This window comes from Manacus vitellinus, unplaced genomic scaffold (assembly GCF_001715985.3).
Source record: "Manacus vitellinus isolate BGI_N305 unplaced genomic scaffold, ASM171598v3 scaffold_66_pilon, whole genome shotgun sequence".
Classification (NCBI taxonomy): domain Eukaryota; kingdom Metazoa; phylum Chordata; class Aves; order Passeriformes; family Pipridae; genus Manacus; species Manacus vitellinus.
Window position 1 is genome coordinate 1,539,123 of NW_021940729.1, and position 143,054 is coordinate 1,682,176.

General features: G+C 42.9%; 4 protein-coding genes and 1 long non-coding RNA gene across 17 annotated transcripts; 3 read left to right on the forward strand and 2 right to left on the reverse strand.

The window, feature by feature from the left end:
- Window positions 1-3,058: 3,058 nt before the first annotated feature.
- On the reverse strand, window positions 3,059-11,676 carry GABARAPL1 (GABA type A receptor associated protein like 1). Its single transcript, XM_018083636.2, has 4 exons — window positions 11,510-11,676; window positions 8,151-8,229; window positions 7,016-7,134; window positions 3,059-5,767 (listed from the first exon to the last, which is right to left on the reverse strand). Exons 1-4 carry the CDS (start codon window positions 11,597-11,599, stop codon window positions 5,702-5,704), a joined length of 354 nt encoding a protein of 117 aa, XP_017939125.1. The 5' UTR covers window positions 11,600-11,676; the 3' UTR covers window positions 3,059-5,701.
- Window positions 11,677-12,817: 1,141 nt separating this feature from the next.
- On the forward strand, window positions 12,818-16,107 carry LOC108641520. Of its 2 annotated transcripts, none has more exons than XR_001922039.2 (3): window positions 12,818-12,890; window positions 15,041-15,137; window positions 15,682-16,107. It is a non-coding gene; the product is annotated as an uncharacterized LOC108641520 (long non-coding RNA). The 2 variants fall into 2 exon arrangements; XR_001922038.2 differs by having other exon boundaries at window positions 12,841-14,464.
- A 35-nt stretch (window positions 16,108-16,142) lies between these two features.
- Window positions 16,143-20,759, reverse strand: TMEM52B (transmembrane protein 52B). The gene is made up of 5 exons (XM_008931186.3): window positions 20,088-20,759; window positions 19,464-19,507; window positions 18,727-18,765; window positions 17,587-17,753; window positions 16,143-17,155 (listed from the first exon to the last, which is right to left on the reverse strand). Exons 1-5 carry the CDS (start codon window positions 20,133-20,135, stop codon window positions 16,905-16,907), a joined length of 549 nt encoding a protein of 182 aa, XP_008929434.1. The 5' UTR covers window positions 20,136-20,759; the 3' UTR covers window positions 16,143-16,904.
- Window positions 20,760-29,607: 8,848 nt separating this feature from the next.
- Window positions 29,608-98,575, forward strand: ABCC9 (ATP binding cassette subfamily C member 9). 10 transcript variants are annotated; one of them, XM_018083637.2, is made up of 42 exons: window positions 29,608-29,740; window positions 36,186-36,280; window positions 37,722-37,887; window positions 39,739-39,880; window positions 40,245-40,366; window positions 41,328-41,494; window positions 42,726-42,968; window positions 47,104-47,298; window positions 50,081-50,245; window positions 51,856-52,011; window positions 53,969-54,103; window positions 55,354-55,516; window positions 56,132-56,172; window positions 57,045-57,187; window positions 59,892-60,000; window positions 61,381-61,491; window positions 62,618-62,690; window positions 64,091-64,196; window positions 65,425-65,463; window positions 68,803-68,841; window positions 70,664-70,765; window positions 72,122-72,206; window positions 72,702-72,782; window positions 73,329-73,466; window positions 73,953-74,078; window positions 74,621-74,717; window positions 75,629-75,864; window positions 76,795-76,943; window positions 77,696-77,765; window positions 78,596-78,753; window positions 81,300-81,392; window positions 84,505-84,607; window positions 86,916-87,017; window positions 89,656-89,776; window positions 90,791-90,921; window positions 91,509-91,587; window positions 94,083-94,191; window positions 94,408-94,511; window positions 95,290-95,423; window positions 95,771-95,833; window positions 97,280-97,459; window positions 98,257-98,368. In XM_018083637.2, the coding sequence occupies exons 3-41, from the start codon at window positions 37,743-37,745 to the stop codon at window positions 97,415-97,417; spliced, it is 4,713 nt and encodes a 1,570-aa protein (XP_017939126.1). In that variant the 5' UTR covers window positions 29,608-29,740; window positions 36,186-36,280; window positions 37,722-37,742; the 3' UTR covers window positions 97,418-97,459; window positions 98,257-98,368. The 10 variants fall into 10 exon arrangements, with proteins under 10 accessions (XP_017939126.1, XP_017939129.1, XP_017939128.1 ...); XM_018083640.2 differs by having other exon boundaries at window positions 70,667-70,765; XM_018083639.2 differs by lacking the exon at window positions 97,280-97,459 and having other exon boundaries at window positions 98,257-98,575.
- Window positions 98,576-108,453: 9,878 nt separating this feature from the next.
- KCNJ8 (potassium voltage-gated channel subfamily J member 8) lies at window positions 108,454-116,118 on the forward strand. Of its 3 annotated transcripts, none has more exons than XM_008930866.3 (3): window positions 108,454-108,876; window positions 109,124-109,572; window positions 113,266-116,118. In XM_008930866.3, exons 2-3 carry the CDS (start codon window positions 109,208-109,210, stop codon window positions 114,164-114,166), a joined length of 1,266 nt encoding a protein of 421 aa, XP_008929114.2. In that variant the 5' UTR covers window positions 108,454-108,876; window positions 109,124-109,207; the 3' UTR covers window positions 114,167-116,118. The 3 variants fall into 3 exon arrangements, with proteins under 3 accessions (XP_008929114.2, XP_017939161.1, XP_017939162.1); XM_018083672.2 differs by having other exon boundaries at window positions 108,454-108,886; window positions 113,266-114,166; XM_018083673.2 differs by having other exon boundaries at window positions 109,129-109,572; window positions 113,266-114,166.
- The last annotated feature ends 26,936 nt before the right edge of the window (window positions 116,119-143,054 follow it).

Genomic DNA, 143,054 nt, shown 5'->3' on the forward strand with positions numbered 1-143,054 from the left:
CCATTCTAAAAGGCTTGTTTTGTCCTTTTGCCCATTGTCTCCTAGTTTTTCTCTCCTAAAAACTTTATTCTATTGCCCTTCATATCTGCAGAGTTTACACTTGCAAGCTTTTCTGCAATCACCTGAAGCCCATGACTCCGTATTACCCTCTGTGTTTTTCCTAATCCAGCCTTTCCCTATTGATTTCCACTCTCCAGTGGCTATTTTTGGCACATGGCTTTTGGCTCCAGCTGCTCTGAGTGTGTTGTTAATGCATAATGCATGTTTGTCCATCATCCTAAAGGCTGGGTGCACATCCTGCTGTTTTTCTTTTCTGATTGCCTGTACACACCGTACTTGTCCAGGTGGTGTGTTTAAGAAGTGTGTATTTGTCGTGGGAATGACATGTGATGTGAGGCATTTTCCAGCCCTGCTCAGTGTTTGGCTGCCAAGTATCTTTGGGAATGAAAGGACTGCTAATCAATGCTATAAATAGAAGAATAAATGCTATACGTGGAAGCAGGAGGAGAACGTAGAGATCCTGATTTTTGAGTGATAATCCAGAGCATTTATTCGTCTATTTATAGCATTGATTAGCAATCCTTTCATTCCCAAAGAACAATACAACATGCAGATGACATTGGCCAGGGAGTAAAATCAGGGAGAATCAGATCCTTGCTTTACAGAAAGGTGCTGCAACATCCAGCTTTTTCAGGAGAATATTTCCTGTAACACCTGTATATCCAGGCCTGAGCTGTGCTTTGGGATGCCTGCCAGCTTCCAGGAACACAAATCCTTGGGACTTGTACCATTGGCAGCACAGGCTGGGTCAGCTGCTGTTTGTGGTCAGTGTGCTCTGCTTGGGTCAGTCCTGCTTGGGTCAGTCCTAGGCCCTTTCTATGGCTCATCCTGGGGGAGCACTTATCTGAGATTGAGTGACAACAATGAGCTGCCCTTTGTCCCTCTGATGGCCTTATTTCTGTTTTAATCAGCGCTGCTTTCACCTCCGTGACTGTTTTATGGAGTGAAAACCCCAGTGTTTAGCACAATTTGAGATCTTTTATGTTACCCATATATATCCTTCACAGTGATGATGTCAGGCCCTAATGCTTCAGGCCATCTCTTTCCTTAGGTAGTCTCTGCTCAAGGAGAATGTTTCCTTCCAAAGCAAGCATCAGGATGACTGGAGAAGGGATCCCATGTGCAGTGACAGTGACCCAGGCAGAGTATTAATTACTCAGCCTTCCTAAACCACCTGAGCCCAGGCCTTGCTTCAATACCATTTCTATAACCCACAGAGCAAAGGCTACAGATATAAATGAAACAGCCTTTGAGCACAGGATAAGGTTTCACCTTTGGACCAGGCAAATCACAGGCAGTAAATGGGTAAATGTAAATGCTTGCCTGCACATTTGTGTTTGTGCCTCTCAGTGATGGCACTGACACAGACACAGCATGGCAGGTACAAACATCACTGTGGCACCATGTTCCTAGGAAATGGGGGAGAGGGGGAGTGGGAGAGGGCTACTTAGACATACTTCATAGTGGCTTCCTACTCGAACCAGCAGACAATGCCACAACCCACACAGAAAAATGTGCGCTGTATTTGAATCTGAAATTCAAATTATTTCAGCTAATAGTGTAAGCTTTTAGCTGATCTATGCCCATCTGACTGGAGTCACAGCACCCTCCTGCCATGTGGGGGGAGCCTGTTTTAGTCACAGTGGTGGGTACGAGCACAGAAATTGCTGCTATGGGCAGGCTCCAGTGCAGGATGAATTCCTGCCTCGCCCTCGGCACTCACAACAGAAGCTCACAGAGTGGTTCCACTCTGTATGCAGCGGGGAGGAGAAGATCCTATTAAGCGTAGCAGGTTTTTTCCTGTGAGTTTCAGTGCTGTAATTCCTGAGCTCAGCACTCCAAGGAATTCTCCTGCTCAGAGCACGGCAGGGTTGGATCCGGCGGTCACTCCTCCTCAGGGCCCATCTCCGCTGCTCCTGCTGCCAGCACCCCCACGGGCCACAGGGACCGGGAGAAGTGGCACGTCTGTCACTGCCTCCCCAGGTGACAGCACACATCCCTTTCCTCCCAGCACACATCCCTTTCCTCCCGTGCACTGCCAGCTCCCGACTCGAGTTCTGGCACTGAGCAAACGGCAGCTCCCGGCAGGACTCCTTCCCTCTCCGCGCACCAATATCCGCCAGGAAGAGCAGCCTGATTTATCACCACTGCAGGCTGCCTCTTCAAGGAGTCCCAGATTTCCCTAGCTTTGCTTTTCCTATCTTTAGAGGGCCCTGGGGCCTCTCCCACACTTGCTGGTTGTCCCACCTGAGCCCGAGCCGGGATGGGGCAGCGAGGGCCAGCGGCTCCCCCGGGATGTGACAGGGCACTGTGGGACCCGCTCCACGGCACCCAACAGGGCCAGGGAGGGTGGCCAGGCCCAGGCACAAGCCCCATCCACAAGGCTCATCGTGGTGATGAGGCAGGCCAGGCTCAGGCTCAGGCCCAGCGATGGCAGGGCTGTGGGCATGGGGATGGGCTGAGGCTTGGCCCTGTAGGCCTGGCTTAGCGGGGCTTGTAGCTGGGCAGGGTTGTGGGGAGCTGGAGAGCAGCCCTGCTGCAGCATCACCAGGACAGGGGCCAAAACCGGTCCTGAGGGGGCTGAAATGGACAATGCCAGGACAGATGGCCACAGTCCTGGGCCATGGTGACCCCCCTCTGGGGGCCTGGCATGTACAGTCAGGACTGGTGATACTCTTGAGGCCCCATCAGCTGGCAAGGACTGTTCAGGGCCTTAAAATGTCAGAAAAAGCCTCAGTGCATCCATTATGCACCTTCAAACCTTCTCACATCATCCAGGTCTAATTAAAGTTCCTAGGCGTGTATGTGATAGTATCACCAAAAAAAGGAGATGAGTGACTTGTCCTGGTAGACAGGACTGAGTAAATCTGGGGTGGTGGGAAAAAGTAGTAGCAAAAGTAGCAAAAAAAAAGTAGTAGCAAAGTTCTGGCAAAGCTATCCCTTTATATATAAGCCCACGTCAGAAAGAAATGTCAGTCACCCATTTTGGACCAATCTGTGATTTTCAAATGCATCTTTATTGATAGGTTGATTAAGCTCTAGTCTGAACTTTATTTTACAAGAACCTGCAGCTAACCAACACAAAAAATTACCATCATTACCTCGTACGATACCGGACTAGCACAAAAACAGAAGTAAATGCCACAATCCAGTTAAAAGAACTGTTAAAAGAACTAAACTGTAAACTCTACATGTAACAAACAGCTGTGATTAGTCCCACATGTCATTTATAAACCCAGCAGCGGGAGGGGAGGTCTGAACACAAAACCAAGCACCCCAGATGCCAACTCCTTCTCCCCTGAGCGTGCTTGGCAGTCCACACATGGACAAGTGGGACAGCAGCAGAGAGATGCACACCAGCTGCCTGTCTCCTGTCTTTTACCCTAGAAAGCTCCCTGGGTCTGTTCTCTACTTCAGAACATTCAGAACTTCCTAAAACATGATACGGATTTGCACCCAAAGGATGTGAAGAGAGCCTGGTAGTTGAAGGGGAGTGGGTCTAAAAGAGAGGACTGAGCAGTGCAAGCAGAAAACTGAAGTTACCCAAGTTGGCAGTAGGTACAACTCATCCAAACACATTTATTCCAGATGGATGGAACAGCAAACCTGAAGTTCAGGGTTGTAACACTGGGGATATGACACCCCCCATTTCATCTTCTGCTCCCTCGTTTTCTGTCTGCCCGTTACGACCAGTCCTTCTACATCCTTTGTGGTTCCTCCCTTCTCTCCCACTCTTCTGCTACTTTCCATTGCCCACCGGGAGCAACCCTCCTGCCCCTCTGCACTGCCTTCCCTGACCTTCCCACAGTTCTGCCAGTGACTCCCCCTTGACACTCCCTTGAGCTCTTCTGCCTCATGCACCTCTGCATAACAACACTCACAGAAGGCTGAACCTGATTTCCTGTTTCCCACAATCAGAGGAGCACTCCTCTTGATTTCTCATTCATGAGGAACACAGGGCTCTGGGATCTAACTTTATAAACAATAGAGCAAACACCTTCAACTTATTGTGGAGTCTGCCTGTGTTCTTCATCCTTCTTGCCTTTTCCTCCCTCTTTGTCCCTCTCTTAAATGCAGGAATGTTTACAGTAATTCAGGTCTAGTTCTCTGATTTTTAGATGAGACCCCAGAATTTTCCTGAAAGTCAGCTCACTCTCCAAAACCCATTCCTTCATCACAGTTATGGCAGTTATGGGAAAATCTGCTGTTTGTGCCACTGGGAAGAAAACTGCTTTGGCATGACAGCATAAGGCTTGCACAGGACATCACCCACCTGGCATCTTTCTAAGAACAACACTGGTTTAAAATAAAATAATTAAAAAAAAAATCTACAGATAATCTATTCCCCTTCAAGTCTAAAAGAACCTCTCCTGTGGCAAAGAGTGGCACCATTATCCAATCACAAAAAGCCAGCAAAACACACGTGGCAGTGACTGATTTCTTCCACTTGTGCATGTGGTACAAGGGCTGTACAGGGATGAGAGGCTGAAGGGAAGGCTAAACCCACAGGACTTCTGCCATCCTCAGATCTGCAGAAGACTGCTACAAGGACAACACTGAGAGATAATTTTGTGTGTTCATCAATAACAAGACCACTAGTAGTTAGTTGTCTTAATGCACAGCAAGGGAGACTAAAGTTAGGATACCAGGAAAAGCAATCTCACTTGCAGGCTAGCTAGGAACTGAACAATCAATCTCAGCAGCCTCCAGGGTCTTCCTCAGGGAAGTTCAGTAAGAACAAGTGTGATGAGCAGCCATGGTGGACATGTTTGGTGTACTCAGTCGTGTCTCAGAGCTGGTGGGGGCTAGTCCTTCTCTTGAGGTCCTTCCTAGCCCTGTGCTTATGAGTTTATCAGTTGACTTCATTGAAAAGAACAAAACGGCCATCTCTGATTTTTCTGTCCAGCAGTTGCAATTAAAGCAACAAAGGGAAAAAAAAAACCTTAAAAAATCCTTCCTTCCTTTCCCCAACATTCATGTCTCACAGCTGAGGAGTTCCCAGCCCTCAGAGTTAGCCTTTCTAATACTGGTGGACAGAGTCAGCCCTTCTAATACTGATGGAAGTGATGGGAAACACAATACCCTTGGAACAATTCACATGCAGCAGGTGGAGTGAGGACTGTCAGCACAGGGCAGCCTTGTGAGAGCAGAGTGAAGTATTCCACAGCTCACTGAATGCTCACAGCAGCGTGGCTCGTGCCATGGGCAAGACATGACAGGGTCAGTGTACAACACATGGCATGCCTTCTTCATCCAGTGAACGGGTTACGTGGGAATGGCCATCCTGCCCAGTCACTCTCCTGGAGCTTCCCCACACTGCCTTGTCCAGCAGCCTCCAGCACTAGCTAACTACTTCCAGCTGTGGCAAGGGAAGAACTGTGAACAGTGGAGTCTCCCCATCCCTCAGCGTGGAACCCCTTGTTAGTCTTCCAGTCCACCCCGTCCCCCTCCCCTCCCTCCCTTGATTTAAAAAACAATGGTTATAATTAATGCGTGGAAGTTGATGACAGTGTGCACGGTGGTTCACTTCCAGTTCTCTTTCCCTCTTCTCATGCATCCTCCTCCTGCCTCTCCAACAACCCCCTCCCCTGCCAATCCACTCCATCAGTCCATCCACCCTGCAGGCCTGGGGGGCTGCTGCTCACTTGCCATAGACGCTCTCGTCACTGTAGGCCACGTACAGAAAATAGTCCTCCTCGTGGTTATCCTGCAAGGGGGCAAAGGGACAAAGTAACAAACCAGAGCCCTGGAACTCACCACATGTGAAAAAGCCCAACCCAGAGGTCACTGTAACTAAAGGGCATAACCTCTCTTTCACTGTTTCTCCCCGTTCACATTGAAGGCTTCGCTTCCCAACTCCCTCTCTCTGGTCACAGCTCTGCTTCCAAGTGCAGGCACGACACATATCTGGGCACAGTGAATTTACTTGAAGAGCCATATGGAGAGGAGAGACTTGGTAGGCTTTAAACAAGTCAAAAAGTCACCTCTGGATGGTATTTTTAATTTTTCAGAACACTTTGACATGTGGCTGCATTTCTACGTCCTGTTTTACAGGCAGACAGTAGAGCTGAGAGGTTCAGTGATTACACTGACACAAAAAGTCTGTCAGTCTCAGTTCTGGACAGTCAGACAGCTTCCTCTGACGTGTTCAGACTTGGAAAACTCCCTGCCTTATCTTTTATTATCTTCATCACTCCACACACTGAGGAAGAGTCCAGTAATTGTCAAAGGGTGACAGGTCAGACAAGGCTCACAGCACCACGCTGCAGCTCTCTGATTAAAACACACTAACACAGCAGAAGGAGAAATCAAGGAGAAATCAATGCAGGCTGCAAATCACCCATGACATAGTGGCTGTATAACTAAGGGACATTCCTCTGATGGGCACTGAATATGCCTTTAAGGTCGATCAAATAACAGTGCTCAGCAGAAACAGCAGGCAGCAACGTTCACAGCATCCCACATAGTCCTTACTTATACAGCATAAGCAATGACAAACTAATTCTAAGCAAAGAATAAGTGTTCCTTAAGAACCTATTTATAGACAGTTGGTTGCCCAGTGATGTTGTCTCCTTTTACTGGCTGAAAGGAAATCTCCTTTGTATAAACAGGAAAGCCAGGGCCTATGTTCTGCCCCCTCCCTGCCCCAGACACAATCCTTCCCGTGAAATATAAACTGGTTTATTTCCATACTTTGTCAAAACAGCAGGACCAACACATTGCTGGGGCAACAACTCCCCACAACCCTTTCAAACAGCAAACAATCATTTGAATTGATAAGGCTCCCCAGGCTCCTAATTGTGGGATGGAACTTCCCTGGACAGATGATGGGATACAGCTCAGGGCAAGAGGGTCCACGTTCAAGCACCTGTGACCAAGCTGAACCCACTGCCAGCTGAGCAGTGCATTCTTCTGGAAACTCCAACAAAAGGTGAGAGGAAGGGGCCAGACTTACCTCGTAGAGCTGGCCCATGGTAGCACTGGTGGGAGGGATGGTATTATTGACAAAGAAGAACAGGGCATCTTCTGGCCTCAGGTGGATCCGCTTTCGGATTAAGAAGTAGAATTGACCAACTGAAGAGGAACAGAGAAGGCCTTAGATGCAGAAACAATGTTGGTTGGGTTTTTTGTTTGCTTGGTTGGTGGGGTTTTTGTTTTGGTTTGGGGTTTTTTTGTTTTGTTGTTGCTGTTTCTTTTTTGTTTTTTAACCCTAACCCTGGTTGTTTTCTTTTGGTGGTGGAAGGCACACGCTGTATATAGAAAGTAGGGGAAAATGAACTGTGCAGGGCACAAAAAAGCAGTAAAAGCAAGCAGTTACTTTATCACATCAGCAGCCAATCCACTGGGAGCTGGCAGGTTCTCAGGTACACACCTCATGCCACGTACCCTGTAAATCCACACCATACTATGGTATGAAATGCTCTACTGAGGGGATTGGTGGGAAGACCCTTAACTAGCTTAACCTTTAAATCCCACAGATCAAAGACACCTTAGGGAATTTAGCCTTGGTGCACATGGTCATACCACTCCTAAAAAAAAATTATCCTTGCTATTTGCTCTAACTGTGTTGCACAAGAAAGTATTTCACAGTCCATTCCACACTGCAAAAAGGAGAAATGCTGTTCTTTTAACTCATTCAGGTTCTTCAATGAAAACCAGTGTAATCACACACAAAATCACTGTGACCATTCAGAACAGGAACTTTGCAGCTATGACTCTAACCACAGGGGTGGAAAAGGATGGGACTATTTCAAGAACCTGTCTCTTCCTGCAACAAGAATACAGCCTCTGGCAACTCTGGTCATCACTGGCTGATGATTATGCTGCTGCCCATGATACACATTTCAGCCATGGTCAGAACTCAGCTGTGACATGGCCATGGCAGCCAAGGCAGTGGGACACCTCATGGAATTCTCCATCTTGCAATCCAGCTGGAAGGTACATAAATCCAACAAGGACAGCAGGTGAAATGGGGTAGTGATGAGATGCTGAGCCTGTCTGGATGTTTTCTTTGTGCTGATCATAGAGTAAAAAGCACTTCTGAGGCTTTCTCGCTGAAAATCAGGAAGAAAGGAGGTGAACATTGTTACCTGTGAGGTCAGAAGGCACGAGATACTTCCTTTTGTCCAGGTCAGGTACTCTGGCTTTTGGTGCTTTTTCCACAATTACCTGGAGGAAGAGAGAGAGAGAGTGAGAGAAAGCAAGAAAACAAACATGAATATCATAAAACAAAATGGTCCAAAAAGCATCAGTGGATATTATCCTTTGATGGTGCTACCAGGCCTTTAGCTATTTATTTAATCCATAACAAATACACAGCATTAAGGAACAGACAGGTGAGAAGATGACATAAAATCACTAACAGTAGCTGTCCTGGGAGCCCAGGACTGCAGCAGTAAGCACAGTGAGTGAAAAAAGGAGTCCAGCACAGACATAAAAATAAACCATAATGGCTGAGAAAAAAAAAAAAATCAGGACACCTTGATGTTCCCAATTCAGGTTAATTTTGTATGAAGCAGCTGTCAGGAGGCCAATACACGAACACAAGAAGTATCACAAGTAACTTAAACTTTCCAGGTTACAGTTCCAAACTGCCTTGCACAAAATCAGCCCTACTCCCAGTAGTCCCACATCCTAATTTCTACTTTCACCAATACCAAGGGCTCTAGAATGAAGAATTAAAGACAAACTACAGCTCATTGGGGAATTTATTTTAAAAATCTCCAGTTCCTCATTAGGTATCTTCTGCTCTGATATTCATATCCTGTAAATGGATATTATAGTGGATAATAATACGGATATTATCCACACCTCATACAGCTATGGACATTTCCTTATTTATATAAATATCTAATAATTAAACCCAGCCTACCATCTGGGCAACTGGACCCACAGAGACCTCTGACACAAACCACTAATCTTCATTATACTCTGATGTCATAATATAGGAAAATATGAAGCTCAACAGCCTTAAGGTCAAACAGAACAAGAGACCTTCTACTGCAAGTTAATTTTTGTTAGCAGAGCTAGGCAAATATTTACCTCAGAAGCAAGAAGTATTCCAAAGTGACCTGACCTCCTTCCACTGGAACCTCTGGGACTACTGGGCTTGTGCAGAAAAAAATTGCAGGTTTCATTTTTTTGTTGTTGTTGTGATATGTATTTTTAAACTGGTCAGAGTTCATGATTCCATCTGTGTGGCTTGCTGTTCTGCAGGGGCCATTTTGACCATGCAAACTAAATCTTAAAGCTGGATTTTACGAACTTCCTCAACTTTTTAATTCTGTTAGACCCTGTAATTGTAAATACTCCAACTGAGACACCGTGGGACTAATTCCTAAGGGTTCCGTGCTCCCACAGATCCCAGCCTGGACATCTCTTGCCTGTGCTCCATTTGAGTGTGGCCAACACAGCCAAATCCCCTGAAATTTCCAAGTTTGATTTTAAAATAGAAACACAGTTGTCTCTGCTACTTCAAGGATTTCAAGTACCTAAATTAGAACAAGGTATTCAAGCTCTTTCAGGCAGTTTGTGGTACAGGACGTGCGTTTCTGTGCAAGATGCAGTTGGTAAATGCCTCGAAGGAATGACAGTTCCACAATCTCACTCAACAGGAGGACTTTGCACATTTTTTTTTTTACCAGCACATCCAACCAGGTAGTATCTAACACAATAAACTGCAGTGGAGAGAAACTTTTAGCACTTGCCCCCAATTAAAAAAATGACTGGCAAGCAGAACCGCCCTGACTCAGGGTGGCTTGGTCACCAGATGATAAAGGAGAACAAGTCATGCCTATGAGGAAGAGGTGAGAGTGTTGCTGGGGTTTCTAAGCCCCTATGGAAGATTTAGGGAAGATTTAACTCAGATCACCACCGAGCTTAAGAGAGATCTCCCTCCTGCAAAGAGGCAGGGAAGGAGTGGAGGTGCCCTGCTAATCTGGCAACTGTAGCCAGCGTGCCTGATAACGCAGGTTATCTCTTCTGAAGCACTAAACCCTCCACATACACACAAAAAAACCCCTACAAAGATAATCCAGAGGGCAGATATAGATTATCTGTGCCTCTGCTGCTGAGTGGTGACTGTGGTAATGCAGGGCCGTGCCAACAGTAAAATCTCAGCACAGTGCTGAGATGTATCAGGGCACTGCAGTGTGGGCAGCCAAAGCAGTGACATCCACAAGGATCCTGCTGTCAGGAAGGGCAGAACAGGCTGCTGCATCCATTTGCTTCCTATGCAGCTCTGACTACAGGCTACCCTTAATAATTCCCCCCTGGGCCTTGCCATGCAGCATTTCCATCTAACCTTAACTACAGCACACCTTGTTATTTTGGTCCTGGTTTTCTTAATAAAGGTCTGATGATGCCCCCCTGTCTTGACCTCCTTTACCTCTTGCCAGACCAGGCCTGGTCCTGGGCTCTTCCAGAGACGCTTATCATGGCCTGCTGCACAACCTGCCATGTTAATCCTCGATTTACAGCCTGTCTCACTTCAGACCTCGCAGGTCCTCACCATGAGACACCAAACCACACACATTTCACTACTGATTTACTCAACCTGCTGTGCCATGGCAGGCATCCCATAACCAAATGCACCCAAATACTGACTTCCAAACACTTGTTTCAAGTCCAGTTGAGGGTCACTTCCAAGATAAAAAATATGCTGTTAGCCTGTAGGGAAAACATGGGGGTTTAGTAGCTGTTCCCCCTTGTCCTTAGTTTTACAGGGGTGTCTAAGTATTTTTGGCATGCAGTAAATCTAGGGCAGACTTCTCCAGTGGGGATGGAAAAGAAAAGACATTTGCAATAGGTTTATTAAAAAGGAAAAAAAAAGAACAAACCAACCCAAACACGACTAATTAGATTTGTCATTTCTTTTTTTTTTTCTCCCTCAATTATTGTTAATAATTATAAAGGCAGAAGTTTTCCACAGGCACGGCAATGGGGAATGAGGAAGCAAAGTTTGGCTGGATGACCTTGCATTCTGAGGGACATTTTGTCCACTGGGGCGCAAAAAGATTGAGAAGTATAATTTTTTTGCTCAACGCAAAGGAAAAGAACAAAGCAAGAATATATTGAAAAGACAAGCCAGGAGGCAGTAAAATAAAAATACAGGGCAATACGAGATGACACGGACACAGATGATGTTCCCTACGATGGATTAACCCACTCATTGTTCTCCTCCATTTTCACAGACCAGGATAAGCTCCTTCCCCGCTCATCAACACCACGCAGGAAAAGACGGGCAGCGTCTTCCCCGCCGAGTCATTGCGGCCCCCCCCAAAAAGGTGCATTACCCCCACACCCCCCAGCGCGGAGGAGGCCACCCCGCAGGGAGGGGCGGCCGGGACGCGGGTCCGGCCATCGGCAGCACCGAGCGCCTCCCGCCGCGTTACACAGCGCTCCGGGCGGGCCGGCAGCGAGGACAAAGGCGGGCCCGGCGCGCACTCACGGGCACTCTGTCCGGGTACTTCTTGCGGATCTTCTCGCCCTCCTTTTTCCGGTACTCGAACGGGTGATCCTCCTTGTACTGGAACTTCATGGTGCCGGGCTGGGCTGGGCTCTGCCTCCGCTCCGAGCGCTGCGCCGGCTCCGGCCCTGCCCGCGGCCCGCCCCGCCCCGCACGGTGACGTCACGGCGACACCGCCCCTCACAGTGACGTCACGGGGGAGGAGCCCCCGCTGCGGCCGGGCTGTGCCGCCGAGAGCTGTGACGTCACGGGGAGGTGCCCCGCCGGGCGCTGTGACGTCACGAGGGAGGTGCCCCACAGAGCTCTGTGACGGGAGGTCCCCCTTTGCTGCTGTGACGTCATGGGGAGATGCCCCTCTTCTGCTGTGACGTCACAGAGAAGTCCCTCTTTGCTGCTGTGACGATGTCCCTCTGCCGATGTGATGTCGCAAGGAGGTCCCCCTTTGCCTCTGTGACGTCATGGGGAGGTGGCCTGCAGGGAGGTCCCCCTTTGCCACTGTGACATCACACAGAGGTCCCCCTCTGCCAGTGTGACATCACAAGGAGGTGCCCCTTTTGCCTCTGTGATGTCTCAAGGAGGTCTCCTTTGCCACTGTGACGTCACGGGGATGTGCCCCACTGCGCCTGTGACATCAGGGGGAGGCCCCCCTTTGCCGCTGTGACATCACAGTGAGGTGTCCTGCTGCACCGCTGAGCGCTGTGACGTCACTAGGAGGTGCCCCTTTGCCGCTGTGACATCATGGGGAGGTGCCCTGCTGCACTGCTGAGCGCTGTGACGTCACTAGGAGGTGCCCCTTTGCCGCTGTGACATCACTGGGAGATGTCCCCACTGCCCATGTCTGTCTGTCCCAGGACACGTGGCCATTTCCCCACAGTTGCCAGGTGGTGTCAGAGGATCCATCAGAAGGGGCTGTTTTTGTGCAGTCCAACAGGAATAGCCTAAGAAGGAAGGAATTCCAGGGTTCTGACCAGTGGAAAATTCTGGTTCTGTGGCATTGCACCTTTCCATGATTCCTGTGTTTGACCTCCTTGCTTCCTAACTGCTGGCAGCACAGCAAAGTGTTTTGGAGGTCTGTGGTGATGTAGGTTTGTCCTCAAGGGCAAAAGAGAGGAACTTTTCTGGCCTGTTTCACCCAGGCCACCAACATGTCCCTGCAATTTTAACAGACTGACCTCGAACTCCCTTTGTGCCGTACATGGTTGTTTCCATCCCTAGGACTGCACACAAGGCAGCTGAGCCTTGTTTGGTTTGAATTGTTGATGACAAACCAGGGAGAAGCTTCAGAGTTCCTCCCTGTCCTGATGGAAAGACATGGCCTGTGAGTGGTTTGCTAGGTGACTTCTCCCAACAAATCCCACGTGAGGTGAGATTCACAAATCTTGCTGTTGTCTTCCTGCCCTGATGATGCAGCTCTGGATGTGCAGCCACCGGACTTGCCCCTCCTGCTTCCCCACTTCAGCAGGCGTCAAGTTCCCAGATCTCTCCTCCAGCTTCAATAATAACAACAGCATCACTGGAAAAACAGCAGGCAGGAAGATGACACGCAGGAGCAGTGACAAACAGCTAAACATCTGACTTGGAGTTATTAGAGTGTCATCCCCTGGGCATGTGACAAACCCCATGTTATGGATCCGTGTGCTAGAGGGAGGAACTGGAAATGGGGTTGGCACAACCCACAGGCTATCAAAACAATGTAGTTTTTCTTAACCCAGAGCGTCAGACCCGCTCTGAGCACGTACTGTACTGCTGTGTCTGCAGCTCACGCAGAGGGACATTCTGACAGGGATTTCCCAAGCGCTGCCAGTGCTGTAGCCATAGAAGCAGGAGATAAAAATATTTGCACAGAACCTGGGGGCAGGGTTTGCAGCCTGTGCTGTACCACACAGCGCTCCTGCTCAACAATGCTGTTCAGCTAATTGTAGGTCTGGACTCCCCTGGATATTTCTTTCATTAGTACCTCCCGTGGGATACCTTACTCCATTTGTGCCTCCACAGGCTGGCTTTATCTTTTTTTAAGCCTTTGTTGTGGATTCAGCATATCAAAGCCTCTCTTTGTCAGGACACTTCTACTTTGTACTCCAAATGGGGATTAAACTACACATGGTGTACCTGGAAGCACTTGTGAATCTGTTCTGCCTGTCCATCCCTGCCTGGCGTCTCTCCCTTACCCCTCACGACTGGTCTGGTGACTTCAGAGCCAGTCGGGGCACATTGGTCTTGGATGAGGGCACAGGATTAGTCACTGCCACCAAACAATGTCTAATTGTGTGTATGTTTTCCTTTCCTCCAGAAAAGGACTCTGTGTTGTCTATGCTGCCTCACTGCTCTATTTTTCTACAGTTTCTTATTTTTCACAAAAAAAGCCACTCGTTCCTCCCAAACTTGTTGTATAGCCCAGCCTCAGCTCAAGTGGCTTAAACTCATACAAAGCCGAGGTGTCACGAGGAGATTAAGGAACATACCTTGTGGCATGATGAAAAGCAGCAAATGACAGCAAAATCCTGCCTTTTCACAAAACACGTGATCTTTTTTGACTCTGTCCTCGTTTTTGGATTATTTCAGAGGAGAGAACTTTGAATTGCAACAGATCTGCCAACAAGAGCGAAGTGTCTCCAGTCACTTGTGCCTGGTCTTTGCTTTCTTACACAACCTTCTATGTTTAAATAAAGTAGTCTGCTTCTGCTTTTTGTTTGTTTGTTGTAATCTGGTGTTTTATTGGGTCTTATGGGCTCGCCTGAAGTCAGTTTAGTAGGAAACAACCCATGAGCAAGTGAAGTTATATCTATCATTATTGTCACTTCAAATACTTCAGATGTCTTGCCAGTAAAAAACCCCTTCAAGGTACCAGCATAGCACCTGAAAACCACGAGAGAGACAAGCAAAGAAGGATATGAGCAGATGGGAAGGGACTGGAGAGTTAGACATGGAAATCAGCAGGTAAAACAGCTGAAATCAGGTCTGGGTACAACTGACCTGTAACTTTTCCCCCGAAACTGAAGAAGGAGGGAGCTCAATTTGTTAGAACACAATGCTAAAACCACCAAAATCACATTTGATCTCCACATGGACCATTCACTTAAGAGCTGGACTCAATGATCCATGTGGGTCCCTTCCAACTCAGAATATTCTGTGATTTAAAGACAATCAGAAAAATTCACAGAAGAAAAAAATCTCATAGAAGTTAAAATATTTAAGATAGTAGAGGAGAGGAAAACTAATAATTTAAAAACGTCCCTTATCATTGCACGTATTAGGGAAAAAATTGCTGTGTAATTATTATGGTAAATTGCTGAAAATGGAGCATTTCTGTGTTGCCAGGCAGGATTGCTGCCCTGTGGAGCGGGGCTGCCACCGTGTGTTAAATGCCTGCACAGCTGGGGCTTCGCAGGCAGGAGGTGGAGTAGGAACAGTCCGTTCCCCCTGGAAACGACTGTGAAGACTTCCAGGAAGTCTTCTGGGCTCGGTTGTACTTGACGCACGTTCAGCAGACTCAAATGTCTCTGCTTGCTTCAGGATTTCCCCGGGGAGTAAACAAGAGCCTTCCAGGAAATGTTCTGCAGCCTGGGGGACACGTCATGGCTGAACAGGACTTCAGAGAGCAGCTGATAAAGTGGGTCACTCGACAAGATGTTCCACAAACAGTTGCTATTATTATTTCAAGGCCAGGTTGGACGGGGCTCTGAGCAACCAGATCTAGTGGAAGGTGTCCCTGCGCATGGCAGAGGGTTGGAACTCAATATTTAAGGTCCCCTCTAACCCAAACCATTCTATGATTCTATGATTCAAGCATGCTGTACAGCAGAAGGGACATAAACTTATATATCACTTCTTTATTTTTTCCATTCCACTTTATCACTCACTGATGATACAGTTGGGCAATGACCAGACAATTCAGGAAGAAGTTTATAACCTCAGAGATCAAGACCCTCAGACACAAAATTCCTGTGACTGGGCAAGGTCTGGGACATCATCAAAGATGTTTGGGTTGTTCAGTTCAGCTTTATTCTATCCCTGAAGTGATCTTAGCAACCTTCTCTAAAATTTTCTATGGTTGATCTTAACAGCAGTTAAGTCCCTAAAAACATGTGGGACCCTGTCCTTGTTGTCCTTGTTCTCCTTATTTGCAAAATAACCATATTTTCTGTATTTCACAGGAAAGAAGACCAGCATATTAGGGACAGTGAGCATTTGGGTACTTCAGTAAGAAGGGCCATGCAGGTGTTTCAGAAAGATGTGATATCTGTGTCCTGGGCATTCATATCAACATTAACATATACATCAATAAATTCATGGCTGCTTATCATTTGATATTTGATCTCCCTCTGCTTTAATGTTTTCAAGTGCAGAACCTGGGGCAGAGACAACACTGATGTAATTCAACACTCACCTTCTCCTGACTGCCTAACCCAAGAAAACATTTTACAGGTGGTCCATACCCATGTTCATCCAGTTTGATCAATGTTTCTGGATGGTTCAGCATATTTGCATCGATCAGGAGAGACTCACAAATTATTCTATATGGGAAATGGCTTAAAGGCTTCAAATGGTCTTACTTAAATTGGTCTGGTTTTGACAGCAACAGTGGGAATTAATAAATGATACAATATGAATGCAATTAAAAGATGATTGAGCTTTATTGCAGGGGCAGTGTTCCTGCTCCTCCCCTTCTTTGATCTGTTGGCACCTATATAATATTTTTTAATTCAGATATAACAGGCTACTATTTCAGAATTGCTATATATCCTATTCAGAACTAGGCTGTCTTCATTCTGTGTATCCTGGAGGACATTTAGGGCACATACTGCACAGACTGTCTGTATATATGCTGTCTTTTGTTTACATGCAGATTGTTTGTTTGTTTTAAAAATGACTATAAATGTTTGGCACTTTCCAGAAGTTTGGTGTTATTTTTGGGTCTTAATAGACCTTCTCACGTGTCTTTTTTTGCTTTGGTGTGGTTTTTGTTTGTTTGGTTTGGTTTGGTTTCAGTTTCGTCTGTTTTGAAATCCTCTCTGCCATCCTGAGGAAACTCAGGCTGGAGGCAGGAGGAATGAGACGCCCCTGCCATCACCCTGCAGGTCACTGGCCTGCAAAATGGCTCAGCACCTTGATCCTGCTGCCTGCTTATTTGTGCCAGCTCTGCTGCTGGTGTTGTGTGTTAATAAATGGACTTGGAGAATGCCAGTGGCCAACCATCTCACAGAGGTGACAGAAAGAGGCATCAAACTACCACAGCTCTGAAAATATTTTGAATTTTAGTTCCCCCCCCCCTCTTGTTAGACTAAGGAAGTTAATCTGAGATTCCTAACCCTGCCCAGATGAATTAGTCTCTGCATGTAACTGTTCCATATTATTTGCCATGAGTTAAACCCAGACACTATTGTCCTGGGAGGGCTGGCCGGGCATCCTTGCCCTCAGCAGGTATCTGCAGCTTTTCCTCTGGCACGGGATCCAGGTCTGGCACTTTCTGGCCCGCCCTGGCCACGGTGAATCTGCTCATGTGCAGGGCTTCCTCGTACAGCGGGGGAGTGTCCGACCCCGACAGGGGTGGTGTTCCCTGGGCAGCACTGTGGGAGTGTGCCACTGCTAATATCCTCCTGGCAGCAGGCCCAAACACCGAGTGGAGAGCTGGAAGGGAGGAGACAAAAGCTGTTTGCCTCATCCTGAAAGCATCATGTGATTGGGGAGTGCATCTGCAGGGCACAGGCTTTTCTCCCCTTACAGCCTGAGTGTTTTCCTGCCCCTTCAGCCTTCCCTAAAAGGAGTGTGTGTGAAACCCCATCAATAACATCCCACAGTTACTCTCTCTTGAAATGCCACTGAGACCTGAAGCTGCCCTAATTCCACCCAAACGTGTCTCAGGGCTGATTCTCCGTCTGGCTGCATTTGCTACGAGGAGTGAGCACCTCAATTTGTGGGATGTACAGGTGCTGCTTTCCCTCCATCCTGCTGTGAACTTCCCTCTGTCAGCCTTGGAGTGTCACAATCTGGGCTTTTCAGAGTGCAGCCCCTCCCTTGTGGTGTGTTGAAGTCCCCAGCACCCCTCAAAGCCAACTCACAGGTGATGGTGCTCTGGAGGGTGCTGTCGTGGTCGAAGGCGATGACGGTGACCTCGTAGGGCTGCGGCCCCGACTCGTCCCCTGTCTGATGGCACTGAAAACAGCACCTCACGCAGACAGACACCACGCCACACAGGAGCAGGAGCCCACCAATCACCACCACCACCCTGCAAAGGGAGGGCACACAGAATTAGGACAGAAAGGTTTTGTTTGGAGGACACCTCCTAACGTCTCCCACCGCTGAAAGCGTGGCTGGACCTCAAAGCTAAACATCTGCAGCCTTGTCCAGCAGAGTTTGGACATTCCCCAGGGATGCAGATCCCTCATCCCCTCCAGGCACCTGTTCAAGTGCTGCACCAGCCTCAGGGGAAGCATTTTTCCTTCTGTCTAATCAGAATTTTCCTGTATGCAGCCTGGCCAGCCGCCGCAGGTGCTTCTGGTGAGCACCTCCGGGAAGTCTCTATGTCTTAAGATCCCCCTTAGGTAGTGGAAAACTAAAATTAGGTTGCACTTTTGGCCTCCTCCAGGCTGAAGAAACCTGGTCCTTATTACTGGCTCTCCAGTGGGCTTGTTTCAGTTTGTCAGCATCTCTTTTTTACTGGGGGACCAAAACTGGACTGGTCATGAGTGAAAAGCAGGGAGGAAAAATTGGATCTCACAATCTTCTGGCTATGCTCTCTCTCTTTCTCTTTAAAAAATATTATATATATATACAAAAAACCCAATAGATTGTTATTAATTATTAATGATAAATACATATTATATATTATATATATTAATGCAGCCTTCTAGATGTTCAACAACTACTGTCCTTTTTAATCTCATCCCGGTGAGAATTACTAAGGAATTAGACTGAAATGACTTAAATAATGGGTCTTTTAAAAGGCATATTTTGCCATGAATGCTTTTTTAATGGTGTTCATACACCTAAATTAATATGTGGAATAAAAAAGGAGGATGGTAAGTCAACATTTGTTAAAGATGATGGGATAACTAAGGGGTTGCCTGGCTACTGTAGAGTATTAGAGCATCCCAAGGGGAAGTGGGGAGTGGCATCACAGTTGAGGAGGTCATATTTAATCCCACTCTTTGCTACTGGAACTGTCTAGAGGTGTAGATATTTAAAGTACGTTATCTTACCAGATATACCACAAACGGTCCCACTCTGTGCCTGCACAGCTGAAGAGAAGAAGGTACAAAAGGTAGTTATCCACAGAATACCAAATAAATGGGAAGATCCCTGTGGCACCTTCTTCCATCTCCCCTCATGCTCCTCCCTTATTGTCCAGCTCCCAGGTGGCACAGTGATGAGAAACTCACTGTGCTTTGGGGAGGATACAGTTGTTCAACCTCATCAATCTCCCTGTAGGTGGGTTTCCCTTCTGTTTGGCTTTGTCTCTTTATTGCTCTCCTGATATTTATGCCTGCCCAATTCCATTTGCAAACCTTAGAGACCTGCATTCATATTTGTTTTGTCTTTTTTGTCAGTATATAATTATTCTGTCATTCTTACAAAGGACATCCCTGATAGTGATATTCCCCAAAGCAGTATACTTCAAAGCATTTTTTTTCAAGGAAAGTTCAATTCCAAATTCATAATCTCAGTCAGTTGAAATTGCACCAGAAAGCTCTTAACTATTGCAGTTGTGCAAATAGGCAGCAGGAATGTTACCATATGATCAGTATGTTGATCAATAAAAATAGTGATTAATACACCACATTCAAAGCAATGGAAATTTTACATGAGTATTTAATACTCACAATTAAATAATTTTTTCTGGAAAATGTCAACCATCAAGTCATAACACTGATGTCCACTACTGCCTTTGTCCTTCTTTGTTTTCTCAAAAAAACCAGCAATTTTGACAAATACTTACAATTCAGCGTTGAGGCAGCCTTCCTCACCTCTTACTTGGGGGAACTACAAAGGATAAAACAAAAAAAGACACAGCTAAGTGAATTAAATCTTTGGCATTTGCAACTTTTATCTCTGTTACCTGGACCACTACCAGTCTGAATCTCCTATGTCTTGCTATGCCTCTTCCATTGTTTCCATCCTGTATTCTGCTGCAGATCTGAAGTTACTGTGGTACCAACTGCATTGTTTCATATCTGAACTTCCTGTAGTCAGTAAAATCCTGTTTAGTACTGATCCCAGCACAAACCCTCTCTTACCTTCATCCTCACCACAACTTTCCCTTTCTCTACCACAAGCTCATGATCCTTCTCCGTGCTCCAGTATTAAGAACCTTTAAATACCCTGGTTCATGTAATTTACTGACATGAATTCTGCTCTGTCCCTCCAGCACTCTTACCTTTCTCGTTCTTTCAGGTGCCCTGAGCTCTGTGTTACCCTCCCTGGAATAGCAGCAAATATTATCTTCCATGCCTTTTATATATGCAGTCCTTTCAAACATCAGGGAAAATTTTTGTGCTGATGGCCCTCCATCTTTCCAAGGTAACTCCAGACCCCACAAAGAGGAATGTGAGCTGTGACTTACCCATAAAGAACATCCCAAAACAAAGCAGATCATGTCTGAGCTGTGCATTCCTCTGAGGTGATTCTGTGGCCTCTTGGTGTCTCAGGCTGCTCAAAGTCTTCTTGTCCTTCCTAGTTTCAGTTCATCCTCACCAGCCCAGCGACCAGGAGAAGGAGCAGGTTCCGTGTTGTGTGTTGAATCCAGTCTCTTCTTCCTACCCTACCCCTTTCTGTCCTCTGCCCTTCAGGTTTTTGCTTTTTCTCTTTCCCTCTTTGTCACTGGCAATTCCTGGTCGTTTCTGCCTGTGTCTTTTTGTCGGCCTGTTCCTCTCCCTGTTTTGAAGGGGTTTCTAAAGCCTTCCAGTCAGATCAGAAGAGCAGTAGCTACAAGTTCTGACTTTAGATGTTGAACTAGTTCAGTGAAGGGCATCGTGAGATCTCTGCAGACCTGACCCTTCCCTTCTAGGAGCAGAAAGGGTCTCCGAGTTTGTTCATTCCCAATTATTTCTCTCCCCGCCCCTACCCTCAGGGGAGTGGGTTGAAGGTCGTGTTATTGACCTTTTTAATTGGAGTTCAGATTCCTCCCCCTCCTCCAGTACCTTTTCTGTCCTGGCACTCACATTGTCCTACCTGTGTGGATCCAATCTACTGACTTTGAAGTGAAAGAATTTGCAATATAATAAATATATATAGCATTATATATATATATATATGAAGTTACAAGTATACGTGTGTATATATATATGTATATATGTATATATATATGCATACATATATATTTATATATATAAATATATATATATATTCAGCACCTCTTCTACCTCCCATTTTAAGGCTCTGCCACCATCCCTCTTACCTGGTAGCTTCCTGCTGTGTCAGTCCTGCAGCTGAGAGTTTTCACTCCCAGGTCCCTCACCCAAAATTCCTGCATGGCCATCCAAGCCCCCCCAAACACCTTCCATCACAGGGAATACATGTTGATCCTCCTATCCTAGATACTGTTTGTCCTGCAGCTGATTATGTCAGCAGGTTCCATTCAATGACCCATTAATTTTCTCTGTCTTGTAGAGTTGCTTAAAATCTCTGTTAGTGCTCATGGCCATTCAGAGGGTTATTATTACATGCACATAATTGTGTTCACCTAATCTCTCTCTTTTGAATAGCTGAGACAGAAAAAAAAAAAGCTCTGTAGTAATGTGTTACTATTTCTTCTTGGAAACCACCTGGGACTGGTGCATAAATGTTGGTTAAAGGCAGGGGAGCAACTATGGAAACTTGTTGCCCCATGTTGGAACCACAGTCCATTCACATTAAACTGGTGAATCATTAGCCTGCATTTTAGAGTTGATGATTTTAGAGTTGCAGAGCAGAACCAATGGATTCATGAACGTAATGAATTCTCCCAAGGCAGGCTAAAAACTATTTACCATTCTCTAATTATAAAAGTTAGTGGTGCAGTATAAACATGCCTTAGCATTAGTTTATCTATCTATCCATCCCTCCATCCATCCTACTCTGCTGGAAGAAGGTTTCTGGGTCCCAATGGAGAAGTAAGAAAGAAAGAAACATGACCTATTGGCTTTGTATTTCTACGGGATTTGGCCAATATTCTTTTTGTCTCTTTTCCCTAAAATCTTTTGTGTGTTGTAGAAGTCTTAGAAGAAAAGACCCAGCAGAATTGTAAAATAGCCTTTCCTCTATGTATGGTTTTTGAAACTGGTGGGGTTCAATGTAGAAAAGAAGTGCAATTTACCAATTTTTTCTGGGGCTTTCTATTATCAGTGTGATAATTTTCTTATCAGCATGATAATCAGTAGATTATCACTTAATTTTAACTGATAATTTCAAATTGTAGGAGGATCCAACAGGAGAAACACCAGATAAAGTGATAAAAAAAATTTCTAAAGAAAAAGCAGCAGTGTGACATGAAACAGTGACCCCTCCAAAAGCATATCATAATTCACTCTTACTGAAACACTGATTACTCTTTTTCAGTTTCTGTGGCATTGCTGTTAATACTGTGCTTCCCCTTCTTGCTAAAAGGCAGTGATTATCACATGTGACTGTGCCTGGGATCAGTGTGTTTCTCACTTCATTTTACCTTCAATCCTCCCGTGCCCCTTGAGACACCGAGCAGCACTTCTGGCTGAATTTACTGAATATTAATCACTGTTTAATAGAGCCAGGGAACACAGCCCCATGTTGCTGAAAAACTTCAAGGAATTGTTTAGACTTAATCCAAAATTAGTGTAATTTCCTCTTCCCTACACCCCTTCCTTCTTTTTCTTTCCACACAAAGGACAACAGGATGTGACTTAAGAGACCTCAGTGTGATGAAGAACGAGCTGCATGAAAATTTCTCAAATATGCTGCAAGAAATTAGGAAATCAGCTGTGCTTGGAAGGGGGAAAGAAGCCCATAGAAATAATGGTAAATCAACAAATTCTGATGAGAGCTTGTCTTTCAACATGGCAGGGAAGGAAATGAGGTGTGTCCTCTGTTTCTACCCAGTTCTGTCTCCTCAGGTGAGTCTGTGTCTTCAGGGATGTGACCACCTAGAAAGTAATTTTTTAGCATATATGTTCAGTGTGTATCTTTCTGTTTTATAGGTTTCCAGGCTGTGCTTTTGTTTCCTAAAAGTGGGAACTGCAGCTCTGTAATTGTGGAGAGGAGGTAATGAGCACAACTTGCTTGCTGTGACACAAAGCTTTTCCCTTTCCTTCAAAGCCAGCGTCATCAAAAGCAGCAACAGCGTTCTGTCCCAGCACCTCTTCTGAGGGAGCAATCCCCAGACATATTCAATTTTGGAGGTGCTTTTCCAGCCTTGGATGCTGGCTCCAGAAAGAGGATAACAGTACCTTTCCTGTGGAAGTAAAGAACCCACCCCTAGTGCCGGTGGTGTCCCGTGGAGGTAAAGGAGAGGTGTGGGAGAAATCCCTGGGAGTCTTTAATTTTGGAGGCGGTGGTCAAGTTTTGTAGGTACAGATAATTTCTTTTTTGGAAGCACACCACGCCATCTGGTGGAACTGCTGAAATGCGGCAGTGGAAGGTAAAAGGCAAGGAAAGCTTTTCGTCCTGGCGCAAAACGTGACGGGAGAGGAAACACTCGGTGGGTTTCACACTCACAGCAAAGGATATCAGCTGGATTGTGCACTCAGAGCTTTCCTTTCCAACTATGTGTACCAGCCCATTCTTTCACGCTCATAGAGATCCTGTAGCTAAACTGAAAATATCCAGCAAAAATCTCAGTGCCAGCCGAGAAAGCTCCACACTGAACTCACACTCCTTGAATTGCCATCACAGCCCCTGCAGCCTTTACCTCCCCCCGGTATTTTATCGTCTGCACCACCAATACCGGCTCTGGGTGCTTTCCTTCCAAAGTTTGCATGCAGCCCGCAAAAGTGACTGCTCTCACACAAGGGGATCCCACACAGGATAGAAAACTTTAGCTGTCTTTTCCCTCCCAGCAGCTGACCATCATCTGCACAGCCAGCACTGCTTCAGAGCTGGGCTGGGATGGAGGTGGGACAGGCCATTGCCTTGCCAAAATCAATGGGCTGCCATAATTTACAGGAGCCCAGCTCCACAATTTGTATGCAGTCTCCAAAGTTGAATATGTCCAGAGATTTATCCTGAAGAAAAGGAGCCAAGAGAGAAAGCTGCTGCTGGCCATTACCTCCCCTGTGCACCCTACCATCTCCAACCCCAACACTGGGACAGGGTGATTTCCTTCCCAAGGGTTCTTCAACCCTCAACAGCCCCGCAGCAGAAGGGTCCTCTGAGAGACCAGGGAAGGTATTCAGCTCTCTAAGTTCCCCTGTCTCCACAGCAGCTCTCCCAAAATTCCCTTCTGGGTCTTTGAAATTCCTGCTCCTGAGGTAATCCTTGCCAAGGATACACTGGGCCAGTCACAATGGGGTGTTTTTGCCATTTTTTCCCAGTCAAGCTCACTCAGCTGCCAGTACAGTCCACCAAAACATGACATGGAGTGTGTAGAATACACAGTTTGGTCACATTCACATAGTTCTGAGCTTCCCCTACTATCCCTGTAACTAGGACAATAAAAACAAACAAACTAGCAGGCTGTCTTTGTATACAACAGATGTCAGATTTCAGGGTTACTGTAGGCAAATTAATTTAATAGTCTCATATAAAAGAGGTTTCTTATAGTTTTGATGATTTGTTTTCCCTTATGCTGTACATTTTCCCAAGCATGGAATGCAACAGGGCTCAAGTATGACAAGCTCTGGAATTACAATCAGAGATGGCAAAGGATGTGGGAGAAGGACTGTGTGGGTTCTACCAGGCCGAGTAAAAATGGTGGGGATGATTTCCACAAGATACTTGTCGTGATTATTGTCCTTTTAGAATATTCTCTTGCTGTACACAAGAACGTAGGTACAAGAAAAAATATATCAGGCTGAAAATTTATTTTCATACCTCAAAGAAAATAAAAAGATACACTTAAAATTTTCAGAAGTGCTCCAGTGATTTAAGTTCATTTCCAAACATAGCATGTGGAGCAGCAGGAGTTCACTTCCATAATTCTACATATGTGAATTACTTAAGACTATGACAACTATGTAGACACTCTCATTCTCCATGGGGTGAGAGAGTCATACCCAGGGGGGAATTAGTTCCCACTATCTTATATATCCACTTTAGGATGAAAAGAATAATCCTCTGAAAATGTATTTTTCTCTCCAAAGGCCATATAGGGAGTCTGGCCAACCAGCAGAGACATAAGAAATCAAATATCTGCTATTTAATCCTGGGTGAGGCGAGTTCTCTGTTTAGTATCTAACTCCCCTTCCAGGCATTCACACTGAAATTAGACACCTAAACTTTTTATTTGTGGCTACTATGTATCTAAAAGCCAAAATTTGTAATTGAGACTAAGAAATGTAGATACCTGGTTGAGTTGAATGGGAGAAAATGAACCTAATCCTACTTTAGTTCTGCCTTGTTTGCAGAGAATTAAAATCTAACTGCTGGGTTTGCTGGCTTAGAAATAATGAGGATTTTCTGGGCAACACACAATAATAGTCTGAATTGTCCAGTGACAGCCCAGAGGACAAAAATTCAATATAGCACAACAAAAAGACAACCTTTTTTCCCAGTTTCTCACACACAGACACACACACACACAAAATCCACAATATCATTGTAATCTATAATACGACTGGATTTGTGGGTTTGGTAGAATTTAAATTATAATACAAAAAGTTTACATAATGGTTTTTAGGATGCAACTCCTCTGCACTTGGAGATGTGGAGATCTTGCATTATTCTTGACAGCCTTGAAAAGCCCTTCAATATTAAAAGAACAGCTCTCAGGTTTTGTAGGGTTTTTGAAGCAAAAAAAAGAATGCAATCCAAACTATATGTATTTGCTTGTCGATAGGGTTGATTTTTAATTTTTTTTCTTAATAAAACAACCTTTGTCAAGCAGACCAAATAAAACTAGAGGTCTGAAAAGTTCTATTTTGTGCAGGATCTAACTTTGCACGTGGGCTTGGCCAAGATTAGGAGCTACCAAGGCAAACTGTGGTGCCTCTGGTGTGCAGTTGTCCCTCAAAGATCAGAAGGTTTGTAAATCCCTGCTCAAGTCCTGTGGCTTTGTTCACCTTTTATAGTGATGATCTCTGAGGTCTGGGATTTTCTTGTCGTTCTCCATATAGAGTCCTTAGAACTGCTCAGGTTGCTCTGTTGAAATTTTGCTGTATATATTTTCCACAACACTTTTCCCCATAGAAACCAGGAGTAATAACTTTTAAAGAAGCTGTGGAAAATATTTCAAATAATACTGAGATTCTATTGCTTCCCCCCTCCATGCCTAATCACAATAAATACTTAAAAGGGACAGAGAAGTTATTCAAAGACCTGGCTGCGTTTTCCATTACATTAAAAAACTTGAAAATAGAAAATTAAGTCTTTGCTACTTCATTATAATTTTCTTGGTAGATCCATTATTATTTTTTTGGAAACAACGAGCAATGTGTAATTAAAACAAATACAGCAAACCTTCCTTTTATATGTAGGATTGTAAGTGTAAGTAAAAGAATCTTGAAGTTGTGTCAGTCTGATCTTTTTATATGATGGCACGAGAACTGACACAGCTCTGTGGGGATTCTGTCACAGTGACAAATTTGGAAGCAAAATAAAGACTTGACAGTCCATAATTTACATAATTTACTCTGAATATTTGTTTATATTGCTATATTAGCATAAAGATCTGGTATAACTATATTAGTCAAGGAATTTGTCCCCACTTTCTCAGCACAACATCCATGTTTTCTCTGAAACAGCTGCTTTAGCAGCCACAGTTCAAACAAAATCACCTGTGAAATGATGGTGATTTCAGCTCTTCCCCTAAGAAATGGGAAAGATTTGGAGCCTGCAAGCAGCTCCCTGAGTTTGGGTAGTAAGTGGGAGCTCCTTATGATCCAGTGCCTTCATTGCTCACCTTGGAGTGCCATAAAGAACACGCAGAGGGAGACCTATGGGTTGGTCCACAGCATGGAAAATGGCAGAGCAAGCTGTTGTCAGCTGGAACCAGAGCAGCCTGTCGGGATAACACTGCCCAGAGTGCAGCCACCTTTCCCCTCCTGGTTAGTGGGTTAAATAAACCAGGACAATCCAGCTGGAGACTGCTCAGCCAGGACCTGTGACAGATTAATCCAGACTGCAGCAGCTCTTAGGTGATTTTCCTCTCATCGGTGGGGAATTTGTGAAAACCCTAATTCATGAAAAGCTTTTCCCACTGACACTATTCCTTCACCATTTTGGTTCCTTTGGGACTGGCTGGCCAGGCTGCTGGAAGCCTGCCTCAGCATGGAAATCTGTGTGGATTTCGTGGGGCCAAAATTCAGCGTTTTCATTGAGATCTGCTTAGAATTCTTTGAATCCCCCCTCCCTCCACGAGGCCATCAGGTGAAGCAGCTTCTGTCTTTAAGCTGCCCGTCAGCCATGGTCACATATTCCCCTTTCTCCGGGGTCAGCAGCCCACGGAGGGACCCCCCCGGCCGCCGGTGAGTGCCCCGCGGGGACGGGCAGGGGCGGCGGAGGGGTGGAGCATCCTTCCCTGCATCCTTCCCTGCATCCTTCCCCGCATCCTTCCCCGCGTCCTTCCCCGCATCCTTCCCCGCATCCTTCCCCGCATCCTTCCCCGCATCCTTCCCCTGCATCCTTCCCTGCATCCTCCCCCGCAATCCTTCCCTGCACCCTCCCCGCAATCCTCCCCGCATCCTTCCCCGCATCCTCCCGCATCCTTCCCCTCATCCTTCCCCGTATCCTCCCCCTCATCCTTCCCCGCATCCTTCCCCGCATCCTTCCCCGCATCCTTCCCCTCATCCTTCCCCGCATCCTTCCCTGCACCCCACCCGCCATTCCTCCCCGCATCCCTCCCGCATCCTCCTCGCATCCCTCCTCCCATCCCTTGGCGCGTCCTTCCGCACGTCCCTCCCCGCATCCCTTCCCTCTCCTTCTCGGGGAGATGTCGGTCGGTGCCAGAATTCTCGTCTGCTGGAGTCTGACGTGGGAAAACTGGCGGCGTGTTGTACCTGAGGATCGGCCTGTGGTTGTTCCCGCTCGCTTAAAGGTCCAAACATACCCTAAGACATTTCGAATTCCCGTAATTACCTTTTTTTTCCCCTCACTCTCCTTCCCCCCCAGCTTCCCTCCCCCCATCCCTGGCAAATCGAAAAGCCCTGATGCAAAATAACCTTTCAGATCAGAGCTGAGAGTGTTCTGACATTCAAGAGCTTTTCATTTTTCTTAATCCTTTAAAAAAAAGCATTTCAAAACATTTTAGCTTGTCACGTAGAGGAATGAAAGTGCTTCACTTAGAAACAGCAAAATGAAACGTGCTAGTTGATTCCACATTCACTTTGCCTTCTTTTTTTTTTTTTTTCCCCTTCCTGTTTAGACAATTTTGTGGAAATGGCAGAACTGAATTAAATGATGAAGTTTAATAGACAGAAATTAACTAAATTTCCATGTTTTGATAAAGAAAATTGTGATCACAAATATTACTCATTATATGTATTTTCAAAAATATCACATGACAATGCTATTTCAGATGATGATTAGGTGGTTTAAAGATTTTTTTTATTAAATCTTGTGTAACAAGACATAGATACATAGCAGAACTTGGAAGCTTGCAATCAACAATCTTTTTTTTCTGAAGCACTGAACTTTAATACATGAAAAAGAAAAGAAATAAAAGATGGGGGGAGAGTAAATGCAATAAAAGTTTTCAAGCCCTGTGGAGGACTGTTGAGGACTGTCTCAGTGTAATGCTGTGTTGATGCTTCAAATGAAAGGGAGATAACAAAAGATGCTCATTTTCTCTAGTTCTGAGGTTTCTGATTTCTCATCCCTACAACAGTCGGGTAAGAAACATCAGAGAAAAAGGAGCAATCTGGATTTGCCAAGATTTTGATGTCCTGCAGTGTTTGGCCTCAGCCATCCAACCCCATCCTCAGCCCAGAGCTCACTGTAACCCCTCTCCTGGCATGGAAGAGTCTTTCCCCTCAATCCATTGCAAATCATTTGCTCTTTAGTGATGTGGATGCAACCCCTGGGTCCTGCAAGGTTTAAGGAAATTCTGTCCCAAGGGCCTCCAGCTCTAGTACCTAATGACAAGTCCAAGGAATTGGACTTGATGATCCTTGTGATCCCTTCCAACTCGGGATGTTCCACGATTCCAAGAGCTGCCATGTGTCCTGTGAGGCACTACAAGCCCCAGACCTTTGCAATTTGTGTTTTGAGTTTTAGGGCTCAAGCCATGATGGAAAAATATGAATCTCGGTTCACCTTTGATGGCACTGAAATAAAAACGAGCAAACAAACCAACTGGCCGCGTGCAGACCCTCTCAGGACTTCTTTCTCGCTAAATGAACATACACCATGTGTTTTTCAGCTAAAAAATATCCCATGTGAAAAAGGGCTATTGTATTGAAAACCGTATTCTTGGTATGAGCAATCAAATTAGTTTGGAATTTCATTTCAAGTTTTAAAAAGGCTGTTTCAAAAGAAGCAGATCCGTGTGATCAAAAAGTGAGATTTGGTCTGTCTTTTAAGCAGAACAGCTGGAGGGATTTAGGTAAGTAAAAAAAGCAACTAAAATATCTGAGTAGGCTTTTTTGCTCAATATGGTGGAAGACATGCAAAATTACGTTGTCGAATTCCAATTATCCAAGCTTAATTCAAAAGAAATCCAAAGCAGAGTCTCTGCAAGCCTACCAGAAGTTAGACTACCTTGTTTAAATCAGTTACTTCAGAGTAGCCATCTGCTAATAGTCCATGTGCTGCAACGCAGCCTCTTGGAATCTTACTGCTCCAGAGAGGGCAAAAATGAAAATAAAAGCAAGCAGAAGAAATCCCGGGGGACTGCAGCTTCAGGAGGCGAAAAATCGGTGCTTTTTGCTTGCCTGTCTCTTCCCAGTTTCCTGCCCCCTTCAGCGTCTGAGAAAGACAAGAAGAGTTTGTGCACTTTGGAAACTCGATAGGAGGCAGCAGCTGATCTTCCCATCACCAGCCTAAAAATAATCCGCTCCAGGGCTTGGAGCGGCTTCACTAAGTGGAGGAAAATCCTGCCATCGGGATGGTATTGATCACATAGCACAGCCGAGTGACAGTTTGGGTTGGGATTTGGGGTTTGTGTTGCCAAAGGTAAGCTGCAGAGTTTGTTCTAACATTCAGCAACCAACCGGGGCATGCGATGACCCTCCCCCATTATCTCCCACTAACCACCTCCTCCTCCTTCCCTTTATATCTCTGGGACAGGGCTGCTCCTCGTTCTTTCCTGGGATTACAACTCCAATCTCTTTTTCCTTTTCCTTTTTCATTCGCAGGCGTTCTCAGCCTTTACTGTCTCCTCCTGCTGATGTTTTTTTTTTTGCTGCTGTTCACAGGGTTATGTTTGTTTTTTTTTTTTTTTTTTTTTAAGCTGTCCTGTCTTGGCATGTGAAGTGGAAGGTTTTAGAGCAGCGGGGCAGAGTAGCACGCTGGTGTTGGGAATGGCATTGTGTGGAGAAACTTACCAAAAAAGAGAAAAAAAAGCGATGTGTTAGACCTGTGAGACCACTGCAGATGTTTGTGTGAGAGGCTTTGCAGTGCCAACAGCCTGTTTAGCACCGCTGCTGCTGTGATTTTCTCTGTGTTTGGAGCCTGATCCAAAAATCCTCCCGAAGTCAATGAGATTCTTTGCATTGACTTCAGCAACGTTTGGATCAGGCTGCTGGTTACGGCAGCGAGCGATGCGAACGCTGACAGGCACCAGAGGTAATTCATCACTGTAGGGCCCAGGGTAACTGGGACAGTGCTCAGCAAGGAAGAGGGGTCTGTCTAGAATGGGTGGTCACAGCTTAAATAGGAATAAAAAGGAGATGGGATTTTGTATAGGATCATTTTTTATTAAACAGGTTTTAAAGGGGCGGTGCTTTTTGCCGCTGCCTCGGCAGAACTCTTTGCAAAGGATGCACGGACTGTAGATCACATAGACTGGGCTAGGTCCAGTGCTTTTAGGTGGGTAAGAAGGACAAACTAGAAGGTTTCAACCCAGAAGGAAAAAGGATTCAGAGCACTCACCTAAAATCTGTGGCAAACCTCAGAGTTAGGCCTTCCGTTGTGTCTGTTCAAACTTACAAATTCATAATTCGTCCTTAGTTGAAATTCACTCCGTGAAATTAAAGAAGGAAAGAAAAATTCTTGCTTTTGTAATGACTGACTTATTCAGAAGACAAGAACTTTTCTATAACTGGAAGTATTTTCTCAATCCTGCACCTATATGCATACACATGTCTGTCTCTCTATATAGACATTTATATATATGTGCATATACAGGCATATAATGCATATCAGATGTAAGACCAAAATGAAATTCGATCTGAACTGAGACACAAGTATGCTCTGTAAACTGATCTCTTTTAATTAGCAAGTGCAGCTATCAATCCGTATATTTTTTTTAAATATGGGCAACAGAACTACTGCAATAAATGTTTTTCAAAATATTTTTATTCCCCCAAGGAAGCTCCACCTGAGGAGTGTATTTATACTCTTTTCTCTATAGTCATAAGTATCTTGCAGAGCATGACGAACAGAGGTATAATCCAGGTAAGATGAAACTCTTGAATCTGAAGATTTTTAAGTCCACTTTAAAAGACCCTTAAGGTAGTTAAAATGTCTTTCACTAGAATTCTTATAGTTTTGTACTTGGTGAGGATGTTCTCATAACTTTTATGGAAATTCAGATTATCTACCGTTTTTCCACTGTCTTCCTCACAGTTGCTTGTGGAAAATATATCTCATGGACTGGCTTAGTGCCCTGAGAATCCCCATTTGTGCTTGTTGATATGATATTTGTGAGTGTTTAGGTTCAGTGTTATGTCATTTTCATGTTTACTACTTTGACCTATTTTTTTTCTTCCCAAAACCTCTGTCTTCTTCACAGTGAATCACTTTTTTTGCTGTTTTCTCTTTGTTATCTTATGTCTGTACACCTTCACCCAAAACCAGGAAGTCTCAACTTGCCAGTGGTGGGGATTTTAGCATAAAAACTTAAATGCTTAAAGGACACAAGGTTTTTTAGCCATTTCATTGCAGGGTGAAGTGCTGTTCAGATAGTTCACATCCTCATTAAAGTAAACCAAGAGGGAATCAGAGTCCCAAATGATGTAAAGGAGGGCTGAGAATTGCCTTCCACTGGCACCCACATGAGCCCATTCTCCTGATTGTTCTTTCCATTCCCTCCCCTCTGTGAAGTTTTGCTGGTGGCTTTAGCTCATATATGACTCTTCAGCAAAGGCCATTTTCAAAGGGAGGAAGAAAAACCACCTCTGAGAATTTCTGATGAGTTGTAGAGTTCATAAAGACAGGAGTTAAAGCGAGTAATTTGTCAATAACTGTAAAGGGCAAAGGCCTGCCAGCCTACAAGTGTTAAAACAAAAACTTACCTGGTACTTGGCACCCCAAGTGAGGAATGTAGCTGGTACCCTCAGGTAGCACATACTTGTTATCAGATGATCTTTATCACATTACTGCATTTTCCCTGACTGAAATGACAGATTAAACCTGGTATACTTGACAACATTATTGTAAAGCACAGCAAAGTTTTACATTCCTGCTGTAAGTAGCAGTGAAGCAAATATATTGTGATGTACCCACTTCAGTGTAATCACCCCAGCATAACTTGTTGGCCTACTGTATCCTACAGAAAGGGAATTTGTCTCTGGGAAGGCCGTTTTTTGGTAACAACTATGAATAATGTTGTCTTATTAAATGAGTATATGAGGAGCTCAACAGCCATTCTGATAGGCTGTTACTACCTGACAAGTACTGGTGATCAATAACTGCAGATGACCAACAGATTTCAGAATAACTTGCTACCCTTTCATCTCTTCTCTCCTGAATGTTCATGTTTGGGTTATACATTTTATTGCTTTAATGTGGCAGTTGGACTGCTCCCATTTTTTGCAGCCCCTGCTGTTTGCCAGTCAAAGCTTGTAGAGAAATCTTCAGCTCCAAAGTTTCCCACCTGAGCATGAGTTTAGAGAAAAGATCTTTGTAAACCCATATGAGAAGAAGAGGCCTTTGCTTTCCAGTGACTCTCCCTTCCTTTGGGACCCCCAGATAAAGATTTGCTAGGAAACTAGTGGACATTTCTCCACTGTTATGCCTTGTTCCTGTGGTCCTTGGGCCAGTCCTGCATGAGCCAGCTTTGGAATTGAAGCATGGCAACTTCAACAGCTCAGCACTGGTGTTAATCTTGCTGTGAGCAGGGCTTCTTATTTTGGGAATGGCAGCAGGGGGATAAAGACTGTTAATTCTGAGGCTGAACTAATATTTGCGTGGCTCTGTGCCGGACTGTGAGCCTGCCGTGAAGCAGGCTGCTGAGGGTGATAAAACCACCTGGCTTTGCTGCTTAATTCACCTGAGCACAGTTCCAGGAAGGCTGGCCTTGTGCTGCTGCTGGTGTTCCCAAGGAAAGGGTCTTGGCAGGTGTGGGAGGGCAGGGGCTGCTACGGAGTGTGATCCCCTCTCCGAGTTGCAGCAGTAACTGCTTTTTCTCTTCCAACCCTTGACAACAGAAATCTCTTCAAATTTCTCCTCGTGCTCCTCTGCAGCCCTGTTTTTCCTCTGATATTTCCCTGCATCCTTACTGTGGCCTAAAAAGCCTGTCTCCTCATCACTGGTGAGGAGAAAATCACCTTTGGCTGCACGGTGGGAAACCTTGAGTCAGCTCTGTGTTCTGACCTGCTGAGGGCTAATTCAAAGACCTCCAGCACAGCTGTTCTTTACAGGTTTTGCTGCTCCATGTGGTCAGCATTCTGTCTTTGGCAGTGATCAACAACTGGTGCTTGGGAAAAACATAAGAAGTCTTCCATATGTTTAGTTATGTACTTGCACAGTGCTCAGCACTGAGAGAAACAAACAGCACATGGGCAAGATTCACCCCTTTAAAGGTCTAGTTCACCTCTCTACAGACCCAGTTCTGACTGAAGCCCAACACTGGCTCGATAAAAGAGTTAAAATTATGGAAGAATAGTTTAATTTTTATTAAGAGAGCCAAATTTGGCCAGTGCTTAATCATGAAAGTGTTCCATCTTCCTTTCCAGCTGCAGTTTTTGATGAGTTACAACAGTAAGCACGACTGCAATTCCTCAGTTTTTCTAAATTTGTTGTTCTTCCTTTTCACGTTTTCATTTCATTTCATGAGATGAAATCTTATGGGTTTACAGAAGAGGAAGGAATAGTGCCTTTTTGCTCTACCTTTAATTTGGTATCTGCAATCCTGGTCTTTCAAACTGTCTTAATTTCCAGGCTCAGTTTTTTGAGTGAAGACTTTCAAAACCTCATTAAAAGCCAGTATAGCTGAGGCCTTTTAAAAGTCTTTATAATTCTTAGAATTATTAAAGATCTCTTTCTTTAAAGAACACCCAATACTGAAATATTGTTTGAAAATGCAACTTAGACTCTCAAATTAGTCTTTTCAATCTTTTGAACGTGCTACTCACACTCTTTACAGCCCTGAGAATGTGTCCTTGTGTAGTCACACCAAACTTTCCAAGCATGGGATCTGAGTGTGGGTACGAGAAATTTTACCATTATGTTATCAAATTTTTCTTTGAAGAAGACTGAAGGCTGCACTCTTGGATGAGTGGTGGCATCTGAAACCCTGTCATGGTCCAGCCCCTGTTTTTTTCAGTGGAGCTGCAAAAGCGTTGTTGCAAAGTGCCCTGCACTGTCTAGAGAAATCAAGGATTTGCTCTTCTGCCTTCGGGGTTTTTCTTTCTGTCCTTCTTTGGAGATGAACACAGCTTGTTAAACCTTGAGGGTGATGAAAATGAGCTTCTGGAAGCACGTCCTGATGCAGCAGAAAGTAATGGCAAATTTCAGCTCTGAACCAAATGGGACTCTCCCTCATCCCTTAGATGTCAGTAAAATTTCATCCAATATATTTCACCTATTTGGGCAGCTTGAGCCAGGAAGTACAAACTGCATGACATGCTTTATTCCTGGGGTGATGTGTCTGTGCAGCTCTGCATCTCCAGAGCCTCCTGTGTCTGTAAGTTTTCAAAAAACACAGGGTGGTCCAGTGGTTTGAGTCAGAAAACTGTGGAGGGTTTAACAGATCTGCCTTCTGTACCAGAAATGGATGGGAAGGGAATGATGGATCTCTTGGAGCTCTTCTGTGCTGCAGTGTGTTTCCATACACCACTCCTGAAGATACAGGGAGCTGCCAGCAGCCTGTCTGTGTAGGCACTAGAAGGTGTTATGGAAGCTGGGGTACACCAACAGATGCAGAACATGAGTCCTGCACTTCCAGTCACAGCTCATTCCCAGCACAGTGGGAATGCACAAAAGGATGGAGGGCAGGGAGGAAGGAAGGGTCACTGGACTGTTAATGCTTCCTGAGTTCTTATCTCCTCTGTTCCCTATCAATGCCCTGCTGTAGTAGATGTGTGTCCTGAGGTGGGGGCTGCTAAAAGGGGAAGTTGTGCACTTTATGATTTGGCATTTTATGAGGCATTGGGTCAGCACAGCATCACAACACTGGCCAAAATGTTTAGACAGATTTTAAGCCTGTAGAGGTCCCATGAATATGGTCACTGTGTATGCTGATTAATGATGAAGTGTTTTCTGATTTAAAATCTTGGGAATTTATCGCCAATTACCCTCTATCATTTCATTGGCAAAGCAATATTTTTTTATTTTCTGGGGGATTTTTTACAAACTAACCAACCTGGGCTTGATTTTTTGTCTCATTTTAACAGAAGACAATTAAATTCTACTTCCTTTTTGAAGTGAAGATGTAACAAAAGTACTGTGAATAAAGTGCTCATACCTACTCTTGAAAATTATCACCAGTATGATGGGCACTGTCTCTACACATCAGTATTAACTAAGAGGACCAGATTCTTTTCTCAGCAAAGGACAACTGATTTTAAGAGTGTGTTGTTGGTGTAATGGGAAACCTCTACAAACTGTTAGCTAGGAGATAACACTCTCCATGAATTTAATAGTCCTTTCTTCCACAGGAACACCTACTGCCTATATTCCATTTCCCTTCCAGAAAAATGTGAAAAACCCCCAACAATTCCCTTAGCTTCCCTGGGACATGATTTCAATCCTTTCTCCCAGATTTATTTTGACCAGAAGCCAAAAGCTACACTGGAAGTCAGTGATTCAGTGCTCATTTGAACCCAGGATTCTCCTGCCTTTCGGTACCACTCCAACCACCAGACCACAACTTACTCTGTCTCAGAAAAGAGTCCTCTTTGTGGGAAAGGGAGGAAAATTCCCAGCAGAACTCCCTTGGACTTCTGACCTTCGATAAAAATGAGGAAACAGGGCTTCTGATTTTCAAGAGATTATCATTACCATTAGGTTTCTCTTAAAGGAGACATGTCAAGTTTTACAAGTTAAACCCACACAATCTCTGTGCAGCTTTTTGAAAAGTTCCATATTTTTTTTGCTAATAAGTCCCCAATTGAGACAGAATTCATATTAACATAATATTTCTTTTGTGTTGCTAGTCTCATTTATTGATTAATGTATTTTTATATAAAAATAAAATGATAGAATGATAGTGGTCATATCACTCTATTCATTATAGAGAATGGGCCAAACTCTGCATCAAATTGTTCTGGACTATTAACAGATGGTTTTTACTGAAGATTGAGTGGGTTGTTCATCAGCTTTTGCATCACAGTAAGTACATGCATGCAAGTTATGTTTTACTTCTGGCAAATCTCAGCCATAAATTGCTGATATATTTGGGAAAGGAACTGCATTTCTCACATTCTTTTCAAAGAAACTCCTTTACAAGTGTCACTGATGTGTTTCAATGTGGATTATGCTTTTCAGAACCAGCAAGAAGTTAGTTAAAAGTGAAAAGGGGGTTTAGCAGAGGTTCAAAATGCACCTTTGAATTCTGTATCTTTTGAAGATCTGCATGTTTATGCTCCCTCTAAGGGACTACTTGAGTAGTTTATGCTTACCTTGTTTAAGCAACTAGGCTCACAGAATTAATCTAAACTATTTGAGGAAAGAAGGAAAACTTTTTCTCCCCATTAACTAACATTTTTTTTAAACTGTATTCATGCCTTTTTTGCATCTCTATTTGGTTCTGATTCAGCAAAACTCGTTTGTCATTAATGCCAATGTTGTTGGAGAAGTATGCTTTGCTGAATTAAATATATCCTTTTTATTTTAGCATGTGAAATTTGAGAAAAGAGAATGATGTGAGTAAATGAGTTTATATAACCCAATCCTAACCACTGTGTTGCTCCTTATAAGTCTCAGGCAAAGAAATGAGCAAGGACACATTTTTGGTCTCAATCTTGTTTCATCTTCTGATAGAGAGGAATGAAAAAATAAAAGATGCACAGGTTGATGAAAACCAGAAACTGGTCACACTGTGGTCTGCAAGCACGAACACATGAGCTTATCTTGGTGTACAAAGATAATCTCTAAGAAATCATGGTAGTCAGGGACTGCTTAGATGAGTCTGAGCACGTGCATAAAGATTTGCAGGATCAAGCACAAATGCTGATTTACTGCCTGTGCAACCTTCAGTGCTGCCTACTTTGGGTAAGAGTTTGTCAGTCATCTCCAATGACTCGTGTGTGTGGCTGTTGCTCTGTGCAACAACAAAGAAATACAAATTATCACCGAATGCAAAGCTGTCAAATCACAAATATCAAAGGTCCAGAGCAGAATGTGGTGCAACAAATGGTTAGAGACGTTGCACAGGCAATGTTGGTTCACCAGGGAAGCACTTACACACAGGAGTCAGCTTATGTCCATTTGGGTTTTCTTATGAGAAATGGAAATACTTCTTATCCAAAACTTCCTTATTCTCACAGGGAGAAGATCTGTGCACACAATGAATACTAAAAGGCATAATTCATTTAAAAATAGCACTTATTATAAATAGTAGATACAAATAAATATAAGCAACATCAGCAAAATACAAATGTCTCATGAGCACAGCCTTCATTCTAACGTGCCTATACTCGACGTAGCCCAAAATAACTTTCAAAATGCAACTGCGTGGGTTGTTCATTGTCTCTTTATTCTGTTTGTTTGGTCTTTAGGAAAAGGCAATGCTAGAACTCTTGGTAGTCAAAAAATCTCTCTTTCTTTGTAGTATCCAGACCCCGAGGGAGCGATGAGACTCGCGTTCTGTGGGAACGACAACGCCTCGGCCTACAACATCAGCGCTGGGGTCCTGAGGAACGTCTGCTTCGTGGATGCCCTCAACCTGGTTCCACATGTCTTCCTGCTCTTTATCACCTTCCCAATCCTGTTCATCGGTGAGTCAGTCAACGATCCTGCAAACACTTGAGCACGGGTTTGTGTTCGGTCTGGTTTTACTCGTCCTGTGGTGAAACCGTTGGGTGTTTTATATTTATTGATTTAAAAAAAAAACCAACAAGAGGCAGAATGGCTTCACCCAGAGGATGTGATGCCAATTAGCTTCAAATGCAGGCATTCTGGATATGAATATGAACTAATCAGCGTGAAGAGATGGATGAGAACCAGAGGCATTGGAGCCAAACTTCTCTCTGTAGAAGTTTTCCTCGGAACTGAAATTGCTATTATTAGACATTAGAAGACCCAGGGCAGTGGGTCTGAATTCCCTTCAAGTTATGTGAATTTCAGAGAATATCTAAAATGTGCAACTTGGAACTAAGGATAGGACAAGTGTAGGAAATTTTTAGAACTGAGTAATTGCTTCTTTTTGCCAACGTTTGTAAACAAAAGTAGAACTATAGAGATAATTCTTTTTTTTCCCCCACAGGAATGAAAAGAAGAAATGATAAATCCCCCTTGAGGAATTTAGGACAGTGGAACAGCTCTAACTCATGCTTTCTTGTATAAAAACCCTATCTAAACTAGTACTCTAATGACACTTTTTTTTTCTCTAGTTATCTCTTTATCCCATTTAATTTGCAGGCATGAAATAAATACAATATAAGATGTTTTCAGAGCTGTCAAACTGATCATAGGAGATAAAGAGACTTGAATAACCATCAAAAGGCACTAAGTATTTATGAAAATAGATACTCTCCTGACAACTGCATGAGAAATGGCACATCAGTTCTTCCATGCCACTTTCCTGGTGTCATATATGTACATAGGAATACATTTCTTGCACGAGGAAGATTTGAATTTGGGACTATACTTGAATTGGGAATTTAAGGGTTTTTCTTATGCAAAAAGACTCTAAAGTGACTGAATAATAGGCTACAGGAACCTGTGAGCTAAAACACTTGGTAGCAGGCAATATATTATAACCTAATATAACATAATCCAGTGACTGAAAACTAATTAAATAATAAGGCAAGCAATAAGAAAAAGCTTTTAACAAATTAATAACTAAAGACTGGGGGAAAAAACCCAAATGAGGGTTATGGAGAACTCTTTCCAGCAGTGCTGGATTTTCATGTCAGTGCTGGCTCTTTCTTTGAGATCAGAGCAAGTCACCCTTGAATGATGGGGTTTTCTGCAGAAGTGTTTGATGGAAGCTCAATGCAAGGTCTGAGGGCAGAGAGAAACTTTTACAACACTCTGGATTATGCATTGAGTGGCTGCTTTAGTTTTTTTACAGGTATCAGCCAATTAATTTCGAAATAGCATTGCAGCCACTGAAAATCCCCTCTATTTTCTGACAATGTTATGGGAAAAAAAACCCATAATAGCTTAAATTGTATGTTATTTGTTTGAAGTAAATGTATCTCTTTGAGGTTTAATTTGAGGAGGCAAATTTTATATCAGTGGAAAACTTTGCCCACTCTTGTCTGTGACTGGGAAAGACGTGATGTTGTGCCATCACTTCAGATCTGTTGGTCTGAGGGTGACACTTAAGATGGTTTTTCTGTTTGTTTGTTTTGTTTTCTCATCATTTTTCTTGGCCAGGGACTTCTTCTCTTTAATTGAAACTGTGGGAAGACTGTTGTCCCATTGTCTTCAGGGTTAGATTGAAGTTACATGGCCAGTGAGACACTCCTGCCTCATCTTTTCAGTCACAGCAGCCCCTATAGCCCTGTAGGGTGTTTTTATTGATTGTTACATGTATATAAAGTGTGACCTATGGATTAGAATAGAAAAGTCACTGATTATCACTGTGATAACCTTTCTCTTTCACTACCATCATTTCCCAGGCTGGGGAAGCCAAAGCTCCAAAGTCCAGATCCACCACAATACCTGGCTGCACTTCCCCGGCCACAACCTGAGGTGGATCCTGACGTTCACCCTCCTGTTCGTGCACGTGTGTGAAATAGCAGAGGGAATAGTTTCTGACACGTAAGTGGCAGAGTTTGGTGTGCAATCAAGCTAATTGCATTCATTAATGTGTGGTCTTAACGTGTGAGCAGATGGATAGTAAAGCATGAGGAGGTTTTCCCTCCCAAAAAAATCATAGAATCATTTCGTGACCCATCCAGATTTTGATGGGATGAAGATGATTGTTCTTAGCACTTATTGTCCTCTCATGCTATAGTGGCAAGTAAATACTGACAAAAGTTAAAGCACTCATGGGGAAAAAATCCTTTTTGTCTCTAGGAAAGTCACGTTTTTCCTCTTGAATAGATAAGCAGAACACCTATGGTTTCACACAATGGTGAGAAAAGGCATCAAATTCACTGATTTCTGCCTGATTTATTTTCAGACAAATGAAATCTCGCCACCTCCATCTCTTTCTACCAGCTATAATGGGATTTGTGGCTGCCACTGTATCCATAGTCTATTACCATAATATTGAGACATCTAACTTTCCAAAGTTACTGCTGGGTAAGTCTAAGTCTAAGTCTAAGTCTAAGTCTAAGTCTAAGTCTAAATCTAAGTCTAAGTCTAAGTCTAATATTTTTTTATATATATAAAATATATAAATTTTATATATTTATGTACTCAAGTCTAATATTTATGTACTCCTACAAGACCTAGTAGTTTAGCCAAAGTCAGCTTGTGTAGATTGAAGAGGAGGGTGAAACATATGAGAATATTAATATTAATATATCTGCTCTCCCACCTAGTAGTATCATAGGAGTTACTGCACCTTTCATGAAGTACATGCTGAGAACTATTTTTAAAATTATCACATACGAGAAAGCCTTGTATGACTGTTGTATTTCTATCACGAGCTTTTAGGTATTTCTTAACACTGTTCATTATTTTGAGGAAGAACTTGTCTTCACTCAAAAGGACTATTTCAAAAGGCCACTTTTAACACTAATCTGACCATGAACTGTCCTGTGCAGATGCTGTTGTTTCTCAGCATCCTTTGCAGTTGATTTCAAGATTATCCAGCCTGCTGTCTCAGTCAGGAGATGGTCAGACTAGACAATGCAGGATAATGTTTCACAGAGATTCATACTGTCCAAATTACCTGTAACTCAGTGACCTGAACAAGCTGTTGACAGGCACAAGCCAGGATTCAGGATATTACTAAGCTCCATGAAGTCTTTTTTAAAATGGGCACATTTCCATATTCTCACTTGGGATGTACCCTTCTTTTTCGAAGAGGCAATGTGATGTTTGTTAACTTATGAGACTTCTGCTTCTTGTTCCAACACCCCTACCGTGGGCAGGGACACCTTCCACTAGACCAGGTTGCTTAGAATCCCATCCAACCTGTCCTTGAATGCTTCCAGGGATGGGGCTTGGAAGCTGAGACTTCTGAGGCACCAATGTGGTTAAGTTCCCATATATATATTTATATTTTTTTCACTATGAGTGTGCACCTGTTTTACAGCTCTCTTCCTTTACTGGATAATGGCCTTTGTCACCAAGACCATCAAGCTTGTCAGATACTGCCAGGATGGTGTTCCCTTTTCTCAGCTGCGTTTCTGCATCACTGGAATCATGGTGATCCTCTATGGGCTGCTCATGGCTGTGGAGATCAACGTCATCAGAGTCAGGGTACGTGGCTTTAGCAGGGTCTGCAAAAATATCAGCACTATCATGGGGATGAAGGTGGGTCTTTAGTCCCAGTAACTCTGGTTTGTGTCAAGTTTGGGCCCAAGTTTAGCTTGGCCATAAATATTTTGTTAATTCTATAGAGATCAGTGGGCATGTCTTTAAAATGTATGTCCTTGGTGTGTCCCCTGGGCTTGGTGTGTATGGGTTACTGTGTTCATCTATCTATCTATTTATCTACCTATCTATCTATCTATCTATCTATCTATCTATCCATCCATCTATCCATCTCTCTCTCTCTCTCTCTCTCTCTCCAGTTTTCTATCTATCCATCTATCCATGTATTTATCTATCTATCCATCTATCTATCTACCCATCCACCCATCCATCTATCTATCTATCCATCCATCTATCTATCTATCCATCCATCTATCTATCCATCCATCTATCTATCCATCTATCTATCTATCCATCCATCTATCTATCCATCTATCTATCTATCCATCCATCTATCTATCCATCTATCTATCTATCCATCCATCTATCTATCCATCTATCTATCTATCTATCTATCCATCCATCATCTATCTATCTATCCATCCATCTATCTATCCATCCATCTATCTATCCATCCATCTATCTATCCATCTATCATCTATCTATCTATCTATCTATCTATCTATCTATCTATCTATCTATCTATCTATCTCCCCATCCATCTATCTATCTCTTTATCCATCTGTCCATCTATCCATCTATCTACCCATCTCTATATATCTACATCTCTATATATCTACAGACAAGGTGAATATATTTATATAGATAGATGCATATTTGTGGATGTAAGGAGGGTGTGTGTGTGTGTGTGTGTGTGTATGAAGCACATGCTACATTAATGCTGATCAACTATTCAGGTAGAGAATGTATAAGTCAGCACACATTCTTACCCTCAATAATTTAAAGTAATTATATCCCAAGAGTACTTTTTTGTTGTTGCTCAGCTGGTGATAGGTGGTACTGGTAGGCTGCAGAGCTGTGCTCACATCCCATGTTGCTCAGCGTTTTGCCAAAATGGAAATGCTCCTATTTATAAGCAAATTCATATTTAAGTTCAATGTAAATGTACCCTTAAATGCAATTTTGACATTGTAGTTGTACTGTACAAAATTTTTGCTAAAAATCACTGTTAATAAGATAATTTCTGAGCAGGTGTTGTCTACTTTCTCCTCTCCAGAGGTACGTGTTTTTCATGAACCCTCAGAAAGTGAAGCCCCCAGAGGATCTGCAGGATCTGGGGGTGAGGTTTCTGCAGCCTTTTGTCAATTTGCTCTCAAAGGCCACTTACTGGTGGATGAATACTCTCATTATATCTGCTCACAAGAAACCTGTGGACCTGAAGGCCATTGGAAAGCTCCCAATTGCCATGAGAGCACTGACAAATTACGTCTGTCTCAAAGAAGCATACGAGGAACAAAAGGTAACCACAGATGTTCCTGTCACTGTTTGGCCTTGGAAACGTGAAGTGTCACTCTGAATTTTTTTTTTCAGCTTTTATGAAATTCTAGTTTCAGGAATTTTAACTCAGGACTGTTTGTTCCAAGGTGAAACTTGGCATGGGAGGTTCCAATCCAACAGTTGCTGTTTGGTTTTAAGCGAATTTATAGCAGGAAGGAGTTGCCAGATTGAGTGCAACTGGAAACTAAAACCACAACAGAATGATTGCTTGCTGGATTGTAAAAGTGAAAGCTTTGTTTAAATCTGAGCTACTCCAAACAGCATCTTAAATTGGAAGACATTCTGTCCATAGTATCAGCTGGAAACACTCATCTTCACTTTTTTTCCTCCAGAAGGAGAAATAGCCAAAACCACACATCAAGAATAGCCAAAACACTGGTGTCTTAGCAGTGCTTTAGTCACCAATGTCAAGCACAGCACTGCATGAAGAAAATTAACTCCATCCCAGCCAGACCCAGCAGAGAAAGCATGGTTGGGAAAACTCACTGGGGAGAGAAGGACTTCCCAGAGGAACTTCTGGATGTATTTAGGCAGCTCTCTTCTCCCAGCAGGGAGCTGCAGGCTCCTTTCTGTGCCCTATAATCAGTACAATTGTTTATATTTTAAAGGATATAAGTTGCTTCTCTTCCCTTTTGCAGACAGTCATTACAGAGAGTAGAGACTACAGATCAAGATCCTTCTGCTTTAAGCAGAAAGCTACTGAGCCATTGGAACTGAGCTTTTCTCAGCAAGGGAGAAGTGCATTCCTTAGGCCAGCTCCTTAAGGTGCCTAAATCCTATTTAAAGAGGCCAAAGAGTCTTAGGCACCTCCATGCCCTGAGGACCTGAGTCTCTGGGCCATTCTTAATGACAGGACAATTCCTGTGGCTCATTTACATCTGCAGATACTGTCTGTGCCTGCACAAATATGCAGTTCAGAGGCCAAAATTCAAGTTGAATGTGCTATTGCTTGTGTGCAAGAGCACAAATTTTTGATGTCTATCTTCCCTTGGTGTGTGTCATACACCAAGGAAGACTTTCATAAATGTGCCCCATGCAGTTACACTCACCTGTGTTTCTAGTGTTGCCTTACATCAGATATTTTGGGTTCTGGAGTTGTCCAAAATATTGAGATTACCACAGCTATCACACTTGTGCTAATATTGGAAAACATGCTGTAACCCTAAAGTAAACTGGTTCTTTGCAGATAAAGTTAAAGTAAACCATGTGGCTAAAGCAAATCCAAGGATCCAGGCAGTGGAACTCACTGCAGTTTATCCCTGGGTGGGTATGTGCTGGCCTGTGCATGGATGGGCCAGAAACAGCCACATCATTAGGAAAATTCTTCAGGTTAGAGCGTGGTCTGCAGTCTGGGAGAGATGATCTGTCACTGTCTCTGCTGCCAGTGTGTATCTTACACTAATCTTCTGCTGGAAGGGACGGCAGCCCCCCACCATCCTCTGGATTAAGTGGGGTTACCCCTGCCTGTGCCTGGAGACAGCTGAGCTCAGCTGTGCTCCGTGGCCCTGCAGAAGGAAAGCTTCTGTTCCTCCCCAAACCCTTCTTATCACACCTCGATGAAAGACAGTGAACACGACCTCGAGTATTCTACATTGCAAAATGCCTTTGAGATAGCTCACATGACATTGTCTTGCTATCTCTTCTGCGTGCTATGAAAATAAAAATAATTTAATAAATTCTCACATAATTACCCCCCCCCAAAAAAGTGACCCTGTTTCTGTTGCTGCTTGGCTTCTGTTTCAGTTCCTATCCAAGCAGTGTAGATGTTTCAAACCACATACTAATGCATCATACATCACACATGTGAAAATAGATTTAGCACATTGATATTACATTTGGTTTCTGTCCTGATGGTCAGTAGAAAGTTTTTCTTTTGGGAGTGTAACAGCAAAAGCAAAGTCAAGGACCATTAGTTCCCTATGCCTGCTATTCTTGTGCTGTGATGGATGTTGCCTGTTAAGGAAAAAAAAAAGGAAGAAAAAAGTTTGTCAGCTAGAAATCACAGAGGCAGAACATTGCCCTACAGCACCAGGATTACTCTGTCAGCTCCAGAACTGTGGGAACAGTCAGATTTCCATGTTTACTGAGGCACACCTTGCAGGTGACTTGATTTACCAGCAGGCTCTGTCTTACTGTCCCTGTTTGGACTGCTGAGCACCCGGGGTAGAGAACATCACAGGGGTTTGAAAGGAAGGTGACAAAGGCAAGGAAAATCTAATCAAGTCCCACAGCTGAGAAGAGCAACCCATCCTGGGTAATTAACACAACAACAAATGCTACTGACTACTCTAACAAAAATAATCCCTGCAAATTTAAACAAACAGATGCACAGTTGATCTGTAATGAGTGGTGATTGACAGATCATCCTTCAGCAACTAAATAAAGGGTCGGGCTGGCACATACAACACACATCCTGTACTGCAAGCCCATAACTCTCAAGAACCATTCTGGAAAAGAGCTTATGATTAGAAGAAAAATTCACTTTTTGTCCCCTCTCCCCATTAGATACTTCAGTTAATATGATGTGCTGATTAAAAAAGGAAGAGATAACAGTGTTTAGCAGCAGAGATTATTAGATAACTTGATTGAATTAGTATTTTTTCCAATGAAAAGTAACTAGATTTCATGTGGTGATGACAAATGTGTGAGCTGTAGTAGCAGTGAAAATGGCTATTAAATTGTTACAGAAACAAGGATTACTATTGCCATTTACCAAATTTACTGTTAACTGAATGACCAGGATAGTATGACAATTTTTTTTCCCAAAAGATGGGAGCTGTGTTTTCCCAATAATTTATCTTAGCTCCTATCAAGCTGCTAAAATGACAATAATTTCTCTGAGGAGGGTGACAGCAGTCCCTTTAGTGCACTTAAGCTCAAAACCCACTAGGCAGCAGATGTGGGCAAAGGGCACGAGGCCCTTGTGCTCTTTCCCTCCTCAGAAACAGCAGTTTCATTCTGACCCCTTTCTGAAATGTTGGCCCTGGTTTGTCCCCATGCTGCTTGTTTCTCCTTACCAAGCTTTTTGGCCCAATCCCTAGCAGCCATCTGGTCCACCTGGACATTTTTGGCACCACACACGTATTCCATGGCATTGTTGAAGTGGCAGTGAAGGAAAAACCAAGAAAAGAGGAAAAAACCCAGGAGGCATCCAGGCAATTCCAGGCACACTTGCTTTACTTGGTGACTTTGCTGGGCTGGGGGTGCTTGTTCCTGGTCTGTGCTTAAAATGTCTCTGTGAATGCTCAGAAGGGCTTGGCTTGGCTTACAACTTGCAGGCATCTGTGCTACTTGAAAAATGACAGATGCCTTTCTAGAGTGTCAAAAGCTGCTGCCTGAATTGAAAGGAAAGCACTCGGCAGACCACGGGTCTGTTCAGTAGAGTTCTTTGTTAGATTGAAAGGAGTTCAGAAGCATCAGAACTCCTCTGAGTAGGCAAAGAGAGATCTGCTGGCTGGTGTTTTAGGGCAAGAGTTGAGATACCGTGTAAATTCACAGAACTGAAGGCTAGAAAGTACCCTTAGTTGATTCAGTCTTGCCTCCCACCTGGGTCTGTTACTCTCATCTTGTCGGGCATGGTAATGAGTGATCAGCTGAAGTGTGTCTTCCTGGAGGGCATCCAAGGGACGAGAAAAAAAAAGTCCAGATAAATTTAATTAAACTGTATTCTTGCAGGCGTCTGTCCATGTATTTTTCCTTCAATCCCTTTGTCACACCAGAAGCCTTCACTGGACCAGGTGGTCCCACAGCCACTGTGAAATGAGGATTACCTGCATGAGCAAGGGGCTGGAAGGTCAAACTTTTCCCTGAGTGCAAGTGAGACAAGGAGCAGTGGCTGCCTGCCAGGACTATTAATCTGTGCTTGCATTCCCATGCCCACAGGTTCAGAAAAGGAGTCGGATGTAGAGATGAGAAACCACAGTCACAAAGAGGGGGTAGAGCTTGAATTTGCTGTGAAGAATGTCTGAAATCCATTGGTATCTCCAACATGTTTGCTACCTCACCTTTCAGGAACCACTTGGGCATCCAGGATGTTGCCATATAAAGCCGGGGAGGCTTCTTCTTAATGTGTTGATACCTATTTCTTTGTTTTCCAGAAAAAAGTGGAAGAGCAGCCCAACAGGAGCCCCTCCATATGGCTGGCCATGTACAGTGCTTTTGGACGACCGATCCTGCTCAGCAGCACCTTCCGGTACTTGGCCGATTTGCTGGGCTTTGCTGGGCCACTGTGCATTTCTGGCATTGTCCAGGGCTTCCAGAACACAACCAACAACACAAACACAACAGAAAAGGTAACCTGACAGCACGGGTTGAAAGGCTTGGGTAGTTTAGTTCTGGATTCATGTCGGGTGTTTGATACACCTGGCTTTTATGATTGGCACTGTGTTATTTCATGTTTTCTTCTGAGCAAATTGAGTTGTTTTTTCTTTTTTTTTTTTTTTTTTTTTTTTTTTTGTGAGAGACAGTCAAGTTCAAAACCAGAGTAGTGGAATGGAACATAGGTAGTGGAGGCTTCCCCCAGTTTCACAGAATCCCAGAATCCCAGAATATGCTGAGTGGGATGGGACTCACAAAGATCATCAAATCCAACCCTCAGCCCTGCACAGGACCATCCCCAGAGTCACCCCCTGTGCCCCAGAGGATCATCCCAAACCCTCCTGGAGCTCTGGCAGCCTTGGGGCTGTGCCCACTGCCCTGGGGAGCCTGTTCAGTGCCCAACCACCCTCTGGGGGAAGAACCTTTTTCTAATATCCAACCTAAGCCTCCCTGACACAACTTCAGGCCATTCCCTCAGGTTTCCCAGCTGTCTGCCTCTTGATGGAGTCATCCCAGCAGTTCTGGGGAGAAGGAACAATTTTTCTGCTCCTCTTCAAGTGTCCCTCTTTGTTCCAGGCAGGACAGCCACTGGTGGTGCCTCAGTGATCCATCCAGCAAGGATCAACCTGAGAATTTTCCTTAATTTCTCTCTCTTAATTTCTCTCTCTCCATTTCTCAGTTTGTAGTTCACTGACAGGTTTGAGCTCTCTGAAATCTGTTTTTCACTGGGAAGCTGAGAGGAGTCAGTCCCTGTTTGTGACTGATTATACCACTGGTTGCAGTGATGAAATGAGTTGGCACATGTGAGAAATTGAAAAGCATTCACTTTATTCAATGACTTTCTTGACAGTAAAAATTCACTAAAGACACTGGAATACAGCTCATTTCAAGTTTCACTGAGACTGAACTTTCAGAGATCACTTCTAAGCACTGAACAAGCCTCTGATTCAGAACATTTTCTATCATAAGAAAAAGAATTTATTTAATTAGAGAAAAATACAGGTAAAGTTGTTTTACTGACTGACAGCAGAGAAGACATGAGGAAGAAATTTTCCTACATGTGTCTCCTGATAACAGAAATTTCTCCATACACTTTATGAAGCCAGTAATTTGTATTTGAATGAGCAGATAGGTATGTAATGAAACAACATTTTCCCCTCCAGATAAAGTATTTGACCATCATCACTATCCAAATATCTTTTTCTTGGCTGCTCCCTCCTGACATTAATCTTCTTGACTGATGGACTCAGTCTGGCTTTAGACTTTCATTGCTCTGAAGGAGAGTTTAATTGTACAGCTTATCAAATAAAGCTCTTTGTCATCCTTGAACCTGCACATGCTGGACTTGAGCCACAAAGTCAGAAGGCAAAGTGCATGTTTTGCCTTCAAAAATGTTTTTTTTGTGTGTGTGTTGAACAAACAAGGTATTTAAGCTTGAAAATAACTTCTGGATCTCAGAGTTAGGAATCTATATCTTGTCTGCTTCATTTATCTTTTCTGCTCTTCAGTGCAGTGGTTTCAGTTGTGGGTTTCTTAAAGTTTTAATCAACATTGACTAAAGGGAAGATTGGAATCACTGGAAATCTTGAAACCACTCCAAGGGTCTGGCTTGGTGACAGTCACTATTTCTCTTGGCTACATTTCAGAATACATTTGCCTTTAATTTATGGATTTTGATAAACTTTCTCGTGGTCTTTCTTCCTATTACCCATTTCTGCTTTAATTTCTCTCTAGTTTGAATTAATGTGAACAAGTTTAGTTTTATGCTTATTCTGCTTTAATTCCTGAGAACTCTACATACATTGAAAAAAAATATATTTACAAATGTTATTTTATTATTGATAACTCCACTATGAAAACATGGGGAGGTTTGATGCAGCAGAATGTGAAGAGTTTTCAAATATATTTATCTGACCAATCAGGCACTTAAACAACCCTTGTTTCAAAGAGTCTTGGGCAAGGGGTTTGCTTTCCTATATTGCCCAAAATTTTCATCTCAAAATCAGGCTGGGTATTTCAGTAAAACAGGCTTTTTCCTCCTCTTTCTTTTTCTTTTTTTTTTTTTTTTTTTAAATCTCCCTAAGAATTCCAGTACATCCTGCTTCCAGCTGGATCGGAAATACCAAAGGGACAGTCCCTCTTGCAGTATTTTGGTACATTTGTTTCCTTTTCTGCCTTAAACAGAGCAGAACAGTGAACACAAAAACTAGGAAATGAAAACAAATAAAGTGATTTAAACAACATTTTCTCTCTGCCCTCTTGAGGCATCTGAACCTCATTTTGTGGAGATTACCAGCATTGTTTTATTCAGAATTCACAGGTATCCTAGACTTTAATTCTGGAAGGAACTGTTTCTATAATATGCAATATAACTAATCCCATATAATAAAAATATTTCCTTTGTGGCACAAGTGGAATGAGCTTTTTTTTTGTACTGAGTAGCATTTCTATGCTCCAAATCACCAGAATTTGATGGAGAAACTAAAGACAAGGCAGACGTGGTGAACTTACTGTCACTTTTCTGCTAAAACCAGATCATTTTAGAACTGCTAAAAGTTGAGATCCTAAGTCTTTGGAACATGAGAGGAGTATTTAATTTTGACATCTAGGACAGTGAGAAATCTGATTTCTATAACTTTCCCATAATACCATCAATATTTTTTATTTTAGTGCAATGACTGAATTTCCTTGTTCCCAGTTTCTCAAGAAAACACAATCCCTCCTAGGGCACTTGAATAATTTTTTCCTTTCTTTCAGGTGAAGGATCCATCCAACTCCTATCTTTCCTCAGAAGAATTCCTCAGGAATGTCTATGTGTTGGCAGTCCTTCTCTTCCTGGCCCTTATCTTGCAGAGGACATTCCTGCAGGCATCCTACTATGTGACCACAGAAACTGGCATCAACCTGCGAGGTGCCTTGCTGGTGAGCAAAGATGTTCTGCCAAAAAACTCCCTAACAACAGCTCCAGCTCTGTGCTTCCATTTCATCTGTCTTGTTCTTTATCTGAAGGCTGAGTTAATGATGGTTTGAGGGATGGTACAGGCTGTGTTTTTACACAGAAAGCTGGGCAAAGCAGCATCACCGACGCAGCCAAACTGTTGGCAGCAATTCCTTCTGCTAAAAAACTAACCTGTAGAAGTTCAACACTCACTCTGTGCGTGTAAGAACACATCTTTGCAGATGAGGAAAGATGTAAGCAGTGTCATTTTGGCCCTGCTTTGCTCATTCCCTTACGAGTTAGCCTCTGCTGGCCGTGAGCAGAGTCATCTGCAAAGCATCTTCGTTTTATGGGAACCTTGTCCATGTGCCCTGAGTGGTGAGGCTGGATATTTATGCCCTTTTGCACAGAGCCCTGTGGGATGGGGTGGGAGTGATTCATCTGCAGAGCTGTGTCTGTAAACCCAGCATCCATTAACCCCCTGTGACAGTGTGTTTATGGACTGGAGCCAGCAGCTCCGGCTCAGCACGTGGGTGGGTTGTAGCAGGGCTCTCCCAGACCAGACTCCACAGGCAGCAGGAGCAGGAGCTGATGTTTTGCCAGATGTAACTGACCCTGGGAATATCAGCCCAGCGTGGAAGCTGCTTCTTTTGTGCCCACTGGGGCCGATGGAGCTGTTTCAAATGTGTTCTGCCTTCTCCCAGGATAAGGTGGTACAGACTTGGAGAAGAAAGAGTACCCGGTTATTTTCTCGTGTTTTTGTGACTCCCACTTGCCAAAATGGAGACTTTTAGGAGCATATTAGCTCAGCTGGTGCACATAACACCAAGGCTGTGGGATCTATCCTGTACAGGTCATTCACTTTAGAGTTGGACTTCATGATCCTTGTGGGTCCGTTCTAACTCAGAATATTCTGTGCTATGCAGCTGATGTAATTCACCGTGGCCTGTAGGCATCTCTGATTATTTTTACAGGATCTACATTGCCAAAGGACAAAGTCAAAGTGGACAAAATTTTTAAAAAAACTTCCTTGGAGCTGCAGCATTTGATATTTGGTTGTAACTGTGAACAGGGCTAACAACATTTGACTTTAAAAGTCTTGTAGATATAAACGCTGATTAATTTAAAACCCTGTTAAACTCCTACAAATTTTATGGAAAGAAATGGCCAGGTAAAGGGGAGAAAGCCAAAGGAATCCATACCCACCCTAGTCAAAACTTCACAGTTTAACCATCTTATCAGAAACAAGTATCTCTTTGAGAGACAGTGCCACAGAAAAGCAGGCTCACCAAATGTTTATTAAAAAAATATCTTTGGCCAGTCTCCTAAATTTTGAATGTTTTGTTGTCATTTTGTTCTATTTTAGGTCTGAATTAAGCAGCAAATCTTTTGAGAGGAATTGGAGCTTTTAAAAGTCAGTTCTCTCTCTCGTGCTTTCTCTCCCTCTGTCTCCCTCTCTCTCTGTCCCAGGTGAGAGACTGGGAGAAGGGCTGCCTTAGGCAAAGGCTGGTGCTGCAGTGTGAAACATCCTGCTGCCACTGTTGTTTTATAATTACACCATTTTCATATCTTCCATTTTATTCCTTTCCTACAGGCAATGATATATAATAAGATCCTGAGGCTTTCTACATCCAACTTGTCCATGGGAGAGATGACGCTGGGACAAATCAACAACTTGGTTGCCATAGAAACAAACCAACTGATGTGGTTCTTGTTCCTGTGCCCCAACCTGTGGGCAATGCCTGTTCAGGTAGAGCATCAAAGAAAGGGCCTGATTTCAGGGGTCCTCCAACCTGGTTGGGAAGAGTCTGTGAGACTACTACAAACTCCAGAGGGGAACCTAGTCTTCATGCCCATTTCCCAGGAAGACTAACAAGCAGGAATGCAGTCCATCATCTACTCCAAGTGCTGGGAGGATGTCTCTCTAAGGGCCAGTGAAGAGAGAGAGGGTTTTTTTGAGAGAGGGAGGTTTTTTTTTTGAGCAGGATTTCCATGTCATGGATGTTATCTGTGACTTTAAAAGATTGACCTGCAATGCTGTCCCTGCTCATATTTCTTCCACTGCTGACACAAGCCATTGCTTTTACTTCTGCCACATGGCAGCAGCACAGGCATCTGACAGGGCTGATTATTTCTCTTTGCAGAGTCCAGTTTTAAGTGGGTTTTGTGGCAGGAACAAAAAGTAATTGAATCCTGCTCTGTGACTGACAGCAGCACTGACAGTGCTCAGAGGAGCTCCCCTCTAAACAAGCTTAGTTACTGTACACATCTGGTCCTCAGCAAGGCTTGGAAAGAAATACAGGCAGATCTGTGGGAAGGAAAGGTTAAAATTGTTAGCCTGAAAGAAATCTTAAAAAATGCCAAATGCCTTAATAAACTAAGACATGTTGGTTTTCCATGAAACTTGGACTCCTGTAGCATTTCATAATTTTAGCTTAGGGTGAGTTTGGCACGCTCCTTACCTGTTGGTGATCTCACTGACATTAAAAAATTTTAAAAAGAGATAGAACCAACTGTTATTATAAGTATTTTATAATCTTTTAATATCTCAATTGACTATTTTTTGGAAAAAAAAAAGAGTTGGAAGAAACTAACCTGTCTTAACTATGAGCACTTTTCCACTCTAGAAAAGGTCATAGGACTGTCCTGCTTATAGCAAATACTGAACTTATATCCATCTAGTGTGATCAGATTTAGCCATACCCTGATGAAGATCAGGGTGAATCCTAGAAAATATATTGTTCATCCATCAATTATAGCCTGATACCCCAGGCAAACATTCATTGCAGAATCAGGGCCCAAGTAAGGGCTTCAGTTTACACCAAGTGCAAATTACTGCCTGGAACCTTTCCCTAAGAAAATGGCATCTGGGTATGATATTTTGCTGTACAGAAGCCTGAAAAGCTGAATATTGCTTTGAAAATGTTAAACTGTACTGATTCTTATTTCTGATTGTGTAACAAGAAGGGAGATTGAAAGACAGAATGGACTCATTTAAGAGATAAAAATGAGATAGGCAAGTAGTTCTGTATGCCCTCTTGTCACTGAGGATATCTCTGTACCACAAAGTGGAGCTTTTAGTAAAAATACTTAAGTAGTAGAGCTTGTATTAACTCAGGAGCCAGAATCCCAGTAGTTGCATCACAGCCATTCCCAGGTTAGCCTTTTTGGGAAGTGTTCCCACACTCTTTGCAGGACTAAGGCAGTGTGTTGGTGTTTTCCTACAGATGGTAATGATGCACAAGCTCAGGTTGTGTCACTTCCAGCACATCTGCTTCACACTTCAGTGCCTGTCTTAGATGGAGGACCACTGTGACAGAATGCAGCTGTGATCCAAGATCCAGGATCTTTGAGTGCTCCCAGAGTGATGCAAGGAGCTCTACTGTAAATAAGACTCGAGGCCAGTAACTCTCCGAAATGCCTTGGGGCAAGCACCATCATTTTAGTGCTCCTTCAGCTCTGTGGAAACCCAGCCTGGATTAGAACTACCAGGCAGTAACACAAACTATTTAGTTAATGTCAAAAATAAAGGCTTCTGGGTTTATTTCCCACACTTTCCAAACGTGACCTTCTGAAGGGTGTGCTCAGCCCATTCCTACGAACCATTTAAATGTTTATTAGAAGAACAAATATTTGTCTTCTTGGTACTGTTCTGGCATATTGAAATCTACTTTTTCCCCTCCTATGTTGGTTTTTTTTCTTGACAGATAATAATGGGTGTGATCCTACTCTACAACTTGCTGGGAGTGAGTGCCTTGGTTGGTGCTGCAGTCATCGTGCTCTTAGCTCCAATACAGTATTTCATAGCTACAAAGTTGGCTGAGGCTCAGAAGAGCACCCTTGTAAGTAAATGATTTCAGTGACATTTGTGGTCCAGGACTGAGAACCTGTAGTTAGTGAACATCCCTTAGTCCCATGGTTCCTCTGTTTCTCCGTGGCTCAGTGGCTCTCCCTTCCTCACATTTGTCAGAAGAGACTCTCAAATAAAGTGTGTGGGCCTTGACCTGCCTTCCCTGCAAAGAGTATTTTTAACACAACTAGCACAATTTTGTCTGAATTCAGCTCCATAGAAGGGTATTATTCCCACATTCAGACATTGTATTTCGTGGGATGCTAGCAAAGAGTACAAATGACTGATAAATTATAGCAGGAAATATTAAAGAATGTGTACAACAGACTTTCTGCTCTCACCCCAAGCTTTGGTATTCTCTACAAATCAGCTGGCACTGCTGCATTAATGTCTATTTTGCATTCTTCAGTGTTGCTAGTTTGTTTTGCTGTCTGATTTAATTCAGCAGTTGGAAATGTTTTCTGGTACTTTGTCTAATTTTTAACTTTATAGTCGTGATCCTTGAACTTTTTAAGTCAGCCTTTGATGTTTAAGATGCCAAATATTTAGAGATCCTTTTTGTCTCAATATTCAGTGAGCAAATTATACATACATGGATCTGATCTCCTGCAGGCTTCAGTCCTGTTAAGTTGTGCCAGTTTGTACAACCTGTACAAATTGTACAGAGGATTTATCTTTGCATAATTTCAGGAATAGTCTGAATCTTTCTTACTGCTGTTTTCTGACTTACTCTGATTCGTAACAGCTTTTGGATTATGATTTTACCAAAATTTATGATTTTACCAACCTTATGATTACTGCTTTCTGGTGAGGGACGATTAGCTAAATATATCAATAAATAATTCACCTGTTTGCATGACTGGTCTGTTTGGATCCCAGAATGAATCTTGTGCAGCAAGTACACACATATATTCTTCTATCTATTGTTATGGACACTGTTGGCACAGTAATCTCCCTCCCTGAGTCTCACCCACTGTTTGAAGGGTTGGGATCCTTTGGGTTATTTTTCTTTTCAGATCAGGCTCACTTAATTTCCCCTCATGGCTGTAACCATTTTAATATCTCCAAAGAACATGGAATTTTGTATTGTTTTTCTCAGTATGGCACCTGTAGAAAATCACGAACAAACAAAATTAAGCTTTTTTGATGAATTTTCCAAGAGAAATGAAGGGGAAAGAGCATTCTCACTAAGACTACAGACCTGTTATCTATTTCTTATCCTGGTTTTCTTTTGAAATGAAGGACTATTCTACTGAGAGATTAAAGAAAACCAATGAGATACTAAAAGGCATTAAGTTATTAAAGCTGTATGCCTGGGAGCACATATTCTGTACGAGCGTGGAAGAAACGAGGATGAAGGAACTCACCAGTCTCAAAACCTTTGCACTTCACACGTCTCTCTCTAGTAAGTAACTTTATTTGTGGTGCCTGGAAATGGATCCTGTTCTTCAGGATCTTCAGGATGTCAACATTCCTCCTGACTTCAACTAAAGCAAAACCCAGCTGTGTCTGTGACACGTTTTTGTGTGTGATGTGATTAAAATAAAAAGGCATGATATATATATATAAGACAGAAGCTTGAAAAGGTAGAGTATATCTTGTTGATTTATTTTTGTAGTAAATTTTCTGCTACCTTCATTATGACATTATATATTAGCAGATCTGATTGCAGCAAAGACAAATTAGTGTCTGAAAGAAATTGTGTTTTGTGTAATGGAAAAGAGCTGAGAGGGTAATGTTTTAGTTGTGTTGCGTAATATTTGTGCACATAATATTTTTTCTCTGAGTTTACTGAAATATACAGATGAGAGAATTCCCTGGTTTATTTGTTAGTGTGTTTAAGATCTCTGACTACCATGGAAGGAAGTTTCTTCCTGCAGAGTACTTTCCTTTGGGAGTTTTAATTACTTGAACTGGAAATCCAAGAAAATGGATTCTTCTGGTGTCATACCCTTACTGTAAAATTGTTTTTTTTTCTTATTTCATATAATCTAATGCCTATTTTGTTTTTCCTTCCCAGTTTTTATGAATGCAGCCATACCAATAGCAGCTGTTCTCGCAGTAAGATATGGTTTGTTTTTCACTTTTCCTTATAAAAGGTGGAGAAAAGGAGAGGGGGGTGTAAAAAAAGAATGGACACCATTGTTATTGTAGCACCTATTCCTCATAAAACCAGCAGGTGAGTTAATGTGCCCTGCTGACTGTAGGAGAGGATGACACTGGAAGTGTCCATTCCCAGAGTGTGGATTGTTAAAACCAAAAAGAAATATAATTTTTTACCATCAGAAAGAAAGAAAAAAAATCATTGCAACTTGAAAGGTGACCCATTTTGAAAAGCTCTTTTTCTGAAGGGATTTTGAATGGTTTTGCTTGTCTCTTGAACATTAAGTGCATTATAAGCAATCATGTCAGTTTGCAGGAAAGAGTACTCTGCAGTTTAAGGACAAATAAGTTTTGCTTGTGCTCTGGCCAGGTTTAAATCTCAGCCTCAAGCACTAGAGGAACTGTGACATGCCAGTAAGTGTGGGTTTTTCACAGACCACATTTTGAGGGCATTACTGAGAGTACAGTGAGAGTGGGTACCAGAACTGGTGGAAACATATCCAGAGTTCTGGACCCATAAGATTTGTTGGATTCTTACTGATTTTTCCGAGTTATGTGTTTCCTCTGAGGCCTGAAGTCACTTACAACGCCAGATGGAACAATGAAATTTTTTTTCATTCTTAAATATGTAAACCTCTTGAAACCATGGGCAAGGGTTTAAAATCTATTTCACTTTAGGAGAAGACACCTTTCTCTTCAGTTTACTGTGATCCCCAGTAAACTGAGGTATATAGTTATTAGCCTTAATTGAGAAAAATATTTTGCTTGCTGTCCTTGCCCCTCTTTTTGGAGAGCCCTTGTCCTGACCTGCTCTTTCCCTGGTGTGACAGACCTTTGTGACCTATGCCTACACCAACGACAAGCCCCTGCAGCCCGCCCAGGCCTTCGCATCCCTGTCTCTGTTCCACATCCTGGTCACACCCCTGTTCCTGCTCTCCACCGTGGTTCGTTTTGCAGTCAAAGCTATTGTAAGGTAAGTGGTCCTTCTGTTCTCACCGACTCATGAACACCCAGTTGGGTAATACATCAGGGAAGGTGCTGGAGGAAAGGGTTGTCTCTGCCTGCTCGCGTTGGAAGAGAGTTAAGGTGCAGGACTCAGGTGTTCAAAGATGTGAGAGAAATCAGAGTAAACAGTTCATTTTACTGCATGATGCGAAGAAACAGCAAAGGAAAGCCACTGAGCTGTTGGAGCAAGTCCAGAGGAGACCACCAAGGGGATCAGATGGGGCACCTCTGGTATGGGGAAAGGCTGCGAGAGTTGGGATTGTTCAGCCTGGAGAAGAGAAACTTTGGGGCAACATAATTGTGGCCTTCCAGGACCTGAAGGGAGTCCAAAAGGAAGATGGAGAGGGACTATTTCCAAGGGCCTGGAGTGACAGGACAAGGGGGAATGGCTTCACACTGACAGAGAGGAGGTTTAGATTGGATATTAGGGAGAAATTGTCTCCCTGTGAAGGGTGGGGAGGCCCTGCGCCCAGGTTTTGCCCAGAAAAAGACTGTGGCGCCCCATCCCTGAAGTGTCAAGGCCAGGTTGGATGGGGCTCTGAGCACCCTGGGCTAGTGGGAGGTGTCCCTGCCCATGGCAGGAGGTAGGACTGGATGATCTTTAAAGTCCCTTCCAACCCAAACCATTCTATGATTCTATGATTAAAAATGATCCATTCTTTTTATGATTTCACTACCTTTGGCAATTCAGATTTAGAGCTGCACTGTTCTTCCTTGGGAAATGCTCCTCTGCTCACAGTGTGGCCACTCACCATCACTCTCATCTAGTACTTTCTGGGCTCTTATCTGTACAGAGGGAGATGAGAGAGACTGCTGTGAAGCTCTTTAGGAAGACTGGCCCTGCTGAGGCAAGAAAGAGCGACTCTACCTCCACAAAGGGTGCGCTGGGCTTTCAGTGAGAATTTGGCAATGTCCTGCCTGATATGTTCCAGGCATTTATTTCTGTAAAATAACCCAACAGAACAGCTTCCTTATGCTGGGCTATAAAGCACTTAATCTCGAGGGAGCTGGTTGGTAGGAAGTCAAATTTCAGGGTTTTGGCTGCTGGTGCCAGTGGCCTGTATGGACAGAGTCTTGGTCACAGGGCAGTTATGCAGACCTACACACTGCCAAGATGTCCCAGGGGGCACAAACTGACACCTGACTGGCAGCAATGTGTCAGATGCCAAGCACTAGCAGGATGTGAGGGCAGAACTAACCTTCCCACCCAGAAACATCATTCCCTCGTGCCAAGGCTGAGGCACGTTGGCAAGGTGTTGCATTGCTGCTGTCACTGACTCTTTTTGGTGGGCAGCAATAATGACAAATAGCAGTCAAAGGGACTTCAGGCTCCACAGCTGCCCTTTGCCAGCACCACACTGACTTCAAAAAACAAAAATAATTAAACAGAGTTTATTTTTATCAAAGCAGCAGCAGGGCCACATGAGACATTTTCCCTAGGTTGAAAAGGATTTCTGAGTAGTGGAAAATCTCAAGGCTCCTCTATAAATCATCCAAGCCTCTACATCTCTGTACGATGTTTAGCAGAGCCCTAATATCAAAATGGTGTGTACATTTTCCTTAACACTGCTGGCCACTCCTCAGGACACTGTTTAGAGACCATATTTGCCAAAACAAACTGTATCCTTTGGCAAACTCGTTTCCTAACATCTTTCTCCCATGAACATCATGTCCCCCAAGCGAAGAATGAAAAATGTGTGCTTGGCCACTCCATGGCACTGTCCTCAATCAGAGGAGTATGTGCTCATTTGTTTTATGATTAAGTGCTTATACTTTGGTCAGAATTTCATGTTCAAGAGCAGTTCTAGTGCCTTGAAAACTTTTGAGGGTACTTCATTCAGATTCGAAGTAAGGGTTGATGTTTTCTTTCTTGGGCACGGGATCAGAGCAAGGTCTCTTATCTTCCACAAGAAAATAAATTCTTGCTTGGTGCCCTTATGTAAGACTGGAATTCTGACACAGGGGTTAGACACATGAATCTTCCTTTCAAAAGAGGAGGTAGAAACAGGAATACTGTCAGGAGGAAATAATGACACTAGCAGTGCTTTCTTGCTAACCAGCATCTCTGTGGCTGCTCAAACACATATTGATAATTTAACCTGAAATGTGCAGGTGGGCCTTGAGACAGGACTGCTTTCCCATTTTCAGATTAATGTTCAAATCACTGATCTGAAGGCATATGTCCTCCTTCTTTCTCGGTCTCTGACCCAACACACCTTGATTTAAGTTTTTGCAAAGTCACAGAGCTTCACCATGATCAGTGAGTGACTTTGTTCATCCCTGCAGAAGCTGTGTCAGCTGCACATACTGCACTGGCATTTCCAGGGGGTGTAGGTGGGTGGATGACTCATTTATGCACCCTGACTGTGTGTAGGCATGAGAAAGGCCCAGAAGAGATGGAAACCATTCCCACGGAGCTCCCTTGGCACCCACATGACCAGCCCTGCTCTTTGTTCCCGGCCACCAGCACAATGTTTGATTATTTTCATCTGTCCTTCTTCCACATGCATAAATTTTCATTTGCCATCAGGGTGGCAGATAGACTGAGAGGAAACTGAAAGTATCCCATGAGCTTCTTTTGGAACATTTCTGATAAATGCTGCTGCACAAAAATGGGAATACACTAACGGAAACTTGGGTTTGTGCAACTCACTGTCCTGTTTTCTTTCAAGTGTCCAGAAGCTGAATGAGTTTCTCCTGAGTGATGAGATTGGAGATGACAGCTGGAGAGGGGGGGACAGCTCTGTACCCTATGAATCCTGTAAGAAGCACACAGGACTTGTAAGTTCTGGTTTATGACGCTGAATTTCAAAGCCCTACAGCCCCATGCAAGACCAGTGGCTGAGCTGATAGACCTCGGGAGTTTTGGCTTCTAGCCTGACTAATATTGACCAATTTTGCCTCTTTTATGTCTTAATCTCTGTGTTTCTATGACATAAAGGGCCCACAAACACATTCAAGCATTGCTGAAGTGCCAGTAGTAATGAAAACCCCACAACACACCAAGACATTTGCACATGGTTCAAATTAATCAGCTTTTATAGAAGCCCCAGCTGGATTCCCTGTGGTTATGGGCTTTGTGCTGTGTATTCCCAGTACATCCTGTTGTATCTTGGGCATCCTTAGGTAGGAACAACCCCTGCTCTGGGAAATTCAGAGCTGGAGGTGGGACAAACTGCACCAAACTTTGTGAAATAGGAATTAATTCCAAAATGCTGTTTCTGGAGTGCTAAACATACAGTGAATTTGAGTAAAATTTGAGGACAGAAAAAAGCACAATGGAGATGATTTGGGAAAAGGTCGGAGGTTTGGTTTTTTTTTTCATTTTGACATTTTTTAAAAAGCCAGATATTTCAGCTCTTTCAAACTAAATATACAAGTTGAAATGTGACTGAATCTTGAAGACAGCAACAGAAAGAAAGGATTAGCACAAAATAAGTTTGATTTTGAGCTGAATTAAATTATTTTGCCAACTTGAACAACATTTCTTGTTTTTCTGGGTTAACCATTATAATAAATTAAACAAATATAAAATTGTTTCAGCATTTGTTTTATTTCTTCTGTCCACCTTTTGTCTAGCCTTAAAGAGACAAAGCCTAGATAGATGGTGGGGAAAGGGAAAAACAAAGGCAGTGTCTGTAAAAGTTAATCAATAACCAAATACAGTCCAGCTGTAAGGAATCACTAAGGTTATATTGATTCAGCTCGATACAGAGGTGCTTACAAATAACCACAGGGAGCTCTGAATGAGCTGGCTCCAAAATCACTATTATCCCTCAGGAAGGTGCTCTGCACAAGCTAAACTGACATGCTTCCCACTCCTGCAGCTATTCTGCTTCCAAGAAGCAGAACTGGTAACTCAGCATGTCATTACACAGTGACACAGCTTTGCTTGGAGCTGCCTCAGGTAGGGCAGAGGAGGGTGACAGGTGAAATTTGGGATGGTTTTGCGTGGGAAACACAAAAAGTCAGGTATTTTCTGTGCTTCAGCTGGAAGTGTTTAAAGCATTACACTGTGTGCATGTCAGCAGCGTGTCTTTATTATCACACTTGTTTTGAGCTGGTACGGTGGTAAGAAAACAAATGGATTTACAGGGAACCAAATGCTGTCTTCTCCTGAGGATTCCAGCTTTTCTCCTGTGTGTTCATTTCCCTGTGCAGCACACCAAGGCCATCAACAGGAGGCAGCCCCTGAGGTACCAGCTCGAAGGCTATGAGCAGCCAGCCAGGAAGCAGACACGGCCCGTGGAGATCGACGACGTCGCGATCAAGGTGGTTTGAGAACATCCTCTTGTTCTTTACAAGGAGCAGCTCCTGAAACAGCATCTGATAGTGTCCAATTGCTGCTGCTATTCCAAATTTTCTACTGTAAGAGCAAGCCCTTAGATGAGTCAGCACTTTAGCCAAAAGTGCAGTGAGAAGAGTTGGCTTCAGACCAGGTCTTTATAGTGATTCCCATCACGAATATAAAGGAAAAGATCTTAGAATATCTGATGGGCAGGAATTAATACAGGTTGACTAACCTGTCCTTTCAGGCAGTTCTCATTCACTGTTAAAAATAAGATCAGAAGTTTTGAGTTGACATCGAACTGTTGGAGGCTACCAAGGTGATTAAAGGCATGGAAATATGAGGAAAGGCTGAGAGAGTTGGGATTGTTCAACCTGGAGAAGAGAAGCTTTGGGGCGACCTAATTGTGGCCTTCCAGGACCTGAAGGGAGCCCAAAAGGAAGATGGAGAGAGAATATTTCCAAGGGCCTGGAGTGACAGGACAAGGGGGAATGGCTTCACACTGACAGAGAGGAGGTTTAGATTGGATATTAGGGAGAAATTGTCCTGTGAGGGTGGGAGGCGCCTGCCCAGGTTTCCCAGAGAAGCTGTGGCTGCCCCATCCCTGGAAGTGTCCAAGGCCAGGCTGGATGGGGCTCTGAGCACCCTGGGCTAGTGGGAGGTGTCCCTGCCCATGGCAGGGGATTGGAACTAGATGATCTTTATTGTCCCTTCCAACCCAACTCATTCTATGATTATTTGATCTATACTATGACCTGTCATTTATTATGACATTATTTTAAGTTATGTTTGCCATGTGTCCCCCCTCAGTGTGCTCTGTACAAAGAATGTTTCTTTAGTCTTATATTTGACAGAATGAAAGTATTTGGTAGAGTTCAACTCAAGATTATCCTTTCATTACATTACATACAGTATATATATTTGTGTATATATCTATTCTTATTCAGAAGCTTTTCTGGGTTTGGCAATCTTTAAAAACCTAACTTTTTTGTGTGTGTGTGTGTGTGTGTGTGCAACTTATTTAAGTGACATACTTTAGACCAAACCAGCCATTCTATTTTTTCCCCTCATGTGTTTATGTATAAGTGACATGTGGTAATTATTTTGTAGGTGACCAATGGATACTTTTCATGGGGAAGTGGCTTAGCTACATTGTCCAACATAAACATTAGAATCCCAACAGGTAGGATAAAAGCACAAACATGAAACATGTAATGTCAAATTGCTATTACTAATTCCATTTCTTGATGTTGTGAAAAGCATAAAAGTATACTTTTAGATTTTTATAAGAAAAAAATGAAAGTTAAAAATGTATGAAGATATATGACCTGTTTTGGTCATATAGCAATATCATTAGATAAATTATGTGGGTTTTGCATACCTTTAGATAGTTTCAATAAGAGCACAAAGTCAAGAGTAAGAATAAATAAGAAAATGATGGTTTCAAATAATTCATTATTATTTCTAATAGAGAAATTAAAAAAAAAAGAAAAAGGGAGAATTCCAGACCTGTTCAAACCCAGGGTGAATCTAATTCAGTATCTTATTTCCACCAGTTGGTGCCCAGGGACACAGCACTCATGTCTTGCACTTTTCCTGCCATTCATTAATGTAACAGTCTCCCAGTTCACAACTATTTTCATATCAGAAAATGCAGTTTTCCTGTCAAGAAAACCTCAGTTATTTCCTCTTTCAATGAACTTCTCCTTGTCAAGCTGAGTTCCTGTAATTCCTTGCATTGGCTAGGGGTTCCACAGGTTTACAAAATACTGGTTTGTTTCAGAACACTTACATAGCAAGTGTGAAAAGTAACAACTATTATTTTCTATTATTATTATTAATGATAATAGTAATGACGCTGGTAATAATAATACTACTTTTTTATTGTTTTCGTTGTTAATGCTGTGAAATACCTTACACAGTTGGTAGTTGATGCTATTAAGTAGCCTTATATTTTATTTTTACATCCTATCAAGTCCTTAGTTTTAAAATAGACTATTGCCTTAGGTTGATGTCACATGGTTGTTAAGTAATCCCAAAGTCTGTATTGTTTGCTTCCATGTAGCATTAAGTGCCCTACACATGGATGAACACTCCTTTGTGCTGGCCCAGTGCCACGTCCAGCACCACTAGAATGCCTTTGCTACAAGGAATTTAAACTCTAAGGCCAGGGGTTCACAAGCTGAGTGAGCCAGAGTTTATCTCCTTTGGAAGGAATAAGACAGTTAAATTCCCAGCTAGACAGAGACATGGAAAATTTCCAATACCTGAAGGGAGCCTACAAGAAAGGTGGAAGAAGGCTATTTATAGGGGCTTGGAGTGACAGGACAACAGGGAATGGCTTCAAACTGACAGTAGGTTTAGATTGGATTTTAAGGAAAAATTCCTCCCTGTGAGGGTGGGGAGGCCCTGGCACAGGTTGCCCAGAGAAGCTGTGGCTGCCCCATCCCTGGAAGTGCTAACATATTTAACCAACTAGTTCAAACATGCTCTAGACCTGGATCTGGTTGCACCTAGTTGACTGGATATATTTTTTTCCCTCTTTTCAAGATGTGTTTTTTGGTGTTTTTATTGTTATCACAGGTCAGATGACAATGATTGTGGGTCAAGTTGGCTGTGGCAAGTCCTCCCTTCTCCTTGCTATATTGGGAGAGATGCAGACGCTGGAGGGAAAAGTTCACTGGAGCAAGTATGTTTATATAGCTTTTAATTGCTGTATTTAAGCAGGAAGAGGTTGAGGTTTGCTGTGAGAAATGTAAACTTCGTGCCTCAGAACTGCATGTTGAGTGATTCTCATCACCCAGATCCTCTCTGGAATGCATCACCTGCAAACTTATGAAGGGTTTTCACTGCTGTTTTGTCACGGTTCAGAGCAGGCAGAGCAGCCTGAGGAAGGGAAAAAGGCTAGTCTGGTAATTAATATCTAATATATTAGCCTAGCAAATGATCCGACTAGAAATTCAGATTATCAAATAGGCATGTATTTCTCACTCAGAGATGCTGGTGCTGGCAGAAAAAAAAGGTGATACGATAACACGTGTTACTGCTTTTCTCCTTCCCCGGTACATGATCAAGCCTCACCTGTGGAAGTCACTGTTACTCTTTACAGTGACCCCAAAACTTGTTCTTTGATTTCAAAGATCAGCTCTGCTTCCTTAAAACTGCCAAGCCAAACTCCTCTCAATCAGCTTTTTGCTGAGGAAGAGGGAATTTCGTCACAGAGGCCAATATTTTGTTGCCCCATCCCTTGACTAGTAACCTCCCTTGTCATATTTTTCTTACAGCAATGTTGCAAGCTGGATGTTTTTTGCTTTTCCTGTGCTAGTATCCATGGCATTTTTTGCTCTCCAGCTATATTTCACTTTGTGCTATTCTAAACATATGATCTCACTGGAGTAGCAGGTACAGTTGGAGCCAAGGCAAGACTAACTTTGAGTTTAAGCTTTGAAGGAAGAATATGTGACTTACCACAGTTAATTTCTTCGAGACATGTAATAAAGGTTTTTACACCCCAACCAGGCATTGTTTTTCTGAGTAATTTGAAAAAAATGCGAGGGGTAAGTAGAGTGTACCTTGAAATGATTCTCACAGTTGTTTTCAAAGATATAGTTGAGAAAGACTTGGGTTTTTCCTAGAAAAAGATATGAAATCTAAGGGAGATTAGAGAAGTGAGAAATCCTAGAAACACACTAGAGACAGTTTGTGAAATGTTTCATAACCATGAATGATGAAAAACAACAAAAATGAAAATTTCACGTTGTTCAAGGGGTCGGATCATGCTGTCAGTTGATTGTCTGTACATCACCAAACAACTCAGGTTCTAGGAAGCATCTCAGGCTTTTTTTTTCATTGCACACTCTAACTGGTGCCCTGACATAGCTGATGCAAACATGGTTATGTTTTGCTGGTAATTTCAGACTGCCTGGCAGACAGACGAATACAGAAGGATACTTCAGGTATTTAACCAAGTGGATCCTCTATTTTGCAAAACCATACTAAAGGTCCTATTTACTCTCTTAAATCCCTTTCCATGTGATTCTACGTGCATGACTAACGCAGCTACTGATCCAGGGGTGAAATGCAGTGAATTCCCTCACAAATTCAGGCACAACAACACAGTAATAGTAATAATGGATAAGATCTCAGCCCCAGTTGTGTTGGGGCAATCCTGCAATGCATCGCTGGGATTTGAATACCCTGTTGCTGTGGGTGTTGACTGCAGTAAGAGCTGTATGTCCTGCTGCCAGGGTTGTCACTGGTTTGGCATCTTAGGGAAATAAAGCACGTTAGTGCATCTTTCTGTAAAAGATCTTGGCCAGGGCAAGTCTTATGGGCCAGATCTCCATTCTTCCCACTTATGAGACATGTCTCAGATATGTTACAAAGCTTAGACACACAAAAAACCAGCCCCTTGTCTGAGGTTTGTGATATATCTGAGGCTGTCTGGATGCAGTGATTGAGCCAATTCAGATCTGAATTGTTAATTATTAAGTCTATATGAGGACAGTTGTGGGGATTATGCAGAGACATGTATTCCCCTAATCCACACCGAGCCAAACAGCCAGAACCACATTGTCAGGCTGCCAAACAAAGAGTGGTTAAGTGGAAATCCTTCACTCACTGTACATTTTCTGTACATTGGACTGGTTTCTGTGCAAACAGGTTGTTGTGTATTAAGTGAAAAGCTCAGGAAACACAAGAACTATTAAAGGGATCCTCACAAATGGCCTGTTCTGTCCTCAAGTATTAAGGATACAAGAAAAGTTAGGAAAAGGAAATACTCCCCTCGAGTTGCAACCACACTAACAGCAGCTCACAGAAACCGCATTATGGGCTCTGCAGGGATAAATGATCAGATAAACGAACATTTGGCCAAAATCAGCATAACCACCTAGTGCTGCTGTGGCTGGTTGCAGGGACAGGACTAAATTCCTCTAAACTCCTGAGTAAAATTTGTGTAGATGCTCAGTCCTCATCTTGCCTCAAACTTCTTGCCTTTATTAGCAGAGGAAACAGTTCATTCTGTTGTTACAGTGGTATCCCAGAGATTTTGCATGTCTTTATTCTCCTCCCTTTTTACTTTGTAGGCTGAGGGGATCACAACCTGGTTAGAGATGCATTGATCTATTTTAAATCATTCAAAGTTACTGTAAACGTATCCAAACTTCAGCGAGGTGTCCTTTTTACTTTTCCTTAAAACCTTGATTTAAATTAATTTCTATTTATTTCATCTTATGTGTTCAAAATCTTACAAAATGACCAATCAGTCTGGTCTTTCCTACAATTTCAGACTTGAACTTCTCACAGCCCATTTTGGCCAACATGTATATTTTATAATACAGCTGAAAAATTAGCATAAACAGCCATATTTCAATAAAGAAACTAGAGCAAAAATTGCTGATCCCCTCAGGCAAATAAAATACTCTTTTTAGAAACCTCAGGAGCTTCAATTCCAGTGCACTCCCATGCCCTGCAATCCCATCACTCTCTCAGCTTCAGCAGGGTAAAAAAGTATAAGACCAAATACTTAATCCCCTTGTCTGTGAAGGCCCCAGCTCAGCAAAGGTCTTCTATGTGTTTATTCATGGGATTATTGGTGAACATGGGTTCTCACAGAAATCTCACTCATAATTTGGGAGAATTAAAGTGTATTTGTCAAGCTAAGCATGGAATGACATTTCTAACCAAAGAAGTGTTTAGGTAAATAAGATCTGAAAATTAGTCCTTGCTCATTCAGGCAATCTATTTGATTCCAATGGCAAGCATATTAAATCTGGTATGGAATTGCAAGGGGTCCTGCAAGACCTGTGCCCAGTTTTTGTTAAACTGTAGTTCAGAGGGCACTTCCAAATGTGTACATGAAAGCATTAGCTCTTTCTCTACCACTGCTATGCCCTGCTGATAAAAGTTTGGGGGTTTTGAATAGAGCAAATTTAGTTTGTTCTTTTTTTCTTTTTTGTTTGGCTTGACCTAATTTCCAACCCTTTTTCAATCTCTCCTTAGACTCCATCTTTTGCTTTCTTGTAACTTTATTCCATTGTAGAGAAGACTGGAAGCTTCTGCTGAGTAAGAGACCAGTTCTAGTGAAGTGATGTCTCTTTTGAGCCTGAATTTATGTCTCCTTGACACTTCTGAGATAAATCAGCAGGATTTACCTCTAATGAAGTATCTCCTCTGACAATTGATGCCCAAAGGAAACACAGATTGTGCCCTTTGCAAGGCCTGAATTGTCAAAGTCCTCAGAGAGCTGATGTTCTGCTGTGTCTCAGGTCTGGAATTTTGGGAAGATGTTAATACATGAGTCTGGTATTACAAGGACTCTGCTATGAGAATTTTCTAGACTTGGATATTCTCCTTACGAGTGCAGCTGCGTTTACTGGTATCCCAGCAGTCAAGCAGACATTTCTGCCTCAGCAGTGAAATATTTCATCTGGAGGATTCACAGGCCTGAGAGTGGAGGATAATTTTGTTCATGGTTTTGGTTTTGTTTTTTAAGTCAGGAAAATAATACATGAGCATCAGTTTTCTAGTCCCTTCCAATGCCTGTTTCTATTTATCTGGCATAAACTTACTCTTCTGGGTTTTGCACTTTGCAGTGATGCATCACCATGCCTGGACATCTGAGCATCATCACTGGTCCAGAACTGCTTTTGCTACCATTCCAGCCCCTTAACACAGTTTTTGACTCAATTAACAAACAGAGGGAGCTGCAAAATCATTCATGTCATTACTGCCACTGAATGCTCTTCAGAATGAGTTTCTTAAGGATATGATCCTTAAGAAGTGGAGATTGCCAAGGAAAGCCTTGTAGTGCTGTGCTTTATGCAGCCTTAGTGCTATAAACAGGTTCAAGATCTCTTCTGATTCAAAGGTGTGTCTGCAAAGCTTATCTTTGCTCCAGGGGAAATTTGACATTAGTTACCAGCTCTTGCAGGTCATTGGCAGAACTGTGTGGAGGAGTTATTGCTTGTCAGCCTTTTACATGCCCAGGCAATATCAAATATTTTAATTTTTAATAGGTTTTACAATACGCTTTTAATTTTTAACAGATTTTCTAACCACATGATTTGCCTGTTTAGCCACTGTGTGTTATAGGTATGAAACTGTTGTAATTAGAAAAGTTTTATGTTTTTACTAAGACCTTGTTTATTTTCCCTTCAAGAACAAACAAACCCCAACTCATGTTGATTTCTTAAAATATGTACTTAACTCCAGTTTTCCTGTGTGTAAAACTAGCACAAATTGTTATTCTTTATATTTCCTGCTTACTAAATGTCATTTACCATAACTTACAGTGTAAATGAAACTGAACCTTCTTTTGAAGCATCCAGAAGGTATTATTTCTTTTTTTTTTAGTGTATCTTAATACACGCATTAATTCCTTCAGAATTTCCCCAAACCTTCATCTTTGTACTCTTCAGCCGTCTGTGTTTTCTTACCATGTTGATGATAATTGTTTACTGTGGGATTAACTGACAGACTGTGTTAAATCCAGTGGATCCCAATCTTCTCCAGCGATTGCACCACTACCTCAGTCTTGCCTAAAAGATGTTCAGTGATCCCAGGTCCCATTTGACAGCACTGGGAGTTTAGTGTGCTCCATATCGTGCAAGACAGGGCCTCTAGATGGATTTGAGACATCATCATGTGGATCCTACTGTGTGTTTTGTGTGTTCTGGGGTTTGTGCTGTGCCTAACCCAGGCTGTGTCACAGAGCAGGTCACAGAGGGAGCTGAAGTCAAGCAGTGCCTCCACCCCTGGCTCCAGGGAAGGGGCCTGCAGGTTTAAAAGAAGGACAAGCCAAACTGAAAACATGTCATAACTGACAGAGAAGTAGTGGCACACGGAGCTGTGGTTGGGAGACACACCAGGATTTGCTGCCCGATAATCCTGAGGACACATTTTGTACTAGTGCATCCTGAACTGCTTAAACGCCTCAGAGTTTTGGGATACTGCTGATGCCTTCTAACCAGCTATTTCTCATGCCCCTGAACCCTCTCTGTCGACAGAAAAGTTAACCAAATGCTTTGTTGGGAGCAATAGCATCAAAGAGACTGAGAAGGAATCCAGTTGTGGCCTTCCAGAACATAAAGGGAACCTACAGGGAAGATGGAGAGAGACTATTTCCAAGGGCCTGCAGTGACAGGACAAGGGGGAATGGCTTCAAACTGACAGAGAGCAGGTTCAGATTGGATATTGGGAAGAAATCCTTCCCTGTGAGGGTGGTGAGGCCCTGGCACAGGTTGCCCAGAGAAGCTGTGGCTGCCCCACCCCTGGAAGTGTCCAAGGCCAGGTTGGATGGGCTAGTGGAAGGTGTCCCTGCCCATGGCAGGGGGTTGGAATGAGATGATCTTTAAGGACCCTTCCAACCCAAACCATTCTGTGATTCCATGTTTCTGTGAAAAGTGTTCAGATCCATAAGGGGTGAACCAGTTCACCACTCCTGCCTCACACACCTTGGGCACCTCAGAGAAATATCTGACATTACACGACCTCTTTTGCTGCTGTACATTGGCAAAACAACCAGAAGAAAAGAACATGTCATTAGGTATTTAGACATGTTGAAAGGATGTCAAAAAGTACTTGGGAGAGTGCAGTGATTCCTTCCCAATCTGTATTAAACTGCTCTCTTTTCCAGTATCATGTCAGTCCACTGAGGATCTAATAGACCAAAAGTAAAAAATCATTCACTGAGAAAAAACTATTTTATGTGTGTGGTCACCTAAAATAATCTAAAACTTCAGAAAGCAGCAAGTCAAGTGTACTGATGCCATTTGAACAGTGTCTTGTCACATATCTGTTCTGATGTTAGGGAAAAAAATACCAAATAACTATTCTTATGAGAATATAATAATTTTTATTATTTATTAATTTGCCTTTGGATTGAAATTGCAGTTACTAGATTGAGGTGGGTATCAGCCATTTATAGGAGAATAGAATACAACCTAGAGTATAGATTTTGCCATGAGGGGAGAGAGTGGGTGCTGTTCTAACAAAAGCATCTAATTTAAAATTCTTCCCTTCGTTTTTGTAACAGTTGCTTTGCTTATGTGTTCCCCTGTATTTCTCTGAATGCACATTCATGAAATTAATGTTAAAAACCCTGATTCTCAGACATTTCTTTGCTTTTTGCTAATGCTCTGTGTCTGCCTGCAGTAGAAACAGATACTCTGTGGCTTATGCAGCTCAGAAGCCGTGGCTGCTGAATGCAACCGTGGAGGAAAACATCATCTTTGGGAGCCCTTTTAACAAACAGAGGTAAATATCAACCTCCTTGCAAAAACACCTGGCAGCTCCTTTTAGAGAGGGTTTGTTTTGGGTTTTTTTTGGCATATTCTGGAGTAAGTTTGTGGATTTGGAGAAATATCTATTGATGCCCATTAACCCTGGGGTGGGCTTAGTAAACCTGATTTTATCCATCTCAGAGGAAGGTTTCTGGTTTAAGTGAGCCTTTCAAGAAGATGTGTGTGAGAAATCATGCAGGCTCTCCATGGGATACAGAGAAAGCCATACCTCTGATTTCCAAGGTGAGATGAATCCCATCTTTGGAGTCTTTTTTGTTTAATGGAGCCTGAGGTTGCCAGAAGACTCCAGAAATAGGGATTCTAGGCACGTTTCCACAGAGTTTATGTGCTTATCCTGCTGTGATCTGCTTACTGGGGCACTTTTTTACAAAAACAGTGCACATAGGAAGATGGGCTCCTGCAAGGAAATAGCCTTAATTCTTCCTTTAGAAACACAGGAGAAGGGGGTGTGACAGCTGAGGTGCACAGCTTCTATTGTGCCTATCCAGCTGCTTGTATCCTTCTAAAAGGTCAGTTAAGAAACGTGGAAAAAGTGACTGGACTTAAAGGAAAACAAATTGCTGATGTTTTCAAAGGCAACATCCTCTCTCTTTTAAGTTATTAAAAATACACCCCGTTCCTCTCAGCCTGTGCTTTGTTAAGATGGATGAGTCCATTCTGACTTGATAAAACCTGACCATGACAAAATGCCTCAAAATCCAGAGAGGCACCTAAAATTCCAGGGACCGGATTCTTTGGCTACTGCATCCATCAGCCTAAATTCACCTGATTCAAAGAGGCAAGGCTGAATGATACCACTCAAATAGCCTGATCCCAGCTGCTGATCAGCAGGTCACCTGTGATACCCCACAGACCTAGAAATCTCACAGCAGATTTCAAGGCTTTGCAAGTGGTTTCCTGTTTCTGGCGAGATCAGAATCATTGCAAGGATCCTTTGTCCTGGAGTATCACTGTGAAGAAAATGAAGAGGGGCCTAAAGGGGGGAGAATAATAACTCAGTGGAAAATGGCTTTAAATCCTCCAGAGTCCAACAAAACAACTCCATGATAGGGAGAAACATACTCAATATTTTATGTGATTAAATCTTTAAAAAGCAGTGTTGTCAATAAAGATCTCTAATAAACATGACAAGTTTTACAATGCTTAGTTTACTATGCTCCAGGATTAGCTGCTGAGTAATCATTTTACCCTTCTGGTTTCTGCAATTATCCATCCATCACAGAGCCTTAATAACTTAGCAGTGAATTTTTTTATTTTAGCAGAGTAAGTGGCTGGTTAAATAATTGCAATGACTGTGTTGTTTTTACAGGTACAAGGCTGTTACAGATGCGTGTTCTCTGCAGCCTGACATCGACTTACTGCCATTTGGTGATCAGACAGAAATTGGAGAAAGGGTAAATAACACAAATGCTTTAATCTCTGCTTGGCCTTTGTATTAAGAAGACACCCTCTGGTGTCACTCAGACAAATCTGATCTCTGTTGGGCTGCCAGAGTGGTAAATAATTGTAATTTACCAAGGCTCACTGCAAAAAGAGTTGAAAACTTTTTTCCTTCTTCAGCTGTTTCTCAAATGGTATTTTTGGAGCAAAGTCCCCTGTATTTTACATGCACAATTTGATGCTTGTATTTGTTATGTTTTTCAATCTGAAAAGCCTACTGTGCTCAGAGCAGCTCTTCCTAATTTACACTTACCCGTGAGTAGTTGCTGAATAATAATTTATCTTCTGGTATTACATGAAGATTATGCTTGTTTATCAACAGAATTAGCATTTTAATGAAGTTTTTGATATTTACTGGAGCTCCATATAATTGTGAAAAATCACATTTCTGGAGGCCTGTCATAATGTTTATTCAAAGATGCCTATTTTTCATCCATTATACTCATTAGGGGATTAATTTAAGTGGAGGCCAACGACAGAGAATCTGTGTTGCTCGAGCGCTCTATCAGAACACCAACATTGTCTTCTTGGTAAGATTCTTCTTTTCCACATGGAGCAGGGAAAGTTAGTAACAAAATTGTCATTCCATATATTTATGCTAGATTTAAGAGAGCTGCAGGGACTTCCATTCAACTCCAAATCCAAATTAAGCAGGTAGGAAATAAGCAGCCACCAGAGGCAGCATCAAAACATACTGGGAGACTGATGGAGGTGGAATTTCCTACTCAGATTAACACTGGAAGAGTAGAATAGGTTCTCTAACTCCAAGTGAAGATCAGTTTGGTTTAGAGGAAATTAGAAGAGTTGTTAATTCTGTTTTAACTTTCCTGTACCAGTTTCCCATCAAAGTTATTAATTAAATTAATTAAAAATTAACAGAGTTTATTGTTGTGAACTGAAAATCAATGGATTCCAGTTCCCTGTTTTGTAGTGCAGGCCTCTGGCTGGCTCTTAGTCATTAGAGAGAGATGAAACATTAGCAATCCTAGACACTTTCTAATTTTAAAATAATATTTTAGAAATAAGCCTGACTTTTGTACCCTGTTGTAATATTTTCTAATTTGATTTGATTGCAGGATGACCCGTTCTCTGCACTGGACATTCACTTAAGTGATCATTTAATGCAGGAAGGGATTTTGAAGTTTCTGCAGGAAGACAAGAGGACTCTTGTCCTGGTGACACATAAATTACAATATCTGCCACATGCTGACTGGGTAAGAGAAGCAGTACCAGGGTGCAAATCTGATGAACATGCACATGAAGTTAACGCTGTAACACTTGATGGGATTACTACTTTTCTCTGTAATAGATTCCCTCCTTAATTCCACATGCCATGGGGCCACCTGCCACTTTAACAAATACAGATTTTGTAGTGGAAGAACTATTTTATTTTCACATTATTTATGTAGCTTTTGTAATTGAAATTGAATCAAAGTTAATTTAGATTTTGATTGCAAATATGACTATTATATATTATGTCTTGTCCGTGCTTTTTACAAGTGCAGCTAAAGATGTTTCAATGTTTCAGTTTATGGGCTGTGCCAACAAAATTAAGTTATTCATAAAATGTTCGATAAAGTGAGCACAGAAATTTGCATAATGGCAATGCCACCAATACTGAGACATGTCTTGTAGGATCCAGGTCAGTGATTATGATATTTATGTTGTTGAGTAAATCTATCAGGTGCTTTCTCCCCTAGATCATAGCAATGAAGGATGGAATGGTGCTTAGAGAAGGGACACTAAAGGATATCCAGAACAAGGATATTGAGCTCTATGAACACTGGAAAACTCTGATGAATCGCCAGGATCAAGAATTGGAAAAGGTAAATAGACATTTAGACAAGGATGGCTTTTCTGAAAAGAAATATTCTCCATTTAAATTAAAAAGAACCCACCCCAAACTATGTCAGAAGAAGTTTTCAACTAGGCATTAGGCAGAACTGCATGACCTGTAAGGAGTTTTAAGGACTGGAGTAGGTTTTCCAGGAAGTGTGTGGTACATCCATCATGGGTGGTTTGTGAGGACACATTCCCCAAACCACCTTTTGGAATGTGGTGCACAGCTCATCCTTTGGTGGGCCATGGTATCTCTTATTCTGTTATTGCCATGAACATTTAGGATTCTCTAAAGGCTCTTTCTGAAGTTTTTATCATTCCAGAAGAGAGGGAATGAAAGACTGGAAGAAAGAGAGAGGGGAGTAGGTGGACAAAGCAGGATTTTCTGAAAGTTAAATCCTAAAACACTGTGCTTTTCGGTTCTGTGAGTGAAGTGACCCCAGTAAAGTTCTCTTTGAGGTTACTGTTGGTGCTGCCACAGTGGCAGACAGCTAAGCTGTAAATGAATAAATACACTTCCTTATTTCAGGATATGGAAGCTGACCAAACTACTCTTGAAAGGAAAACCCTCCGAAGGGCCATGTACCCCAGAGAATCCAAATCCCAGCTGGAAGACGAAGATGAGGGTATGTCTTATCATTTCACTTTATTTAATCTGTTCCTATGTTTCATTGCCTTTCCACTTCAATAGGTGACAATTCTGAGCTATGAAATACGAAGATGATGGTGACACTTGGTAATAACTGGGAAGTCCAATACTTTGAGCTGTTTATGATATGATTTATTTGAGGAATTCTCCATGTATTTGTGCAGGGATAAGGGTGTCACAGAACAAGTTAATTTCTTTGATAACTCACACTGCCTGGAGTTATTGAGGGATGAGAGAGAAGTAAAACAACAGAAATAATTGTAAAGAGAACAAATCGGGGTAGTTGTCAAGAGCAGGGCAACATTTCCCTTCCTCAAGTGCAGCCTGCAAGGCTGTGAGATATATATTCTTATTATCTGCAGAAAAAATTAAATGTCTTGTTTATACACCTATGAAACATGTATCTCCCACTAATTGTGTTTCAGTGTAATGTGATCAATTATCAGTTTATCACAGACAAAGCTTTATTGCTCTTGATTGAAGGGAAAATTGAACTTTTTTGTGCAACAGATGTTGGAGCCTCTGGATGGAAAGGTTTGAAGGGCTTTCTAGAATCTTCCATGCGACCCAAATTGCTCTGCTGACTGTAAAATAAAAGGAGCTGAACAGGTTGGGAAAGGCCTGGTCTCTGCTATAAATAGTCAGTTTAACTAAAATTAACAAAGCTGCAACAAGTCAAAGACTGACAAACAATAGAATTGCTTAAAGAGCACTGGGAAAGTCTTATGAGAATATGTCTGAAGTGTCTGCTGTTTTAAAATGACAAACCGAATGTTTTCTTTAAAATTAAAATTCAAGACAAGAAAAGAGTCACCCAAATCTAGTAAAACAAGGTAAAATTCCTAGTACTGAGTCCCAGCTAAACTTGATTTAATGTCTGAGTCACAGAGGAAGAAGAGGAAGAAGATGAAGATGATAATATGTCAACTGTCATGAGGCTGAGGACAAAGATGCCGTGGAAAACCTGTTGGAGATATCTCACCTCTGGAGGATTTTTCTTGCTCTTTCTGATGATTTTCTCCAAGCTGTTGAAACACTCAGTTATAGTGGCCATAGATTACTGGCTTGCTACGTGGACATCCATGGACAACACAAATGAAGCCAGGAATGCTGATGATGATAAGGTTAGCCATACCTCGGAGGATAAAAAGAAAGAAAGAAAGAAAAAATATTCTAAAGTAATCATTTGCTGTTCATCTAGTTACATTGGAAAGGTGATAGATGGAGTAAACTGGGTTATTATACAGGGTGGACAAATTCTTCATGTTAAAACAAGGCCATCCAAATTTTATCCACCTTTTTGAACATGCAAAACTGAAACAGGCTTGAGGGTAGAAAAATAATTGACCTTTCAAAGGAAGGGACCTCATACTAAAATTTTCCTTCTGGATTTTTTAACTCCTAAGTCAATGACCCCATTTTCCTAAGTACTGGCTGTTGAGTAATGTCCTGCCAGAAAAAAAATGTAAAAAAAATCTTCAATTGTGCTACTTAAGTACAATCTGCTTATAGCTGTAAATTTGATTAATATACAATATTGCACTGGAATCCACTTAGTAAACTTTCAGAAGGCTTGAATGCGTTATAACCCTGGCAGATGAGTCTAGGGTCTGCTCTGGGAATTTTATGATGCTTGAACTTAATAAAGTGGAATATCCATTATCTCTCAATTCCAATATCTCTCAAATGCCTTAATTCTTGAGACGTTCTACTTTGGTTGACTGAATTTCTTGGCCAAAAATGTGTGATCCTTTCTATTTATCCATTTAGTCCACCTTCACAGTTTTAAGAACTATCTTTTCATGGCCTTGAAGGGTGTTCATCAGTGGGGGGGGTGAGGGCTCTTAGAACTACCATAACTTCTGCTTATGTGAACTTACTGAATTGCAGATCAGTCATAGTTTTTTATTTCCCAGATATTATATAGGATTATAATTACAACTATGTAATATAAGTGATGTGACATAGTAGCTGATTGGTACCTTGGGAACCTCCTAGCAGAAAGCAGAAATGGGTGTTCATTTCTAGGACTGATATGTTTGTCATTTTATCAGACTTATCATGTAGCTGTCTTCAGCATCCTCTCTGGAGCTGGGATTGTCCTTTGCCTCATCACATCACTGACTGTGGAGTGGATGGGTCTCACAGCAGCCAAGAACCTACACCACAACCTCCTCAACAAGATCATCCTTGGACCCATCAGGTACAGCAGAAATTATATCCCCCCCAAAAAGCTCTGTGATCAAAACCTGCCCTCTTTGTACCTGGGAGGGCACTCCTCCGAAAAGCTCTCGTGGCCACCCTGTTTCCTCCAAGGCCTCAAAAAGTGAAAACAACTAGTGGTGAATTAAGGGGGGGAAAATTCCATTGCAGAACATGTGAAATTCTTCCCCCTTTTTTGTCTGGCTGAGATCTGTTGGATAACTGGCAGCCCTTCAAGGCTGGAGTGTCGCGTTCAAGCTCCAGGACAGCCAAACTCCGGCTCTGAGCAGTGACATGGTGACAAACGACACCAAGGCTTCTTCTAATGGCTGGGGACAGGTTTTGTGGATGACAACAGAGGCAGCAGGATGGCCAAAAGGATGCATGAATAACAAATCAAGTTATCCCAGTGCTTCCATGAAACTTCTGGGGCTGGTGACCTTTATCAGGAGCCAGGGACAGGCTGAGATCTTTGGAAGGGATCTTAAGTCTTGAGGGAGCAAGAATGAAAGTCCGGGACATAAGACAGCAGGTTTTTGGAAGAGGAGATAAAGCTTTTTTCTGTGGGGGAAATGCCAAAAGAAGCATTTGGACAGTCAGGATGCAGATTTTATATCTGTTGTGTTACTTGTATTTACTGCTTGGTTTTAGAGAAAGGCTGGAGACAGCTCTCTGTGTTCTGTCTGACTGGACTTTTTACCCAAAAATGGAATTCCTTTACAGGTAACTTTTTGGTTTTAATTTGTTCAACAGGTTCTTTGATATGACTCCATTGGGGCTGATTCTGAATCGTTTCTCTGCTGACACAAATATCATTGACCAGGTAGATGCATCGATATATTCTGTTTTATTGCACCTTGGCTTTGCAAATTTTCACTTAGATACTGAATAAGAGCATTAAATGTATTAAAGGTACGTATTATTAAATGTATTAAAATGTTCAGTAGAGAAAAGCATGGCAAAACAGGCACTGGGATTGATAAAAATATAAAGTAATATGGGCAAGTAACTATAAAATCAAATGTAGTGAGAGATGGAGACTCTCAGTTTCTTCATATGCAGATTAGTTGCTTCTGCTGGAAGATCTGGATTTGCAAAACATCATATTTTGAGCTCAAAACAGGAAAGAGGGTAGAATATAGTAACTTTAACTGTATAGGAGTAGATATGACAAATAAATGTTCCACCCTGGCTGTAGCACATGTGGATTTAGAGCATTCAGGGGAAGGAAAGGATGTTTCACTATGGCTGTGCATTAAAATTTTTGAATGAGCAGTGAACCTCAATTTGAGGGTGATGGGAACGTGGAAGAAAAATTAAGAGGTTCTAAAAAAGTTCACTGTATTTTTCTAAATACTTAGGATATGAAGAACAATTTTTTCTTCCTTACCTGCTATCTAGACGAGGTGGAAATGGCTCCTGTTTCCCCAGGAGATTTGAAGGTCTGACTTTTAGAAAAAAAAACCCCAAACCCACTGGCTCATTTAATTTTAACATTTGGGTATTAGACTCACAGAAACATGAAGTCTCCTGATGTAAAGAGGATATTGATGACTGCACAGTGGTATCATTCCACTTTCCCGGTGGTCCTCTATGGGAAAAGGGCTGTTATAGTGATTTTTTGCCTTATGTAAGTCTTTTATTTCACTGTAGCACATCCCTCCTACGCTGGAGTCTCTTACCAGGTCCACCTTGCTCTGCCTGTCAGCCATTGGGATGATCTCCTATGCCACCCCATGGTTCCTTGTGGCCCTCGTGCCTCTCGGGATAGCATTTTACTTCATCCAGAAATACTTCAGAGTTGCTTCCAAGTACGTATTAAAAAACAAACAAACAAAAGCCAAACAACAAAACCTGTCCTGAAAATTTCTTTAAAAAAAAAAAAAAATTGTGCTAAGAATTGTGATGGAATGTGAGGCTACAGGAGTAAGGGGAAAAGGGCCATGGCATCCTGCTTCTGATCCTGAGGCGTGAGTTTGGGACATACACAGGAGGGTTTTTCCAGGTGACCTGACTACAAATGGAATATTTAGGGAAGTAACACCAGTTGCATCACTTTTGTACACTGTTGTGTACACTGAGTCAGATGAGCATGAAGTCTGTTAATCAACTGAGCCAGCTTGCCTCTGGTCAAAGCTCCTCTTTGACCTTCTGAGGGTTAGTAGAGAATGGAAAATAACTCCCTGGATTAACATCAGTTGCTGCTTTTTCTTCATATTGGAGGAAAAAACCTCTACAGAAAGTCATTTCCACTCTACAGCATTTCATATCCATATTCAAACCATTTTGATGGTTTGCCTGGGTATAAAAAGTACAATTTTTCAGCAAAAAGAGCATCAGGATTTCTTAGACTCGTGCTAAATTCATTCTGTAAAACATCTTAAGCAAGCCTTTTGAAGGTTTTTTCTTAAATTGGATCCATTCTTCTTCCTTTTTTTTTTTTTGCTGGATTTACACCACTCTCTGATACTTAAAATTACTCACCAAGGCACCTGCTGACTTGCAGGGAGGCCAAAAGAATCTGTCATTATTAGCAGGTTATTATTATCTGGCCTTATCTTTGCAGTAGGCACATGCTACAGCATTAGCTGCTGTTTTGCAGCAAATAAGAAATAGATAAACTAGTAGCTTCTTATCCAGAAAGAGTTGTGTCAGTTATTCCCCTTAAATCCATGGAGCAGGGTGGGCACTGAGCAACATATTAATAATTTTGCTTCACTTTACCCTACTTTTCATGGTCTTTCCTCAGAATTTCCAAGATTTATTCTTAAGAAAATGACATAATCAGAATTCATAAACCAGGAAAATGTTTAAATCTGAAAGAATCTGCTTAATTTCTCTGAGGTTTTTCCAGAAACCTTGCTCTTACCCCACCAAATCTGATGCAGCAATAACCATGCAAGCTAGAGAGAGGTTGATCACCCCTCTAAGTCAGCACACACCTACACAAGCACCCATGGGCTCTGCAAGTCCAAAACTACTTCATCCATTTTATTCCCTTACTTTTCTGGGAAAATCTGTATGAGGAGTGTTGGGTTTTTTTAATTAATCTGTTTAAATTAAACTCTTTTAAATCACTTGTGAGGCATTTGGGGTTGGCTTGTGTTCTTCCAATGCAAAACAGAAACCAAAAAAAATCCAATTTATTTCTATAAAAATCAGTCTTGGGAAATGTAGGAGGAAGGAACAGCTTCAGCCAGTATTTATAACTTACTTGCACGCAGTACTCTGCAGGAATATAAGCTTCACTAATTTTTAGAAATGCAAATATTTACAGTATTTCTTGCAGCACTTTGTTGTATTTTCCATTACATCTTTCAAAAACTTCTGTGTATTTTCCATCATAAATTTGAAAGATATTTATCATCAAAACATAAGCAGTGAAATTAGCTCTGTGTACTGCAACATTCAGCATCATGGAGCACTTATTTCTCCTGGCCTGTCTAATGCAGTGTGCAAACATAGCAGGATTTTGATAAAGACTTTAAATCTCTAATGATCTGGCCTCTCTTCTGTTTATACAACTGGCTGCTGTGCCAATGGCAGAGTGTTACAGAAAGATGGATTTTTCTCCATGGTTTGGAAAACATTCCTGTTTCAGGAGACTGGAACTCTTTGGACTTAAATATCATTGCTCCAAGCAGGTCTTGGAAGTACCATTGCTAAATAATTGAGGAAATTTATCATTCATATTATTTCTCTGTCAGTGCTGTCTCTGTTTCAACCAGTGTGGTAATTTAAAACTGCAAATAGAAGGTCTGCTATCATCATCTGTTATATTTTACATTCAGCATGTTGTGGTACTTACAGATATGGAAAATGAAGCAAGATTTATATGGAAAGGCACCTTTTCTTTTTGTTAGACCGGCTTGTACAGTTGCAATAAAATAAATAAGCTTACAGATACACAAACCCTGTTTTATACCTGACCTAAGAGTCACCAATAACATGCTACAAAATTTAAAATCAGCCGTTCTGAATTTAAGTTCATTATATTAATAAATTAGAATGAGTGAGAATAACAGGTAATTAGGATCTGGCTAGCATGAATAACAGGTTTTTACCCAGGAGATACATGATAAATTCATTATCACTGGGGGACAAAGAGAAGCTCATCTGTGACCAAAAGTAGATGGATGAGGTGACTGGGAAATGATTCCAAGGCTCCTGTGGCAAGAGAGGAACATGATATTCCCATGCCAGTGTCTTTCTATACTATAGAGAGACAATTTTGTGTGTTCCTGAAAAGATTATGTGCAATACATGAAAGGTCCATCCTTGCTTGCTATGCAGTGAAATTTCTACAGCCAGAGATGTTTACATTGTAATGGGTGTCTGTTGTTTTTTGTGCTCCCAGGGACCTCCAGGAACTCGATGACAGCACCCAGCTCCCTTTACTGTGTCACTTCTCGGAGACAGCTGAAGGCCTTACCACCATCAGAGCATTTGGGTCAGTAAAACAAATTTTTAGAGTGAGGCTTGGCTTTTGGTCTGGCCTGTGCAGCCTCCTTGGAGCATGTCTGAGGGCAAGCTCTTGGATTTGATGAGCTTTCTTAAACTATCTCAAAAAAACCCCAAAAAAACCAACCAAACAAAGAAATTTTGTTTTCCTATAGCTTTTCCATGCCTTTAAAACCTTTTGCATATTTTCAGTAACACACTATTTCTGTATTGGTTTTCCACTGAATTAAAGATGATTATGTATTTCAGATATGATATTTAGACCTTTAAGCAGTCTGTTTTAGCCATGCCTTACCTGGGCAGCAGGAAGCTCCCTTTTGCCAAGCAGGCACAGGCATTGCTCCTTCAGACCCCCCTGCTACATCCTACAACCTCTGTCCCTGAGTCAGTGCTGTATTTAACCCACTCCCTGAGCAAGGAAACATCTTTATAGCACTCTCCAACTGAAAGTGTGCAGCTTGGGAGACTTTCCAAGAAAAATACAGCAGAACAGAGCTTGATCTTAATATTGTAAAACCTACCCTTGCCAATCAAAATTGAAAAATAAATTCCAGAAGATTCAGGTAATTTTTTCAGTTTCCCATGCATGTATTTTTTCTCTACTTACTACATGAAATACAGGCCAAATTCTCCTTGTATATTCACTACATTATATCTGGCATGACTGAGCAAGTCCCAGCTTGATGTTGCTCCCCAGTAAGCACAGCTTGCACTCATCCTGTGCCATGTAGAACCTCAAACCAGAGCAGACCTCACTGCAATGCCATTTACACACCTCTCTGATCAGCTTAAGACTGTTTCACCACTTCAGGCTAAGCTTTAGGGCCTGGGCTGTTAGTACAGGCTGTTGCAGTAAGGAATGTGGAAGGACAAGCAAAAGTATTGCTGTGTTGAAGAGACGTGAGCCAGTGGTCAACAGGAAATGTCTTAGCAAGCTTGATCAACCAGAATGACACACTGAAAGAGTAAATCATCATTAAGGCCTGATGCTGATGTAGCTGAGTGCTTCTTGAGAGGTTCAGAGTGGCCTTTCACCGTGTTGTCTCCTGAGAAAGAGGAAGGAGCTTAGCACCTCTTGGGAGTTGAACTCTACCTTATAAAACAGACATTGTGGGCTTGGATGGCAGAGAGCAAAAGGCAACCTGAGGGAAGGACTGGGCATCACAACCATCACTTGAGTTCTCCAGGAACTCTGGTGCTAATCAAAGCCATTTCATCTCCCTGTCTGTGCTCCACTGTCAACCAAACTTGAAGTCTCCAGCACTTTTTGTCAGCAAGCTCGTATTTACTGTTAGTCATTCTCTGCAGTTTGAGTTCAGTATGTTCCAGGATAAAACAGAGCAGCTCCTCACATAACTTACCACAAAGTAGTACAGTTGGATCAGAGAGCAATCTCAGTGACCTTTGCTGTTTGTCATCTGACAGGATAAAAGACTAAAGCGGCCCAGAAGATGAGCTGAACGTGGACAAAAGCACACGGATTGAGCATGTCAGATTTTCCATTAGGAAAACAGGAGTTTTGCTGCCAGGAAGGCAGATGAGCAGGATTGTCAGTGCATCTTTGCTCCTCCCCACGTCATTCCTGTTACCAGTTGTTTTGGGGAGGTTGCTTGCCATGTTTGCAAGCTGTGTAGAGGGAAGTAAAACACCAGTGGGAAACAGCAGAGGAAAAAAGAAGGAAATTTCTGGTAGAACAGGTGTTACAGGTGCTTCACAGCAGGGCCTTGAGACTAAAATGGAAGATAAAACAATGAGCTGCTGACTGAAGTTCAGCTGTTTTATTCAAGTAAGGGTAAGGAGCAGAGAGCAGAATATGAAACAAGAAGATGGTTTCCCTCTGACTGTGCAAGGCACCATGAATTTAATACACTTACACCAAGAGGGATTTCCCCCTCCCCTCCCAAAATGTACCTCAGCTCTTGGGGGCTCTGGCATACTTGGTTTTAAATGTGATGGGCATTGCAAATGGGAGAGGGAAACAGCTGACAGTGAAGGTAACACCCCTCATTTTTGCAGTTCAGAGATAATCTCTGGCTCTCCCTCATTGTAGTTTCCCAGTTATTTAGGCAACCTGTGACTGGCTGAGAAAACAGCTGAGCCGTGTGGCTGAAAGGTATTGATCTGTGGATTGATCTACATTAGCTGAGAGGTGTCACTCTTGTTACAGAGGTGTCACTCCTGTTGAAGAGCCCTGCAGCTGGCCAGGCACCTTTTCAGGCAGCTTTTTTTTGTCAGACCAGCCGGTACAGTTGCAATAAAGTAGCAGACGCACAAACCTTGTTTTATACCTGACCTAAGAGTCACCAATAACATGCTACAAAATTTAAAATCAGCTGTGATTAATACAATGAACTTAAATTCATTATATTAATAAATTAGACTGTGTGAGAATAACAAGTAATCAGGATCTGGCTAAAATGGACAGCAGGTTTTTACCCAGGAGAGACATGGTAAAGTCATTATCACTGGGGGACAAAGAGAAGCTCATCTGTGATCAAAAGTAGATGGAAGAGGTGACTGGGAAATGATTCCAAGGCTCCTGTGGCAAGAGAAGAACATGATATTCCCATGCCAGTGTCTTTCTATACTATAGAAATACTGAAAAGAATATGTGCAATATATGAAATGTCCATTCTTGTCTGCTATGCAGTAAAATTTCTACAGAGACATCTGAAATCAGCTTTTCAGATGGTAGGTCTTGGTGGTGGCTTGTGAGGAAGAAGCAAGGAGCCACAGCAGCACTCACTTGTTAGAGGACTGAAGGGTGGCCACAGCTATAAAAAATGGATCAACTTTGATAAGCAAAAGCCCAGCACCCCAGCGCTGGAGTCTCTTTCAGGGGACAGGCTCTGATCCAAAATCTGCTCCAAAACAAACCCTCCCCATCACACGGGTAGCTCTGGTTATGGAGAGTTGTGGCAGCAGGGAAGAGTTTTTAACCCAAAATCAGAAGGGCACCACGTTTTGACTGTGGGGGGGGAGAGGGAGGGAGGGAAGTCAGAGGAGAGTTAATGCTTCACCCTTAGAGGAGAGTTAATGCTTCACCCTTCTGTGTGTGAGCGTGTGACGTGTTGTAAATGTACCAACTTTGCTCTCGGCAGGCATGAAGCCAGGTTCAAACAGCGCATGCTGGAGCTGACAGACACCAACAACATTGCCTACTTGTTTCTGTCGGCTGCCAACAGATGGCTGGAGGTCAGGACGGTACGTTCGGATTCGTCCCAGCCGTGGTTTTGAAACCTTGGAAGCAAACAGAGGCTTTGCCTGAGGCGGAGAAGATAATAACGGGAATTAATCTCGCGCTGAGGTTACACACACAGCTCCTTAAAATAGAGCAGCATTGTTATGTTAAACCCACAGGGTTTTTTCAGCTTTCTTGGCCAGGAGTAGGAAAATGCAAGTTCTCCCTCATCTTTTGCTGCTGTGCTGTGTAGTGTGTGAAGAGAATGCAAGGACAAACATTTACATAACTTGAAACAAGGCTTTCTCTGCTACTGTGCAGCATCTGCAGACCTGCTCCAGCAGGAACTACTTTCATAGAAGGACACGGATTTTTGGTAGTTTTGTGAACTGTGCCATCATTCTGCCAGGGCTGTTTTAGGCACCACTCACCTTTTAGGTCCTGAAGTATCTCTCCAGCAGCAGGTTTGACCCCACAGCTGTAAGTTAAACCCCTCCTTGCAGTGCCCTTACTGCAGCTGTCAGTACTCTTTGTGGTTTTACTGTTTGATATCATGAAAGATGGCAGAACCAGACTCCAACCGGAAAAAAAATGACAGTAGGGCACAGAGCAGCCACTGACAGTGAAATAGGCTCCTGGTTTTCGTGGGGGCTCTCCAGGGACAGCACGTGAGGGACTTTCCTGATCTGCAAGGCAAGAAGAGGCAAGCAAAGCAACTGTGATTTCCTTATTCATCTCAAACCCAAAGAGCAGTAAATAAACAGAGCAGTGACCTGGTTCTGCTAGACACAAATAGCAACAGGCATTATTAATCCCCACATCAAAGGCTGGATACTCACCTTATTTTCCTGGTATGCTGTCAGAGCAACAGTTATTCTCCATTTCCTATGATGGCAAAGCTTTCCCTTGTGCATGAAACTCTCAGCTTCTTAGAGCATACAAGACCAAGCTGAACTTGCTTCCAAATCTAAGGCAGATAAATAACAGAGCAACAGCCAATCCTGGAATGAGCTGTGGCGATGCCTGTTAACGTCTCACAGTTTTAGGCTTGCTTACATGTGGAATGAACCTGATCCAAAAATATGCCTCGCTTCATCATAGCATTAGGAATAATGTGGCCTTGCCAGGGAATAGTTCATTTAGCTCTCCTTAATAGCACATTGGTACTAAGATCACCCAAAAGCTTGTAGGATTTTATAGCAGCTGTCAAGTCCTATCCAAGCTGCTGATGGAGTCTCAAGACCACTGTGGTTCCAATTCCCTGCATATGTCAATCATAAAATCTCAGAATCACATGGTTTGGGCTAAAGAGGACCTTAAAAATCATCTACTTCCAACCCTCCTGCCATAGGCAGGGACACCTTCCACTCAGCCCATGTTGCTCAGAGCCCCATCCAACCTGGCCTTGGATGCTTCCAGGGATGGGGCAGCCACAGCTTCTCTGGGCAACCTGTGCCAGGGCCTCACCACCCTCACAGGGAAGAATTTCTTCCTAATATCCAGTCTAAACCTCCTCTCTCTCAGTTTAAATCCATCCCCCACTAAAGTTTGAGTCTGTCATCTACTCTGCAACACAATTTACGGGCAGAAGAACCAGGCAACCCTCATTTGCAATCTCAGAAGGAAAGATTACAGGCATTATCAGACAGGAGGAGAAAAATGGATGGAAAATGTAATCCAAACTAAATATAGTGCAGGCTGCAGTGGGAGAGAGGGAATACCAAGGGTCTCATTAATCAGGCACCTTGATTCCATGAGATCACATGTGGCATTCACTTCAAAACTGAGGTGCACATCAAGAAAATAGGTTCCAGCTCCTGCAAAGCTTCTGCCAATAAAACATATGCATGACCTGTATAAATTCTACCAAAAGCCTTCCTGGATTTTGTGAAGTCACTGATACTTCTCTTTTCTGAGGAGGCAAACCCATGTTTTAAGAAGACCTGAAAGAGAGTGGAGAAAGTGGAACTGATTTGTTTTAGTGGTAGGAATTAGAGGTATCTTTGTTATATCATTCTTAGGATTTTTTATGTGCTTCTTTGATTTTTTGATACCTGCTCTATCTGGGGCTCCCACAGTGAGATACCAAAAGGATTTGCTGAAATTACTGGCCTGTTTCACTTGTGCTCAGCAAGTTGATTTAGAGTGTTTCAGGTTGAGCCCCACAACCTGTGACCTTCTCCAGGAAGAACAAACCAATAATTAAGTAGTAGGTGTCATTATATAAATAATTCTCAGTAAAGTTAAACTGCCCCTCAACTAAAGAAATGTTCTTGTTGCTGCCTTTTAATGTTGCCTAGAATCTTTCTCTCCCTGTCTCTCTCATTCCAGGATTACCTTGGTGCCTGTATTGTCCTGACTGCAGCTGTCACCTCCATCACTGAAGGGCCCAACTCAGGATTTGTGGGGCTGGGTCTCCTGTATGCCCTGACAGTACGTACCAAGGCAAAGCTTAAGAACTTTCAGACCAACCAAGTATTAATTTTATAATATTTTTATATATACATGGTTATCTTCCAGCTGTCTTAATCTTGAAAAAAACCCCAATCCTGCAAATAATGGATTCGAGCCAAAGTCGAGAGAGTTCAGGGCAACTTGGACTTGCTTCAGGCTTTATGAGCCAATTAGAAAAACACAGCCATTCCCAGGCCCTGCGTGCTCCCAAGCAGAGCAGGAAAATTAAAAATGCGTAAGAGGACCTGCCGTGCACTCTGGTTTGTATAACACAGTGTTGGTTCTGCCTCTACATGGCAAAACCTGCCAGGAAATACTATTCCACAGATTGTCATAATCCAAGTAATCTTTAACCAGAGACCAAATCAAATAATTGCTGAAGAAACAGAAACACCAGTTTTGCCTTTGGAGGGAAACTACTCAGATGCCTGATGTTGTCCATGCAATTCTGAATGGATTTGGGGACTGGGACCTTTGTAGGCATGGTTCATCGTGCCAGGCAGCAGTAGGAAAGCAGAGGAGATGGAGTTGGGAATGATGAGATTTTGGTGGTCCAGTAGCTGACTCATTTTGCCACTGTCATGAGCAGTGAGCTATTTTAGCTGAGGAGAGGGAGCAGTGTTTTAGTGTCCCTGGCTACGAGAGAGGCTGAGAGAGCACCATGGGCACAGAGTGGATTACAGTCACCATAGAGAGTAGAAATATTACTGAATTAACCACAGGAGTGGGGGCAAAAGCAGGATGATGACAGTGGCAGGAACAACTTTTGAAACCATGGCAAAAATCTGACTGCTTTAAAACACTGATATGATGGAGGGATATGGGTCTAACACAGAGATCTGCCTTTGCACCTAAATGCTGTCAAGCCGGTGGTTACAACAGAGTTCTCAGCAGCTGCCTTGGGATGGCCTTAGATCCCCTTTATGTTGTCATTGCAGCAGTGTAAGGACCTGCCAGCAACTGAGAATCAGTCCCAGGGCTTCAGCTTCCCTCAGAAAACATGCCTGGTAATCCTGCTTCATGAGCAGAGATTGGGAGTGCCGGGATGTCTGCATCATCCTTGGCTTCCTTGGTTTTAGCCTGTGTTTGCAAACAGATCCTTGGTGTGAAACAGGCACGTGCTGAAGTCTGGTGTAGCAGAGGAAGGAGTGCTGTAGTCACCAAGTGTTCACCTGTCCCTCTGCTTCCCCACAAGAACACTGGTGACATTCTGAAGACGGTTTGATCATTACCCGTGTCCCCTGGCACAGAGTTTTGTATTATTTCTCTTTGGAGGTAAGAGAGGACTGATGTTTGGACCTGGATGAGAGCAAACTGTACCAAGGCTGTGTTTACAGCAGACATCCATGGCTTGTTCTTTCCTCTTCTGTAAACACTGCCAACCCCCCTGTACAACTGTGAGCTGGTGGTTGAAGTGGTGGGTAGAGCTTTCTGGATGCCAGGCTCTGTTATCAGGTCTGGCAGTTCTGCAGAGTGTTCTGCTTATCTGCAAACTTATCCATTTCTATAACTGCCTGGCTCAGCAGCTGGGCACCAAATGAGGAGTTTCTGAACAACAAAGAATACCCCCTCCAGAACTCTATCTTAATGATCACTAAGTCTTACTTACTTACTAAGTCCTCTAAATTAACAACAGGTTTTGCTGAATCTCAGTAAAAGTTATTTTCTGTTTGCCTATTGCATCAGTATTAGGTTAGTGGGAAAGAAATGGGGCTGGGGGATTTATTCATAATAAAGTCCTTATTTGTCAGATTCAATGATCTCTCACAAAAAAAAATTACAAAGCCTTTCTCTGAATTATGTTTGTGCATAGGATGTTTTCACTGTGTTAAGTTTCTAAACCTTTAGCAGGTCTATAAAATAACTCAATTTTTAAAGGTTCTTGGCAATCAACTGTTACTAATAAGATCAATTTTTCTTTCTTATATATGCTCCTAAATACAGACTTAGGAATGTTTAGGAAAAAGCTTTACAATTTCCAACCTTAAATAGTCAGTCCTGACTACAAATCAGTTTGTTTAATCTACTGGGTATTGTTAGACAACTAATTGTCAACTATTATCTACTGGAAGTAATACCTTTACTATTGATCAAATCCTTTTAATTACAAATGAGAATAAAACACAGGAAGGAACTACTACTGAACTGATAGCACATTTTTTCCTCTTATGTTTCTGTGCTAAAAATTTCTTATACTTTTCCCCAAGAGAAGTGGGTTATCTAAACATATGCAGGCAGAAACAGAAATGAAATTATCATCAAATCTTTTCAATATATTTGCAAATGACAAACTTCCTTTATCCTTAGTTGCAGTCTTTGAAAGATTAGAAAATGTTGTACTTCCTAACAGAGCTTCCAGTTTTGATTCTTTTCTGTATTTCTCCTTCAACAAACAAGGATGGGAATACCAAGCATTAAGCTACTGTGTCAGGGCTGTTTGTGATGGAGTATGACTGCCTTGTTATGGATTTGATGCTGCTGCACTGGGTTTTGAGGTGGTGGAATGTCCCTGAGTGAGGCCAAGGGCTTTCCCAGATGTATCCAACCTTTATTTGCAAACAGGTAGATGAACAGGCAGAAGGCTGAACTCTGACCTTGTTTTCATTTTGTGATGCAGATAACCAACTACCTGAACTGGGTAGTGAGGAATCTGGCTGATCTGGAGGTGCAGATGGGTGCAGTAAAGAAAGTACACAGCTTCCTGAACATGGAGTCAGAGAACTATGAAGGCTGCTTGGGTATTGCACTCTAATCTTTTGGGGTTTTTGTGTGGTAATGGGAAAGAATGGTAGACTTGGTCATGCAAAATGTACACACCACTTTGGCCAAAATCTATTCTCATTGATGTGGAGGAACTACCATTGATGTGAGTGACAAGGAGAGCCAAAAGCAGCTATGAGATATGTTGCCCATGCCAGTCAACATGAAAAGAAATCCCTGTCTAATGCTGGGAAGACAGAGAATGGCCCTGTGGTACAATCAGGAAATACCAGTTATAGATATTTTCATATGGGAAAATGGTATTTCATATAGTATTTTCATTTTGTTCATGTGGGATGAATAAAACATCCATGTAGCTATTTAAGAAACAAACATAGGGATAATGCACCATCAGTCACACGCTTCACAATCTCTGACCTTTGCAGCAAATGGGGACTACAGGACAGGGCCACACTGTCAGACTTTGTCAGCTGAGGCCTGAGCTGCACCTCAGAGTTTGTGCTGCACACACTTCAGATTGCCTCTGAGGGGTATTTTAGAAGCGGTTGAAGGGCGAGACCGAGAAGGTTGGCAGGCTGACAAGCTTCCCTGGAAAGCCAAGCTCCTCAGTGTGGAGACAAAACCTGCTGCCTATTTGCAAACCAGGATGAAATACGAGCTCTGATAATGTCAACAGCTCGTGTTGTACAGCAGTAACAACATCCCCCTGACGCTGCCCTTCCTGTGCCGGTTACTGACCGCGGAACGCGCTCACCCTGCGCTGGACTCGCCATCCTCTGCTCCTTTGCCTTCTCCCCGTTTCACTGCCAAGACACACTTCAGCATCTGCCCTCTCTCCTTATGTGTTGAGAGCTGGAAGCCAAGTGCTAATGTGCCTGCCTGGCAGGTCCCAGCCCAGCTCCCCCCTTGGCAGGGAACTGGGGCTCCATTTCTGGAGGTGCCCTGGCAGGAGAGAGGGGGGAAAGGGGACTGTCCTAAAGGGTGACCCCTGGCAGCACTCATTTCAGTTTGTTTTTCTGTAACTATTTCAGATCCCTCTCAAGTCCCCAAAGACTGGCCCCAGGAGGGGGAAATCAAGATTGAAAATTTGTGTGTTCGGTATGAAAACAACCTGAAGCCTGTTCTCAAGCACGTTAAGGCGTACATCAAACCAGGACAAAAGGTATCAAGCAACTGCTCATCTTCCTCATCCTGGAGCAGATCCCTCCTTACTGTGTTTGCTTTTCTAAGGTAGCAGAAAAGCAAGAATGACAACAGCTTGCAGTGGCAGATATATACATTGACAATCCTCCCTGAGGTCCCTGGGCATGGGTCAAAACCTTACACTGATAAGAGCTGGTTCTTGGTTGGGATCAGCTTTCCTTATCAGAGTCCCATTTCTTTCCAAGTCCATCTCCATCTCATAGAGGGAGCCTGGGTGGCAGATGAGATTAGACCTGGAACACCAGACTGGAACTGAGTGAAAATGCAAGAATATCTCATATTTCAGCAAAGTGTCATCGGAGTCCAGATCAAAACACAGAAGTTTTGTAAATGTTCCTGGGACAAGTCCTTATGATGTAGAGAGGCAGAAAAAGGAAGTGTGTCTTGCCATACTGTTTTGTTTTTCCCCTGGTGTCTGCCTCTGCCTGTTGGGAAGGACCTTTCTAGTCACCAGCAGCACAACCCAGTCCAGCTTTCCCAAAATAACTGCAGGTCTGATTTACAGCTTCCCTCTGCAAGGAAGTGACATCTTGCTGTCTTTTGCAGGTTGGGATCTGCGGTCGGACTGGCAGTGGCAAGTCCTCCCTGTCTCTGGCATTCTTCAGGATGGTGGACATATTTGATGGTTAGTTTTCACTGGGGGATGTTGTCACTCCTAACCTGCTCCCCCCTTATTTCTTCAGAATGAGCGAGGAGACTTTTTGATGGTTTCCATCCTGGCTCTTGGATACTTGATTAGAATGGGGTTTGTTATGCCTGATCCTTCAAAATACAAAGTGTCCTACTGTGAGCAACACTCAGTTCTTGCAGCAAATGTTGCACACAGACCATACCTCTAAGTTTTTAAAAACTTTTCTGTGGATGCTCTGACAAAACAATGTGTCATTTCTGGGACATGATGAAAAAATATGTAACTCTTTGGAGTGTTTAAATTTCTCCCTAAAGAATAACTTCATTAACTTATTATAGCTGTCAAAATATTAGCAGAGTAGAAACTAGAACTCAACAAGTCATTCTCTAAATATTTATTTTTTATTTCATTGTGGTTTGTCACAACTGCAGCACAAACTGCCTAAAAGTTTGGAAATATTTGGCTGTTTTCACTCTCCCAGCTAATTGGCATGAACTGGTATGCAGCAATACCCACTCTGGCATTTACAATATAGATACATGTGTGCTGTTGTAGGATTATAGAAACCCACTGGAAAGTCATCCTTTTGTTTCAAAGGTTTCCTTGTTTCTAATTTAGCCATTGTGCATGGAATGTTTTCTAGGAAACCCCAGTAGGATGTGGGGGGATAAGTGAATCTGATGCAGATAATACTTGCTTTTGTTGTGGTTCTCTGCCTGTATGTATCTGTGGTAATAGGCTTCTGATTCATGGCCAGGGTTCCTGGTTATACAAGCATTGCAAACAAATAATAGCTATGTTTATGGCCAACGTGAAGTTTCCTTCTACTTAAATATCCTTGCTGTATATTTTATTTGTCTGCTTCTTCTGCATCCCTGATTTTTCCCGATGGGAATGTCTAAGTCTTTTCTAATCAAGCTCTGTTTATCCTTTGTGCACGTCCCTCTCTCAGCTAGACCAATATTTGGCCTCTGTGCTGCTCCACTTCTGGGTGGGGTTCCTGACTCTAATAAAAGTTACATAACAAGATTTCGAGTAACTTTGCTAGAGCCAAGATTTCATTCATGTTGTTCCTTAGATCTTTGTTATCTCTTCAAATCTGTATGTGTTCCATTTTATTTCACTACTCTTGCTTCTTTCTTTGTGCTTTAGTGTTTCCCTTCTCTTGCCCTCTGTTTCAACTACTTCTCATTTCTCTACTGTCTTGCTTGACAGATCATTATTTTCCCAGTTTCCCAACTTCTCTCAAATTTACTTTTTCCCTTCTCATCTCCTCTTTTCTTTTCCTTGAACACCTTGGCTTCTACCAAATATGCATTTCCTTAGAACAGGAACGCACAGATCAACCTACAAGATGCAGCATCATGACAATTGGGAATGACAGAAGAGACACACGTGCACAACTCTGAATATCCATGTATTTTCCACATGGAAACTACGGAAGTGCCTGATGAAAATACCCCTTACCATGTTCTCATGCAGTTTTACCTGGCCCATCCCATCCCTGTAACCTGGAGGAAGTTTCCATGCCCAGGGGAAGTCAGTGGGGTCAGTCACTCCTAGATTTTTTTTGAGGATTCAAGGGAAGAAGGAGATTCCTTCTGCCCTTATCACCATCATCCATTTACAGAACAGCCGAACAGTTTCTCTTGTGCATTTTTCCCATCTCCCTTGCCTGAATATCACCCGTTGCCACACCCAGAACATCATAAATCAGATTTTCTGATGAGATCCATGTGTTCATTGACCTGAAGTAGTGACTAGAAAAGGAAAAAATCCTCTTTCTTTACCCATTATCCCAGCTGTTCCCGCAACTTCTTGTTAGGGAATGAACTGCTGGGAGAAGGAGTGATTAATGTGACTGCTTCCAGTAATCTTATGGCAACAGAGCAGTATGTGGCTAATTTGCATCAAATACTCAAATGGAATAGAGCTGTAGGAATGAGCATGAGTGGAGCAGGACATCCTTTTTGTTTTTCTGATCAACCTCTTGATAAAATGTTGATACCACCCCATTCCTTCTGAAGTTTGAAGGATAGCTTTGTCTCCTGATGTATGGGTTGCAGATAAATAAATACATATATTGTGCACAAGCAATTGTGCACAACCTCAAAGTAAATATCTACTGCAACTGCTGAATTCCAGGGGAACAAAGAAAGGCCCAGGATGTGGCTAACTACAGAAGTTGCTCTTGCTCTTGTTCTGTTTGGCTGTAAAGCTCAGGTTGCCCCATAATAAATCATCTTTCTGGTACTATCATTAATCACAAAGCAGGAAAGCCATGTCTTTTGTTTAAGGAGGGTGGGGGACAAAAAAAAAAGGCAGGGAGCAAGGTGATAGTGTCACTAATAAGCTGGGATACCTCTGGCTTGTGTTGTTACTTAAATCCACATTTCCCAGGTGGATGACAGTGCTGAGAGGTCACAGAGGCAGAGCCCAGCCCAAAGGAGCTGTTTTCCCTCATGTCTTCTGCATGTTGTTTCAAACAGGGAGGATAATGATTGATGGAATAGACATCAGCAAGTTGCCTCTTCACACTCTGCGCTCCCGACTCTCCATCATTCTCCAGGATCCAATCCTGTTCAGTGGCTCCATCCGGTAGGTGTCTGTCATCGGGGGGACAGGTAGCATTGCATGGCCTGTTTGGAACAGGAATATAAGGAATAGGGAAGTAACCTGCCTAGTTCAGTCCAACCATATGCACACAGTCTGCCCAGGGGAAGTCAAGTGGCACATACCATGCCAAGGTGTTAATTTGCAGAAGAGTTGAATGTAATTTCAGTAACGAGACTCCTGTTACGGTTTTCTTTGCAGCTTTAACTTGGATCCAGAATGCAAGTGCACTGATGACAGACTCTGGGAAGCATTGGAGATTGCTCAGCTGAAGAACATGGTCAAGTCATTGCCAGGAGGCCTTGGTATGTCTGAAAAGTCTCTGGGAACACAGGACAATAATAAAATCGTACATGCACATATAAACAAATACATGTGATCTGACACTCTGAACCATCATGTAGGAGTTGACAGGCACGTAATGAAGATTCTCTCTCCATGCTAGAGAGAATACTCTTACTAAAAAGCTGAAGAGAAATCTGTTTTTCCACGCACTGTGGAAAGATCCTGCAGCACCTCAGCATGATGGTGTGATTCTTGGGGCTGGCCTGTGCAGGGCCAGGAGCTGGACTTTGATGATCCTTGTGGGCCTTCTCCAACTCAGAAAATTCTATGATTCTATAATTGTATGATCATAGTGGGATAATTAGTCAGTAAGGACTGAAAAGAGCAATTTTACCTCCACTCCTTTAGCAGAATCTAGCTCTGCCAGCAGAGCTGCAGCTCTTGTCTAGAACACTGACAGAGTATTTTTCTTACCATTTCAGATCCAATTCATGAAGGAAACTCACATATTTATTTCCATATTAAGCATATTTCATACTACTAAGATATTACCCTGCAGCCTACCAAATTTCCTAACAAATTTGGGCCAACTATTTGAGCCAACTGTTCATTTAATGATGTATTGCTCCTTTCCCAAGAAGCTGTGCTCACTTTTCTTGGTATCACTCCATTCCACTGTTCAGTCAAGATTATGATTATTAGCTTTTCTATTTTGGCCCTGGAAATAGTGCACAAGCAGATCTTCCACAGACAGTATTTCAGTGGTTGTGACATTCAAAGTAACTGGTTTTATTCCAGATGCCATGGTCACAGAAGGAGGAGAGAACTTCAGTGTGGGGCAAAGGCAGCTCTTCTGTCTGGCCCGAGCCTTTGTCCGCAAGAGCAGCATTCTGATCATGGATGAAGCCACAGCATCCATTGACATGGCCACAGTGAGTAAAGCAATTAGCACCATGGAGAAGAGGCACCCAAGTGTCAGTCATGAGATCTCAGCAGCATAAAAAGCTGACTGGTTTTGCTTCTCTCTTGTGCTTGGTTTCAGCCACTGCTCTTGATGTGGCTTGGGGATTGATGCCCATGGTGAGGGAGGGAAAATGATAAAATGAAATGTTTTAGAAAATCCCTGATTTCGCGTTTCATTACGTTTCATTACCACCTCTGGTCTGCTGAGCAGATCAGAGATGGTATGGAATATGATGGTCTCTCTTAGGCACTTGAAGACACATAAATTAAAATGCAAAAAGGATGAAGTAACTGAAATGAGCTTTTCCTTTGACAGGAGAACATCTTGCAGAAGGTTGTGATGACTGCGTTCGCAGACCGCACGGTTGTAACGATAGCGGTGAGTACTGGTGCCAGAAAATGCTCTTTCCTCACTCCTCAGGCAGTTCATCTTGCCTTCCACCCATTAAACATCACTGTATAAAACTAAAAACATCACAACATAGAAGGAAACCACAAGATCAGGGTATTCCCAGATACCAGAACAAGTCAAGACTGGATCAACATGAAATCTTTCAGCAAATGCTGTCTTGCTATCAAACTAAAACACTTAGATCTCAAGAAACACTTTATAGAGAACTTCACCATCTTCAGTGTCTCCAAGAAAATGTGAAGTCAGTCTCACTAAAAAAATTGAAACCAGATGCGTGGGTTAAACTGTTATTGAAAGTTGTGTCAAAATCTAGGTTTGAATTTTGCCTCTGAAGTCTATGTATGCTTAGTGCCTACAATCATGATGTGGTTTCTCAAGTTGGGTTATCTTTTCTCTCTTTCAGGATAAAAAACTGTGTTTATGATAAGGGTTTAAAAAAACCTGAATCAATGGGAATCGCCCAAGCTTTAGGATCTCTTCAACTAAGGCTTTATAGTATTTTTTCCTGTTTTCCTGCCTTTTCATGTGCCCAAAAATTCCGTAAATCTGTGCAGGTATGCACATGAATGTGCAGACATATACATGCACACACATGGTGGATACCATGAGGAATATTTCCACCTTGTGACAGCAGGCTTAGTCAACAAACAGATGTTTTCTCCACGGGATAAGTGCATGTTTCAACAGCTGTTTCATTTACTTTGTCTGGAATCTGGTCCTGTGGTCAGAGATTAGAGTCAGGCCTCCTGGACTCTGGTTTCGAGTCTGTCAGTGACTAGTTTGTGTCAGGCAAACCACTTAACCCAGCTCATTTACAATGTGCTGTGAGGTTCTTGGATGTGTAAATGCTCAAGATGCCAATGGTTTGGGTGTTCTACATTTACACACCATTCCAATTTTCAGTACTGTCCTTCTGACTGGGATTATACAATAATAGAATGGCCTGGGTTAGAAGGAACCTTAAAGATCATCTTGTTCCAACCCCCTGCCCTGAGCAGGGACACCTTCCACTAGCCCAGGTTGCTCAGAGCCCCAACAAGCCTGGCCTTGGACACTTCCAGGGATGGGGCAGCCACAGCTTCTCTGGGCAACCTGGACTAGAAAGTCCAGTCCCTCATCACCTTCACAGGGAAGAATTTCCTCCTAATATCCAACCTAAACCTCCTCTCTGTCAGTTTGAAGCCATTCCCCCTTGTCCTGTCACTCCATGCCTTTGTAAATAGTCTCTCTCCATCTGTCTCCCTTCAGGTGCTCTCACTTTCCTTTTGCTTTGCCTTTCCAAATCTGGTGTATCAAGCAAAACAGCACACATTAATATTTAGCTTTCCTGACAGAACTGGCTTCATTTCCTTCCTCTCTTCGCTCACGGCTGACCCTTCCTTCACCCAGCTGTTTTTCTTTTCTGTTTTCCAGCATCGCGTCTCTCACATCTTGGATGCCAATCTTGTCCTAGTCCTTTCTGAGGGCTTTCTAGTTGAATGTGACACTGCCTCAAACTTACTCCTCAAAGAGGACGGCCTGTTCACCACTTTGGTGAAGACTCACAAGTAGACTCTCTCAGTCCACACTGTCCACGAGACTTCTGGCTCTTTGGTAGTTATTTTTACCTCTTTAGCTTCCTTTCACTCTGCTGCCTTTCTGCTGCACAGCCCCTGAGACGACAGTGCAAGAAGGTGTTTATTGTGTGGTTCCTGGGTTTGTTTAATTCCATGACTATTTATGCTAAACACGGGTAACAAAGCTCAGACATTGAAACTGTCATGTCAAAGGAGCCCAACCCATAACGTGATCCCTGACTTTCAGCCTGTAAAGAGAAACATCCCACTTTTAAGAATTCATCCCATCTATACCTGAGTGGGTGTATTCACACAAAATTAAACTCAAACTGGTTTCATTCCTGTTGCCCATGGGGTTAAACTATTGCCTGGAGCACACTCAAATTAGATCTCAGATAATTCATTTATAGAAGGGGATAGCCCAGAGGGAGAGTAGACTGGTGGGGTACAGAGACCAAGGAGCAGAGCAGGATGCTAAGCCACCTGGCAGTGCAGGCATATCCAGGATGTTTCTCATCCATATTTCCTTAGGGGAAGAGGTATGTCAGGGATACCATAGGATTTATTCCAACAGCTGTGCTGTCTGTAATGGCAATTAGCACTCAAAGGTAAAGTGCATGCTTAGTATTTTCAGGCTTGGTGGCCCAGGCTGTAAAGAAATCTGGCTGTAATCTGGACATCAGATTAAAGATAAAGTACAAGGACCTACTCCAAATACAAAGGATAAACAAGGATAGCCTTTCCCCAGCTTGCTGTGCCTGGCATTAGGCCTGTTAATGACCTGCAGTGGGAATTATCAAAATGAAAACTTGTGTTTGTTTTCCTTTCGGGCAGCATCGGGTTCACACCATCCTCACTGCAGACCTGGTCATCGTCATGAAGAGAGGGAACATCTTGGAATATGACACACCTGAGAACCTACTTTCCCAGGAAGATGGCATCTTTGCTTCCTTTGTCCGGGCTGACATGTGAAGAAACCACATGATGCAATTTAACAGCTTATTTTTAAACAAATGAAACGCGAATATTTTCTATTCAATGTAACATCACTTTTACCTTTTTTGTCCTTTTTTTAGAACTTCTTTCTTCACACTTCCATCTTCCAAAATAATAAAACCTATTGCAATACATGTATGCCTTGAAGCAATAAAAATGTCACTTTATTCAAAGCTATTAAAACTCACACGCACACACACATGCACGCATGGAGAGAGGAGTTCTTGCTTCCTGGGAATTTGGCATTTTCCTTAGACTTTTTATAGACTTTATTGTCTTTTATAGAGAGCAAAAGAATGCACTGATCTTATAAAGTACATATGTTAGGCTGGAACTGGCAACTGAATCGTGCACTTTGTCAAGGAAACGAGAGGTTCCCCAGAAGCATTCTGTCCCCAGAGGGGAAAAACTGGGAAAAAAATCCAACCCCGTAAGGCCTGGGGCAGTATGCTGCATTCCAAAGGCATAAACTTTGCTCTCCAAGTTGTAGTGTAGGAGCAGTGAATGAGGGAAAGGAATTTCATCAGAAACAAGGAAATCCTTCCTGTCCTTCACTCCAGTTAGCACGCTTTACTTGTGACACTACTATTTTCAGTGCAATGATGGCTTATTCCTACAGTCAGTTCTTCCTAAATCCATATTAATTCTGCCAGCTTTTATCAACCAGAGATTCAAATCATCTTATAAATATGCATGCTTTGATAGGCTTACAGAAGAATTTTGTACAGTATCTCAAGATTTTGTATTAAAATTCATCTGAATTTATAAACTTGGTATTAGCCAATCTTTTAATCATGCCCACTAAAATATTCTACTTAATTAACCAACCACTAATTGTTTTGTATGTCTTTAATCCTTCATGTTATTTTTTTTTTATCCTGGGATAACCTTTTCCTTTACCCATTTCTGGCACATCTTTGCATCAGATCTAGTACAAGGAGGTATGATTTTCAAATTATTACTGTATCTTGAAAAATTAGGTGAAGTTAGATAGATATTTAGCTCATGCAGGTTTGGAAAGGTTGCTTGCACTTGACTAATACACATGGTTAAATCCTGATCCATGTCAACTCCATGTAAATCTCCAGAAGGAGTTTCACACACATATTTTCAAAGGCACAGATGAGACATCAGCTTCTGTAACAGCATTCAATGTGATTCTTATTCACCAATTGCTACAAAATTTAGGAAGACCACGAGATGAACTTAAACCTACTTTTAGTGCAATTAAAATAACATAAGACACAGTATTTGGCCCAAAGAAATGCAATGAATTTTGGAAAAGTTCTAGGGCTTAAAACTGGGATCACATTTAGTCTGGTAGCATAATAATTATACAGTGGTTTATCTCTTTTATTGATTTTTGGAGGGTTTTTTTCCCTCTGAACTATTGTAAATAAAAGCCGTGTGACACAACTAAACAAAGAAGCTCAGTCTTGAACAATTTATGAGGGGAAGTACTTCTGTGATTTCCCTGTCTACTGCTGTGAAAAGTTTTTCTTCTTTTCTGGATTAATTCTCTGTGTTGACCTTTGTCATACAAATAAAATAAACTAAAAAAACAAGCAGATGTTTGCAGCAGAAGCACGTATTGTTACCCAAATTTCACAGCCAGAAGACCAAAACAATTCTTGATTTAATTTCATTGTCTTCAGCGAAAAGCTAACTGGATTCCTTGCTGTCAGACTCAGCCAGTATGAAGTACAAAAAACTTTGTTTATCTGCATATCTTTGATGATGATGCAATCCTGATTTATTTTAAGTATTTATTTGAAGTAATGCCAACTAGTTCAGTGAGATCCCAGTTCCCACTACCTTAAAGAGTTGCCTGGGGTTGTGTGAGGTATATTTAAGAGAGGCCAATAATTAGCACCTCTTTTCTCTTACATTTGTCCCAGGGCCATTACAGGTGTAAGAAGCACCTTTCTTGCTCATCTAGAGCTATAGAAGTTGATACTGCTGTTTAAACACATAGAAAAGAAAACTTATTATGGGATGACAAAAACCTACCAGCCTGATTCCTTCATTTTGAAGGAGGAGAGCAGGAATGTTGGCCCTACTGTTAGGTTAACCATGGTCAAAGTGTTTGGTAAGCAGGTTTAGAAAACAGTCTGATTTCTAAAGCAGATAAATCCTATTCAAAATAGACAAATCCAAACAGAGCTGACAAACATAATCCATCTGCTGTAGACATATGAGATCTCCCCCTGTTATAGCTGCTGTGCACGTGATGGTATAAACTCACCAAAGGCTAGGGTGAACTTTTTAAGGTGTTTTTCTCTAACAGAGGAGGGTGTTGCCAACTGTATCACAGTTGTTTTGTTACTAAGAAGGGTGTAGAAGTGAAACTGGAAACAAATTTCTTTTGATTTCATGTAAAAGTCTGAAGTGGGTCCCATTTGGGAGCCGTTTCCTTGGGCCGTGGCATGTACAAGGTAAAGGAAACATCAGCCTTATTCTCTTCCACAGCATCCTCACCCTTTTTCTTCACCATCTCCCTATATCACACCCTCTTTGAGGCTCCCACCTGTATCCCGGAATGCTCCTTATTCTGCCTGTGCCCTCCCACTCCTTGATTTACCCTCTCACCCTCTGCCCCATTTCTCCACTCACACAGCACTGCACTCCCTCTCCTTTCCCCCTGTCTTTAGCTTTCTGCCATAACACCCCTCCCCTTCAGGGGAACACTCAAGTGTCATGTTCTGAGGTTGGTTTGTTCCTCTAAGTGTTAAACCAAGCCAGCTTTCATTACCCAGATATTATGCATCAGAACTATGAACTTCCTCCTCTTGCAAAGGAGCTTTGAAAGCAAACACTGACTGTGTGCACATTTCTTTAACTATGGACAGAGGAAAATCATCTCTGTGAGAGAGCCTTAATTATGTGTCTCATCTCCATTTCTTTTTCTGTTAACTGTTTCTGTGACAGAAGCAGTAAAGTAGAAGGATCACTGAATCACAGAATCACTGAATGGTTTGGGTTGGGAGGGACCTTAAACCTCATCTCATTCCACCTCCTGCCATGGGCACCTTTCACTGTCCCAGATTGCTCCAAGCTCCATCAAACCTTGAACACTCCCAGGGATGGGGCAGCCACAGCTTCTGTGGGCAACCTGTGCCAGGGCCTCCCCACCCTCCCAGGGAAGAATATGGTCCAAACAATTTGGCATCCCATTATATGTAAAACCTATGCAAAAAGTGATCATGTAGAATTACATTTTCTTAAAATTCTAATACAATTTTGAATGTGGTCAAGTTCCAACCTCTTAAACAATAAATTGTTTTATTTAATTAATTGTGCCCTTTTTGCTTCCTAAAGCAATGGGCTGTCATGCTTTGTTGTGAAAAGATGCATTCACAGACCACTTTGCTAATGTGTCATGAGAAGCTGAAGGAAACCTAACACATACATTTTACACAAGCTTTTTTAGATATTTTATCACAAATGGAGATATAATGCACTCGAGGCAAACAGACACCTTTGTAGAAAAAGCTGTGGACAGGGGCCATCTCTCCATTATCATGTTTCCATTATCTGGTGGCAAAAGTTGGAGCATGTTTCCCTTGGAAGCACTATAACCCAGTGCGATACTGCCAATTGAAATCTATTTGAAAACATCTAGTGAAACCACAGTGCTACTTGTAAAAATCTCTTTGGAGTAATGATTCTCCCATTAAATGTGTTTAAAAGCAAAAATTAACTCAGCATACTTGTATCCTCAAGTAGTATTTTTGAAAGCTTTATTTAAAATCAAAATATGTTACGTAAATTCTCTGATATAAATTCCAGGATGGCATGTGAAGAGCTCTTTAGTTTCTTTGGAAATAAATCCTTTCAGAGGCAAAACTAAGAGAGCACTAAGAAAAGTCTGAAAACAAAACTGTAAATCAAATTATTCATTGCCATGCAAACATCCCAATAATTTCCACACTGGTTTTTTACTGCCTTGTTTTCTCTCCACTAGAATCGACCTGTGTGCCGAACTGTGGGGAAAGATTAACAGGTTTTCAAATTATCAAATAATTGTTGGAAGGAAGAAGTTCTGTCTAACAAATTAGCAACTTGCTGATGTTGCTTTGGCAGGACAGCTGAGTGTATTGGCTTGTGTGAAGCCATGGAGTTCAGAGGAGCTTCCAAATGTAATCCTTCAAGAGAAAAGAGATTTTTAGAAAATCTACTTACTACGGTTGCTATTAATTATTCACTATTAACAGCATTTGTCTGCTGTTACACACTCCCCATGCAAACATAACAGACATTCCTGGTAGGGGCTGTTTATTTCTCTAATATAATAAGCCACCTTCTTAAGAGATTATAAACAAGAAGTCATTTAAATATTTTATTTTTTTTAAATTAGTTTCTCTTTGGTGTAATTCTCATTCATCACAATGCAAGATGCCTTCTTTTATTTCCATGGAACATGGAGATTTTCATCCTATGAAGAACTATATAATAATGCAGCATTCAGCTCACACGTTGCACTTTTCACTGCCCAGTGCATTCATTCCCATGTATGTATATTAGTCTGGTTTATACACAAATACATTACATGGTTATACAACTTTTGGATTAAAGGTATAAGTAAGTAATGAACAGTGTCAGCTAGGACTGCCCATAAGAGTTCCTCGTAGCTATTCCCATGACATTTCTTAACTCTCCCTTTAATTTACTTCAGGGTTTTCTGGTTACATCCATAAATATCACTAAAACGTCCAGTAAAATATTTAACCATGTAACTAAGGAACTAATGCAGCTCAGTGTAAATGACAAGGTCCAGAACCACCACCCTTCAGGATCACAGTTACAGATGCCCCAAAGCAGCATATTCTTTCATATTTAATGGTTATATGTGTTTTTATTCTACTGGTCAGATTAGACCCTTACTCCTTCAGCAGTGTGACCATTAGATTTCTCCATCAGAGGCAGGAACCTGAAGTTTTAGAGGCTCTGAGTACTGCAGATTTTCATGGCTGAATCATTTGGGTTTGGGGCTTTCTGCTTCTCCAGGTCTCACCACAGCACCTGAGATCTGAGGGCTTGGAGTTGCCAGTTATTCTGTGACACGATCTTAAAATAAGACATGGCATCTCTCTTCCATCAGTGGCATAATCTTGGTTTAACCCTCACCCTGCAGCCAGCAAGAGATAATCAATTATGGGAAAGGGGTACTGGAAACACAAAGAGGGAAAGGCAAAAAAATTCCATTTCACAAACCAGAAGAAAAATAAAAATCTCTTTCAGGTGGTAGTATGGCCCCCTGAGCCAGTTCTGGGCTTCCCAAAAGAGGAGAAAAAATTCTATTGTTCTCATCTTGGGCTGAAGTCAGTCATAAGCTTTATGGTTGCTGCTGCACAAGAGGAATAAGCACAGTTTGGACAAGGAGATGGAATGAAAAGCCCTGCTCTCAACACCTGGCTTTGTTCCTCCAGATACCACCAGAAGAAAAGGAGAAATGGCAGCTCTAATTTAACCCAGCAGTAGGAGTTATCCCTCTGTCTTTTTGCTGTGGGGAGCAGCTTTACCTGTTCCTTGATCCAACCTTTAGGCTCTACCTACACAGCCAAATAAAATGGGAAAAGTGAAACTGCCCATCTGTGGGAGCATCCTGTGTCTAAACCCACAGCTAACCCAAAATAAGGTTGCTTTGTCCATCCTGCACATTTACAACAGTCTCTGGACTATGCTTGGGGCATCCCACGCCCAAGCCACACCTGGGCACTGGGTGGGAGGGAGGTGCTGCCCGACATGAGCCCAAACCCTGCCATGGAAGAATCACAGAATGATTTAGGTTGGAAAACATCTCCAAAATCATCAGGTCCAACTTTTGACTGAACACCACCTCGTCAGCTGAGTGCCACATCTAGTCATTTCTTGAACACTTCCAGGGGTAGAGACTTGACCACCTCCCTGGGCAGCCCATACCAATGCTTGACCACCCTTTCAGTGAGGAAATTCTTCCTGAAAGACTTGGACAAATGACTTTGCAGTGGAAGATGTTTTTAAAAAAATTGGGTATTGGACATTTTGAGATAACATTTAGTGAGGAAATCCCTGGTCCACAGGAGTTAAAATCCAAATGTCATCTGGAAACTTGAGATGAGACTGAGCAGAAGGAAGAGGGCAATGACACCAAGGAACGTACAGAGCTGTGCCTGGTCACTGAGGAGCAGATTAGCAGATCTCGCTCTGAGACACTCTTGAGTTTGGGAACAGCTCAGACACTCAGAGAACTCTTGCTGTTTTGAGTATAGTTTGTATTTTGAGTGTAGTTTTTGAGGTAGCCCTATGGGGAAACAATGGAGGAATGCAAGAGGAAGACACCATTTGATGCCTCCATCTTTGGCAAAGGGTGGGAAGAGGAGCATCCACATTTCCACCAGCCAGAGGAGGCAAAGAATTCACATGTTTACTCAGCCTATTCAGGAACTGCTCTGGCCTGTAAACTCAGAAATGAGAATCATCATAAAGAGATGGATCAGCAGCCAGTTCTTCCACAGAAAAAATGTCATCAGGGAAATAGCCAGTGAGTCGGAGAGGGGAAGAACCCAGGGGACAGAACACCCCAGTGAATTGGCAACACAGCTCATTGTAACCATGTCCAACCTACCTGGAAACCAACTTGCAGCCTTTCCTTAGCTTATGGCATGGGGAGGCAAATAATCCCAAAGTGGGGTTCCTCTTCCCAGAGCCTCAGAATAAACTCCTGTCCCAGGAAAGGGCATGTAATAAACAAACCTCACTATGTAACCTATATTGGATGAGGGGCACTAGTTACATGTATTTTGATGATAAAGACTATTTTTGTCCTGCTGCTCCTGCATGAAACAGGGAGGAAAAAAAAAAAAAGAGCTCGTTCAGGGTAACAGATGCCCTTAGTTTGCAGTTTCTGCTCTTTCATGTTTGATGGATGTCCTGCCAGTTCATCTGGGGAAGAGTTCATCCACGCTATCCGAATATGGCTTATCGGCTTTGTGTGTCTGTGGAAGCCTCTTTCTAAGTGCATGACATCTCTGGAAGTCTGCAAAGTCATCCTATCTCTAAGCTAAGATTAGAATTTCAAACAAAACTTATTACGAAGCAGGATTTTCTGAAAGGGCTGCACACAGCTATAATGTGGAAATTTCAGATTCATGTCTAAGCACGATATTTAATCCTTTTTCTAGATAGACATAATTGTAAAGTGATATTTACCATATTATCAGTAACCCTTGTGGGAGGAGGGGAATGAAACAGCAAGGAGGAGATTCATGAAGGGCCATAACAAAACTGGACCCAAACTTGCCATCAATTCTGATCATGTTTTTTTCCTGAAAAGGCTGTGCTCACAGCACTCAGACACTGTGTTCCTTACCAAACGGGTTAGGAGACATTTTAGGAGATTTTCCCAGCTATTACTTAAATCTCAGACTTAAATGTGCATGTGGCAACCAAGCAAGTATTTAAAGGTCAAAGGGGAACGTTTTTAGTAGCTGTCACTCTCCAGAGCACATTCACGTGCTGCAACTTGGAGAAGTGGATGCTGCGCTCAAAATCAGGTCTGGTGCCCCTGATCTTCACACCCCTGTGGTCATGGCCCAGCAGGCTTCCTCAAAGCTCATCTGCAGTGTAAGCAGGGAGGAAGGCATCTCCTCCTGTGAGAGGGAAGCTCTTCCAGTAGAGAAAGGTAGGATTTTATGAGCACTTTCCCTCCAATGTACGGTGATGGGTAAAACTGTCAGCAACTTTTGTTTAGTCACACTGGAGTTGTGCCAAGACTATTTGTGTGAGTTTGATGGGTCCCTTCCAGCCTCAGCTACAAAAATTCCACCCTCTGCATGGTGCCCAGTGAAGGGTGAGGAAACCCCCAGCAGGTCATCAGGGAACACATGGGGCTGAGAGCTCGTAGGGGAGTCTGACAATACCAACGCTGGCAGCGCTTTCTGTTCCACCTGACCAGCTTGAGGAAGGTTGCTCCTTGCTCCCACATGCCCTCAGAGATGGTTTAGATCCACTTTTTCCAAGCTAGCTGCTGATCCATGTGCTGATTTCATGCCACACAGTCGCAGTCACTGCCAGAAGAGATGGTGTGAGGAGCACAGCAGCAGCTGAGGAGCCTTGGCTGAGAGAGAAAGAGCTGAGGCTGAAAACAGCCACACAGGTGTGTAATGCTCCGAGGTGCCAAGTAAATAAAATCACATTTCTTGGTGTTTCTGTGTCCCTGTTTATAAAGCTGTGGATTCCAAGAACGTCAGAGGAAACTGTGCAATTGGACATGTCACATGAGCTAATTTGTGTCAGAAGCAAAGTAATACAATTAAAGGACCTTATGAAAAGTGGGGGGTGGGAGGTGTTCTCTGCAGTTCCCAGGCAGTTCTTTATTTTTTGAGTTGCAGCCAGCAGCCATCCTGGGGAATATCAATCTTGTTTCTAGCCTTAGTATGGAACAAACATTTCATAGGAGCTAAAAGAGAGAAAGGCAGAGGAGAAGAATAAGGAAAAGAGGAAAAGGATGAGGAAAATGGGAAAAGGGAACAGATTTTTTTTAATGTGTATTAAACCTGTTATTTCCAGTAGTTACACCCAAGTGAGATGCACTTTTGGAGGTTGCATCAAAAAAATAAGTCAGCCCCCCTAGAGCTGTCCCTGCCACCCCATTTGCAGGGTGATGCTCTGAGTTCCCCAAGCCCAGCACAGGAAGTTTCAGAGCTGGCACCAACAAGGCTGATTGACTCACCTGAGTGACTTCATGTATTTGCACTCTGGTGTCTGGTTAGAATCTAAAGGTATCTGGTTTAGATCCTGAGTTTTCAGACGGCAGCTTCTCATTTGCCTAAAGTTAATTTCACACACCAATATTTAGCTAATTGCCTAATATGCCTGGGGCTTTGTGTGTGTCTCTCTTTTGGGTGCTGGGTATGTGGTACTGGCAAAGGACAGTGCTAGAGAAGTTTCCAGGAACCACTCATCTATTTAAAGCTGAGCACGTGCACGTGTTCAGCAGGGTGGATATCTTCAAGCTGAGGATTACACTGCCTGTCAAATGTGCCTTCTCAGTTTTTCCAAGCCTGAATACACTTAAAACCTTCCTGATGGCAGCAGGCCTGTCAAACCTTTTCTTCTCTAGTTTAAAGAGAGGAGTGAAGTGATTTGTTCTCTATAAAGTTTATACCATACAGGTAATTTGCTTGAGTGATACACAGAAAAGTTTGGAAGCTTCCCTACTGTCCACAAGCACACACGCATTCCATGGACATGGGGGAGTCAATATGACAGGGTGAAATCTCTGCACTTTGCTTCATTAAAATCTAAATTTAGATCTTTTCATAAAATTGACGTACTGTTTATTCTTCCTATTACAAACTCTAAGACTTCAGGGGAAAAAAAAAAACATAAACCCCTGCCACTTCCAAGAATGCAAGTTTCCATTAAACATGAGAGCCAAAGCTGTAAACCTCAACCAGTGGGAAAGAAAAAAACTTTAGTGATTTCGCTGGTTTGTTTTTTTTTTGTGTGCATAATTTCTCCTATACCCATCCCAAACACAAAAACCAGTGCTGGCTGTCCAGCTGAACAGTGTGAGGAGCCTGACTCTGCCCAACAATAGCTGTGACCCATGAAAAGGGACGTCTTTTTTCCTTTTCTTGCAGAGACAGGTAATTAAGTTTGTCAAAGGCAGCGAAGGTCACAAGACTCTGGCTTTGGTTTCCCGAGCACAGCTTCACTTTCTGCTTGCGAGTCGTCCCAGCCAGATTCGAGGGGAGATAGAGTCAGGACGGCACAACTCTCGGTGTGCCAGGGGCAGCAACCAGGAGTGCAGCAGGGGCTGGCTTCGCTGGCTTTTTTTTTTTTACACCCACGACCGGCGTGAGCACCTCGGTCCTCTGCTCAGTGGGCTGGTCCCAACCTGAAGCTCTCCGAGCGGCGCATCCCCCGCGGCACCGCGCGGCGCAGGGAGCGCTCCCCGCCCGCCCTGCCTGCGTCGCCCGCCGGCGGGAGAGCGGGCTGCGGGCCTGCGGGCGGTGCGGGTCAGGCAGCCCCTGCCCTCCCCCGGGGGGACGGGCCAGCCCGCCGGGGAGCCGGGCTTTTCCGTGGGTTTGTGCTGTCACCCCGTCTGGGGACAAAGTTTGGGAATAAAGGGAGGGCTTCCCCGCCTAATCCCGGAAGGGAAGGAGAGCTGAGAGGGCAAGCGCGACCGCCTGCTCCGTGGAGGGCCGTTCCCTGCTTCCCGCACCTCCGGCTCGGTCTTCTTGTGATGCTCGGGGGGACGGGGCAGGGGCTCTCGGCGGGGTGCTGGGCGCGCTGCGGGCTGTAGCCTAAGGAATGAGTCTCCACGCTCTCTCCACAGACTAGCCCCCGCTCAGACAGGAGACGTCCGATTCTTCGGGTTCTCAAGGATGCGAGTAACTTAGTGATTCGTGTTCTGGTACCCACCTGGGCGCTGCTGCCTCCTGGAGAAACAGCCCGAGGAACCGACCTGTTGTACGTCACGGTACTTTACACCGCGTTTGTGAGGCTGTTGTGCAGCCTCCCTTCCTGCAAGGAGCGTCCAAATGGCATCTTTCCTTTCTCTTACGAGCTGATACCAACTACTCCTATAAAGATGATGGTCTGAAAGAGGGAGGGCACTGTAGAATTAGCATTTAATGTAATGGGTTTTGGTAGGGGTCACCCAGCCGGGTCTTCTTGCTCGTAGTGGCAAATTTGACCAGATTCTCTCTCTTTGCAGGGTAGAGCGAGCCCTCCGGAGACGCTCTAGAGGGACCACCCCCCACTTCTCATCTCGCTGTGAGTGGACTATGGTGGCAGGAAGATGTTGGCTCGGAAGAGTATCATCCCCGAAGAGTATGTGCTGGCACGGATCGCTGCCGAGAACCTGCGCAAGCCGCGCATCCGGGACCGGCCGCGCAAAGCCCGCTTCATCGCCAAGAACGGCGCCTGCAACCTGGCGCACAAGAACATCCGCGAGCAGGGGCGATTCCTGCAGGACATTTTCACCACCTTGGTGGACCTGAAGTGGCGTCACACGCTGGTCATCTTCACCATGTCCTTCCTGTGCAGCTGGCTGCTCTTTGCCATGATGTGGTGGCTGGTGGCTTTCGCCCACGGCGACATGGACCCGAGCACAGAAAACGCCGCCAACAGCACCAAGTGGACGCCGTGCGTGACGTGTGTCAGGTAAAGTGCGGTCGGTGGGGTGAAGGAAGGGAGGGGAGCAGAGCTGCCTGCTGTCCTGGAGTTGCCTAAAATGCAGCTTTTGGTTTACACGAACAAAACGTTGTGTTTGGTTGAGACAGTTGAAAAGTGCAGTGTTTTCCTCTAGATTGCGTATATTCAGCAAGCCTGCCGGGCTTGGAAAATACTGTACTGTAGATTTCTTTGATTCCTTACAGGATCTGAGAGAGAGGGAGACCTGCTGCTTTTCATGTGTCTCCACACTCTGTGGGTAACATACCTTGCCTGTCGAGATAAGAGCCTGCTGCAAGAGTGGGTATGTGTTATATGTATTGTAACGTTGTCTACGGCAGCGGGAGCATCTCCAGCCTGGTGGTCACTCCGGAGTGGTGCCCGAGAGGCAGGACACCACCTCTGGGTGCCAGGCAGGGCACCAGCCACAGGTGCCAGGCAGGGCTAGCAGGAAGAGTGTCACTTAGGACGAAACTGGATGTCTTTCAAGATGACTCTCATGGGACAGTTAAATATGGAGTGCTTCAAAATACCTTGGTGAAGCCGCAGGTTTGACAAAGGAGCAGTTTCTGCAGTGAACATGATGTGTCAGACAGTGAAAGCTTAAGGGATGACTAGATTAAATGTCACCTGCTAGGGTATTTTACCTTCCACCCCCAAACCCATGACAGTTGTCAAGGCACTGATAAACTGGCACATTCATACACAGAAGAGAAGACTGTTTGTTAATTAGAGGTGGGGTAAGCAATAAGATCGCTTCTGCATCTGTTAAATCTGTTCTTTTAGGGAGAAAAATCCTGGTTTGGTACCACCAGACTGCCCCAGGTCAGCTGCCCTTACACATTGCAGTGCTATGAGGGTCCGGGGAGCTGCAGGGTCCTCTGAGACATCAGAGAATCCACTTCTCTTTTCTCCTTTCTCCTCCATAGTTTTGAGACACCCCACCAAGTTTGAAGGGACATTGTATCTGGCTCATGAGGGAGCAGAGATTTAATTCCCCTTTGTTCTGACAATTTTTTGCTACATGGGGGATTTTCAAAGCTATAGGGAATGGGGATTTTTCTGAGCTAACCTTCAATAAGTTTGGGGGGATTGGAGCAGGGGTTGCTGCCTTATTTCTTTTCCAATGTGTGGCCACAAGCAGTCTCCTCTGAAATGAGATGTCATGACCTAGCTTGTGCCCGCAGGAGTCTTACCCCCGGCATTTCTGGGATTTCTGGGATTGGTCCAGCCAGAATTAGCGAGCAGCTACAACCCTCCAGCTCTTCAGGGTCAGCTGAAGGGACATCCCTCTGTGTGGTTGGCAGCCCCCTCAGCATGGCCCACCCCATGGGGTGGCTACTGGGTCACCCTGCAGAGCCTGAGCCGGATGCCAAGGGCTTCGTGCCCTGGGACCGGGCCCCTCCACAGCCAGGACTCTGCCCCTCATCCCCTCCCTGGAGCCCCGGCTGCTGCAGCGCCACCTGGGCAGCTTTTCCAGGATGTGTCCTGCCGGGACAGCCAGGAGGGGTGCGGAAAAGCAGAGCGAATGAATGGGTGTAACTTTCCGGTTTAGCCCGTGCCGAAGAACACACATCCGTCCCTTCTGCCAGTCCCTGGGGTGGCTCAGCCAGCAGCTGCTGGAGTGTCCGTGTGCAAGCCATGGAAAATCTTCTCCCTTCGTAGTGAAATACTTGCCCTTGTTAAATCTGGCTACCACTTTGGTCAAAGCTGGGTAGTAACACTGTGATTGCTGCCATTTTTAAGGATGGCGAGTTGTTGGGTGCAAAATATCTTTAATATTGCATTTAACATTATATGCCAGAATAATGGTAAACAATTTTTAACCTACTTCCCTGAGGTTTAGGCCCACAGATATTTCAGGAGGGCTTTCTTGGGTTGGTGCCATTACAGATTTACGGGAAATCTGGCTTTTGAAGTTTTAACCAGTGCCCAGAACTTGCACAGCACTTTAATTTTTCAAAGTACTGCAGAAGTTTCTAAGTCTCGCAGCTCTGCCACAGGAAGTGAACATTATCCAAAAAGGAAAACTGCTACACAACTCTGAGGGAAAGGACCTGGGAATAGTGTGATTTGGAGTTTCTAGCTCCCTTTTCACATGGTCAAAATGCTTTACAAACTTGCTGTTTCAGTTACTTCCACTGTTAAAAGTGGATTTCCTTTACTTTGTTTTTCTTTTTAAAAGAAGGAGTATTGTTAAGGAAAATCAGGGTATTTACTCTGCAGAGCTCTAAGTTGAATTAAGCTGAATTAAGTTTAATCCAGAAGCTTCATTCTGCATATAAATGAATATTCATGAGCATAAGTAATCATTCCATGGATTTATATTAATTAACTCCTTCGTACCAAATTTGTTATGAGTGGATTGCAAAAATAAACCCACAAAGGGATAGGCTAAAAATTAAAAAAATAGAACAGGTAAAGAGTTCTTTCAAAGATATCTCTGCAGAGACTGGCTGGTTTTCTGAAAGATGGACTTTCTCATTCTAAAGAAAATTATCCCTGATATGGCCCATGCTATTTTAATGTCTCTTCATGACCCCAGTGAAAATACAACTAGGAAAAAAAAAAGAAAAAAATATTTAAAATCAGATTAATTGAAAAGTAAACCAAACCCAATGAATTATTTAGACCCATCTTCATGGGCAGGACATAATTTCCATAGGTGAAGCCATGTTGAGCATGGTGATGCTCCAAATTTGGTGGATAGTACTGTGTTAAAAAGGTGACTATGATATTAGTTCACATGAGACCCAGCGTGCTGCGAGTTTACCAGATAAACCCCGAGGTAGTGATTTTAGACACACGAGACTTTGCTGGAGGATGTCTTTGACTGTAAAAGGAAATTAAAGACCCTGATATATACAGGGGATATGACATTGTGGGCTACTATAAATAATGTATTTTGGGAAGTTTGTGGGCAGGGTTTTCTGATGTCCAGCACCATAGAATATTAGGGAATTTAACTTAACCCACACTTCTACAACCCACTTCTGTGTGCTGAAATTTTCCTTCTGGCTGGTCTTGCCATGGCAGTGAGCTAAACCCAAGCCCTGGGTCACAGGATGTGCAGGGGGCACCACGGAGGCCACTGGCCTCTCTCTGCAGCCTGATCCTGCAGGTTCAGTCACAAGGCAAGCAGGGTTTTGGGAAGTGTCACAAATCTGGGAGTGTTCCCTTTCCCTCCAGGAAGTTCTGGGTCATGATTCAGGTAGCATGAATGAAAGGCCACAGTTTTCCCCGTTTCCTTTCCCTGCACAGGCTGGTGGAAGGATCTCAGTGTGCCAGCTGGTTGCTCACTGTTGCCAAAATTGCCTCTCTCCACCAAGAGCTTCACGGGATGGGGAAGGTGGAAAGCCCAGGTGTTACAGAGCTGTTGACTGACACAGTGGGCAGGATGTGCTCCTGAGCAGAGACTCCCATGAGCTGCTCAGGGTCACCTCGTGTTACAGACGGTCTTTTAGGGGCTCAGGCTCTGATGTTTCCCTGCCACCATCAGATACTACACCCAGCACACAAAAACAGAGTCAGCAAGCACACAGTGGTCGTGTTAACAGAAGGCTTAAGTATGCCAGAACTGTACAAATAGGTCCTTAAATTTGTTTCTACAAAGTACAAGTGAACAGTTTCCCAGTTTGTGTTCCCGTGTCCTGGGAGTTAACTTGCTGCAATCTTCCCCTACAGGTCTTTCACCTCCGCTTTCCTCTTCTCCATTGAAGTCCAGGTGACCATTGGTTTTGGGGGCAGGATGATGACAGAGGAATGTCCCTTGGCCATCACGGTGCTGATCCTGCAGAACATTGTGGGTCTGATCATCAACGCTGTCATGCTGGGCTGCATATTCATGAAAACAGCGCAAGCCCACAGGCGGGCCGAGACCTTGATTTTCAGCCGGCAGGCCGTGATCGCGGTTCGCAACGGCAAACTCTGCTTCATGTTCCGAGTGGGAGACCTCAGGAAGAGCATGATCATCAGCGCCTCGGTGAGAATCCAGGTCGTGAGGAAGACCACGACCCCCGAAGGTGAAGTTATACCCATTCACCAGGTAGACATCCCCGTGGACAACCCCATCGAAAGCAACAACATTTTCCTCGTGGCGCCACTGATCATTTGTCACGTCATAGACAAGCGGAGCCCTCTCTACGACATCTCCGCCGCCGACCTGGCGCTCCAGGACCTGGAGCTCATCGTGATACTTGAAGGAGTCGTGGAAACAACGGGCATCACGACGCAGGCCAGAACCTCTTATGTGGCCGAGGAGATCCTGTGGGGCCACCGCTTCGTGCCCATCGTCACCGAGGAGGAAGGTGTATACGCAGTCGACTACTCCAAGTTCGGCAACACCGTCAAGGTGGCGGCACCGCGTTGCAGCGCTCGGGAGCTCGACGAGAAGCCCTCCATCCTCATCCAGACCCTGCAGAAGAGCGAGCTGTCCCACCAAAACTCCCTGCGGAAGCGCAACTCCATGAGGAGGAACAACTCCATCCGGAGGAGCAACTCCATGCGGAGAACCAACTCCTCCCTCATCGTGCCCAAAGTGCAGTTCATCACGCCCGAGGGCAGCCAGAGTGCCTCGGAAACGTGAGGCACAGTTTTGTGTGAGGCCGCTGGGCTTTGGAAGGAGGAGACACCTGTGGGGGTTTTGCTTAAATTTCCTTTTACTTCAGAAAACGAGAACATGATGCAAAAGAGAACCGTGCAAGAACTATTTAATCCATTACTTACTGAAAGCACCACCTAATGGCATAAGAAAACACTTTAGCACTTAGTGTATGAATTAATAAAAAATGGCACGTACACTAAAGAAAGCACAGTTCACCCATGTAATATAATGTGTATTTATACTTGTTTTAATGGCACGCTAATTGTTTTAATCGTATTTTTCCTAACGGGGGTCTCTTTCTTGTCTTCTGCTGGGTGTCACAAGGTGTGGTGTTTTCCTGTGTAAGTGGGTTACCCAACTGCAGGCAGAAGTGAGTTCTTTTACCAAACTTCTGCATACAACAGCTCCCACGGATTTTGTGCAAGATTATTTGGATGTTGAACTTTTTTGGGTGTGAATTCCTTAAAAGGAGTAGCTAAATCCCTCAATGATTTCACTGGAGGAGAGCCACTGTTTTACCTTCATTTTCCAGGCTTTTTCTTTTCCTTGGTTTGTGGCAAGGGCATTTTGAGAGCCCATTCAGGTCAGGTGAAGTGACCTGTCCTTCCCACAGGAAAACTGGTGCCACTCCGGGCAGCAGTGGCAGGAAAACCAGTGGAACAGCAAAGAGATACTCAGCTGAAGGACAACACACATCTTAGTGTAGCTGTAGCCCAAGCTGAGAAACTCCAGTCCTCCTGGCTGCTACCTGAGCATCTGTTTCACTGAAATGATTCAAGCTGGAAAAATCGAATGCCTCTCTAACATCCTCTTCGTGTGAGTGGAAGACCAAATCCTGTTTTGTTTCCTCTTATAGATTCATACATGGAAGACAACACATGGACATCCTTCACTTACAGTATTTTTCATAGGATTAAGTCTGTTTGCTCCAGCAGAAGGTTGCATTTTGCCAGTGGGAATTCATGAATGGGAATGTGAGGGAACCATGCCAATAATATTAGAGAAAGTATTTGCAAAACTATCCGAATAATTTTCAGGGGGACTTGGGTGCTGCTGCTGCTGAATTACTTTTTTTTTTTTCAACAGTATCTCACTTGTGTTTTTATATAACCTGGCATTGAGAATTGGTGGTAAACAGCTTTTCTCTTCAAATTAAAATGGACATTTGTTACCTAGAGCCATCCCAAAAGTGTCATCACACGTTTTTCTACAAGAATACATAAACGTATGACAATTAATTGTATCACATTTGGTAATGCTAAATTGATACCTACTTTTTTTCCTTTGTGAATAAGAAGCATAATTATGGACAAATTCACATTCAAATTTCTTTAAAAAATAGTGTTATGTCTGTGGCTCAAGAGAAGTTCTGTCCTTGTACTGACTCTCTGAGCCACTCAACCATTTGAATACTTCTGCAATTTTAAATATTTGCTTATTCCTGTTGGGTAAAATAGTCAGAAGCAATGCTGGATTCTCATTCTCTTTGGAAGTCGTTTCATCAACAGTTGCATGGACGGTTTTTAGGCTTCCATTAGCGTTGGGTGGAGGCAGGGAGGGGCATTGATCTGTAGTGTAGACTCCCTGCTTTTGGAGCAGGTGCTCTCCAGAACATCAACTCTGACAAATTACTTCTGTCTGAAGCAGTAGCGGAAACTGAAGTTTCTGCTAAAAGCATCCATTCCCCGGCCTGCCCACTAATGTCCTGGAAGAATGGATGGTGAACATCTGGAGATATTAATCTGTCTGTTTTGTGTCCAAACAATGAACATCTGCAGCTTCCAAGAGTCAGAGCAAAGCATATACAATTTGTCTCTGGCCTCCATTTCCAGGGCTGTGAATTTCTTTGAGGTTGTCTGTTTGATACATGGTTAAGTCAGATGGTGTACAAAAGCAGATTTTCTACAAAATAATAATAAAAAAGTGACAATTATGATTTCTTCCGTCTCTGATTTTTCCCTATTTCTTTCCTCTTTTCCTTTGTATTCTCCATTCATTCTCCTCTACTCTTAGTCCTTAAATCCCAACCTTTTCCACAGTCCTTATGAGTAATAATTTTATATTATCTCAATATTCTGTCGATATTTCAGATGAGGTTTTTTTTACCCACAACCATTTTCTCATTTTGCCCCTAAGTACATTCTTTATTTCATTTTCACCTAACGTGCTGTTTCTTGTCAGACTGCTATAGGGATATTGGTGTTTTGAGACAACACTAAGACACCCCGGTCTGGTGCCAGGATGTTGAACAGATACACAAGGCAGACCCTTCTGTCATGAGTGTCATGTTCACATGTGCTGTACTCCTGCTCTGTGCAGCAAATCCTTTATTGCAAAGCCCCTTTCTTGAGCAAGTTTTGCAGACCTGGAAGAGGCCAGTGGTATAAGCAGCCAGCTGTGGAGTAGGGAAGAGGTTTTGGGCCTGAGAGTTGCATTCCTCACCAAAAGGACACGTTTCAGACACAGCTTTGCAATATTGTGCCTGCTGAGAGGGGATGAGCTGGCAGTACCTCAGCTCAGTATGTTTAATTATTTATTCTCCCTGGCAACTTTATCAGAAAGGGGCTTTATTTTAAATTTGAAGTTTTCTGTGTTTAATATAAACTGCCAAGTTAAGAATGACAGTTGAGATTTCAAACAAATACTACTCACAGTTCATACTGACATTTAACCTTCTGTCTCTCTCACTGATAATAATTTAGGAAAGTAGAAGCAATAACATATAATATAAGCATGATCCCTTCACACTTATTTGTGTCCCTACTGTTCCCATCCCCCTGCAACGTGGTGTAACTGGAACTGCATTACTTGACATTGCTTATTCTGTGTATTTAATATGCTTTGGCTCTTTGAACAGCCTACCAGGGAGATGTCACTGAAGAGTAAAACTATTTTCTAAGCATAGAAAAGTAATTGTAAAGTCCTTCCAGGACAGGTGTAATGTCTGGGACTGCACTTTATTTTTTCTTTCTAGTTTTCACTTAAAGAACTTCTGTGTTTCAGACAGAAAAAATGGCAGTGAGACCCTTTGTCCTCTTTTTGGACGCCCAGAAGATTCAGAGTTAACGTGTTGGGGATGCAGAGAGCAAACAAACACAGACAGTGCTTACAGGGGATATCAAGATTAATGCTCCAGGGTTGCAGCCAACATCTGAGTAATAGGCTTTGGAGGAAACTTTCCTTGTTGGCAGGTCATTCTGTGGCTGTCACCTTCAGGATTTCTTGTGCTCTCTTTGGAAACATTTCGTGCGAGCCAAGGACAGAAGCAGGGCCTCGACAGGGTGCACCCTGAGGAGAGTGGGGACATCAGGTCTCTGCAGCAGGTTGCTCTTCAAGCCCAAGGGCTGCTGAAGATACAAGCAGGATAGGCACCTAACCATTAAAAGTTAATGTCAGTGGGATCATGAGCCAATTAGCAATAACTGAATGTGTTTTGGGAGCCCTGGGACAGCCTGTCTGGTCCCAACAGCTCCTCAGACAGGCACTGGTGTCCTGTTAGCACAGGCTGCCCAGAGAGGTGGTGGATGCCCCATCCCTGGAAACACTCAAGGGCAGGCTGGATGAGGCTCTGAGCAACCCGATCTCACTGAAGACATCCCTGTTCACTGCAGGGGGTTTGGACTAGACGACTTTTAAAGGTCCCTTCCAACCCCAACTATCCTGTGATACTATGGCACTCCTGTCTGCTCAAAGCACCTCTCTTGGGCACCCTCCAGTGCATCCTGCTCTGCTATCAACCCCTACAGCCACTAAACCAGTAAAAACCTCTGCATTACCCCTGGCATCACTGTGGCCTTGTCAAACAATTCCCTCCCTGGACTGTTGCTTCGTGGGCACACGTTTCACCACAGCGGTTTACCCTCTCCAATTCAACTGCTTGGCCCCATCCACAGAAGGGTCAACCCAAGCTTTTTGGGATACTCAAGGCAGCAAGAGAGCCAGAAGTACATTCAGATTTAGTTAATACCTCCTGTATGCAATAGGCCTTTGCCCTAAAGCCAGTGTTACTTTAGGCCATGGGGTCATTTCAGGGGCCCAGGCCTTGACTTGCCTCACAGCCATCCTGAATGTATTTCACCAACCACGTGCCTTATCTGCATAAAGTTCAGGGCAGGAATCACGCTTGTGCTTTTCCACCTGGAAAACAGCATGGACAAACTATTCTTTCTGACTGAAAAAAGCCCCCCATGGCTAATTCTCCATGTCTTTTCCTCCTTCACAAACTGGAGATTGAGGACGTTTCGTGAGGCCGGTTTCCAAGCACTCCAGTGATTGTCACTAGCAAATGCTTGTTGCTGCAAGCTGCAAAAGTAGTTAGTCCAAGACCAGAAAGGAACTTTGACTGGAGAAAAAAACCATTAGATATTGTGTGATGAAAGGAACAAAGCTTTCATTATTTTGACAAAATATATTCTCTGTGGAGCCTGATATTTTCACAATACTGGTGGTGGTTTGGAAGGCATCACCAAGCAATAAATCCTGCCCTACTAAACTCTTGATACTAAACTCTTGAACCCAAAATGAGGTTACAAATTCCCATCTCTCTAGCCCAAATTTCCTGGTTTGGGTCGCTTGTGTAGTCAGATGAGAGTTAACTTTTTCAATCCCAAATGCTTACATTATTTTCCCCCCTATATTTCTGTTTACATCACATCCAGACTAATCTGAGCTGATAGACATGAGTTTCTAATACCCCCAGTATATTAATAATGCTTCTCAACCCTATCTGCCTGAATTATGTTTCCTACTTTTCCCTTAAGGGTTCTTTGAACTTAAAAAAAGAAGATTTCTCATGTGATAACTGGACAGTGAAGATAAAATATGCTCCCACATTCTCTTATTGGAAAATTGAAGAGAGATTTAGCCAGCAGAGACAAGATCTGTGCTGTCCAACAGAAACAGCCACAGAGATTGAGGCACTCACAGTCAGGACACATCATCAAGGGGCTTGGATTAAAAGAAATATTTTAAAATACTAAGTATTCAGTGGGTTTCTGGCTGAGGACTCTCAGAACACTGCTGAGTTATTGGCCAACAGTGAAGGGAATATTCTGGGATCATCAGGACACAGTACAATGTAAGAAAGACAAAAACCATGCATTCAAGGAAAATGTTGTCCATATTTTTAGTTATTTTTACTAATTATTTTAACATGTAGATAATAAAATTCAAAGGGGCAAACAAAAGAATGATGGATACTCTCTTCACATTTAACAAAAGTTTAACACCCTTTTTTTCCTACTCCAAAGGGGAGTTGATCCATCTGGAGACATTACTCCTACACACAAACGTGCTGGAATTTTCTGGAGGATACGTGTTGATCCCAACACACTTTTCTGGGCCCGAGGCAGGAATAGCTGTGCAGGATGTTATGGGATGATCTAATGGTCCCTGCTGCCCTCCAAATTTATGGATAGGGAGAGTTGATGAGTTTTGGTCAAGAGAAAGCCTTCCTCTGAGTCTTAAATTATTCTCCCACTGAGGAAACAAAGAAACAGGAGGGAAAAAAACCCAGCAGAGTTAGGCATCCCCAAATTGTTGATTTATTTTGACAAATGCATTTCAGTGCTAACTGTGGCTTCTTCAAACAGCATTGACAAACGTCCCTGGGGATAATTTGTTAAAATTAGGGTATCTTATCATTACAGGAGTTTACTTGGCTTTCTACTGTTGTTAAATGTTGGCTTTGTAGCAAGGATGAGAAAGCCAGTTTCTGTGTGAGCCAAAGGGAAATTATATTCCTTGGTTTTATGGTCTGAGGTCTGCTGCAGAGACCATTAAAGTGAGGGTTGGCACTGGAGTGACTGCAAAGGGCTGTTGTGGTTTGGGGTTCAGTGTCTTCCTCATCCAGGGAACATCACTGCTTTCCTCAAGTGCCTTTTTTTTTTTTGTAACCACAATAGCCATGAAAATTAATTGCATCCTTCCATGGCCCAGCCTCGTTATCCTTCAGGGTATATTTTTTGATGTTAGGTCTTTGATTGTGGGTGATCTGGGTCCGTCTGTCCAAAAGGAGCTGATCCTGCTGACTGTCACGGTTTTTGGATTCAGTCAAGGTCAGGACATGGAGAAAAACTGAAGGGTTGCAACACCCAGTGAAAGAAACTCTGCTGAGTTTGAGTGAGGGCAAGTGACAATTGTGAGCCCCTTGGGTGGTCAGCTTTTCATCTCAAAGCTTTTCAAAAACACATCAAATGCTAATAAATGTTGCCTGTTCAGCCTTAGCTAGTGTTTTAAATCACATTATAAACAGATACTATTTCTGGCTGATCAGATTAAATTGTTTGTGATGTAGCTATTTTTTCCATATACAAAATCCCACTGCATTCTTTAAATTTTGTATTAATTTAAGAGAGTAATAAAATTTCTGAACTGAAGCTCTCCTTTGTACCGTATATACATTCACATGAAAAGTAAAATGGCACACAAGTCTGAATGTTCTTCTTGAAATATTAAATTTAACCTAATTTTAAAGGCATGAGTGTCTTTAACATGAGTTTATATTGGTATTAAGTATGTCATGTTATCAGTCATGGGTGTTTTCCTTAAGGGACAGTAATCTGTTCAAATATCAATTCAGATACTCTGGTTAAAGATGAAAAGCAACAGTCAGTGAGTCTGTAGTTTGATCAACTACAACAAAATTGCTTGTGATATTCCATCATGTTTCTGTGAAGGTTTGTAGTAGACTGTGTGACTGAGGCCAAGTTTTCCCCTGTGTCCTTTTTCAGGGATTTAAAAAAAAAAAAATCCAGTGGAGCCACTGGTGCCCCTTCTGTCAATGAAGGTCCCAGACAAAATGGGCCATCTTCTGTGTTTGGAGTTTTTTCCCTTGCCTCAGTCCTAATAAATGTTTCACCCCTGTTTAGTTAAACTTGGAAACAGTGCAACCCAGATCATACACAAGCCCCTGAAATATTTCCTCACAATAGTTTAAAACCTCTTCTGTTTATAAGTAATGGAAAATCCTGTGTTTAAAATGCGAAGGGCAATGCTGTACATCGCTTTCACAGGGAGCTGCAGAGTGTCCAGGGCTAATGCACTTCAGTCATATCAATTACTACAGAAGAGGCCCAAACCCAGAGAAACTAGAAGTTCAGATGGTTAAAATAAAGGTTTCTTGACCGTGTACTGAATGGTAGGCAGAACAGTCTTCAAAGTAAAGGTGCCAGAAACCTTACTGATGGATATGTTTGGAGTGAAACCATACATAGACGTGTACAAGCACAATAATTCCACATGGAAACATTTAAACTTAGTCAACCCTTTTCTTTCTCATTTCAGATGTCAATATCTGAACACTCACTCGCTGAGAGGCTGCTATTGGTGTCCACAAAACAGAAATATCATTTTAAGCAGGTAGCCACCCCTTCCACAGGGTTTGTGGTTCACTGCAAATCACTCAGCAAGCAACTGGTGATAACTCCTTATGGCTTTCCAACATCATACATCTGTGTATATGAATACATTCTTTCCTATTGCACTTCAAGCACAGGAGCATTAATTCATTAGTAAACCCCTTAAATTTAAATTCTTCTTGGGTACATTATGTAATCAAAGGAGAAAATTTTGTTTAACTTGGTATTTACACAAATATAAATATAAACACACACACACAAATCTATATGAAGAGTCAAGTGTTTGCACTGCCAGATTCAACAGTAGGCATTCTCCAGGTTATTTTTACTTTGAGTTTCCAGCTAAAAAATTCCACTTATAGCTTAGGCTTCGGCCACACACACACACACACACACACACACAAACACACATAAATTCTGTATATATCATGAATCCTTATGTCTCAGAGACCTCGTCACGTGCTTTAAAGAGCAAAAGATCATCACTGTGATAGACTTCTCTCCCACCCAGGGCCTCAACTAACCAGCTACCAGCCCCATCTGTTGTGGCAGACATTAAGAAAGGTCCAACATAGCAGAAGATACTTTTTTTAATCTGGGAGAACAGGCTGTGAAGTGGGAATTTTCATCCTTATTAGGTCAACCTAGCAGTTATTAATGTGACATGATGTCACAGGAGAAGCACTGGTTTGGAGACCGATTTTTGTTTGGAACTCTTTGCAATGTGTTGGTTTAGATTTCTGTGAAATGTCTCAGGGAGTTTCACATAATCATTTTCCAATTTTGAAGTTTTCAACTTGAATTACATGTATGTGTGTAGGGGTGGAGAAAGGCTGGCACATGCCACTGTGCCATCTGGGCAGAAGACGGGTCAGGATGGTTACAAAGTAAAACTTCTCTTTCTTCCCCCATTAGGATTTCCAGGCATTTTACATGGGTACTTCAGGGATGTCATTTGGAGCATGACACAAGGGAAATAAACTGCAGTGGAAAAATGTGGGCATGTACAAGTGTGCATGTGCAAATACACACATGGAAAAATTATTGATGTTTTGTTCCTGAACTTTTTTATGTGGGGGGAAAGGGAATGATTTTCTTAGTAGAAACAGATCCTTTGAAAAGTTTGTCCATAATAAGCTGGGACATGAAATCACCAAGAGGCTGTGGCATTTCAGCTCAGTAAAATTTACATACATACAGAGCCATCTGCCCAACAGCATCAGTCATGGCACATACAGAGAAGAGGGAAAAAATGTACCTTCCAAGGGGTGAAATGCTCATTAGGAAAGACACAGCGGGCTCACCAAATGGTTTCATTCAGAGGTCTGGGTTTTTTAAGGCACACACCGTGAGGGACATGCATTTAAGCCACGAATTCAGCAGTGACCACACAGCTACGTGCTGCCCTCTCACATCAGGCAGGGGCTCTCTTCCAGCTGGGTCAAATGCCATGGCCATGTGCACTTCCCAGCAGCAGCAAGGATCAGCCCTGGATCTTGCTCTCAGAAGCACATGTGCCTGATTTCCCCCTGGGGAAGGCTTGCTCAGAGCTGCCAGAGCACAGTTCAAAGGACTGTCAAAGGCGAAGCAGATTCTGTCTTCCCTTCCACAGCTTTTGCTTTTCCTCTTGCTAAACGATTGATTGTTGCAGGTCAGGGTCTTGCACACTCTCTGAGCAGGAATGGGTCCCTTGTATCCTCTGACTGAGCATGGACAACCTGGATTCTCTCTGGGTAGTGAATGCTGGAACAGTTCCTACAGTGTTGGCTGGGCCATTGCAGTGAATCAGCTCAACAAAGGGCTGCTGGGCAAAAAAGAGAAAAATGGTAGGACAAGCCACCTTCAGCACACAGGGAGTATTGTAATGAGACAATGACAGGGCAAGGAGGAGACCAGAGATACTGGAGACAGGAGGCTTGTAGGAACACATCATCCAAGGGAGGAGAAGGCAGCTCCTCCATGGATCCAGACTACCTGGGAATGCACTGAAGAAGGCAAGGGACACCTGGCTTTTAAGGAAAGCAGAAGTGAATGTCAGCTGTTCAGTTTTAAAAACATTTCTTACTAGGTAAACTGTTCTTTTTGGTAGAATAAATAAACTGTCTTCATGGTTTATTTCAGATCAAAAACTTCTGAAAGGAGGATCTGCAAGTGCTGGATTCCAGTTATTGTGCTTGGAATGACCTGCTAAGACATAGGTACCTAATACAGTGTGAATTATAGAGTACTGTCTGCTAATATGAATAAATACAACATAATTAAAACACTAGGAATGCTGTTATCCACACATATAGGCAGCCTGTATGGGAATCTGAGCAACCTGGTCAAATGGAAGGAGTCCCTGCCCATGTCAGGGGGTTGGAACTAGATGGTCTTTAAGGTCTTTTCCAACCCAAACCAGTCTGTGAATTCCATGAAACACCTTAGGCACCTCTGAAATCCTAAACAGTTCAGCAATTCCTGTATACTTGTGTTAAGCCCCCTCCAAATTAGGAGGATTCTCAAGGAAGTCTCTGCAGTTAAATATATGCTTAAGGGTCCAGGCAGGAGCACTCCAAAGGAAAAGTAGCACAAATCTGTCTAGCAGGGGAGTTTTCCTAATCCTGAAGCAGCCCTTCCCAAGCAGCGTGGTTGTGTGCCTTCCAATCCCAGGGATCTTCTTAACCCTAAACTTATGACCAGCAGCATCTCTGTTTAGGCATTTCAATGCAAAGGAAATGGCAGGAAGGTTCTAGCTGCCCTTTCTTTCCATATGGCAGCAAGGTACTTCTGTTTCACAGGTTTCTAATAAAAATAAAAAGGAAGGTTATGTAGCAATGGGATCTCAATGAATAATGAAAAAAAGATACACCAGTAATCTAGTAAGAGAGCAGGATTTGGGTTTCCCTATTTTATACCTCACGGTTTTGAAATAATTGTCTTCTTTTGTGTAGAGACAGAACTCCAGACACTGCAGAGTAGACTGGTGCTGTTTGAAATGCCAGATGTGAAAACTGTATGATGAAAATAAATTTAGATAGGCTGTTTGGATCAACTATTAGACCTGTCTTTCCTATGAACCTTCCAAATGTGGTGAATGCAAGCAGCTCATATCTGAAAACACCGTCAAGTAGAAAAAAAAGGTTCAGTTTAGTTAAACTTTGCTGTTTGTTCTGACATAATCTGAACCTGGAGTTCTGTGGAGGACTTCAGGTTTTCCAGATGCAACCCCAACATATTTCACAACCATTCTTCACATTAACTATGCTGCATTTCCAGAAGATAGAACAAATATCTTCTTTCATTTTATAAACAGAGCAGAGTTTGTTGCTGGTTCAATGACGTACTAAATGCATCATAATTACAGCAGGCACAAATCACCACTGGCACCTTATGCTCTGTTTTGCACAGTCTGTCGGCTCTGGCCCCCAGATTCCCTGTGGGACAAGGTATGAGAGCAGGGATGGACAGTGGCCCAGTAATGAGCTGGGATTTCCTGAGCTTGCCGTGCTACCTGCCACCAAAATATAGCCAGTCCAGATCAGTCTTGCTCAGAAAAGCCCTGGGAGGACAAACCCCTGTATATCCCTTCTCATAAACCAATTTAGCCTTAAGCATAAAAGCCTTACAATTACATAATTACATGTACTACTTGTAGTCAGGGAAAGAAAAATTACTTATCTCCTCCAAGCAAAGGTCCAGTAGTCACTTGAGAAACAAAATGTCAAGCAAGAAGAATCTCCAGGGTACTGAGCATTCCCAGAGGAAGTGAAAGACACGTTTCTTCTCAGGAGATTTTTCCCACCGTCAGAAGCGAGGCCGTCCCGCAGTTTACATAACAAACAAACCCGAGCAGATCCCAGTTGTGACAGATCAATTCAGCTGCTTTGGCGTGCAGTTGTTTTGTTTGGTTTGGTTTTTTTTTTTTCTAGTTCATAATCCTGAAATTAAATACCCACAAAGAGTATTTTGTGTTATTTTCCTGGTGGTATGGATTTGTCTCTGCCGTTTTAAGCAGAAGAGCCAGGACTGCAATGCCAAGTCTCATGGGTAGCAAAACCAGACCACAGTGCACACATCCCCTTCTAACACACATTGCTATATTATATGCAAGAACTTGGAAAACATGATAAGGCTGAAATAATTAACAGGAATTGGTTTACTACTGAATTCTCCCATGGAACATGTCCCAGAGTACAGGAAAGGGAGGCTCTGTCTGGCCCTTCGTGCGTCAGCTGGAACTGGATTTGGCACCAAAGTGGAGAAGCACCTAGACACCCAAAACTGATGTCTTATTTTGGTATAGCCTTTCTTTACTGAGAGCTTAAACCCAATATGCTGAGGAGAAGGATAATTCTTTGACTATTTTTTTTTTCTGTATAATAGAGTGAAGTCCTGAAAAATTACTTTTCTTTCCTCAGTTTAGTCTTAAGTTTTGGTTACCCCCGCATACACACGCACACCCTTTCTTTTCTTTTGACCATCATCTCCATTTCTTGTCCTTATGTGGGCAGCTCAGTGTCAGCCTGGAGCTCCTGCATTCTTAAATATTTGTGGTCTGAAATATGACTGCAGATGTTAGGTTTTTTTTTTTTAATCCAAAGACTTAACCCAGATTTCAATGTCATGGTAAGACACTACTGGGAAACTTTTCATACTTTTGTTTCTCTCTGAAATCATGGAATCACAGAGGTTGCGACAGAGATATTTTACATTAGTCTTTCTCTTAATGTCATCTTGCATTGGATTCATGCCAAATCTTGCTGGAAATACGTTTATCACAGCAAATGAAACAGCCAAACTATTTCTGACAGACTATAGGATGAAAATACAGCCATAGGAATCAATTCTCATTGTTGGGCAAACCTGGAGGCTGTTTATCAGACTGGTTTTACAAGAAACCTCCAAAGCATAGAAATCTACAGACATTCACTCCTTTCCACACAGTACAAAGCTTTGGAAGAGTGGAAAATTAGAATAAACATTCTTTACTCTGTGTGTATCTACCTACATAAACGCATGTGTGTATTTAGCTCAAGGAACAATTTAAACAGTGAAGAATTACAGAAATGCTATATTAGTCCTTTATGTTGATCTTCTAAAAACTGCAATGGATTTCTTCTGAAAGCCTTTCAAAATTGGATTCTGACCTCCTCTGCACCACTGCCTGGATGGAAGAGGATGCAGAGCAGATGAAGACTCGTGGGAGAAATGCAATATATTCTCTCTGGTATAAGAGTATTAAGAAATAAGCCACTGGGACAGTATGTCATCCTTCAGTGATAAGGAACTATTGGATCATGCCTCCTGCAGAAGGGAAGGCATATTGCAGCATATTTCTTGTTACACTCATCAGTAAAAAGAGTCAGTCCTTCACCAGATATTTTTACAATCCATGCTCTGAATTTCCCAGCAAACGTATCATTCCATAACTTAACAATGTCCTACACCCCAATGAAACTCACTTGCCTTCCTCATGCTTTTGTCCCTGCTGGGGGGACAGGGACAAATAGACACATTCAATAAACACAACCATCATTTTGTTTGATGAAGAGAAAAATGGTGGGTGGGTGGGTGAAGAAGCTTCCCTGACTTTTAAGGGTGGTTGGGAGCAGTGCATTCTTGAGCATCGCTGGCCCGTCACCTTGGGGAGTTCATTTCCACATAAATCAAACGTTCCCCACACAGGGGAAAACTGTTCTCACTGTTACAAAGGAGGCAGCTGGCCAGCTCCAAAGGACGAAATCTCTATTCCTCTGGGACATATGGAAATGGTCATTACAAGACAATATTTATTTATAAACACACTTGGCCCCATCAATTGGGCTTGAATATATAGAGGAATGGAGCTCATTAGTAAGATAAAGCTTTCCCATGACCTATAGAGGACACTGCATAGGGACCACAGATGTTCCGTATTAATAAGCTGGAAAATTTATGTCAATGGCCATGAAAAGCGCAGTTGGAAAATAAGTAAATAAATAAATAAGGAGGTCGCCAGCAAAGACAAGGTTAAGGACACTGGAAAATGGATCTTGCAGGATACTTAACCTTTATTTATTTAATTAAACAGAACAGATCCTGACCTCAACTCCGTGTGTCTCCCCTGAGCGACTCTGCTGAAGTCACCAGAATTATTCTGGATTTGCACCAGCCCAGGGCTGGGCAGATGGCTGGTCTGTCACACAGGCAAACATGCCCTTGGCAATGGGATTCACACAAGTGGTGCCAGGAAAGGGTCAGGCAAGAACTGCACTTCTGAAGTTCGTGCCACTTTCTGCTGCAGGTATGGAAAAATCCCTGTCCCTCTCAGACAGAGACTCAGCTTCAGCTGCATAACCTACATCATGGAGCTTCTTAACACAGAATTTATAGCCTGTGTTAAGATGGAAAGCCAGAAAAAGCTACACAAAGCCATCCTAAAAGCAGTTTTTATTTATGAGGGCCTAGTCTGTCAGACCCTCAGGTGGGTCTAAGCCCATGGATCCTCTGTTGACACCAAATGCAAACAGTACCACGTCCTGGCTGGCCTGGAGCTGTGATTCAAGGGTTTGTGTATCTGTGCAGGCTGTGCTCGTGAAAGGCAGTGGACACAGGTAGGTGTTGTTTGCACAGTTGCAGGCTCACTGTGCATCTGGTCCAGCTCTCAGCCACCTTCTGCATCTCAGCTGCTTCTTCCTCCAGCAGACACACAGCAGTCAGACCAGCACCTCCTCACCTGTCTGCATGACAAGGGATCCTTTTCTGCCTAATGATTTTTTTTTTTTTGGTTACTTACCTGCCCTCAGAGCCTTCTGAGAGACACCCAGCAAGGATTACTGTTTTTTCCAACCATTGAAATGGCTCTCTCATGTTTAGGTGTAACAGGACACTCACTGATGCAGCAGGAACTAGAGAAAAAAAAAAATCTCTGTTTTTTCTTGCTTGGACTGAGAGAAGCCTCCTTAACCCTCAGGCACAGGAGTGAAACCACAGAACACTCAGGGTAATGAGGCCTCTCCCCTTCACAGTTTTGGAGTGAAAATGCTACAGCTGTCAGAGCACCACAGATATGTGAGCGAGTGACTGACTGAAGTCTGAGTTCTTCCAAACCCTGGCTTCAGAAGGCCAGGCAGGCACTGCCAGAAGCACAAAACTGGGTTTATCTCTACTCTCCACTTGCCTCACTTCCTATTTTTCCCTAAGCACCCAGACTACAAGCCCCCCAAAACTGGAGCACCTACAAAGAAACAGAAATTTCTGCTAAAAAACCAAGCAAACCACACTGTAATTCAACATTTTTTAGTATTGTTTCCCATGGTAGGATAGATATAAAATATCAGTCTGATTACTGCAGCTCAGGCTGGGTTTATTGCAAGGGCAATTACTGAAGAATTGTTTTCTTCTCCTGTGAGTTTACACTGACAGAAAAAATCCCACAGTATTGTTTTACAGAGTCATTTTCTTTACATTTGTTTTGTTTCAACTTTGCTAGGATTTCTCTTTTAGAGCAGTTAAGAAGGAACAAAAGAGTTGAAGTACATAGAACTCACTCTGGCCTATGAAAATTAAAAAAAAAATACCTCTACTTTTCAATGCTGAGGAGAAAATTTTCATCTGGAGTGTGAGAATACCTGCAATATGGATTTTGTTGGATATGGTATATTCATTCAGTCTATGATCCACTGAACCTTCATGGGGACTTTTGCAGTTGAGAGTAGAACAGGATCCATGATGATTTATTATTACCAATAAAAATATAAAAAAGAAGTCAAACTATTGACCCCAACAGCAATTCCTGGGACACACCACTGGTGACTGGGCACCAGGATGTTGTGGGGGACACTGTCAAATGCTTTCTTGAAGCAAGAAGCAAAGCTAAAGAGTAGCCACTGATTTTCCCATGTCTACCAAGCTGGTCATCTCAGCACATGAGGTTTCCCCTTTCTAAATCTGTGCCTGACTGTTCCTAATCACCTTCTTTTCTTTATATATCTGGAAATAATTTTCAGGATTAGTTGCTCCCTCACCTTCTCAGGGATTAAGGTAAGGCTGACTGGTCTGTAGTTCCCCAGAAGGTCCTTCTTGCCTTTCCTGAAAATAGAGGTGACATTTGCTTCTTCCAGTCCTCAGGAACCTCCAGTCATTGCCACAGCTTTTCAAAAATAATTCAGAGTGGCCTCACAATGACATTGGCCAGCTCTTGTGGGAGTAACTCATCAGGATCTATGGACTTGTGTGTGTCCAGTTTGTTTCTTTGTTTGTTTTTATATTTACTTATTTGTTTTAATAATTTTTTGACTCATTTATCTTCTACAAATAGTGGTGCTGAACTTGTCATCTCACAGTCTGCACATTTTTATATCCATACATCATGCCTTTAACAGAATCAGAAGTTAAGGACTTCTTCCACACTGCAATCTTCACTCTCTGCTTCATCCCTCAAGGTATTCTAGTTTATAAAACAGAAAGAACAGAACATTAAGTAATTTTAATGTTGTTCTTTGCAATGAGAGCCCAGAGTTGGTCTGTTTGTGTGTGCTATTTACTCTCGCTCCCCTTGAAACAACCACCAGTATTTCCAAACCAGCACTCGTGCTTTGATGCAAACCCCTCTGGTTCTCACAGAGACTATCCTGTGTGGAATTAGAAACACTGATTCATCCCAATCAGTCTGTGCTCAGTGCTGTTCCTCATCTTCCCATGCGAGCTTCTGAGTAACCCACAAAGGGAAAAATGCTATCACAATGCAACCTTTCTTTCCAAACCCTCTGCTGTCCCTGGATACCACAGGAGCCCGTTTCAACCACAGTAGGGACGAGGATATTTATTTTGATTTATGCTTTCCTGTCTGCTGTCCCTCAGCCACAAGCAACTGATCTCCAAGCAGACGCATCATCTCTGCGTATCTCTGCTCCCCAACCAGACAGTGACCTACTTCAGGAGTCAAACTGAGATCAAATGTTACTCTCTGGTTCATGGGTAAAAAAAAACAAACCAAAACCCAACTTTGAATCACAAGAGGAACTAGAGGAAAAAGAAGCCCATCCTGCACACTGCTGTGTTCACAGTGAGTACGGTTGGTTCCTTTCCCACACATCTTTGCTGTTTATTTGTTTTTTGATTAAGCTAACATGCGTTTCAACAGCTGGATCCCTGAGAGTTTTAAAACTTATCTAGGAGTAGGCTAACCCATTAACAAGAAAATAGGGCTGGGAGAAAGAAAAATCCTAACCTGGCGGCTGCTGAATCTTGTTTTTCTCGTAGCTTGGTGAGATAAATGGGTGTGCAAAGATTTCACAAAGCCCACAATGACAACACGGTGTGTGTCTGCCCAGAGAAGCTGTGGCTGTCCCATCCTGGAAGTGTCCAAGGCCAGGTTGGATGGGGCTCTGAGCAACCTGGGGATAGTGGAAGGTGTCTCTACCCATGGCAGGGGGTTGGAAGGAGATGAGCTTTAAGGTCCCTTCCAACCCAAACCAGTCTGAGATTCTATGATTCTATGAAGTGCTGATCTGGTTAAAAAAAAAATGTTACATCTAAAAGAAAAAGTAAAAGGAGAAAGCAAAGGAGACAGAAGAAGAAGGAGATAGACAAGAAGAAGGAGAAGGAAAAGGAAAAAGGAAAAGGAAACATGAGGGGAAGCAGAAGGAGAAAGGGGGGAGGAAAGGCAAGACAAAAGAGATAAAGGCCCCAGCCAATAGCCCTTATTTCAACCAATTAAAGCTGGAGCCACTGATCACAAAAAAACCAGTTATAAGGTTGGGTCTGAGTCCCAGAGTTCATATTCGTGGTAGTTCATGGTCAGACTGAGGCTTTTAAATCAAGGTACAGAAATACCACAGCAACAGAGCCTCCCTGTATTTAGGGGTATTCAGACTTGAACTCTATAACCTCAGATTCTTGCCACATCTCCCTTTCTGTTGCACCACTAAAGCTTCAAGGTTTTGATGGGTTTTGCTGTGTACAACATCTCTGGACAAAAATGATTGTCTGCACTCCAAAGCCACTGGTTGAAGTGAACAAGCCAAAAATTTGCCTTTGTTCAGTGTGTCATCGAAACATCAATGAAATAAATATTCTGATTCTTTTTATGTTCTTTATTGAAATAATGCAGAACTTTACCTTACAGGAGCAGATTAAATGCAGCACATCTCTAGTCTGTTGTTTGGATGACTTGGTTTTCTACACCAGGTCCGCTGGTCATTTGTCTCAGATGGAAAACAGTGAGTCTTTAAAAAAATGGGTTATAAAGAGAAGAATCTGGCTGAGAATTAAGCAGCTTCCTAATACCTGCCCTAAGATTGACCAACCCAAATCTGTGTTATTTTCTAGGGCTACTCATATCCCTGGTGCTGGAGGTGTTAAGTCAGTTGGTAACAGCGGCTCAATCTGATTCCAACAGAAATAAAGGAAAGGATTTTTCACGTGAGTTGTTCTAGAAGTAGCCAACAGCATGTGGAAGAATCACAGAATCACTTAGGTTGGAAAAGACCTCCAAGGTCACCAAGTTCAACCCTGTGATTGATCCCCACCTTGTCACCCAGCCTAGAGCACCAAGTGCCACGTCCAGTTGTTTCTTGAACGCCTCCAGGGAATGGTGACTCCACCCTGGGCAGCCCCTTCCAATGCTTGACAAAGGAAAGAAAGGCTCTACTTTGTTATCAAGCACTGCATTAGCACAATCATTTGGCCACAGTTTGTTAAGAGAGCAGTGGAGACAGGGAAAACATAAAAGAAATCGTGGCTTTACATGTATTCAAGATGGAGGCACAACTATTTCCAAAAAACAAGAGATGATGTTGCCAAGTGTAGATTCAGAGGTGACTTGGCTGTTAAACTTATCAAGGAAGGAAGGTGGGAAGGATCAAAATTTTAAAAGCAAAGATAATCACCAGCTAATATTCCAAAAACAATTAATGAACCAACTGTAACTAATTCATAGTGCACACACAAATAATTTCTTCCAGGATGTACCATGCCAGAGGACTCACTGTGTAAATGGGAAGCGTGATAGATGGGGCTGAGAGAGGGGTCTCTCAGGAACTGTCATGGCCAGTCCTGAGGGACCAGTTCTTGCATGTCCCCTAACCCCAGGAAAACAGAGATTGGAGGGGGTAAACCACTAGATTAAAATGAGTGACACTTCCTGAACAGAAACTAGTGAGCAGTTTACAGCAGAACAGCCCAGGGAAGGAGAGACTCATTTAAAAAATTATCATTTAACCTGATAGAGAGAATTTTTGTGGTATATTTCAACTGACCCAATAAACTTAAAAGGGTTAAAACTGCACAGCTTTGTCCAATTCTTTGATCTTGTAAGGGCAGATTTCCCTTATTAAAAAAGAGACCCTCAGTTTGGTCTAAACTATGCATGGGCTTGGTGGCTGACCTTCTCCTGCTTCAACTGGCAAACCATGCATGCTAGTAAGAGTCTGCTCCCCTTGACTCCTGCACCAAATAAAATCAAGTGTTCTAGGGATTTTAGGACACTTTTCCATTGCTTGAGTCCTTTGCCACAAACAAAGGGGACTAGAAAGCCTGTTCTTCTGGCTGGGAAGCAGAAAAAATTGCAGTAGTTCTAGTCAACAAATCTTCTTAATGCAGGGAGTTTAGAATAAAGTATGAAGAGCTACTTTTATATATGCAACAAATACAAATGAATGAGTAGAAAAAGACTTCTTGACATGATCAGAGATTGCAATAATAGTCCAGGCTATTGCCATTTTTGAGAGACAGGCTTTCAAAGAGAAACAAGCAGCTGCCTGAGCAGCCAAGACAACGGCACATCCTTTCACAGGGATTTTATGGTTTTAGTTACTTGACTTTAGTGTCCAAGCATATAAAATATCCAGGTGATATTTGGAATAATTGGGCATTAATTTATAAAGGCAACCTCTTCTGCAGGTTCTGTACTGACTGGAAAGATGTAGGTTCACACTGCAACTCTTTCCTCAGTAGAAACACTAATAAATTCTCTCTCTTCTACTTGGATACTTGTTTTCACGAAACCTGTAGTGCCTTAACCACCCTCAAACCCTCTACTCTTCGTGGCTGATGGTATTCAAGGATTCCAAGATTACCACAGAGAGAGAAAGAAGAAAGAGATGTGCAGGCATCATCACAGTGGTTGCATTCACCTTGTTTTCACCTGCAAAAGCTCTGTAACACAGTTTCAGGGCATGGAAAACTATATGATTTACATGCTGGGTTGGGGTTTTTTTTTTGTTTCATCTGGGGCAGAAAGTGAGAGGAAATAATCAGCTTCATCTTTGTGAAGATCCAGATATCTTGGACTAAGATGATACAGGCAAAAAAGTGAGTTACAAGTAACAGAAGAAAGGGAGTATGTCAGACCACAGTAAGGCTGAGGATGCAGGTGGTGCCCTCTCCTCCACCTGAGGGAGTGTTTCCCGATGTTCAGATGGAACTTCTGTGGTTCAGTTTGGGCCCATTGCCCCATGTCCTATCATTGGCACCACTGAAAAGAGCCTGGCTCAGTCCTCTTTGCATGAGTAAAAGTTTATATTTATTTACAGTATTTATACACATGGATAAGTTTCCACCCCCACAGCCTCTCTTCTCTTGGCTGAAAGGTATCATCTCTCAGCCTTTCTCACGTCTGTTTGTTTGTTCTGAACCTCCTCTGACAGTCTGAGGTGACACCCATTAGTTTGCATTAAAGAAACAATAAGAAGTGCTTTTTTTACCCAGACAACATATGTCACAGAATCATAGAACCATAGAATCTGCTGAGTTGGAAGGGACTCACAAGGATCATCAAAGCCCAACTCCTGGCCCTGCACAGGACACCCCAACAATCCCACCACGTGCCTCAGAGTGTTGTCCAAACACTTCTTGAACTCTGGCAGGCTTGGGTTGGAACCACTTCCCTGTCTTCTAAGCATCTGTCATCTGCTCCTTTGGGCACCACTTTCCCAGGCTCAGGCTTCCAACCTCATTTAATCCTTCCACTTTAGTGGCAATCTTTGTTTTGTTTCTGATCCTTTCAGTTCTATCATGTCTTTTCTGAACTGAGAGAGCCAAGACCCAGTGTTCAAGGTACATTACAGACTCTCACAGGGAACATCATAACGCTCTCTGTTTCCTTTAGTTTCCCTTTCTTAATGATTCCCAGCATCACGTGCCAGGGAGCATTTGAAGCAGAGGTCTCCAGAAAGGATGCTGCAATCTGTGTTCCTGAAATACAAGAAACAAGGGGAGAGCATTTTGCAAGCAATAACTTACTACCCTTTTCCACCAGCAGTTTGAGTGGCACCTGTGTGAACAGATTAACAGGAAATTCAAACTCTCTCTTTTACCTTTGGAAACCTGACTTCAGGTTTAGGTAAAGCACTGAGATAGACTTAGAGGTTTTCAAACTCTCACTACTTGCCTACCAACATCATTAGGTGCTCAAAGGGTTAGAGCCTGGATCTGATGGTTTTGAATAAAATCTACGGAGACAAGGCAATTAAACTCATGATTTGCACTTCCCATGTTAGAATTGGAGTCAGGGCAAAGAGTCACATGGTGGTTTGAGCTGAAAAAATTGCTTTCTGCATCAGATCCTCCTTACAGTGTGGTGAGCTAAAAGAGAAAGGGCTTTCTCTATAAGAGCAGGAGAGAGGGGGATTTCTGCCCAGTTTAGCAGCCTGAGAAGCTCCAGGATGGGCACAACAGAGCAAGATGGGCACCAGCCTGGCTGTGCCACCTGCCTTCATCCCCAGAGGAGTGCATGGATGCTGCTAAGGGGTCCCACACTGCCCACCCACACCCAGGTGTTGTGCCCCCACAGCCTCTTATCTCCCGTGGACTCGCAGCATGGGGATGGCTCTCCGTGGCTGTTGAACCTGCAAACTCAGCTCGTGGAGCTGCTGCTGTTGAGCAAATTTACCTGCCAAATGCAATGACAAATGATAAAGCTCCAGTGTACTCTGGCTTGTTTGTTATTAGCCGTGGTGTAAATGTTCCGGGAGAACAATGTTTAATAGCCCCATCAGCTGACAAAACGCCTCTTTCAGTGCTATTTACAGGAAGGGCTCCTTTCCCTTGAGTAAGTTTGCTTTGACGTTATTGGGAGGCCTTTTGTGGCAGATATTTACACTCACACAAATTGCTGTGGCATCCTCCGAGCACATCTGACACCGGCTGGGGGCCCAGGCTGCCAGACTACGAAAGAGCCCTTTCCATAGCTCCTTATCAATTTGTTGTGCTGACTGAGTGCCGTGATTACTTTTCCATGGCTGGGAAGGCTGACTAACCCTCCCCTGAACCATTAATCTCGGGACAGTTTGAACCAAGAGAGGTTTCTGTAAAAATAGACCACAAGGAATGCATCAGAGACGGGAGGCTTTGCGTCTTTTACAGCTTCTTGACCTCTTCTGGCTGGATTTTTTTGCTAATGGGAAGGATTAAAGGGAATATCCTGGAGCCTCAGAGCAACGCAGTGACCAATTTGCGCAGCTGTTCTCAGTCATGTCTCTAAAGAACATGGCTGCTTGGGCTTCACTGTCTGACTCATTGCTGCTTCAACTCAGTTTCTGTCCAACAGCTCGGATTTTTTGGGTCTCTCATTGATTTATGCTCATTTTTTAGGAGCTTGGTTTCACTGGAATCAGGCTGGAATAAAAAATGGGAAGGGAACACCTGAGAAGGCAGCTGTTTTCCTAGGGCATAACTTTTGTCTAGGTGGTGATCAGTTGTGGTGGCTGCCCTGGGTCCAATAAATCACAATATTGAGAAATGATTGCACACACAGCAGTGTGTGCAATTCATGACAATAAACCAATTGAATGCTAACGTAACATATCCTGAGATTCCAAAAATATGAAGTGCATGGAACAATTTGCCTCAAACCCTGAAAAAAAGCCTCCTACATTTCAAAGCTGTATTTGCTGTATAAGGTTATTTCTTTGTCGGATATTTTGTCTGATACCATTAAATAGAGTTTTATATTTTATATAAAATAGCTTTTATATTGTGGGAGAAACACACTCACTTTCCCAACTGAGTCTCAGAAGCCCTCATAGATTTATGAACTGGAGTAGTAAAGATTGCAGAATATGGAAGTGGTTCTTTAATCAGAGTGAGTGCAATAATTAAGTAAATCTTCATTTCAGATTACAACTAATGACATATCAGTGTCACTCCCTTTATAAAAGTGCATATACTTTTAGCTACAACATCAAATTCATTAAGTGGAATGAATATGTGAGTAGCTACAGCAGCTGAACTGCTTAAACCAGCAGATATATTTGCTAATTTAGACACAGAGGGAGTTCAGATTTTATGTCCCACTATGATTTTTTGTGTGTGTAAACCTTGGTTGTTCCTGTGCTGCCTGTGCAAGGATGTGGCTGCAAAGGTGAAGCAAACACTCGAGCAGAACATGTTTGGACATTGGTCTAATAAACACAGATAAATTTTTGTGATTTTGTGAGTTTTCTGTATGAAAAAGTGTAACTGTTAGGGAATGCAAGAATGGGGGATTAGTCAAGACACTTTTGAACACTCATTAGCTTAAATTTTGATCTACTAGAACTGAACCAGCAGCCTTATGGCCCAAAGCTGCAGATGAAGAAATACGCAAGCAACAGTAAGAAAGATCCTTACCTTATCCTCTATATTATTTTTTTATTTAATTTCATTTTAAAAAGAAAATAAGGATTTTGGTTGGGCTTAATTTTTAAATGTTTCACCATTTAATTATTAATTTTTAAATGTTATAAAAGCTGCTGCAGGATGAATCTTGCAACACCTCGGTGCTGATGCTAAAGTGGGTGCTGGTGCAAAAGTGGGAATTGAACCATGAATCTAAATCTTCCAGCCTTTAAATACAGAAGGTGGCTAAAAAGCAAATTTGTAGTGAGCAAGGAAAAAAACCCCTTCTCTTTGCATTCAGCTGCTCTGAAATTAGCACTGTGTATCTCCAGGTTCTGTAACTGAGTCCTTTGTGGCTGTTTCTGGAGGAGACACGAAATTTCCCACTGCTGGACTATGAAACTGTGGTTTCCCTTTCACATCTCAAGCCTCACAGGTGGCTCATTGTCATCTAACAACCTACTGTGTCATGAGCACATAAAGTTGTCAATCCTTTCCTCAAGCAAACAAAAAAAAAAAGAAAAGAAAAACCCCAACCAACTAAGAAATCGTGTTATTACCACCATCTACTGGTGGCCTTGGTAAGCTTTCAGCAAGCACTTTTACTACATAAAAACAACTTCAGAAACAGGCTTTGTGCACGTGATTTACCATAACCTCTCTTTAGATTCACAGCTCTTCGGTGTAGGTACAAAAAGCTCACTCATTTTTCCACTTGTGCTGCTTTGAACTTGTTCTTAACGATTCAGGATGCTGACAAGTTCTCAGCAAATCACTTAAAGGCATCTTTTGAACAATTTCAAGCTGAAGCTGTTAAGAAGTCGACTGACAGTGCACGAACTGCCACAGTCATTGCCACATCCTTTAATGTCTGTGCCTTCATGGTGGCTTTTCAGTACAACCTTGACGAAAATGGATCAAGTCCCTGGGAACCAGCTCATTTTGTAAACCCCAGCAAACAGAAACCACTTTCTCCATATGGACACAGCCAGCCCCAGTCCATTATTCCTAGAAACTGTTCTGATCTCACTTGTTATCAGTATCCTTCCAGCACTCCCAGTAACTTCTAGGAGAGCAAGCACAGCACAGCCTGCCCACCACGATGGGATATAGTGGGATTCCAGAAAAAGAGTTAGATTCTAGGTGTGTTCCAGCTACTCTGTCCAAGTGTTCCAGGTGCTTTCCAAGTGTGTTCTAGGTATGTTCTAGGTGTGTTGCAGGTGTGTTGCAGGTGTTCTCAAAATACCTTTGAGATCTGTTCCAGTTTTGTTCTAGGTGTGTTCTAGGTGTCTTTGAGCATGCCTGGAAACACGTTCCAGGTGTGTTGTGGGCCTTTGGAAGAAAATAGGGCATAGCACGGATTATAATGCATTATATATGTATAATTCATAAAAACCCTCTTCCAAGCAACTTTCACTTGAAGTCAAGGCTCTGTGCAGAAGAGAGGGAGAGAGCAATGTGAAGGGTGGGTGGATTGCATCAGCTTTCATTAAAGGCATTGCTGATCTCAAGGTTCTCCCTAAACTCCTGGGCCTTGCATCCTCTGAAACTATTGGGACAATCTTTCCTTGTAAAATCCATTGAAACAAAAGGGAAAACTTTTCCCATTGGCTTCAGTAAGAAATGCCTGTGGCTGTGATCTCTGAACAGTAAATGAAAGACTTTTCTGGGTATGAGGTGATGTTATCGATGAAAATTGAGAGTCTGCCTTCATGGAAATGAAATTCTTTCTGTTGGCATTAGTAAGATCAGGTGAGTTAAGGGAAAATTTCCCCTTATGTTTGCAAAATGAAATGAAAATCAAAGCAAATATTTGGATAGATTTTTCAAGGGAATGGCATTCTGGATATCCACTGCTCTGCCGTGCAAAACTTGAAGACCTGACCCAGTCCCAGTTTTCCCCATTCCAGATCCCAGACCTGACCCAGTCTGGCTTTTCCCCCATTCCTGATTCTGGCCAGATCCAGTCCAGACCAATTGTAGGCTCTGTTCAAACATTATAATAGTCACCACTATAATCACTATCTATTTGAATTTTCTCCATGGTCCAGGTTTCCCATGTGAAAATCTGGAAGAACCAATGGTGAAGGCAGCTTCATATTTAATATGAAAAGCAGCAAGGTTTACTCAACTCACTGGGTGAGACTCAGAAGAAATATCTTCCCTTTTAAACAAAGCTGTGTGATTAAGTGAAATTTCTGCATCAGTAAATGTTTTTTATATATATATATATGTATGTATGTGTGTGTGTGTGTGTATAGAAATTAAGAATTAGTGTTTAGGTTTGCTTGGCTTCTGATTTAACAGAGAATATGTGATGACAAATGGATTCATTTGACATACTTAAAGTAAAATTGCACACAAGACTGTAAGAAATAGCATAATTTATTTGGGTGCTTATGCGTGAAGTAATTGGGCATTCTTGCATAAATTAATTGGGAATTTATTGTGCAGCAAAGGAGAGATATTGTCTTGCTTTTTGAGACAAAAGTCTGGCAGAATCAGTCACAGAAAGAGGTTTTCAGGGTCTGAAAGTTCTCAGCCTTGAAAGAAAGGCAACTTGGTATTTCTAAGAATTGTTTTACCTTTAATAGGCACGTCTTTCTTCAGAGAAATTCTGAGAGCACCTTGCAGGGGCAGGGGAAGAACCTGGATGCACCTGGAGATGGAGCATTGCCCAAGGAAGGTGCCAAGGGACGAGTCCTGTGCCAAGGGGCAGCGGAGGAGAGGGGGATCCTTCTTCACCTGCAATTTTAAGGGTATCATTTGAAGGAAAACCTGCCTTTTCCATGATTTTACGGGCATCAGTTAACAGGGAATTGTTATTTTCCAGTTTAAATGGAAGGGGGAAACCTTTATGATGCCATTTTATGCATTTGAATTGAGGGCAAACCCACATTTTCACCATCTTAAGGTTTAAATTGAGGAGGAACCCCCCTTTTTCCATCATTTGAGATATTTAAATTGAGGGGGAAAGGGCGGAAAACGTGAGGGGGAAAAGGGCGAGAAAAGGGAGAGAAAAAAGTGTGGGAGAGGTGAGGGGAGAAAGAGTGGGAAATGTGAGGAGGAAAGGGTAGGAAACGTGAGGGGGAAAGGGTGGGAAATGTGAAGGGGAAAGGGTGGGAAATGTGAGGGGAAAAGGGTGGGAAATGTGAGGAGGAAAGGGCAGGAAACATGAGGGGGAAAGGGTGGGAAATGTGAGGGGGAAAAGGGTGAGAAAAGGGAGAGAAAATTGTGGGGAAGGTGAGGAGGAAAGGGCAGGAAACGTGAGGGTGAAAGGGTGGGCAATATGAGGGGAAAAGGGCAGGAAACGTGATGGGAAAAGGGCAGGGAAAGAAGGGGGAAAAGGGCAGGGAAAGAGAGGGGAAAGAGTGGGAAATGTGATGGGAAAAGTGTGGGAAAAGGAAGGGGGAAAAGGAAGGGGGAAAAGAGAGGGGGAAAAGTGTGGGAAAAGTGAGAGGAAAATGGCAGGAAATATGAAGTGAAAAAGGTCAGCAAAAGGTAGAGAAAAAGGCAGGAAAGGGGAGGGGGAAAAGGAAGGAAAGGTGAGGTGAAAAAGGGCAGGAAAAGGGAGAGGAAAAAGGCAGTCTGACAGTGTAGCAGGAAATATTCTTTGTCATGAATTTGTTCATTTCAAAATAGCTTTACAGGCACAGAGTTTCTGTGCTATTACGTGGAGAACGTCTGCCTGAATTCAGAAAACTCAGGGCCCAATGTCCTGATACTGGACACCTGTAAGAACTTTCACAACTTCTAGAGAGGCTCTAAAAGAGAAATCTTACACATTTGTGCTTCAGAGCAGGTTTGGATTCAGTGAACAAGAGGAAACTCCAAATTTTGCTCTTACCATTAAAATAATTACAGAGCTGAAGCAGTTCCCCCTGCTAAGGCTGTGGTTTCCAGCTCGGTCAGCAGGTGTCAGTGACACACACGCAAAAACACACACGGGCAAATTCGGAAACCAGAAGCTTCAAAAAAACCCGACAGCACCCCTCTTTTCTCCCTGCTGTCAAGATGCAGCGGGTGGAAAAGGGGAGAAGTGAATGTGTTTCAGAGGAAAAACGTTCCTGAGAAACACTCAAAATTCCCGTGTCCTACCTACGATGAAACAGCAAAACTGGGTAACGACAGATTCAGGGCTGACATACACAGTTTCAGTCTGAATTCTGGAAAGCTTTCATTCATTCTTTGTGAAAACATGCATTCTCACCTTCCCTTCTCAGACCAGTGCCCCCTCCACCGCTAGACAGTTAAAAAGTATATGATGTTTAGATTAATAGGTTAATTCTAGGTCTTCCTCTACTGAAATCTAATTAAGGACTGACTCATTGCATTTCAGCCCAGTTTATAGTACAGTTTACAAATACCAGGGTTTATTTTGCAGCACTGTACATTTTCTAGTGTGGTCAATGTAAAGGAAGTTTGTGAGCTAACCACTATTTAAACTATCTTTGACCTAAAACTCAATTGTAAGTCCCGCCCCAAGTGTAGTTGGGTACATGAATGCTACACCTCTAACTACAATTTCCTCATGCAATATTCATAGCTGCAGCACGGTTTAAAACCAGTTTAGCTCCTGTGAATGCCCTGGTGTGACCCTACAGGTTCAGCAAGGCTGTCTGAGCAGCCAGCTGAGTACAGCACCTGTAACACCTCAAATGAGGGCACTTGAAACATTTGCAGGAAGGTTTATTCTCTGCTGGCTGCAAAGCTTCATACACCTGCTCTGAATGATCCAGACCTGTGGCCAGGTTTGCACTCCTTTCACAAACATTTGGGGAATGGCTGTTTTTCAAAAACCACTGGCAATCACATGTGGCTATAGCTGAATAAAGCAGGGAAACCTCGTATTCCTAGCTTTTAGGAATTGTTTCACATCTTTACAATATGACTACTTGTCTGCCTGTGTTTCAGGTCAGTTAATTATTTAAAGCACACAAACCCCACAGAGAGAGTTCTTAACATGTATTTAACCAGCAAATGTTGTTGAAGCCCTGATGTCTGAAAACTTTCCTTTTTTTTTCCCCAAGTAATTTAATAAAAGAGAGTAGCACTCTCTGCAAGTCTAGCCTGCAACATAGAAATGTGAAGACTTTTGGGTGACCTAACTGTGGCTTTCCAGCACCTGAAGGGAGCCCACAAGAAAGATGGAGAGAAATTATTCACAAGGGCCTGGAGGGACAGGACAAGAGGAAACGGCTTCAAACTGACAGAGAGGAGGGTTAGATCAGATATTGGTAAGAAATTCTTCCCCGGGAGGGTGGTGAGGCCCTGGCGCAGGTTGCTCAGAGAAGCTGTGGCTGCCCCATCCCTGGAAATGTTCAAGGCCAGGTTGGATGGGGCTCTGAGCACCCTGGGACAGTGGAAGATGTTCCTGTCCCTTCCAACCCAAACTGGTCTGTGATTCTATGACATTGTTATACAGAGTAGTTCTGCTGTCAGCATTAAAATATACATGAGGCTTTCCATGATGTGCAGGGGATCACATTGATTCCTTTGCACAACTGTTGTGTTGAATACTTCCAAGCTCTCAACACACTTTTGAAAGGAAAAAATCAAAGCAAACCTGCTCTGTAAATGCAATACTGGATTTTTGTTTCATCTTTGTTCCATGGTGCCAATCCATGAGCACACACGCTTCTTCAGGCTGCTGAGGAATTCCGAGGAGAGAGTGAGTGATGTGTGAAAGCCAAACTGGTATCAGAGGAAAAACATGATTATGAATTGGCACAATACAGACCTCAGATGCCTGGCTGGGAACAAAAGGTACTCTAAAACCCTGGAGCTCAGCACTGGAAATCCAACAGGCAGAATGTGAAGCCACTATGCTGGCAGTGTACATCTCCATTAGCTCTTCCTGCCCTGGCTTTATTCCTAGGGGACCGTTCTGCAAATGAATTGCCTTTCCAATTATTTTTTCTAAAACCATGGCCCACCTGGGAACACTAAGG

Coding starts and splice junctions, on each gene's coding strand:
- ABCC9 (XM_018083639.2), top strand. CDS start 37,743: ATGAGACTCGCGTTCTGTGGGAACGACAACGCCTCGGCCTACAACATC. Junction 56,173..57,044: donor CAATAGCAGCTGTTCTCGCA/GTAAGATATGGT, acceptor CTGGTGTGACAG/ACCTTTGTGACCTATGCCTA. Junction 72,783..73,328: donor ACACCAACATTGTCTTCTTG/GTAAGATTCTTC, acceptor ATTTGATTGCAG/GATGACCCGTTCTCTGCACT.
- KCNJ8 (XM_008930866.3), top strand. CDS start 109,208: ATGTTGGCTCGGAAGAGTATCATCCCCGAAGAGTATGTGCTGGCACGG. Junction 109,573..113,265: donor CCGTGCGTGACGTGTGTCAG/GTAAAGTGCGGT, acceptor CTTCCCCTACAG/GTCTTTCACCTCCGCTTTCC.
- TMEM52B (XM_008931186.3), bottom strand. CDS start 20,135: ATGCACAGCTCAGACATGATCTGCTTTGTTTTGGGATGTTCTTTATGG. Junction 18,766..19,463: donor GGCTGCCTCAACGCTGAATT/GTAAGTATTTGT, acceptor TCTTCTCTTCAG/CTGTGCAGGCACAGAGTGGG. Junction 17,156..17,586: donor CCTCCAGAGCACCATCACCT/GTGAGTTGGCTT, acceptor CCTCCCTTCCAG/CTCTCCACTCGGTGTTTGGG.
- GABARAPL1 (XM_018083636.2), bottom strand. CDS start 11,599: ATGAAGTTCCAGTACAAGGAGGATCACCCGTTCGAGTACCGGAAAAAG. Junction 8,230..11,509: donor AGTACCCGGACAGAGTGCCC/GTGAGTGCGCGC, acceptor CTCTTCCTCCAG/GTAATTGTGGAAAAAGCACC. Junction 5,768..7,015: donor CCATGGGCCAGCTCTACGAG/GTAAGTCTGGCC, acceptor GCCCCCTTGCAG/GATAACCACGAGGAGGACTA.